The following is a 140,455-nucleotide window of genomic DNA, read 5'->3' as shown; positions in this document are numbered from 1 at the left end:
CTGGGTCCCTGCATATATATATATGGAGGCAAAAAAATGTTTGCTGATGTATGAAGTTTTCCCGTTCATCCTAATGCTACCCTTTGAGCTGTTCCTCCTGTTCCGGGTCCCTTTCCTGATAAACAATGTGGGAAACAAATTGCTGCGTATTTTGGACCCTAGCTGACAGAGCAATAATGTCACGGGTAGAAAAGGAGCCAACAAGTGAAACTCCTTTCGTTCACTCGAGGCAACACTTTCTGTGGACTTTGCAGTGCAACGACAACCCCCATGATAAGAACTTCACAAGGCTTCACATTTATTTTATTTCATTTTGGAGTTCATCTCTCAACACCAACTCTGAGCCTGCTAACCCCTACCCCTAAAAAGTCACCCTTTGCAGCGTTCACACATCACAAACACTATCTATAACAAACACGCCGCAAGGTGCAAATTCATTCCCTCTGTTTCTAATGCTCAGGCTGTGAGTGCAGAATGGGGCCATGGTTCGATGGCAGAGCATCTGCTTTGCATGCAGAAGGCACAAAGTTCAATCCGCAACATCTCCAGGTAGGGAGACCCCTGCCCTGAAGTCCTGGACAACCACTGCACGTCAGTGCAGACAATATGGGGCTACATGGACCAAGAGTCTGACTCGGTATAAGGAAGTTTCCCAAGTGGCGATGGTCATGTAGCCAAAACAGAACCATTCATGCGCAAGGAGGAGATATCAGCAGGCTTGGTGGGAACCCTAATTCTTATTTTTTTGCAGAAACACACACAAAATGGTCCTATCCTCAGCAGTGGCGGACTTGGGCAGTATCGCGCCCTGCGCAATGCCAAAATTTTGCCCCCCACCCCAAGCCCTCATGCTGCTTTCCCAAAGGTGGAAGGAGGTGCCCAGCTTTGGGAAGGATGCACAAGGGTTATGGCTGGGTCCTAGAGCCAAATCTGGAAAAATGCTAACCAGGTTTGGGGAAGGAGGCAGGACTTTCTCAGAGCCTCACACTTCCTTCCCAAAGCATGCACACCCACTCGCACAACCCTAAATCTCCCCCTGCTCTTAGCCACATGCCATTTTTGTGTTAACATTGTGCCCAATTGGGAAACCGCATCTAAACGTGCATGGAAATTGCTGATATGGTCTTTAGCCCATGCTGTGTCCGTTTTGGCCCTGAGAGATTCTATGTCGCTAGGCCACCTGGAAGATTTGTTCTCCAGTCCAGCATCCTTGGGGTTAGTTGCTGTGAACTTTGCCCGTGGCCAAATCTAGTGGCAACTTTACAGTTGAGGGCAATCTCTGCCCTGCCCTGCCCTGAGGACTGTTAGTAATCTTATTTTTAAAACGCGGCTGACTTCCCTCAGAATATTTACCTCAGGACAACTCCTGCGAATTTGCCTTGAAGTGGAATTTTGGTCTCCACTCTAGTTTCGATGGTTACCCATCCCAAACAGCGCTCTCACGCTCTCTTTATTTTTTTTAAAGAGAACAAAAAATAATAATATTCCTAACTCTCCAGGAGCTGAGCACCGCATACAACTTGACAAAGAGACAGGGGTGGGATTTAAAAGGAGTAATAAAATAAACTGAGGAGACACATATGCTGAGAGGAAGGAAGCCCGCCAGGTTCTTTGTGACTTCACTTGCTAGGAAAGTGTTTGGGAACCTTTTGTGCCACTCATCTGACCCTTGAGGTGTTGTCAGAGCAAGCGTACTAATTCCTGTTTTGTATCATAGTGGAGAGAGGATGATGAGAAAGAGCAGGCAAGTTTACTTTTACCGTGACTAGGTGTGCAAATGCTCATGAAAGCCCTCGCATGTTTGTTTTCACCGAGTCTAAGAAAGTTTGCCATCTGCCTTCCAGTGTGGTGTAGTGGTTAAGAGTGGTAGACTCATAATCTGGTTTCCTCCACATGAAGCTGCTGGGTGACCTTGGACTAGTCACACTTCTCTGAAGTCTCTCAGCCCCACTCATCTCACAGAGTGTTTGTTGTGGGAGAGGAAGAGAAAAGAGAATGTTAGCTGCTTTGAGACTCCTTCGGGGAGTGATAAAGCGGGGTATCAAATCCAAACTACTACTGCTACTCTTCTTCCTTCTTATTCTTCTTCTTCCATTGCATTTCTACTGTGTCTAGAATATTAAGTTCAGTAAGCCCACAACTTAAGCACATTTGACTTGTGTGCATTCAACTTTACATGCATGGCAAAAAAGAGAAAAACAATAGAAAGGGGTGGGGATTCTGGGAGCAATGACTTTGGCAACCCCACCTGCCCTTGAACGCAATGTGTTTTGATTATACACAATTTTGGCTTTAGATGCAATCCCCATAAGTTGCAGGCTTACTGTAACCTGCAACTTCTGTTTCATAGCACAGCACATATCATATATTTAAAGTGCATGACTTGCCCCCAAAGAATGCTGGGTGGGGGTGGGGATTGTTAAGGGTGCTGGGATTTGTAGCTTTGTGAGGAGCGTACTACAGTTCCCAGGTGTCTCCAGGGAAAGCAGTGTGTTTTAAATGTGTGCTGTGTATAAAGCAATCCAAGTTTAAAATGTGCATATGTTTTCATTGAAATTATGCTAGGACATCATTAAAAAAAATTACCAGTCATTTCTTTGCCTTAAGGGAACATTGGTAATTGTAAAAGAAAGAAAGTTGGGTAATGCTTTTATTAGGACCAACCAAAAAGTCGCAAAAATGTGGCGAGCTTTCAGGGTCTCCAGAACTCTTCTTCAGGCAAAGATGTTTCACAAAGCAGGAGGTAGCTGAATGAGGGAGGGGGGGGGGACAGCAAAAAAGTAGAAAAATTAGGGTGGTTGTTAAAGCCACTAGGTCTAAGATGGAAATTGCAGTTGAAAGCTCACATCCATACCAGATATTTAAAGCACTCTTATGTCACTTTAATAGATCTGATCTCCACCCCCTCCAACATTCTGGGAACCATAGTTTCTTAAGGGTGCTAAGAGACTCTTAACAAACAACAGTTCCCAGGATTCTTTGCACAAAATTATGACTGTGAAAGTGGCCTTACTTGAAATAGTATTTGCTGGTTTGGAGGAGGGGACCACTTGCACTCTCCAATGGAAGCAAGTTTATTTACGCCAGTGTTCCTCAACCTTATGCTCCCACGTATTGTGCGGATGTGATCCACATCTGTGCCAGCAGAGACCCAGTTTCTGAGATACCAGGTTAGTCTAGGCTGTCCACTGTCACATAACCTAAATAAGAAGGAAACCAGTGGCGATAAGAAGAAGGAGAGGGCAATTCATGATTAAAACGTTCCAATGAAAGCAAGAGAAATTCCTCTGTGGATGTGTCCACTTCACCTTGGGCCTATTCAACCAACCTTCGCCAACAGAAGTCTAGTCATGTGGCTACATCTCGGCTCTATATTTCCTTTGTTTTCCCCTCAGCTGTTCTCGGACATGGAAAGATGGCAATTACTGTTGTCACACAGCAGTTACAAATGTTCCCTTAATGCTGGCTTCACCGCTCCCGATAACACGCAACCTTGGAGTTTGTGACGTGGCTGTTTTGGCACCGTTCTCCATGCGAAAGCTCAAGTTGACTGTTTTGTTTACAGGATCCCCTAGCTACGGTTCTGAGGCAAGGAAGGGCATTATCTCCTTCAGGAAACTTGTACACAATGTCCAAGAAGGAGAATTTGTGGCAAAGCGTGGTCTCGTGTTTGCTCAAGCCTGCAACTGATTGCGAATTGCTGGGGGGATGGACGGACGACAAATGGGGACGGGTGGGGTGGGTGCTGGGTGGGGGTGGCGGCAGTGCTTGGAAAGGTGCCACCGAGCTAAAGGTTTTGGCTTAGCATTGGAGATAAGAGTTGATGTTTTGACTGGAAGGCCCCCTTCTGAATCTAGGGGTATAATATGAATTAGTGGATGAGAGCGGGGAAAGATTAGATAAAAGTAGAATTGGATTTGGATGCATTGAGCATCCCGGAGCTTATCAGATCCCAGTACTATTCCACTCTCTCAGAGATGCTCTGGAGTCGGGACTGACGCTGTCTCTTCTGACCTGCTCCCTGACCTAGAACATTGAGGGTGAAACTCTGTACAATACAAGGCACACCAAGCTCCAGGATGCCTTGGCCGATTCCCAGATTGCTCCCATTTATTGATTTGCAGCATTTGTGGACTGCCTCAAAGTGTAAGGTTCCCTTAGCAGCTTAAAATAAACAAAGTAAAGCAATTTATACCTGGTATGAATGTAAGAAGAGCGCTGCTGAATTCAGCCAAAGCGCCATCTGTTCCAGCATCCTGTTCTCACAGTGGGCAACCAGCAGATGCCCGTAGGCACAGGCAGCACGCTCATCTTTGTGCTTTATTTTAAATTTTGAAAGTTGTTTGGAGACTCCTGTGCTGTCAAGTGACTTAAAAAAAGAAAGAATAACAACAATAGCAATCTATATACAGGCAACACCCCCTTAACATGGGGTTTACATTCCCAGGCACCACACATTTAAGCGAAATTTTGTATATTGGGAACACCATTGAAAAATAATACTGTAATAATAATAATAATTTTTTTATTTGTACCCCGCCCATCTGGCTGAGTCTCCCCAGCCACTCTGGGCGGCTTCCAGTCGAATATCACAACAATACAGCAATAGCACAATTACAAAAGTCACAAACAATACATAAACCACATCAGAAAATACACAACCGAATAGAAAACAATTTCAACATAATCTAAAACTAAGAATACATCCTTAATACAGTTTAAATAACATAGGTAAAAAATAACAGGAATTTAAACAAAACAAAACAAAATGGAGCCCTCTCTGCCCAGCAGCAGCGGCGGCAACAGTCCTTTATAAAGCCCTTCAGGCCCCGCCCTGGGCCAGGTGGTGAGTGGCAGGACCGGGGCCTTCAGGCGCTGAGCAGGGAGGGAGCTTGCAAACACCCTCTAAACCTCTGGGAACCCTTGAAAAACCAGCAGCACTTACAAGATCCGCGCACAATCACTCTCTCCAAATCTCCTTGCTCAAAATCCAACTCTTCATTGGCCTCAAAGGTCAATGCAAGGGCTCCTGGGACTGCACTTGCAAAGGCTCATGGGATCGCTAGACACTGTTTTCGTGCCATTTTTTGTCATTTCCACACGCTTTAAAAGGTTTGGGTGAGGTGCGACGGGGAATGCAGTCAATAGCAACTGGTGGCCGCAGGTTTCCAAATGATATGAGCTTCATCCTTCGTGCAAAGCTCGTTGCTCGTTGAAAGTTTGGTCCTTATGGAAAAGGGCTCGCTGAACAGGAACAATCCGTAAAAATTACATACTTGGTTCTTTAGTAGTATTTAAGATGCCAGTTGTGACCTGTGATTACTGGCCTATATTACAGAGTCTTTAATACCTGAACAGAACAAGAAACACCACAGAGGGCTTGTTGCCAATAACATTTGAAGAGGAGCTCTCACATGGGTGGGGCAAACTGATGTAATCCCTTCTCGTGTCAGCGTCGCCCTGTCAGCATTACTAGACCCGTTTTTTAAAAAAATAAAAATAAAAATCTTTATCTATTTATTTAAAACACTCGTTACCTGCTGCTCATTGTTTCGAACAATCCGAGAGAGGGATACGCAACGACTGCAAAATATAGTTTCACCAACAGCAAATCACACCGCTGCCCCAGCACTAATATACAGGAGAGAGCCATAGTGCACAGGCCATCTGGGTAATAGATATATGGCTCCTATCAATGAAACTGTCTCAAAACACATCAGACCATTGGTCTGCCTAAGCTCTGTATTATCTCTCCATACCCTTTTTGCAGATATCTTTCCTACCTCCGCTATCAGAGATGCGAAGACCCTAGGGCAGCGGTGGGAAGCCTTTTTCAGTCTGAGAGCCACATTAGTTTCTGGGCAATCTTTTGAGGGCCGCGTGTAAGTGATAGACAAGGCCTAAGGCAAATTGCTCCCACAGCAACAAATGTAAAGATTCCCTTTCTACACATATTCAAATCCCATTATCAGAGTTGAATAGCACATGCCTAGTTAGGTAGGAATCAGGGCCAGTGAGGGGCATGGCCTGATAAAAGTTCCAAGGGCCACATAGAGAGGGCGTTCAGCTCACCACACCTGCACTAAGGATTGAACCCGAGATCTGCAGCATGCAAAAATACCTGTTGCTCTATCTCTCAGCTTTGGCTCTTTCCTGCAGCTATACTTTTTATGACAATGGCCATCTCTCTTTGCATATATGTGCATGCATGTTTGTGCACTGCACATGCATACACTGGCTCATGTTTATTTTTCTATGTGCAATTGCATGTTACAAGATCACATACACAAGAGAGGATATAAGAGCTGCTCACATATGCAAGGATAGGCTATTGTCTTTCCGATACATGTGGATGGTTCAAAATCCTGCATATCTACAAAATACGTAGCTTGGTTCTTTAACCAAGGTGTCCTGAGATCATAGATCTGATACAAAAATGCAGTGTGATATTATTATGATTATTATTGTTTTCATTTCTATACTGCTTTATATTTTGAAGGAGGGATCTCAAAGCAGTTTACAACCTACATTAAAACAGCAAATAAAGCAATTCCAGATAGAACAACCCTGAAGAAAGTCAAAGTATGCGTTCAAAGCAACATAATTAACAGGAAACCAACATATTGTCATAAAGATGTCAAAACAAAACATTGCCAAGGAGGACAACTGCAGGATGCACTTTTAACGCAGCAAAGTTCACATTTTTTTTTAAAAAAAACTTAAATCTTACAAAAGAAAACATTTCTAAGAAAGTCAACTGTAAAAATACACATTTAAAACAGCATAATTAGTAATAATTAGACAAACCTAGACAGCATCTTAAAAAGCAGAGACATCACCTTGCCTACAAAGGTCTGTATAGTTAAAGCTATGGTTTTCCCAGTAATGATGTATGGAGGTGAGAGCTGGACCATAAAGAAGGCTGATCTCCAAAGAATTGATGCTTTTGAATTATGGTGCTGGAGGAGACTCTTGAGAGTCCCATGGGCTGCAAGAAGATCAAACCTATCCATTCTGAAGGAAATCAGCCCTGAGTGCTCACTGGAAGGACAGATCGTGAAGCTGAGGCTCCAATACTTTGGCCACCTCATGAGAAGAGAAGAATCCTTGAAAAAAAAACCCTGATGTTGGGAAAGATTGAGGGCACTAGGAGAAGGGGACGACAGAGGACGAGATGGTTGGACAGTGTTCTCGAAGCTACGAACGTGAGTTTGACCAAACTGCGGGATGCAGTGCAAGACAGGAGTGCCTGGCGTGCTCTGGTCCATGGGGTCACGAAGAGTCGGACACGACTAAACGACTCAACAACAACAACAACAACAACAACAACAATTAGCAAGAGAATAAAATAAGAGATTCCCATTGGTTTCCCTGGAAAATTTGAGCTCTTCTCTTTGCTCCCTGACAAGGAGAGTTTGCTTAAGGATCACAAGATCACATACGCCTGTAAACAAACCTTAACATGTGGACGTATAAGCCTAAATCACAGTGCACAGGCTGGAGGTTGTTACTCACTGCAGTTTGCACCCTGGTCATATGCATGTTTATTTGAGAGAAAGTCAAAGTGAGCTGCACTATGCATTTTCATAAGCATGCACAGAGCTCCAACCCAATCCTAAGCATACCTGAGATTTATAGCTGTAACTTTATTTATTTATTTACTTATTAAATTTTTGTACTGCCCTTCATCTCAGGGCAGTTCACAGTGTAAAAATACAAGATTAAAAACACAAAAGACATGATAGAAACAATAACAAAACAATAACCTCCCCTCCTGCCTCAAAACACATTTATAGGATGTTAAAGGCACCAGGCGAATCTCCCTGGGGAGAGCATTCCACAAACAGGGAGCCACCACAGAAAAGGCCCTTTATCCTGTTGCCACCCTCTGGATCTCTCATGGAGGAGGCAGATGAAGAAGGGCCTCAGAGGATAATTGCAGGGTCTGGGGTAGGTTCCTATGGGGAAAGGCAGTCCTTGAGGGTATTGTGGTCCTGAACTGTTTAAAGCTTTATAGGTCAAAACCAGCACTTTGAATTGGGCCCAGAAACTAATTGGCTGCCAGTGCAGTTGGGCTAGGATCGGTGTAATATGCTCAAACCGTTTTGCCCCGGAAAGCTTCCTTAACTCTGCAGGGAACTGGGCTGCCAATCTCTTTCATTAAGGATAATGAGTTAGCAAAGCTTCTTTTCTGTTTTGCAGTCTCTGGTTTGTTTGGGGATTTTTTTTGTTTTGTTTACAAATAAATCCCTTGGAAAATGCAGGACATTGCCGAGTTGACGATCAAAGTGCAGTAACAAAAGCTCCTCCTCTTTCTCCCCACACCCCTTGAAAGTGAACTCGACGAAGCTATGCCAAAAAAGCTAAATTATAGATGCAGCTCAAAAGCATACATTCTGATTGTGGGATGCGACACGAGGCCGACCCTCTCAAATACCATCTCAGAGTAAACTTTTCTGCTAATTGAACCTTTGGGCTTCAGTGGGCACCACACTACTGCTGTCCAGTTCAAGCCACATTCATCTAAGGCAGCAATTGCCAAATGATGGGTTGCAAGTATCAGTTGAGTCACAGGAGGCTGGCAGTGTTGGCGAGTTGGCTGGGGATACTTGGCTGTCCTCCAGGAGGGATTTCAGAGGTTGACTGCGCATACATGGAAAAGCAAATCTCTTGCATTTCAGTAAGCACCTCCACCTCCCAGTGTCCGAGGGGACAGAACATTAGATGGGGCCTTGCTTGGGAAACCAAGGATATAAATAATCGATCAATGTTGGCAGGGCCCACCTCAGGGGTCAGCACTTCTGGGCCCCAACCAAGGTTGTCACAGCAATCAGCGGTTGACTACCAGCCCAGATAGGGAACCTTCTGTGATGCTACAGGACATACTGTCAAGGAGCTGTCAAGGAGCCAGGTCAACCACAGGACAGGCACACACACAGGGGGCATGGAATGCAATTAGCTCTTTATTAACAGAAAATAACAACACAACAGAGTCTGTCGGTTTGTCTTGATATAGCTGAGATGTTGCTGAAACAGACCCTTTCATTCTGGATCCCTCCCAAGCGGATGAAGACTGTGTCGCGGGAGTGAGCTCCTCCTCTGGGTCTGTCTGGCCTCTTCCTCAGCAATGTGCAGGACTCTCCTAAAGTGGGGTGTCAGAGGGGAGGGGAGTCAGCAGGACTGAGACTGTCTGCACTTGCACCGTGGCTAATGGCCTGTAACTTTGTTATGGAAGGCCCTGACACCCCTTAATCGCTCAAACCCCCTGCTTCTAGCAGTTCCCAGCTCATCCCTTATTCAGAATGGTCTTCAGTTTCCCACCACCAGAAGATGTATGTGTCCACTCACCAATCAGGACCGGGTTACAGAGGCATCACCCTCCAAACAAGCCAAGGCCAAGCACAGAGAATCCATCTATGTCCCAACGTGATCCCAAGGCAGTCAGGCAACCGTCCAAGGTCAATATCGCAGGGAGTTCAGGCAAGGTACAACACAGCAAGGCAGGGAGAGAAGTGTCAGGAACTAGGAGCCAGGGACCTGCATTCGTTTCCAACATCTAGGAGACACAAGTGGGAGACCTAAACCACAACCTAACCATAGCTGCTGACACTGAGGAAGTAGAAAGGATTGGTTACTCCTGAGTAGGGATAGGGAAGAACTTGAATTCAGGTTGCATTTTTAAAAGCGGATCTACCAAATTTGCACTTTCTGAAGCAATATGCTAACCGAAACTCAGCCATCCTTCAAAATTTGCCCTTCTCTGAATTTTGTACTGCAGTGCTCATATTAGGGCACACTGTGCAATTACACACACACACACACACACACACACACACACACACACACACACAAAGTATTATATTATAAGGCTGTTTGTCAGTATGCTTTTTATTATGTTTTTATCATTGATGTTCTGTATTGTGTTTTTAATGTTGTCCACTGCCCTGGGATCTTTGGATAAAGGGCAGAACAGTTTCCTACTAGGAGGGATGATCCAAAATCTCTATAAGATGAGGTTGTCTGTTTATACTGTATAGTGTCATCAGTTCGCATGGCATTTTAACAAAGTAAGTGGGGCAAACGGAGATAGATTCCCCAATACGTTTACAGTATAAATTCCAGTAGTAAGGAAAACCATGAAAGTAGGGAAAGAATGGAAGCACAGAGAGAGATTGGATATGTGCAACTGCAGTTAAAAGTATTTACAATTTCATTCCTGGGATGGGACAAAGTCAAAAAGTGTTAAACCAAAGGCTTTGCGGGAAAGATCAGTTTCAAGGAAGGATTTGTTTACTGTAAAATGAGCGGCTGTGCAATTTTGGCACACTGAGGGCATGTTTATGGGTGGATTTAACAACATAATGTGAATATATTCGAACGATGATTCACACTGGAAGATTGAATATGGAATTGTTCCATAACACTGGAAGAATACGCATTGACTGTAAGGCGCAGGCTTGGTTTACTCCACTACTTTGGGAATTAAGGCCCCGCTCTGATATTTTGCTGCCTGAGGCAAAGGAGAAGATACATACAGAATACAACCGCCACCTCCTACAGAATCTGACTAGACTGGCAATTGAATTTTATTTCGACACTGGTGATGGGGCAACAATCTCCACCTCACCTGAGACAGTAGGCTAGCTTAGGCGATGCAGAGCAGATTAACAGGGGTATTATGGCAGGTGACCTGTCACCTCCCACCATCTGCCGCCTGAGGCAGATGCTTCACTCTGTCAAATGGTAGGACCAGCTCTGTTAATTCATTTTTTGAATTAAATATTCAAGAGGTGGAAGGCATATCCAAGGCCTGTGTTATCAAAACATGAGCATAAACATTTTGGGGGGGCAAAAGCAACGGGGTGATAATTTTATGTGAAAATTGGCCAGTGCAGTATGGCCAATTAACAAGACGAATGGCAACTTTAAAGCACCAGCTTGAGGCTTGACTCTTTGTTTGCTCTTCACGGTTTTGCAGACCACAACTACTATATTCCCAAGTCTGTATAATGCTTCCTAATAAACAGTTGGATTCGAGTTACAATATTGCTGCAGGTCCCTTCCAGATCTAAAAATTATTAATAATAATAATAATAATAATAATAATTTTATTAGTGTGTTGCCCATCTGACGGGGTTTTCCCAGCCACTCTGGGTGGCTCCCAACAGAATATCAAAAACACGATAAAACTTTGAATTATTAAAAACTTCCCTAAATAGGGCTGACTTCAGATGTCTTCTAAAGGATTCTATAGCCCCATTCAGGCATCCTAGGTGCCTCAAAGGGAGAGGATGAGCACTCTAGCTCCACCCAGTGTTGCCAGCCCTGTTGAAGTTGAAGGGATAACTTGGGCCCCATCTGCACTATAGAATTAAAGCAGGATCATGCCACTTTATGGCTCCCCCCAAAGCATCTCCCATATGCTAAGAGTGCTGGGAGATGTTAGGAGACCCCTATTCCCCTAACAGAGCTGCAATTCCCAGAGTTCCCCAGGAAGAGGGATTGGCTGTTAAACAATTTCTGCAGAAAGACATCCATGCCACTCATATTTCACATGTAAGCAGTTTTCAGAAAGAAACTCTGATCTTGTGATGCCTTCTCCAAATATGCAGCTCTGAGTATATTTTGTTCTGCTTCTCAAAATATCACAATGAGTTGGTGACTCATAAATAAAAACAAGATAAGGCAGGTGTGAGGGACAGGGGATATCGCGAAGTCCCTCCCCTCCTGAGTTCAAGCCCGTCCCCGAGCAAAGGGGAAAGCAGGGAGAGTTCCGATTCCAGTGGGGAAGCAGGAAGTCGTGTCCGAGGCTCAGGCAAGGTAGAGGAGCCAGGGTCCCAGGTGGGACAGGAAGGGGCAAGTAAGGGGGGAAGACCCATCCCCCCAACTCCAGAATTACGCAGGAAGAGGAGGGGCAAGAGGATGGGTCTGCCAAAGCTTTTGTGTTGGAGAAAGACGCGCCAAAAGCCATTAGGAGGTTCTGAAACCGACTGACAACATCGCTCCGTGTAAATAGCAATGACTTGAGCACTGTAAATACGCAGCACCAATAAAAGAATAAAATGCAGAGCTGCGTAGCGTCGTTACTCTGAAGTAGTCCACTCCGGCCACTGTGACAGCAACCTCCTAATCATTTTTGGGCTACTTTGGAGTTGCCGGGATGAGCGTGTCAGAGGCGGAGAAGTGGCGGCAGATCGCTGAGCAAGCCCAGCTAGAACTGCAACAGCTGTCGCTGCAGGCGCAGGGAGAATTGAAGGCAGCTAAAGAGGAGACTAAGAAGGTCCAGGACGACCGGCTACAACTTGCGGAACAGGTGAGAGAGCTCCAGGAAAAAGAGCAGCATTTAAGGGCGGTGGCGGTAGACCTCCAAAACAAGCTGGATGCAGAGAAAAACAAGGCGGGAGGGGCACCCCAAGTCCAAGTGCTGCCAGGAAGGAGAGCCGGGACCCTAGTAAGCAAGTTCAATGGAGACCCGAAGGAGTTTCAGGGCTTTGAGACTGAGATTGTGTATGCTCTTGAGCTGCACCACGATGAGTTCCCTGATGATGAGCACAGAGTAGCGTTTATTGTGGAGCACCTTACAGGGGCGGCCAGGGAGTGGCTAAGACCGTTAATTGCAACAAGGAATCCTTGCATGAAGAATGTCAAACTATTTCTAGAAGGTTTGAAAACGATGTATTCGTCCGATAGTCATATGGACCAGACTAAGGAGGAACTTCATAATTTACGCCAAGGAAATATGACAGTTCGCGCGTATTGGGCGAAATTCACCATGCTGGTGCACAGATTGGGGTGGGATCTGGAGTCTGCCCCAATGCAAGCGGCGTTTTACTTGGGGTTGCATGAGGAGGTGAAGGATGAGCTCTCGAGAGGTCCAAAGCCCAGTAATATGGATCAACTGAGCAAAGCGGCTCTGGCGGTGGGGGTGAGGCAGGAATCCAGATGGAGCGACAAGCAAGCAACGCGCGCAAAGCGGGCTTGGTTCCCACGGTCGCAGGAGAAGCCACTCCCTCAACAACCCTTTCAAGCCACGCCTGGGGCCAGTCAGGACCAGGAACCCATGCAGATTGATAGCGCGCGCGCGCGGGCTTTTCAAACCCCAGCGGCGCCAAGACGCAAGGAGGGAAGGGGTGGGAATTGCTTTCTCTGCAACTCCCCCCAGCATCTCGTCAGAGACTGCCCACATCGCAGGGAGTGGCAAGGAAAGGCGGGAACGGTTGTGCCCTCCCCCACTGACGCAGCACCACAGCAGGGAAACGGGAAAGCCTGGCTGCAGGAGACAAGGGGCGGCAGCCAGGCACAGTCAGCAGACAACAGCCCCAGCCCACCCACCCGCACAGAGAGGAGCAGAGCCAGCCCACCCCTCCCAGAGCAGGAGTGGTTCTAGAAGTGACGCTCACGCTCCCAAATGGCTATCCATTGACGGTCCTCGCCCTAATTGACAGTGGTGCCTCAGCCAACTTCTTCTCGAGAAACTTTGCAGAAGAGCACCAGATCCAGCTTCTGCAGCTGGATTTTCCTCTGCACGTGGCAACCATTGACGGCAGAGAGCTGCTGGGAGGGGCCATCACTCATCAAACCCCCCCCATGAGAATGACGGTTGGAAGGCACTCAGAGACACTGGCATTCAACGTCACCACCATCTCAGACCCCCCAATCGTTTTGGGCATGAGCTGGCTGGCGCGCCACGACCCCTCCATAAGTTGGCATCAGAGATGCATCACTTTTGGATCGGACTTTTGCCTGGAACATTGCATGCAGCACCAACCAGGGGAGGGGCCTCCGATAGCCACGGTGGCCACCATGCACGTCAAAGGGGGTGAGGCGATACCCAAACCATACTGGGACCTGCAGGAGGTCTTCAGTGAAGCGGAGTCCGACCACCTGCCCCCACACAGGCCTTTTGACTGCCAGATCAACCTGGTGCCTGGGGCAACTATACCCCCAGCCAAGCTGTACGCCATGTCAGACCAGGAACTGGAGGATCTGCGCGCTTTTATCGACAAGAACCTCAAGCGGGGGTTCATCAGAGAAAGCAAGGCAGCAGGGGGCAGCCCGGTCTTCTGGGTGGACAAGAAAGACACGCAACAGCGCCGTCTTGTGGTGGATTTTAGACGGCTGAATTCGGTGACAGAGCCAGTGGCTTTCCCCATGCCCAGAGTGGATGATCTCCTGACAGCGGCACGCAGAGGCAAGATTTTCACCAAGCTAGACCTGAGGGGGGCGTACAACTTGATCAGGATCCGGGAAGGCGATGAGTGGAAAACCACGATGTTCACGCCTCTGGGCTCTTTTGAATATCTGGTGATGCCCTTCGGGTTGCAAGGGGGCTCAGCATGCTTCCAGGCCTTCATGCACCACGTCCTGGGGTCCCTACTCTTCAGGAAATGCTTGGTCTTTCTGGATGACATCCTTATTTACTCCAACGACCCAGTGCAGCACGTGAAGGACGTCAGGGAGGTGTTACAGCGCCTGAAGGAGAACCACCTGTATGTGAAGCTGGAGAAGTGCAAGTTTCACACCAAGGAGGTGAACTTCCTGGGCTACAAGCTGTCAGACAAGGGGCTGGCAATGGACAAGGACAAGGTGCAGACCATCCTGGACTGGCACAGCCCCAGGACGCGCAAAGATGCCCAACGCCTACTAGGCTTTGCCAACTTCTACAGGAAGTTCATCAAGAACTTCTCTCGAGTTACGGCTCCCATCACTGACTGCCTGAGAGGCAAGCAGAAGTTCAGGTGGACACCAGAGGCGCAAGCAGCGTTCGAAAGCCTCAAGAGGGTGTTCGCCTCAGACCAGAACCTGTTCCACGTGGTTCAGGACGCGCCCCTACGCATTGAAACAGATGCTTCTGATAAGGCTGTGGGCGCCATTTTGTTGCAACTGGACGCCAACAGAGAGTGGAGACCCTGTGCCTTCTTCTCCAGGAAGTTGACCCAGCCCGAGCGAAACTACACAGTTTTTGATCGGGAACTTCTTGCGATCCACGCGGCGTTCCAGCACTGGAGACACTTCCTGGTGGGCGCCAAGCACCCCATCCAGGTGTGCACAGACCACAAGAACCTGGAGTTCTGGAGAACTGCCAGGGTGCTCAACCAGCGGCAGATACGGTGGGCGGAGTTCTTCTCGAACTTCAACTTCTCCATACACTACATCCCAGGAGAGCAGAATGTCAGGGCGGATGCCCTCTCCCGCAAGCCAGAGTACATGGAGGAGGAGGCGCCACCAGCCCCAAGGCACATTTTCCCCCCGTCGGCATGGTCCTGCGGAGCAGCAGTGGTGAGCGAGGCAGAACTCACAGCACTGACGGCAGCGGATGAATTTGCCAACCGCATCTTCAGAGAACTGAGAGGGGGGAGGGAGCAGGCAAAAGACTTTGCAGAACGCAGAGGGCTGCTTTTCTACAAGGGTGCGCTGTACCTACCCACCACCCAGCTTCGACGTACGGTCCTCAAGCAGATGCACGACAACCCTACAGCGGGGCATTTTGGAAGGGACAAGACCACTCACCTAGTCATGAGACACTTCTGGTGGCCAGGGGTGAGGGAAGATGTTCGAGACTATGTAAGGGGCTGTACCACCTGCCAGCGGGCGAAGGTGGTCAGAGCAGCGCCACCAGGGTTGCTGGAGCCCTTAGCCACACCACACAGGCCGTGGGAAGTGGTGTCCATGGACTTCATCACAGATCTGCCTTCGTCCAGGGGTAAGACTGCAGTGTTGGTGGTGGTGGACCTCATGTCCAAAATGTGTCACTTTATACCGTGTGCCAGGGCAGTCTCGGCAGAAGAGACAGCCAAACTGTTTGTTGATCACATTTTCAGACTGCATGGATTGCCTTTAAGGGTTATTTCGGATCGTGGCCGCCAATTTGTTTCCAGGTTCTGGCGGCGGCTCATGAACCTCCTGCAGGTGGAGGTCAGCTTGTCGACGGCTAGACACCCGCAGACCAACGGACAAGCGGAGAGGGTCAACGCCATTCTGCAGCAGTACCTGAGATGCTACGTCAGCCAGCGGCAAACGGACTGGGTGGATCGCTTGCCACTAGCAGAATTTGCCTACAACAATGCAGTGCACGTCTCCACAGGGGTGTCGCCCTTTAAGGCCAATTACGGGCGCGACCTCAGATCTTTCCCAGAGAGGGAGAGGGAGGAGGAGGAGGAGGGCCCACAGGCTGAGGATTGGGCAGAGGAACTGGAGACGGTGCACCAGCAGCTCAGAGAACACTTGGAGAGGGCCAAGGAAGCGTACAAAAAGGGGGCAGATCGCCACAGGCGACAAGGGGAGGTCATCAGGGTGGGGGACAAGGTGTGGTTGTCCTCGGAGGGCCTTCCCACCAGAGGGAGGTGCAAAAAGCTGGCACCCAAATGGCTGGGCCCCTTCACGGTCACGCAACAGGTCAACCCGGTGGCATACAGGCTGGCACTGCCAGAGGACATGAGGGTGCATCCAGTGTTTCATAGATCGCTGCTGTCGCCGTACAGGGAAAGCAGCAGGCTCAGAGACAGCGAACAAACCCCCGAGGGAGGGGGGGAGAGGGAAAGCAGGGAGCAACTCAATGAGGCCACGGCCATCCTGGATTCAAGGTGGGGGGTGGGGGGCCTGGAGTACCTCATGGCATGGGAGGATGCTCCACCGTCCCAGAATGAATGGGTTCCCGCCACGCAGATACAGGAGGAATTCTTGGTGGAAGAATTTCACGCCCTCTTTCCCCACAGACCCAAGCCCTGGCACATGGAAAGGGAGGGGGAGGAGGAGGAGGCACGGGAGAACAGCTCACCATGGCGCTGGGAAGCGGAGTTTGAGGAACCAGAGGATGAGGTATGGGTGTCGCCAAGATCCACCCAGTCAGAGGAAGGAGCAGATTGGCAAAACATTTTTACCCCCACCAGCTCTGACGCCACGGACTTTTTGGGATTCCCGTCCTCCCAGGCGGAAGGGGGGGGCTCGCAGGACTGGGGGGAGGTGTTCACACCAACGGGCTCGGAGAGCACCGAGTTTTTAGGCTTCCAGTCGTCACCGACACATGGGGGGGGCCTGGGGAGGGGTGAAGGAGAGCTTGGGAGGGGGGTGGATGTGAGGGACAGGGGATATCGCGAAGTCCCTCCCCTCCTGAGTTCAAGCCCGTCCCCGAGCAAAGGGGAAAGCAGGGAGAGTTCCGATTCCAGTGGGGAAGCAGGAAGTCGTGTCCGAGGCTCAGGCAAGGTAGAGGAGCCAGGGTCCCAGGTGGGACAGGAAGGGGCAAGTAAGGGGGGAAGACCCATCCCCCCAACTCCAGAATTACGCAGGAAGAGGAGGGGCAAGAGGATGGGTCTGCCAAAGCTTTTGTGTTGGAGAAAGACGCGCCAAAAGCCATTAGGAGGTTCTGAAACCGACTGACAACATCGCTCCGTGTAAATAGCAATGACTTGAGCACTGTAAATACGCAGCACCAATAAAAGAATAAAATGCAGAGCTGCGTAGCGTCGTTACTCTGAAGTAGTCCACTCCGGCCACTGTGACAGCAGGGATTGGAATTTAGTTCCATGTTTAACTCACAAGTCCCTGGAAATCCAGCTGCCACCATGTACTGAAACTGGGTACAAACGTGATATTAATTCAGCTTTCATGCTTTTCCTTTTAAAGGTAGCAAGTTTCTAGCTCTCGTGTTTGCAAAGCTAGTAGTGCGTGTTGAAACCTCAGAAGCCAGAGAGGCATGGATGAACGAGGTTTCCAGGGATTGGGAATGGCATTGGGCTTTGATGCCATATATCAGGCATCCCCAAACTGTAGCCCTCCAGATGTTTTGGCCTAAAACTCCCATGATCCCTAGCTAACAGGACCAGTGGTCAGGGATGATGGGAATTGTAGTCCAAAACATCTGGAGGGCCGAAGTTTGGGGATGCCTGCCATACATGGCTGCTTGCCTCTATCCATGACTGGCAAACAAACCCCTTCCATTTGCCTAATTTATGCAGGTTGCAGAATTCCAGCTTCTCTGCAGAACCGGGATTGTGAAGAATTGGTTTCTTTTGGGAAGGAAGGGTGGGATATAAATTTAATTAATCCATCAATCTTATCGGTTATGCAGCTAGAAGAAAGTGATGCCACTGAAGCATCACAAAAGCACAACAAAACTTTTACTGAGCCTAGTCTGCCCCTAAAGTTAACGTCACCCACACTTTTAGTTTCTGTCTGGTACATGCTAACGCATTAAGAGGGAAAATCATGGAGCATCTCCTCTCATCCTCCCCACTTTTCTATACAGGTCCAGCTCCTGTGCTTTTAAGAACAGCTTGGCAGGCAGAAAGCCAGGTGGTTAAGGGGGTAGGGAAAAAATTCGTCTCTGCACCAGCAAAAAGCATCACCTGCTTATTTTCTGCAGGTGCTACTAAGACACAGGGGCAGGTGGCTGTTATAAAATGCCTGCAATCCTAGGGGCATTATCATATCAGCTTCATCACATTTCTGTGTGCATAGGATTGTAGCCTTAAGCCTTACCTGGTAATAAATACCACTGAACAGAGCGCAACTTAAAGAGTGCACACCCTACGTTTAAACCAGGCCGCCTGCTGTGAAAATGGTGGGAACTGTAGTTTACCCCTCACTGTGCTACAGTTCCCCAGTGTTTTATGGTTGTTGTTTTTTGCAGGGAGGGGATGCTCTAAATGTATGGCGTGTGCGTAGCCTGAGTCAACATGCATAGGATCGTGCTGTTCAGGTACTTTTGGTTCCCAACAGGGAGGGTCTGCTGTAAAGCAGTCTTTGCATTTTTCAGTCTGGGCTGTTGATAAGTTGAGGACATTTTTACAAAAAAAAAAAAAAAAGGCTTTGAGCAATTCTACCAAAGGTCATCCCGTGAAACTATTCCAGTGGAATCCGGCTAGCTATGCATTGTTACCTCTGGATAGGAGACCCTCCCTTGAATGGGCTGTTGCTGCTGGTGGTGGTCAAACTCATTCAACTTGCCTAGCCAGCTTATGCTTTTAAAAGTCGGTCTCTGTGGTGGGTGGGTGGGAAGTGATGAGACTTTTTTCCACGGAGTCATTTCAGGGAAAGGTTGTGTGTGGTGTGGGTCTGGGGAGAGCGAGTGAATCAACCCTGCAAGCAGCTCCTTTGTTTGAAAGACATCTTCCCATTGAACCATTGTCCTTCGGGGACAGCTGGCACCCTGAGTTCATCTCGAACGCAAACGATACACTGGGCAAAACAACGCGAGCCAGAGGCAGGGTGGCTGCATCTTGCACAAGGAGAGGGAAAGCTTTCGGAGACCACCAGAAAGAGAAAATAGAGCTGACCAGCCTTTTGTTCAACCCATGGATAAGCAAAGCAAACTGGTAAGACACACATATATGTCTTTTGCCTTTCACACCCACTGTTCTGTTTTTCGTTTAATTGCTGCACAATGAATATGCAATGCTAAAAAGGGGGGGGGGTCTTGCCTGTTTTACTGCTTTGAAGCTGCACTCTTATTACATCCCTACTTTGGGATTTACTTTTGAGGAAATGTTAGGTGGCTTGCAAGCAGACCTCGGATACCGCATAGGCAGAAATGGCTTTAGGCTAAGAGGCAGGGCAGGAAACATTTACAATTGTGGGGATTGCTTATTGCATCACTGTGAATATGTGGAGAATTTAAGGCAAGCCACATCTAATTGTAGCATAGTATTAAGAACAGTAGTCAGAAAAGCATTCCACGTTGGATACAGTGAGTGTCGCAAGCCTAAGTAGGCTTACTAGGGACGGAGTCCAAACTATTGGAGAGAAATTCATCTTTGCCAAGTTGATTGTGACTTTTAGATTTATGTCACTGGCTTCGAAACAACTTTCTTGCAGAGCACAAAGAATTTGGAGGCATTGTTCTGGAGTAAAATTGCTTTAAAGGTGGTCGGCCTAGATCTGCTATGTATGATGTTTGAGGGTTTTAATTTGCACAAGTGCTGGGTCTGTGATCCCTTGTAGTTAAGCTTATTTTATCAGAGAAATGTGTGCGGACTTCCTTCCCAAAGTGGTAATGCCTTCAAACAGCAGTTAAGCCTCTTTCCAGCTGCTTACAAAATAGGAACTGCTGTTTAGACCTTACAGATCATTTTATGCATTTCCTAATGAGATATTTTATGGAGATGATATATTGGGCTGGCTTACTTTGTAAAAACGAGACCCAATCAATCCTACCCTAATATTGTGCTTCTCAGATTCTCCCTACGTGGGTACCTATGTGGAAAAAACTTTAGAATAATGATTCCTGCATTTCCTAGCATTCAAACTGTCAACATTTGCTTCTGTCCTTGCTAACACATTGCTTAAGTAATTAGCATTGATGGTGTGTGTCCCCTCCTATCATTTCAAGAGAAGACCAAAGATAGCTTCAGAAACTATTTATCAAAAAAAACCCTGAGAAGCTGATAAAGCCAGTGGTGGAAAATAGAAAAAGAAAGAAATTTTTTTAAAAGAGTAGAAAAGAGGTTAAAAGCTAAAGATAGCAAAATAAGATTCAAAAAACAAAGAACTTCTGATTCTTCATCTGTCCACTATATATATATATATATATATATATATATATATATATACGTATAAATTCACTTCGTCCAATCCAATACAACACCCAACAAAGGCTCTTTCTATAAACAAGTATTATATCCAATCCTCGAATTCAGATATCATTATTTCCATTTTTTTCACACACAAAAATGGAATTTTTTCCAATCTTTAACAAATGTTTACTGTGACTTTTCTCTGATTTAAACATATCGATTTTGCCATCTCAGCTAAGTCCCTGCAGAGTTCTTAACCGCCCATTTTCATGGCCCATCACTGGGCCATGTAGCGCCGGCCCACCCATGAGGCGAGTTGAGGCAGTTGCCTCAGGGGGCAGATCTGGGCCTGAGGAGAACACTGCTCACTGCCTCTTCCTCCTCCTCCTCCTTCGCTGTGGGCGGTGGCGGCGGTGGCATGGCTTTGGCAGGGCAAGTTTGTGGCGATGGAGGAGGGGGCAGCGGTGGCAGGAGGCAGCAGAAAGGCATTTTGCCTCAAGCAGCACAACATCTAGGAGCTGCCCCTGTCTGGGTGGGTACCTCACTGGTAAGATGTGCTGACATAAGTGTCTATTACTCCCTTGGTATTTTCCATCATTGGAAAATTCCTTACGAAGGGGAACTCCAAATTGCTTCTTGCTAAGGGACTGGTTTGCTGTGTTACCCAGTTCTTAAATAATGCCTTTTCCGTTGTTCTCTTGGAGCCCTTGTCCCGAAAGATGCAATGCAGCACTTCGGTTAAAAGCTATGAATCATATCCAGGAAACTCCTAGCTACCCTCAAAAGTAGGCTGTGTTTCACAATAAACATGAGTTTGATCCGCAAAGAGTAATTTTTTTTATAAAAAAAACTCCCAACTCTAGGGGTGTTGTATGTTTTTTACTGGATGTATTTTTTTGGGGGGGGGGTAGACTTTGCCTGATTATTTCTTTCCGCAGCAGCTAAATAATAAGTGACCTGATTTGTAATGACTTTCTGGTACCAGATATAACCACATGGCATGGGAGAGAAGGAAATCCTGAGCCCAAACCAACAATTATACTCAGAGTAGACCCATTAAAATTAACAGGCACGTCTACATTAGGTAGATTAGTTTCAGGAAGTCTAACTTAGTTCTTAGTGGAACTGGGTCTTTAAAATAGTTGTTAACTCTTTGAAAGGAATCGTACAGTATGAGTGATTCTTTGCATGTTTATTTTTTTAGGAATTCAGTGGGACTTGTTGCGTGTGTAGACCCTTTAACCACCCCCTAAATAAATTCAGATAAGACTCTAATTTTTGGTTTTGGTTTTGGCAGAATTTAGGCCACAACTTTATTGATTACAATCAAGTGAGTGGTTGCATAGGCTCTGGTTTGACTAGCTCCCTGCACTGTTGCAGGTAACGCTGACCCAGGGGACACCATAGGTCAGCCTTGGGTGAACACCCGTCACAGTGGAAAGTGGGGTCAAGTCAGTCCACCAGCCAGATGTCCCCCTGAACTCAGGCTCAGGGCACAACCCCTCTCAGGGTTGACCAACCAAAGAGTCCCTGGATTCCTTTAACGGAATACCCATCACATAGGGTTGGCTAGAGTGCTCTGCCACCCCTATCACCTGAACCAGAGCCTATCCGCAACCTTACAAGTTGTGACAATTTGCTACATGGCAGGTGAAACCCAAATGGCACCAGCCAATCAGCCAACTGGGGAAAGTTCCCCTGTCGTGCCCCTGTCCCAACGACAGACGACAGCATAGCAAGGTCCAGCATGCAAGCCCTAAATATAGGGAGAGGTGGGTGGGTGTTCCGATGCACTGACCAAAAGAGGAAGCTCAGGGACATGCGCACCACTGTGGTTCAAATACATCCACTGGCATGGAAGGAAGGGAGAGAGGGGTGGGAGCCACATGGGCAAGGAGGAAAGCGCATTACAAGCACATGCGCATAGGAGAAAATATGGACCCAGTTTAGTAACTCAGAGGGAAGTAGCAGTGCATGAAGAAAAAGGCGGGTCAAGTGGTTGTGTGGGTGCTTCTGGCCTGGTTAGGCTCCCCACTTTCTCCAGTTCAAGTGTGCTTCTAATGCCAAATTAGCCCAGCCTCCCAGCACATCCCTAAAAATGTCTGAACAACATAACAATGTAGAATTCAAACAAAGGTTAGTTCTGTTTCAGCGTATAGGTGCCACCATGCAACCAAGTAAAACGACAGGTAGGATAGTTCTTTACAATACAAAACACAGGAACGTGCAGAAAACTTTAATAAAAGCAATGAGCAATATTCCAAAAAAGGGGGGAACTGGGAGGTGACAAGGCTATAGGAACAATCTGAAGTTGACAATTGTTATAAAGTGAAAATGCAAAAAAGAAGCAGCAACTATTTACTTCAAAAGAAGATCTATTCTTTTCTTGGCTTGGCCAAGTGGAATATAACTCATTGTTTATGGATTTACTCATTGCAAATGGATAGCTGTACTCATTTACCCAGGGAGTCCCTCACCTGGTGAGCAAATTACTTAGTCCTTTGACCATACTTGTTTTATAAGCAAAACCCACACATTTTTTGAATTTTAAAGATCAAACCACCCAAATGGCAAGGCTGAGCCACCCCACAGCTATGCATGAGATCATTGGTTAACTTATCCCCGAAAAGGGGAAAGGGGGTGATATTAACTGGGTGACATCATGGCACTTGAGCATATGACTGGTTCCACCAATGTGTATCTTGGAGAGTAGGGGAGAGGTTTCTTAGCCCACCTGTCTATTAAATCAACTGTGGGTAACCGGTAGGTGAGCTTGGAGGAGAGTGCACAGGTGAAGTGCACAGGTGTCGTTTTAACACTAGGGGGACTTACAAGCATCTTTACATACCGGTAGCACAACAATTCTGCCTCCAGACTGTCACTATTTTGCAGGAGTGCATAGTGGAAATTTGGGTTTGCGCAATTAAAAATCTGTCAACGTAATGCAACCATGTTTATTTGTTGACATATAGCAACAAATACAAATAAACACTACTGGAAAATTAAATTACATTAGGAGCGCAGGACGTCTAGTACCATAGGTATAAAGAATAACTCAAGAAAGGCATAACTCAAGAATAACTCAAGAATAACTCAAGAAAGGCATATTTCCTAAGATGGTACAGATAGTGAGTCTTGTACATCTGAAGGCAAAACAGGAAATAAAGTCCTGCTGGATAGCATATAAACATTCTGGGATTTCCATCCCTTTGCAGACCTGCAGCTTATGGTTTTGGTTTTTTTTCCTGCCATAAGCCAAAGCCCACAAGTTTCTGAACCATAAAGAAAGGTGCACATTTTGTAGTGTTTTCCATTGTTGAGCTATGGAAATCCTAGCTGCAGCTGGCAGAACCCTGCCAGAAGTTCTTTAGAATGAGAAACTTGCATTTGATCATCCCACATGTTCAGCAAAGGAGAGACTTGAGGATAGACTTGGTTTGATTATATTAGGTATTTCCTGATAGAAATCAGACCAAAATGATGAAACCAGGGGACATTCCCACCATAAGTGGAAAAAAGTCCCTCTCTTCTCACAACCCAGCCAACAATCCTGTGCTGTTGCACAGCGCAACAAATTTTATACTATTCCAGGACTGTCAGCTTATCCTAATAAATTGGGTACTATGCTATGTGTTGCTGTTCTTTGATGTGAGTGACTATGCAATGGATCAACACAGCTGCCTGCTTTTCTTGGAGGCGTTACTTTACCTGGAGTTTTCCAGCTAGTGCTTTATCGTGGGAAGCAATTCGCTCACTGAAGAAGCCAACTTTGACGAAACAAGGCACATAACCTGGGTAACCTTGTCTTTTGCTTTTGGATACTTTTTGCTTTTGGATACTCCCTTGCCACCTTCATATATACGTCTTGTCTTCACTGGGATGCTCCGCTGCCACCTATACTTGTCACCGCGCTTGGACAATCCATTCTGTGGAATAACCGTTAACTGACATCGTCAGACGCAGTATATTCCAAACTATATATTCCTGGTAGCGGTGCATTTGAACCAATTTATATGTCATATGGATTCCCAAAATATGAACTACAACATATGACTGAATACCTTGAACTGATGTTGGATTGAATCACGAGTGATATGACGTTTATGGTTGTGTTGGTTAAGTTGTTCTGCGTTATACGTTTATAAATTTGTTATTCTGCGTTATATGTTTATAAATTAGTGTTTGATTATAGCAGCCGGTTACGCTTGTTGTATAATTGATACTAGCTATGGGGGCTGTCACAAAAAAAAATTGCCTATACTGTACTGTACTTCAGAGCTGACCACAACACCAGTGGTCACATAGCTGGGTAGCCCTGAGGTAGCCTCCTCGATGTAAAGGCAAGCTTCAGAGAATCCTGTAACTAAGGGCCATCTGCACTAGACATTTAAAACAGTACCATGCCACTTTAAACAGTTGTGTTTCCACCCAGTTAATCTTTGGATTCATTGTTAAGATGAATTGTTAGGAGACCACTATTCTCTTCCCAGAGAACTCTGGGAATTGTAGCTCTGGGAGGGGAATCTGGGTCTCCTAATAAATCTCAGCACCCAGGAATCTTTAGGGAAGCCATGACTCTTTAAAGGGGGATGATGGAGCAGATGGGGCCTTGGTCTTCTAGACTAAAAAGGAGGCAAGATCCAAAAGCCTCCCAATGCTGTAACCATCCAGCGATAGTAGGCAGGAGAGAAGCAGTTGGCATTCATCTTTTTCATAGAACCATTGAATTCTAGAGTTGGAAGGGACCCTGACAATCATCTAGTCCATGCTGGCATTCCATATGGGGATCAGACTTGCAACCTTGGCTCCAACCAGCTGAGCTATCCTGTTTCAGTAGACAAAGGAGGAGTGAAGTCGAAGTGTTGGAAGGTTACGGCGCCTGCTGTGGCTGTCGAGACCGAAACGGAAGAGAGATGTTTTGTTGCAGCTGGGGCAAATGGAGGCATCTGGATGTGCTGCTGCAGATGCACTCTTGGCAGCTCCCAGGATTCTTTGATCCTGAGCTAGACTGATGGGCTGACTTTGTATAAGGTAGAATCCGATGGTTCTCAGCCTTAAAGCCCAGTAGTGAAGTAGCCCACTGTGGTTCATTAGGACAGCATCCAAGATGGCATAGGTATGGGTGGCTCCAGGCTCAACTTCCAGGGTTGGTCTCCAAGTAGAAGGTGCCTGCGAAGGTGCCTGTCGAGACAGTACAGCGCTGTAATTAATCGAATTTTTTTAAAAAAGGAAAAGTAGAGGAGGTTGTAAAAGATGCAAAGGAGCTGAAAGCTGCCGATGCCCCAAATTTGGACCTGGTTTTGAAATTCCCAAACTGGTGTTCCTGGGGAATGGTGTTCAGAAGAGTTCAAAGAAGGAGGAATTAATCCGAGTTATTTATATCTCTCCTTTCAGGATACCGATCCTTTTAAGGCAGGCTGAGTAACTTCAAAATGCATTCTTTAAAGCCACGGAAAAAATAGTTTCCACATATATAAAAAGGGATTTGGTATCCTCCCCACGGGACAGCTGGTGGTAGAGGACCCCATGTGTGCCAGGGGCCAGTCCGGCTGGACTTGGCGTCTTTGGCCTCCTTCCTCTGAATACCAGTTGCTGGAAGTCACAAGAAAGGAGAGTGCTGTTGTTGCACTCAGATCCTGCTTGCAGACTTCCCAAAAGCAGGGCGTAGCTAGGCGTGGGGTTAGGAGCCCATCCACCTGTGCACTCGGACAGATGGGCCAGAGGAGGAGGAAGGAAGGAAGGAAGGAAGGAAGGAAGGAAGGAAGGAAGGAAGGAAGGAAGGAAGGAAGGAAGGAAGGAAGGAAGGAAGGTGGAGCAGAGCTGATCTGACCCCGATGGCTGCAGTGGCAGAGCAGGAAAGGCATCAAGAAGCAGACTGGTCCATGGTCCCTCCCAGCTTTGAAGGGCCCAGTAAAGCCCTTGCTGAGGGTTCAAGGGAGCCTAGATATACCTCTACCCAGAGGCATCTGATTGATCACTGTGAGAACAGGATGCTGGGCTAGATGGTTCACTGGCCTGCCTTAGCAAGTCCTCTCTTGATGTTTCCCACTGGAGAATGGGTGTGGATGGGTATAAATGCACATCTGGAGTAGGCTCAGAGGTGTTCTTCACCTGCCTCCCCCTTTCTATTTATGTGAACATCTGAGCAATAAAGGAATAGAACAGGAGGAATCTCCTGATCTCTCTTATGGGCAAGATGCAGATGTTCTGCGCTGGTGTTATGTAGTCCCAAAAACAGCTGGAGGGCCAAGTTTGGCCATCACTGTTGTACAGTGGAACCTCGGTTTATGAACACCTCGGTTTATGAATTTTCGGTTTACGAACGCCGCGGACCCATCTGGAACGGATTAATTCACTTTCCATTACTTTCAATGGGAAAGTTCGCTTCAGTTTATGAATGCTTCAGTTTATGAACAGACTTCCGGAACCAATTACACCCATGCTTGGGGTTAAGTACGCTTCAGGTTGAGTACTCCGCAGACCCGTCTGGAATGGATTAATCCACTTTCCATTACTTCCAGTGGGAAAGTTCGCTTCAGTTTATGAACGCTTCAGTTTATGAACAGACTTCAGGAACCAATTGTGTTCATAAACCAAGGTACCACTGTATAGTGAACCCACTTCTCCTGTTGCTGCATCGTGAAGATATCTGCTATACCAGCCTCTAGATCAGGCATCCCCAAACTTTGGCCCTCCAGATGTTTTGGACTACAATTCCTATCTTCCCTGACCAATGGTACTGTTAGCTAGGGATCATGGGAGTTGTAGGCCAAAACATCTGGAGGGCTGCAGTTTGGGGATGCCTGCTCTAGATCAGTGTTTCCCAACCTTGTGCCTCCAGATGTTTTGGGACTACAACTCCCATCATCCCTAGCTAGCAAGACCAGTGGTCAGGAATGATGGGAATTGTAGTCCGAAAACAGCTGGAGGCACAAGGTTGGGAAACACTGCTCTAGATGTTGTCGAATTGAAGCTCCCATCAGCCTCGCCCAGTATGGCCAATGCTTAGGGATGATGGGGATTATAATTTGCAACATCTGGAGGGTGTCATGATTTGGGAAGGCTGTGCTAACCAGTGGAAAAAGGGAGGTGGCTTTTATTGAACAGGAAGTGAAGTGCAGAATGGGTTCTAACAGCATTGCGCAGGAATTGGGTCGCCAGCTTCCTCCCCGTTCTGTTCTGTTCTTGCACTAATTTTGTCGTTTGAATTGGGGAAATTCTGGGCGTATGGCAAACCTACTTCATCACTACTGAACTTCCATGCTAAGTCTTGCTGTTTCCGCTAATGTCCTCATCTGACTTGCACCTTTTTGAAACGCACAGGAGGAAACCGTGACAGCCCTGCTCTGGAACTGGTTCTGCCATAGGCCTTGCTTGTGGGTTGCATGATGCTGTCTTTGTGGGGCACCTTTGGCCTGTTAGTATTGGATGTCTGCCTAGTTGCTGGAGCAGGGCAGGAGAAACATGAGGATTGTGTGAAGCGCAATGGCTAACAGCTGCAAGTGCATGTGATCGCGAACCAGCTGAATGAGGAATTGAGAGAGGATGACATCACCCAGGTTCTTTTGCCATCCTGCGTGCCCCACGCCACCCCAACTCCTCCGATGTCTACGTTGGTGGAAGTAATGACATCATCAATATAATGCTTGTTTATCCAAGAGAAGCAGTAATATTCGAGCTGTTGCTGCCATATAGTTTTCTTTCTTTCTGCTTTGTCCACTGGCTTTGATCCTGGAAGGAAGAGTGAGTCGGGAGAGTTTGGTGCCAATAGGAGCGTTCAGAGCTTACCAACAAAGATGTCTGTGCTCTCCATTGCATGCCTGGTGGGAGCTGACCTCTGTTAGGGGGTTGTGGTTAGTGGGGGCACCGTTTAGAGCTGGGGGGGCAGGGAACTAGTAGCCCATAGGTTGTATGCAGCCCATGCTGCCTCCCCATCCAGCCTGCAGCATCTCTAGGTGCTGTCACCTCCCCCCTCCAGAATCACCCCCATGCTGCAAAAAGGCTTAAGCAAAGCCTCCTAATAGAAAACCTTTTTTGGACCCTAAGTGTTGTGTGGTATCTGTATATTATTTCCCTTACAGAAACCACTATTCCCAGAGCTCCCCAAGGAAGAGAATGAGGGGTCTCCTAAGAACTCTAAGCACTCTTAGCAAACTACAGTCCCCAAGGTTCTTTGGGGAAAGCCATCACTTTCATCATCACAGTGGTGCTTTAAATGCCTGGTGCGTTTAAAGCCTTGGAACGCTATCTGCTGATGTGGAGGAAAGCGACACGTGTTTGTTTATGCCACTGTTCCCCGACCTGTTCCATAATTCTGTTGGCTGGGGCTGATGGAAGTTGTAGTCTAAAACATCTGGAGGACACCAGCTTGGGGAAGGCTCAGTTGTGCCAAGAAACAGCAATCTGTTTGGGGGGCAGAATCGGGTGAGAGATTTCAGAATTTTTCCCAGGAAACAAGTTTTAAGATGCTTTGCGGTTTTTTATTTGTGAAATAAAAAAGGCTGAAGGAACTGCATATGTTTAGCTTGGAAAAGAGGAGACTGAGAGGAGATAGGAGAGCCATCTTCAAATATCTTAAGGACTGTTACATGGAAGGTGGAACAAGCTTGTTTTCTCCTGATCTGGAGGGTAGGATTCAAACCAAGGACTTCAGGTTGCAAGAAAGGAGGTTCTGACCCAACATCAGTGAAATATACTCGGAGTCAAGAGTGAATTTCATGCTCTTTATTCAGCTCATAGTCATCAAGGAGGAGAAGAGAAGACAAATGGCTCTTTTCCCCAAACCATCTGCTTATATACATTATTTACACAATGGGCCTTGCGTGATTGGCTACTTCAGGGCTACACCTGTGGGCCAATTATATTGTGGATTGACTTCTGCCTGCAGCCTGATTGGCTGCTCCTACAGGCCAATCAGGTAGCAGATTCACTTCTGCCAGCCGCCTGATTGGCTGCTCCAGCAGGCCAATCAGGTTGAGGATTCACTTCCACCTGGAGTTGGATTGGGTAGCTCCCGCTGATTCTGAATCCTATTGTTCTAGGATTCAGCTCAGTACATAACACCCCTCCCCTCTAAGTTCCAGTCCTGCCCGGGAAGTTGCATTCGTAGTCCCCAAGGTCTGCTGGCCGCCTCCGTGTGCGTTGTGGCCTGGGGTGTTCCTTGGTCAGGGGTTCTGGTTCTGGCTCGTGTTCCGAGGCTGCTGGCTGTGCCAGGGCTGTCTGGTCTGGCGCCACTGAACCACTAGGTTGTAGCTCTGGTTCCGGTGTCCTTCCAGCCTCGGGGCGCCCCTCTGTGCCTACTGCTTCTGCTTCCCCTGCCCACCCCTCTCGCTCTACAGGCCTCACTGCCCTGCTGTCCCCTTGGGACCCCTCTGTCCCGCTCTCCTCCCGGGTTCCTCCTGGGAATCGTCGCCGTATACATACACTGGGTCCTGGGCCACAAATGTCCGGGGGTTCCTGCCTTTCCCCACCACTACCTCATCCTGAGCTCTGTCAGGGTGAAGTCGGTCCAGTCTAGTTGCAAGGCGCCGGCCCATTAGTAATTCAGCTGGGCTCCGGCCCGTCGTTGTGCTTGGGGTGCTGTGCTGTGGTAGAAGAAATGCGGCAAGGCGGTATTCCCAGTCCCCTTGTGTCATGCGGCGGAGGCTGTCCTTGGTGGTCCGCACCATGCGCTCCGCTTGGCCATTGGTGGCAGGGTGGAATGGTGCTGAGCGGATGTGGCGGATGGCGTTCTGCGCTGTGAAGGTCTGGAACTCCTCTGACGTGAATGCGGTTCCATTGTCCGAGACGAGGGTGTCAGGGAGCCCGTGGGTCGCAAACAGCTTACGTAGTACCCGGATGGCTGCCGCCGTAGAAGTGGATGGTACCAGTGCGACCTCCAGCCATTTGGTGTAGGAATCCACCACTATGAAGAATGTTTTTCCCGGGAAGGGGCCAGCGAAGTCCACGTGCAAGCGTGACCATGGATGTCGGGTGGACTCCCAGGGCTGGACTGGGGCCCTTGGGGGATCCGGGCGGGATTCTTGGCAGGTCTGGCAGTGTTGGACCCAGGCCTCTATCTCTCTGTCAATCCCCGGCCACCACACATAACTCCTGGCAAGGGCCTTCATCCTCACTACCCCTGGGTGTGTCTCGTGTAGGGCTGTGAGGACCCTTTTGCGGAGGGGCTGGGGAACAACAACCCTGCTTCCCCATAACAGGCACCCCTTGTGGGCCGACAGTTCATGTTTGCGGTTTGTGTAGCCAGCGAATTCTGGCCCGGGGCTGCTGCTGGGCCATCCTCGCCACACCCAGTCCAGGACCCGGGAGATGACCCTATCTTTTGTGGAATGGTGCGCAACTTCTTGTGCCTGAATGGGTCGGTCGGGAAGCAGCTCCAGGGTCATAACCTCTTGCGCAGGCGCTGGGTCGGGGCCTGTTTCTGGTAGTGGTAGCCTGCTGAGGGCGTCTGCGTGGCCCATCGCCTTCCCAGGACGGTGGATTAGTGCATACTGGTAGCCGGCAAGGAAAATTGACCACCTGAGGACACGTGGAGACAACACTTGGGGGGTCTGCTTCTCTGGGGCAAACAGGCCAAGCAACGGCTTGTGGTCAGTCACTATGGTAAAGGGCCGCCCGTACAAGAAATCATGGAATTTTTTTACGCCCTTCACGATTGCCAGACCCTCCTTGTCAATCTGTGAGTAGTTTCGTTCGGCTGCAGCAAGCGTCTGGGAGAAGTATGCCACCGGCACCTCTCTTCCATCCGGGAGTTGGTGTCCCAGGACAGCGCCGATGCCATAGGGAGAGGCGTCGCATGCCAGCACCACTGGCAGCCTCTCGTCGAAGTGTGCTAAGACCGAGTTCGAGACGAGCAAGTCCTTGACTGCCTGGAATGCGGCCCTTTGTTGCTGGCCCCACACCCAAGGGGCCCTTTTATCTAGGAGTCTGTGTAGGGGCTCCGCTACCGCTGCCTTATGGGGAAGGAAGGCATGGTAAAAGTTCAATAGTCCCAAGAATGACTGAAGTTCGGGCTTGCTCTTGGGCGCTGGGGCCTCACAAATGGCCCGTACCTTGTCACCGGTTGGATGGACCCCTTCTGCGTCCACCTTAAATCCCAGAAAGTCCACCTGCGGCACTCCCAGTAAACACTTTTCCCGCTTCACCTTGAGGCCCGCCGTCTGGAAACGGTGCAGGACGGAGCGGAGGCGGTCCTCAAATTCCTCTGGTGTGGGCCCGGCGATCAGTACATCATCGAAGAAGGGGGTGACGCCAGGAATCCCTTTAAGGAGAGAGTCCATTAGATTCTGGAATATGCCTGGTGCCACGCTAACGCCAAATTGCAGCCGCTTAACTCTGAATGCCCCTCTGTGCGTCACAATCGTCTGAGCCTCTGCTGTGGCTTCGTCCACAGGCAACTGTTGATACGCTTGGGCCAAGTCCAGTTTGCCAAAGATTTTTGACCCAGCCAGGGTGGCGAGGACATGGCTGACCACTGGCACTGGGTATGCATGGGCCGTGAGAGCCTTGTTTATGGTGCATTTGTAGTCTGCACAGATGCGGACCGAACCGTTAGGCTTGACGGGTGTGACAATTGGAGTTTCCCAGGGGGCGTTGGGCACCGGCTCCAGCACTCCTTGCTCCACGAGCCGGTCCAATTCCTCGTCTATGCGGGGTTTCAGGGCGAACGGGACCCGGCGGGCCTTGTGCCTGATGGGTCGTACAGCGGGGTCTAGCTGTAGGGCAATGGGGGGTCCTGTATATCGTCCCAATGCCCCATCGAAAACCCCTGGAAACTCTTTGCATATGGCGTCCACGTCCACTTGTAAGCTAGTGCGGTTCACCCCGGTAACGGCTAGCCCCAGAGGTCCAAACCATGCCAGTCCCAGTAAGCTAACGTAGGGGCCCTTAACTACCAGCAAGTCCAATTGTTGCTTTCGCCCTCGATATTGCACCCTGAAGGTCCCCACCCCCATAGTAGGGACCTTACGTTTCTGGAAGTCCCGGAGGGTGAATGGGGCCGGCCTTAGTTTGGGACCCCCATTAGGGCACAGTTCCCTTAATGTTCGGGCCGAGATTATGGATAGAGTTGAACCCGTGTCCAGCTCCATGCGGCATGGGGCTCCCTCTATCTGTACCTCTATATAAATTTTCTCTGTGCTGGGATGGGGCAACTGGAATACCTGGTAGTCCGTGATCTCCGTCGAGTTGCCTTGGTGCATGGTGCCGTGTGACCTGGGGCTCCTGGGTCGGTCATCTGATGCTTGTCGACGGGTGAGTCGAGCCCGACACACCCGGGCGATGTGTCCCAATTTTCTGCACTGCCTGCACTCTGCGTTGCGGAAACGACAGGTCCTCCTCTCGTGGTTCTCCCCGCAGCTTGCACAGTTCCCTCCTTCTCGTCGAGGCTGCTGTGGTGTGTGTGCTGCTTGAGTGCGCCGCTGTACTCGGTGTACTTCCTCCCTGTCAGATTCGGATTCGTCGGTGAGGTCTTCGTGGTAGACCCTCGGTTGGGATGGCGGGGCCGGTCGTGCCTCTTGCGTTGACCTCTCGGCGGCTTCGGTTGCCAGGGCTTCCTCCAGAGCAATCTGGAACGTGAGGTCTTTTTTGGCGTAGAGGCGTCGTTGCAACATCTCGTCCCTCAGGCCACCGACGAGGCGGTCACGAAGCATGTTCTCCAATTCTGAGAAGTTGCATAACCGGGCGGCTTGGCGGAGGGAGGTCACAAACCCAGTTATGGTTTCCCCCGGGGCTTGCCGCTTTGCGTAGAAGGCATTTCGGCAAGCTACCACCGAGGGCTGTGGTGAGAAGTGCTCCTTCAGCCGTTCCATTATTGTTTTGTAAGAGACGGTAGCGACATCTCTAGGTGCAAGGAGAGCCCGGGCGATTTCAAACGTCTCCTCTCCACAGACGCTGAAGAATGTTGCCCTCTTCATGGCATCGTTGGTGACTTCTTTCGCTTGCAGGAGGAAGTTGAAACGGGCGGCGTACCCTTCCCAGTCTCCTGATGCTGGTTTGAATGGCGAGAAGCTGCTGTCGGTTGCCATTCTGGGTTCCTTGGGTCCTGGAGCTGAAGCCTGGATGCACGGTGCGATGCAGCGGTGCAGCAGGTGGCGGTGCTGCGGTGCAGTGCGTGGTGGCGGTCAGCTCAGCAGGATCCCATCCTCGTCGCCAGTGAAATATACTCGGAGTCAAGAGTGAATTTCATGCTCTTTATTCAGCTCATAGTCATCAAGGAGGAGAAGAGAAGACGAATGGCTCTTTTCCCCAAACCATCTGCTTATATACATTATTTACACAATGGGCCTTGCGTGATTGGCTACTTCAGGGCTACACCTGTGGGCCAATTATATTGTGGATTGACTTCTGCCTGCAGCCTGATTGGCTGCTCCTACAGGCCAATCAGGTAGCAGATTCACTTCTGCCAGCCGCCTGATTGGCTGCTCCAGCAGGCCAATCAGGTTGAGGATTCACTTCCACCTGGAGTTGGATTGGGTAGCTCCCGCTGATTCTGAATCCTATTGTTCTAGGATTCAGCTCAGTACATAACAATCAGGAAGAACTTTCTGACAGCAAGAGCTGCTCAACAGTAGAATTGTCTCTCTTTGGAGGTTGTGGATTCTCCTTCCTTGGAGGTTTCTAAGCAGAGGTTGGATGGCCATCTGGCATGGATGCTTTAGTTGAGACACCTGCATTGCAGGGGGTTGGACTAGATTACCCTTGGGGTCCCTTCCAACTCTACAATTCTATGATTCCATGAAACAGTACAGCCTCTTTCATTATTCTTGCACCCTATCGACATACTGTTCTAGATTTCTCTTTAAATTTCTCGGTTTCTCCTATGACAATAGACAGGTTTGATATGGCGCAACTGCTCTATTGTGTGTCTTTAAAAACAAACACATTTGGTTCCCCAAACCAGCCAATGGTAGAATCCCAGGGCAATTATGCATAGAAACAGTTCCATTTGTTTTTGTTTTTGTATTAATATATATGTCTGCTTAACTGGGCAGCAAATCTTGGGCTGTGGACATTTACAGCACCTCCCCAACCCCCCAACCCCTCAAAAAAAGAATACTGGGAACTGTAGTTTATTGAGAACTGTAGCTCTGTGATTAGTAAACTGCAGTCCCCATGATTATTTGGAGGTGAAAACGTTCTTTAAATGTATGGCTTGCACACAACATTAAAATCATACTGTTTCAGTGACCAGATGGCTCAGCTCTTAAACTAGGACTGAAAAGATGTAACTTTGTTTCTTCTTATTTAATAGAATAACATCTACAGACACCCTGCCATTCTTCATCTTCTTGGCAGTATGCAATTATAAGAAGCTCTGGTGTCCTTGGATGTAAATTCTGGGGACTTGCTGGGATACAATAAAAACCACACAGCTTGTCTCTTAGTTACTTCCATGTGTGCTCCATCTCTTCTTCAGGATATGAAATACAATTGAGTAGATTCTCTGTTACAAATTATTTTAAAAACCAAATAATAAAACATGATCTATTGTTTTTGCCAACACTGTTTCAGTTATTTTTCTTTCTCGGAGAAAACAAAAAGTATTGTTCTAACCAAGAAGAGGCATGCATACATCTCCCTCTTCTAAGCTTTGCGGTAATTGCAAAACAAAACAAAAAACAAAAATAACAAAAACCCACATATATAACACAAAGATAAACTTGAATCATGGTGATTTTTAATGTTTGTAAAGAGTGATCCTTCTGCTTTAGGGATGGGCCAGGGGAATTCAGTTTGTGTTGTGAAGGTGAACCTATCCAATTCTTAGTCATATGAACCGAAACATAGCCATCCTTTGAAATTTTGTTTAATAGTCGGCCCCTCTTTAATGGGAATTAAATTTTGGATGTGGAGGAGAGGTTAGGGATTTCTTAACAGAACTCTTAGCACCTTTACCAAGTTAGAGATTCTAGGATTCTTAGATACAGGTGAGGGGTGAACATAACAGGTGTTTTAGTTACAGGTAGGTAGCCGTGTTGGTCTGAATCGAAGCAAAATACAAAAAATTCCTTCAGTAGCACCTTAAAGACCAACTAAGTTTTTATTTTGGTATGAGCTTCGTGTGCATGCACACTTCTTCAGATACACCCAAGACCAAGGTGTATCTGAAGAAGTGTGCATGCACACGAAAGCTCATACCAAAATAAAAACTTAGTTGGTCTTTAAGGTGCTATAACAGGTGTTTGTTTGTATCCCACCATGGAACCTGATTTAGTATACCTGGTGCTTCAGTGGATCTTCCACATCCAAGCACTGAACAAGTCCAGATGTGTTTAGCTTCAGCAACATGGTAGCCTCACGTGCCTTCAGATCATGCCATAGTATAAAACCAATGCACAGTTGTCGATACAGGTAGGTAGCCGTGTTGGTCTGGATCGAAGTAAAATAAAAAAATTCCTTCAGTAGCACCTTAAAGACCAACTAAGTTTTTATTTTGGTATGAGCTTTCGTGTGCATGCACACTTCTTCAGATTGTCGATAAGCATCCGAGAGTCATTCAGGTTCTTCCAGAGAGTCCGCGTGCCCCAGAAAGAAAGGAAGCTTTGGATAGGGGATTGCTGTGTCTGTAGCAGGCCTAAGGAATGTGAAGCCCTTCAGATGCCTCGATGAGAACTCCCATCATTCTCTTTCACCGGCCACAGTGGGTGGGGCTGGAGTCCAACCAAGGTCTATGGCAGGGTTTCCAGCTGTTGTTGGACTACAACTCCCATGATCCCTAGCTAGTAGGGCCAGTGGTCAGGAATGATGGGAATAGTAGTCCAAAAACGGCTGGAGATCCAAGTTTAGGAAACCCTAGTCTGTGCTAAGGAAGGACCACCAGATTCCAGGGCCATTCCTTACGAAGAGACTTCTTTTAATAGACCAAATAAACCATCATTTAAAGAATGGCAAATTGAACTTTGTGAGTATATAGATTTGGCGAGATTAACGGCAGTGCTAAGAGGACAATTAGATCAAAAATTAATAAAAGAATGGGATTGTGTAAAAAAGTATATAAAAAACATTGTTCTGGGGTAAACATATTGATACGCAATGAGTGATGTTTGCAGGGTTAAGAGAAGGAAGAAATGGATACAAGAGACATAAAGGAAAATTAAGGCTGAGAACACAACAACCAAGATAAAAATGAAAGATTGAAGTCACACATAGGTGGAGAGGAGTCAAGATTGTATGTATTTCTTTTACATTGGATCTTTTAAGAACAAGGACTATGTGACTATGACAAGGTGCCCCATGATATTCTTGTAAAGAAGCTGGTAAAATGTGGGCTAGACAATGCTACCATTCAGTGGATTTGTAACTGGCTGACTGACCGAACCCAAAGGGTGCTCATCAATGGCTCCTCTTCATCCTGGAGAGAAGTGACTAGTGGGGTGCCACAGGGTTCTGTCTTGGGCCCAGTCTTATTCAACATCTTTATCAATGACTTGGATGATGGACTTGAGGGCATCCTGAGCAAGTTTGCAGATAACACCAAATTGGGAGGGGTGGCTAATATTCCAGAGGACAGGATCACACTTCAAAATGACCTTAACAGATTAAACAACTGGGCCAAAGCAAACAAGATGAATTTTAACAGAGAGAAATGTAAAGTACTACACTTGGGCAAAAAAAATGAAAGGCACAAATACAGGATGGGTGACACCTGGCTTGAGAGCAGTACATGTGAAAAGGATCTACAAGGTAGATCACAAGGTAGAAAAGGTAGACCACAAACTTGACATGAGTCAACAGTGTGATGCATCAGCTAAAAAAGCCAATGCAATTCTGGGCTGCATCAATAGGAGTACAGCATCTAGATCAAGGGAAGTAATAGTACCACTGTATTCCGCTCTGATCAGACCTCACCTGGAATACTGTGTCCAGTTCTGGGCACCACAGTTCAAGAAGGATACTGACAAGCTGGAACGTGTCCAGAGGAGGGCAACCAAAATGGTCAAAGGCCTGGAAACAATGCCTTATGAGGAACAGCTTAGGGAGCTGGGTATGTTTAACCTGGAGAAGAGAAGGTTAAGGGGTGATATGATAACCATGTTCAAATATATAAAAGGATGTCGTATAGAAGAGGGTGAAAGGTTGTTTTCTGCTGCTCCAGAGAAGCGGACACGGAGCAATGGATTCAAGCTACAAGAAAGAACTTTCCACCTAAACATTAGGAAGAACTTCCTGACAGTAAGAGCTGTTCGGCAGTGGAATTTGCTGCCAAGGAGTGTGGTGGAGTCTCTTTCTTTGGAGGTCTTTAAGCGGAGGCTTGACAACCATCTGTCAGGAATGCTTTGATGGTGTTTCCTGCTTGGCAGGGGGTTGGACTGGATGGCCCTTGTGGTCTCTTCCAACTCTATGATTCTTTGAAGATTTGAAAGAAATTTTAGGTTGTTACGGTTGCAGTGTGATTAATCTTTGTTTAAGGTATTTGCTTTGGTTTCTTTTTTGCAATAAAGGGGGGAAATCAGCTGCTGATTTCGCAGAAGTGTGGTGTGGTAAGCAATCTGCACCAACACTGTTTGTGAGATGTTTAGACATGGGGCGATTGATTGCATCCAAAACCCACGCTAGTTCTTAGCACACTTTTTAATGTAACTTCTCCTCTCCTCTTTCAAAACAAAGTTTCAGTTTTATTCCCTCCTTCAAGTTTCTTATTGTGGTAGAAGTGGCACAAAATTACAGATTTCCCCGTGACCTTGAGCGAGGTTTCTGGTGGTTGTGGGGCTCTTTAGGAATGAACTCCCTAGCAGTGGCCCACTTGTGAGGCTTTGCTTCTGAAGTAGAGCAGGCTACATGTGCAGCCTTTCATCAGATGTTGCAGAAATTATAGGGGAAACAGGAGTTTTGTGTTTAGTTATGCAACAGCTGCAGAAGGACCATATGGAGAGTCCAGGGTCAGCAAGTTCAATACAAGAAGAGTCCTGTCACTGTTAGGGGCTCAAAGGCACACAGCAAAAATCTTCATCTTCTGGAATGGTAGGGCTGGCACTGTTTTTGGGTGAGGGCACAGCCACGCTTTGATTTCTCCCTTGTTTTCTTCTTGTTGTTCTGAGATTTGCCGAAATCCCTATTGACATTGGTGCTAGCTATTTGTGAAGGGGAAGAAATGGAGGCAGTGGGAGATTTTACTTTCTTGGGCTCCTTGATCACTGCAGATGGTGACAGCAGTCACGAAATTAAAAGACGCCTGCTTCTCGGGAGAAAAGCAATGACAAACCTAGACAGCATCTTAAAAAGCAGGGACATCACCTTGCCGACAAAGGTCCGTATAGTTAAAGCTATGGTTTTTCCAGTAGTGATGTATGGAAGTGAGAGCTGGACCATAAAGAAGGCTGATCGCCGAAGAATTGGTGCTTTTGAATTATGGTGCTGGAGGAGACTCTTGAGAGTCCCATGGACTGCAAGAAGATCAAACCTATCCATTCTGAAGGAAATCAGCCCTGAGTGCTCACTGGAAGGACAGATCCTGAAGCTGAGGCTCCAATACTTTGGCCACCTCATGAGAAGAGAAGACTCCCTGGAAAAGACCCTGATGTTGGGAAAGATGGAGGGCACTAGGAGAAGGGGACGACAGAGGACAAGATGGTTGGACAGTGTTCTCGAAGCTACGAACATGAGTTTGACCAAACTGCGGGAGGCAGTGCAAGACAGGAGTGCCTGGGGTGCTATGGTCCATGGGGTCACGAAGAGTCGGACACGACTAAACGACTAAACAACAACATTTGTGATAAAATAGACGCCTTACACAGGACTTGAAGATATATCGTAACTTGTTGGTTTGGCAACACTTGATGACGGCGACAATACTAATAATATATTACTTATATGCTGCCCATCTGACTGGGTTGCCCCAGCCACTCTTGTTGGCAGCTTACAACCAAAGAAATAGCAAAAATACCATACAATACCATACACTAGAAACTTCCCTGAACAGGGCAGCCTTCAGATGTCTTTTAACCAGTGGCGAAGGAAGAGGAGTGCGGGGAGAGCGCACTGCCCCTGGCGGCGCGATCCCAGTGGGGTGCCATCGTGGCCAGTGGTGAAGGGTGCTGCTTGGCTGCCTAGGGCAGCACCCCCTGGGGGCAGGGCGTCGCTCCACAGCACGCATGCATCCTGAATGTCACGCCACGTGCGCCAGGACAAGCCCGGACTGCGCATGTCCGCACATGCGCAGTTCGTCTGGGTTGGTGCTGCTGCTCTGCTTGGCTGGCGCGCTCTGAAGCAGAGCATGCTACTTGCTACAGAGAGGGTTGCTGCCGGGCAGTGCTGGCAAACCGTGAGCAAGCCGCAGAGAGGCTTGCTCGCGGGTGGCCGCCGCCGCCCGGTGACAACCTGCTCCGTAGCATGCCCTGCTTCTCCCTGCTCAGGCAGAGGAGGAGAGGGGTGGGCCAGGGGCTGGGGGTGCTGCTCCCGCGTGCTGCTCCTGCGCTGCCCCCGCCAGAGTGGAGGTAGGGGCGGCCCGCCCCCTTCGCCCCTCCCTTGCTACACGCCTGATCGTGGCTAACCCCCCCCCAGCTTTGGGTGCCCTGATCCCACAGGTGGCGTGCCACGCTGCCAGGATGCGCGCCAGCCCCGCTCCCGCCTGCTCTCAGCCCCCCCCCCCAGTGCCAAAGCATGAAGCTCCAGCACAGCTTTTAACAACAAGTATTTGTGTGTGTGTGTGTGTGTGTGTTTGTGTGTGAATACAATGAGTTTCTCTCTTTTGAGCCCAAGAGAGGGTTTAATCCTTTTTGTTTTCAAAACTCCTTCATGGCAGTGCCTGAGTTATTAACCCATAGCTTGCCTGTCCTCACAAACTCCTCTGGACAGTGTCTGCTTGAAGTCACCACGCTTCTATGTTCTCAGTCAAAGAATAAAACTAACAGAATGACCTAACCAGCCAACTGCCAACTGCCATCCCCTTTCCCCAGTACCCTTTATTCTTTGTGAAATTCATTTACAAAGCAAATGCAAATGCAAATACTAACAATCTCATGATCTACCCACTAAGCTCCCCCACAGGCTCTCTTGGGTTGGATTTCATTTTGGAGGAGAGATTACTGGAGTTTTAAAGCCTTCCTGCAGTTCTTGGAGTTTTTATTGTTAAATAAACAAGTCAAGTGTTGGTGGAAGCAAACTGCATAGCACTTTGGCAGACCAGCAAATCCACAGCCGTGCTTCAGATCCTGCAGAAAGGCAACCCCAGAGCTCCCTGCCTCTTACTCAAATTGCACTTTTTCTTTTTTAGTTACTTATACAGTATACAAATATATTTTTTGACCAGCGTTCTCCAATCTAGTGCCGTCCAGATGTTTTAAAGTGAAACTCTCATCATCTGAGCCAGCATGGCTAATGACTGGGTATGATGGCCATTTTCCAAAATATCTGGAGGGCGCCAGTGGGGGGGGGGAGGTCAGTGCGGATGACGGGAAACATTTATTATAGAGCACAGATGATGTAGATAAATATAATAAAATATACATTCTTACTGATTGTTCAACGAAACAAGAGCTTCCATTTAAACAATATTGGCCAATTCATCATCTATGTGAAATGACAACAAATGAGAAAGTTTTGGATTGCTATGAATGATTTGGAAAGTGAAATCATTCCCTGCTTCCAGTAAAGGGCCAGTTCATTAGTAATGCAACCCCCTGCAGAAAAAGCCTGCTTATATAAGAATTAGCACCAGTCGGACTTGTGCTTAATGAATTCCTTCTGTATTGCTGAGGTGTCATCTGCTGTATCCTCACTGGGGCATTCTAAAGTACAAATCATGGTATTCTGTACCTTTGAGGAGAGCAAGGGTACTTTCGCACCAAGCATTTTGAACTGCCGCATTTGTGCACACCATACAATTAAAGCACGCGACTTGGCCTAAAGAATCCTGAGAACTGTAGGTCAGCGTTTCTCAACCGCTGTTCCGCGGCACACTAGTGTGCCGCGAGACGCTGGCTGGTGTGCCGCGACGTGCAGCGACGAGAAGGGCGATTTGCATTGTCACGTGCCTGGCGGCCGCCAATAAACATCACTGACCCGCCGGAAAGGAAGCCGTCCGGGTCACGACGCGGAGCGAGCGCAGCTCTCAACAGCCACCACCACGGGAGGGTGGTTTTAGACAAACTTAAAGAAGCTGGCTGGATGAGCTCAACCTGAAACTTGCTGAGCAAAGGATTGTGCTGGCAGAGAAATCAGCGGCTTGTGAAGCCTTATTACAGGAGATTGCAACCAACACAGCAATTGGCAAGTGTTTCTTACAGTCATAATTATATAGTCAATATAGGGCGGCACAGAGTTAAATTTTTTAACTTTTTTAATGGTGGTGTGCCTCGTGATTTTTTTCATGGAACAAGTGTGCCTGGGCCCAAAAAAGGTTGAGAAACACTGCTGTAGGTGACACCTAGCAGAGCGACCCAATAACACTTAACAAACTTCACTACTACAAAGTTCACTGCTTTGGGTGAAGCCATGTTCTTTAAATGTTTGCTGTGGATGTGACCCAAGACTAAGGAGAAGGCCGACAGTCTCATTGCCACCACCACAGTTACCAGGCAGGGCCGGCTCTAAGGCAAGGCTGGGTGGCGCAGGGCCTCCAGGGGGCGCCACGTGGCTGCGCCTGCTGCAGCGGCGTTGCGCGCTGTGCCCGCCAGACAGTCGCAGTGGGAAACAGGGCGGGGGGGGGCGCACCGGAGCGATCTTTGCACCACGGCGCCTGGGCGCCCGATATGCTTAAGACGGCCCTGTTACCAGGATTTTTGCATTGGAAGCCATGACTGTTAAAGTATAATAAATGCACTCTAAATGTATGGCCTGTTGTATTTGTCTATGGAGTCTTCTTGGCAGGGATACTGGAGTGAATCATAGAATCATAGAATCAGAGTTGGAAGAGACCACAAGGGCCATCCAGTCCAACCCCCTGCCAAGCAGGAAACACCATCAAAGCATTCTTGACATATGCCTGTCAAGCCTCTGCTTAAAGACCTCCAAAGAAGGAGACTCCACCACACTCCTTGGGAGCAAATTCCACTGCCGAACAGCTCTTACTGTCAGGAAGTTCTTTCTAATGTTTAGGTGGAATCTTCCTTCTTGTAGTTTGAATCCATTGCTCCATGTCCGCTTCTCTGGAGCAGCAGAGAACAACCAATTGGGTTGCCAATTCCTGCTCCAGGTGGATCACATTTAGTCCAAACTCTCCACTATGACCTGTCCATCTTGGGTGGCCCTGCATGGCATAGCTCATAGCTTCTCTGAGTTATTCAAGCCCCTTCGCCACGACAAGGCAGTGATCCATGAAGGAGAGAAGACTCCCTGGAAAAGACCCTGATGTTGGGAAAGATGGAGGGCACAAGGAGAAGGGGATGACAGAGGACGAGATGGTTGGACAGTGTTCTCGAAGCTACGAACATGAGTTTGACCAAACTGCGGGAGGCAGTGGAAGACAGGAGTGCCTGGCGTGCTCTGATCCATGGGTTCACGAAGAGTCGGACACAAGTAAACGACTAAACAACAAAATGTATGGCATGGATGTGACCTCAGTGAGGCCTTCCAGAGTGGTTTAATTCTGAATTCTGAAAATTGTGGGAGAATTCCAAACAACTCCCAATGCCCTTAACAAACCCCAGTTTCTAGGATTCTTCGGAGAGGAAGCCATGATTGTTTATAAATGTATGATACTGGATTAAATAGATAATGTGGTTGGCATCCTTAAGCAAGAGCAGTTGATCAATGGACTTAGTTGCTCGCTGGGGTCTTTTATGCTAGCAGAGGCTTTAACTCCAGGACTCTGGAAGCAGGCAGGGAATTGGATGAGATGGCCTACAATGCAACTTCTAGCACTATGATTCTAATCTGGTTTTCTGAATCCTGAAATAACCATACTGCAAGGTAAGAGGGCAGTTGATGCGAAGATGCACCATTTAGGGATAGTTCCCTTCCCCATTGTGGTTTCAGGCCATGTGTAGGCAAACTAGGGCCCAGGCCCCGGATCCGACCCAATTGCCTTCTAATTCCAGCCCGCGGACAGTCTGGGAATCAACGTGTTTTTACATGAGTAGAATGTGTCCTTTTATTTAAAATGCATCTCTGCGTTATTTGTGGGACATAGGAATTCATTCCCCCTCCCCCCCAAAATAGTCCGGCCCCCCACAAGTGCTGTGGGTTAAACCACAGAGTCTAGGGCTTGCTGATCAGAAGGTCGGCGACTCAAGCGGGAAGGTAAATGGCGTTTCCGTGCGCTGCTCTGGTTCGCCAGAAGCAGCTTTGTCATGCTGGCCACATGACCCGGAAGCTGTCTGCGGACAAACGCCGGCTCCCTCGGCCTATAGAGCGAGATGAGCGCCGCAACCCCAGAGTCGGACACGACTGGACCTGATGGTCAGGGGGCCCTTTACCTTTACCTAGAATGTGCCCTTTTATTTAAAATGCATCTCTGGGTTATTTGTGGGGCATAGGAATTCATTCCCCCTCCCCCCAAAAATAGTCCGGCCCCCCACAAGGTCTGAGGGACAGTGGACTGGCTCCCTGCTGAAAACGTTTGCTGACCCCTGTTTCAGACCACGTGATAGATCCTGAAATTGCTATCCAAGTCCAAGGAGGTAGAAATCACACAAATGCAATGAATGATGGCATCTTATCTTAAAGAAGCCCTCGGAAAACAAGCCTTGACCATTTCCTCCACCACCGTTGCAGCTGGATATAAGTGAGAGCATTTTTGTTTTACTTCAGGGAGGAAAGAACACCGTGCTTTCGGATGCCAATTTTCTCAGCTTAATTTATGCTGTCGAATTAGCAGAAATAAGAAGGCCACTTCAGTAGAAGATGCACAGCAAATTTTAGGCACTATAAAACCCTAAGAAGGCTAGGTGGGGGCTGGGCGTTGCTGAAGAGCACACACTTGCATTTAAAAGGTCCTAAATTCAGTCCCTGGCATCTGAAACCCTGGAGATGAGCTGCCAGCCAGAGCTGCCAGTAGAGTACTGAGATAAATGGGCCAACGGGCCAACTTGGTATATGCCAGCATCCTATATATTGCTAGGACTAGGAGCCCACCCTTTGAGCATTACACCCTGGCCTGGGTCAATGTTGCCTTTTTCTCAGGTGGGGGAAGCAAAATGAGAAGTTGTTTATTCGTCAATTTATGAATCACCTTTTACATGTCTGGCATATAATCTTGCTCATGGTGAATCTTGGCACTGTGTTTGTGTTGACACGGGCTGCCTACACACTGTGGATTTAAAGTACATGCCTCCCCACCCCACCCCTAAGAACCATGAGAACTGTAGTTTGTTAAGGATGATGGGAATTGTAGCGCTGTAGGGGGGGACTTGGAAAAGGCCCTGATGTTGGGAAAGATGGAGGGCACAAGGAGAAGGGGACGACAGAGGACGAGATGGTTGGACAGTGTTCTCGAAGCTACGAACATGAGTTTGACCAAACTGCGGGAGGCAGTGCAAGACAGGAGTGCCTGGCGTGCTCTGGTCCATGGGGTCACTAAGAGTCGGACACGACTAAACGACTAAACAACAACAACAACAACAGGGGGGGACTACAGTTTCCAGGATTCTTCGAGCTCTAGCTCTCCCTTTCCCTCCCCCCCTCTCCATGTGCTTTAAATGTATGGTGGGTGAACAGCAACTGGGGCAGTTACACCCACCCCAAAGGAAGTTCTTTCCTTCCTGCAATGGACACATTGACTGCCCTCAAGGGATTGTAGCTTTTGTGACTGGATAGACCTTAGCAGGCCACTCCACTTCTATTTAGGAGTCCGTCCTCGCCTATGAAACATCAAGAGCCACATTGTTTAACACGAGAGCTCCTGCAAACGGGTCATCTGAAAGTAAACAGCATTTTCTGCCAACATGCCGTTTAGGATCGACTTGCCAAAGAGAATTGGTCTCCCTGTTTTCAGTGCATTCACATATAAGAGCCCAGCAGAGAGAAAGTTAAGAGTATCAGCTGTCCCTGCTTCAAATTTCTTCTGGCCGACAAATGCACCTTATAGCAAATTCCCACTTTCTTCGCGCTAGTCATAGCGATCTACCTCGCAGGGTCCTTGTTGGGATGACTCAGAATATACGCAGAGCACTTTCAGTTTGTAAAATGCAACAAAAGCCAGGTGGTCTTTTCTAAAGGCAGCCCGACTGTATGATTGAGATGCTCTCATTTAGCCTGCAGATTTTGCAGTACCGTTTGAGCAGAGGTGAAGAACCCGAGGGCCACATTCATTTCTGGGAAATCTCCTAGGGGCCACATTCCACTGACGGGTGGGGTCAGAGGCAAAAGTGGGCGGAGCCATGAGTGTAAGCTTTATGCAGGTACAGTAGTAGGTGAATCTCTATACGCACTCACACATCTCCCCCCCCCAAAGCCAGAGGCATTGTCAACATTCATGGAGCCATTCCAGCCAGTGAGTGATGTGACTTGAGGAGTGTCCTAAGGGCCAGACAGAGAGGCTTGGGGACCATATTTGGTCCCTAGGCTTGAAGTTTGCTCAACCCTGCATGGAAAGGAGCAACAAATTGTCAATTTACCGTGGTAGCACCTGAGGAGGATTTCTGATATCACAGACCCTCCAAGTGCCCCTCCTTTGCTAGAGACGGCCCTGGATTTACAGAAGCCACCCTGGTTTCTGGTTTGATCCCAGAATGTCCCACTTTTACTTAGGACGACCCTATTTCCATCAGAGAAATGTGGGAGGGTATGGAGTTATGCAGTCCTGTACAGGGAAGGTTTGTTTACATGTGTTGTTGGGTTTTTATATCATAGAATCATTTGTTGTTTAGTCGTTTAGTCGTGTCCGACTCTTCGTGACCCCATGGACCAGAGCACGCCAGGCACTCCTGTCTTGCACTGCCTCCCGCAGTTTGGTCAAACTCATGTTGGTAGCTTCGAGAACACTGTCCAACCATCTCGTCCTCTGTCGTCCCCTTCTCCTAGTGCCCTCAATCTTTCCCAACATCAGGGTCTTTTCCAAGGATTCTTCTCTTCTCATGAGGTGGCCAAAGTATTGGAGCCTCAGCTTCATGATCTGTCCTTCATATAATCATAGAATTTTAGAATTAAGGGTCACTGAGGATCATCTAGTCCAACCCCCTGCAATGCAGGACTATGTAGCTGTCCCATACTGGGACCTGCAACCTTGGCACCACACTCTAAACAACTGAGCATATTGGAAGCTGTCCAGAGTGGCTGGGTCAACCCAATCAGATAGGTAGGGTATAAATAATAAGATTATTATTGTTGTTGTTATTATTATTATTATTAAACAGGGTGCTCCTATTTTCATCAGAGAAATGTTGGAGGGTGTCATATCAAATGGCCTGGACCACCTATAGCCGGTCTCTTTCCCTGGGAGGCCAATTGACTCCAGTTGTTCTGTGTGATTCGACGGCAAGGGTGAAGATTTTTCAAAATGGCTCCCTTCTGCTTTCTGTCCTAAAACATAGACAAACACAGTGTGAAAGAGATATAAAGCAGGCTTGGGGGGTTGGATTCCTAACTCCCTTCAGCCTCAGTGCCTTGAGGGCATAGGTTCCTCATCCTGGGTATAGAGGCTCTTCTACGATGTGAGAAAATGGTTTATGCCTTGCTGAGCCTCTGCTGAGCCTCGTGCTGCTTTAACAATATGTGTTTTTAGGCCATGCCATCCAGTATAAGCAAATACGAATGGTTTAGAATAAACTGGGCATCTCCTTGTAGAATGCAACGTATCATTTGAGCGAGAAATCTTGGCCTCTGCTGAATTGTAATTGCTTTGCCACGTAAACCACAGGGCAAAGGCACAGCTGCACAATGTGGATTTGTGTGTGTATAAAATATATATGTATACACAAAGAGCTGCCTGGGGAGGGGGGGGAATGACTTGTCAAGCAGGAGCAACTCCTGTTAATTGCCATTTGGAAGAACTCAGCAGATGGCTTCTGCCAGTGCCTGCTCTAAAAATCACAGGCGTCCTGAGTTTGGCAGGGTTGCACAAGTGTGTTCGGTTCAGGTTTGGAGGTAGTGGCGAGTCTTTGAAATATTGTGGGCTACCTACCAGGTATCCGGTTAATGAAGCTGCATGGTGTGATCTTGACCTTGGGCTCGTTGCATTCATGATCAAAGCTCCCTTTGACTTCGGTGGTCCAGGCTCGGTGCCTTGCCTATGCATTGCAGAAGCTGCAATTGACTTTAATTGAAAGCACACAAGCCGATTGTACCGGGTTCGCTAGCCCAAGCTCTACGCCTGATAATTATTAAATAATCTGGGAAAGTAGTCTTTCCTCCACCCCTCCCTGTAGGCTCGACAATCACAAGTCTGTCCCTCCTTAAGTGTGGTTGTTGGTAAACAGTTTAGTGAAAGATGTTTTCATCGGACCGGGAAGAAAAAGCTGCCACTACCTTGGTAAATTTGCCTGAGCAAATAAATTTCATAACTGACAGTTTGGGCAGCAACTGTGTCCGCAGTGATGACCAGCTTTGTGCATAGGATTGCTTATCAAAGGAAGTTATCTCTCTCTCTTTAAGGACAAATAGCAGGGTTTTGAAGGCATCGGATGCTCTCAAACAAAATCCATTTCTTTTAATACATGGTTGCGTGTGGCATTGCGTTTCCAATCCATGTTGGTAGGCATGCCACATAGCTATGGAATATCTGCTGGGGAGAGCTGTTCAGTTTGTCATTTGTCAAGGTTGAGATGTGCAACAAGACTCCATCCACAAAAAAATCTGGTGTGCTGTGTAGTTTGTCGGGGGTGCTGAGAGTTGTTAGTAGACTCCTAATGACTGTACACCAACCTGCTTACTGTAGCTCTCCTAACAACTCACTGCACCATTAACAAACTACACTTCCTAGGGAAGTTTTTAATGGATGATATCTTATTGTGTTATTAATATTTTGTTGGGAGCTGTCCGGAGGGGCTGGGGCAACCCAGTCAGATGGGTGACATTATTATTATTATTATTATTATTATTATTATTATTATTATTATTATTATTAGGGACCCAGGTGGCGCTGTGGTTAAACCACTGAGCCTAGGGCTTGCTGATCAGAAGGTCGGCGGTTCGAATCCCTGTGACGGGGTGAGCTCCCGTTGCTTGGTCCCAGCTCCTGCCAACCTAGCAGTTCGAAAGCACGTCAAAATGCAAGTAGATAAATAGGAATCGCTACAGCGGGAAGGTAAACAGCATTTCCATGTGCTGCTCTGGTTTGCCAGAAGCGGCTTAGTCATGCTGGCCACATGACCTGGAAGCTATACGCCGGCTCCCTCGGCCAATAATGCGAGATGAGCGTGCAACCCCAGAGTCGGTCACGACTGGACCTAATGGTCAGGGGTCCCTTTACCTTTACCTATTATTATTATTACTGTTAAAGTGGTGTAGTACTGCAAATATTTATTTGATTTGATTATTTCATCTATAAAATTTATATACCACTCTTCATTCGAGGATCACAGGGTGGTTCACAATATGAAAAATACATACTGCAAACTACAAACAAAACTAACAATAGCCCTGCCCCAGTTCAAAAGGCCATAGGTTGTTTAATCAGCCAAAAGCCTGAGAGAAGAGGAATGTTTCTGCCTGGCACCTAAATATATGCAGTGAACCAGGCAGAGAGCCTTCTTGGTAGTGGCGCCGGCCCTGTGGAATGCCCTCCCATCAGATGTCAAGGAAATAAACAACTACAGTATCTGACTTTTAGAAGATGTCTGAAGGCAGCCCTGCTTAGGGAAGTTTTTAATGTTTGAAGTTTTGTTCTGTTGGGAGCTGTCCAGATGGGTGGGGTATAAATAATAAATAATTATTATTAATGAAGGTGCCAGGCAAGCCTCCCTGGAGAGAGCAATCTACAAATGGGGAGCTACAGCAGAAAAGGCTAGTTCTCCTGTTGTCACTCTCTCATGAAGGGGGCACATGAAGAAGACACTCAGATGACGATCACAGGTTCTGGGTTGTTTCATATGAGGCAAGGCGGTCTTTGAGGTATTGTGGTCTTCAGCAATTTAGGATAGCTGCTAGAGACAGGCACACATGTTTCTTTGTTGATTGTTAGGTTGACCTCTAATGAAGGTCAAGGTGGCAAATATGGTTCTCCTCCTCACAACCCAGAGGTTGAGTTGAGAGAGCTTCGTGGCTGAGCAAGGTCTACCAGGTTCTAGTCCACCATTACCTCACCAAGCAGTGCACACCTTGCTCGTGTATTGCAGGTACCAAAGTATGTTTGATAACACGTTGTAGGAAATGTCTCATGTGGAGAACAGTATGTGTTTGTAGTGTGGCTTAGCAAAAAGAATAAACACCTCTTGGCTTTAAATCAAGTGCGGATAAGCTCTTGTAAGGACTCACTCTTGTAGAGTGCTCACTGGAAGGACAGATCGTGAAGCTGAGGCTCCAATACTTTGGCCACCTCATGAGAAGAGAAGAATCCTTGGAAAAGACCCTGATGTTGGGAAAGATGGAGGGCACTAGGAGAAGGGGACGACAGAGGACAAGATGGTTGGACAGTGTTCTCGAAGCTACCAGCATGAGTCTGACCAAACTGCGGGAGGCAGTGGAAGACAGGAGTGCCTGCCGTGTTATGGTCCATGGGGTCACGAGGAGTCGGACAAGACTAAACGACTAAACAACAACAACAACAAGCTCTTGTAAACACATGACAGTAGCCGACATTTAGTAAGGAGTCTTCAGCAATATGTAACAGGGGAGGCAAGGATGACCTTTTGATATGAGAATTAGGGAAATGCTTGTAACACTCCATTTTCATTTGCTGGAGAGTATGAGAAAGTTGCAGGCGTTACAAGAAAGGAGATTGTGACTAAACATACAGAAAAACTTTACAATCGGTATATTGTAGACTCTCCTTCCTTGGAGGTTTTTAAGCAGAGGTTGGGTGGCCATCTGTCATGGATGCTTCAGCTGAGATTCCTGACTTGCAGGGGGTTGGACTAGATGACCCCTGAGGTCCCTTCCAACTCTACAATTCTATGAATAAAAAGTGCATGAGATTGCAATCCAATGCACGATATCTTCAACGGGGCTTACTCCAAGACTTACCTCTGAGAAAACATGCTTTTGGGGTGCACTGTGAGCAAAACGTTTGCTGTATTGTAATTATTATCAAAGTTGTAGCGCAAGAGGTTTTTCTCCCTGCAGCTTGGCCAGGATAGACACACACACATTTGGACTCTCTCTCTCTCAACCCATACAGTATATTAGTGAGAAGAATAAAATGAATATGGGCTTATTGACTACAGTAACATAAGAAATCCGAGCGTTGCCAGAAGAGACCACATGAAAGAGGGGTGTGTGTGTGTGTGGAGCGAGGGGGGGGGGGAACGAGAAGGAGGATGCCTTCAGCTCCTTGCACTGGAGAGCTGCGATTTGTGCGTGGAACATGATGAAATCTCCCCCTGGACAAATCACATCGAGGCTGTCAGCCTCTCCAGGTGGGATTAGCTGCAGCTAATAGACTGAGCAAACAAGAGCCCTGCGCTCAGTTTTAAAGAAAAAGAGAGCCCACTGCGGAGACTTTTCAAGAATCCTCTTGAGCATGGCTAAGAAAAACGGTCTCCAGTTACAGCAGGTAGGAGCAGGTTTTCTTTAAGGAGGAGTAAAGCGATGTCTCTCTCGAGGCTGCTGGTGGGGGGACCTTGCCTTGCGCGAAAAGAATACGCACTCAGGGGAAGTCCGAGATGGTTAATATTCTGAAGTTTCAGACTCGGTCAGCTTGCTTTTCCAGCAGTAAGGATTGTGGGCAAAGGGGGAATATGTTGAAACTGCCGATTCATTCTATTTTAATTGTAAATGTCTTTAAAAAACAAACAAAAACAGATTGGCTCCTAGCTGGTTTATTAACTCCAGGTCTCTCTCTCGCCTTGTTCCCAGGTAATATCCTTCTTCACTTTTGCTGTTGGGGTGAACGTGTGCATTGGATTTACGGCCAATAGAGTCCGGAGATCTGGCGAAGGGGACGAGTTTCCATTTCCAGGTACTATGATGATTTAATTTGCCCGTTTTGCAACGCCTTGATGTGTCGGGGTGTGTGTGTGTGTGTGTGGAGGAGCAAATGGCTCCAAAATGTAGTTTTCCGTGTGTGTGTCCCCCCCTCCCGTTCTGGATTATAGCAAAGGTTATGTGAAAAAGCCTGAGTCTGTTGACATTCTTGCTTATAGGTAACCTATTTACTTCTCTCTCTGCGTGTGTGACATAGAGAAAGAGAGAGAGAGAATGAGACTGAGACCATATTTAATTATGGTCTGGGGTGATATAGGGTTTTGTGTGTGTGGTTACATGGAACAATGCATTCTGTTATCAAGAAAAATATATATACATACACTGACTGCAGCAGAAAATAAAAGTGAATAGGGGTGGGTTATTTAAAGACATGCACTGTCTACCCTTCTGGTGCTGCAATTCTTGTTTGATTGGGACCAGTTTGTGTTTACTGATGGAAAGAGATTTCCTATTATCAGCTAATCATGCTGACTTCTGAACTAGCAGAGGAAATTTTGGGAGGCCAGGGTGGGGGAGAGGAAGAGGGACTGAGAAAAACAGGTGCTGCACGAAACAGATGTTCTCTAATGGTTAGGTTTTCGTTTAAAGTTGCATGGTGTTAAATTTCAAGAGGGATAAAAAAAATGGAGGCGTGTTGGGACCTCAACCGTGTTAGGATGCACGCTATACTGTATATATTTCTGAGAGCCAGTGTGGTGTAGTGGTTAGGAGTGGCAGACTCGTAATCTGGGGAACCGGGTTCGCGTCTCTGCTCCTCCACATGCAGCTGCTGGGTGACCTTGGGCTAGTCACACTTCTCTGAAGTCTCTCAGAGGGTGTCTGTTGTGGGGGAGGAAGGGAAAGGAGATTGTTAGCCGCTTTGAGACTCCTTCGGGTAGTGATAAAGCGGGATATCAAATCCAAACTCTTCTTCTCTTCTTCTTCTTCTTTGCCTTATCTGTGCTGTGACTGCAGCCATGTGAATGTTTACTTGGAAGTACGTAGGACCTGGTGTGTACAATGAGGCATATTCCCAGGTAACTGTGCATAGGATTGCATTCTACATACCCTCCAGCAAATGAAAATGGGGTATTTGTAAGCACTTCCCTAAATCTCATAGAATTGCAGCGTTGGAAGGGACCCCGAGGATCATCTAGTTAGTCCAACCCCATGCAATGCAGGAATATGTAGCTTCCCTATACTGGGATCGAATCTGCACTATCTTGATCATTGCCCTCCCCTATTACATATTGCTACCGGCTCGTTGCTGGATGTTGAGTACTCTGTGCTTCCAGTAGCCTGTCCACACTGATTCAAAAGGGAGAATCAATGGGAGATGGCTTCTAGCATGGCAATCAAATGGAATATCAATGGTTAAAAGCAGCGTACTGCTGAATATCGTTTTTTACTAGGGGAAACATGAGGCAGGGAGGGCTGTTGCCTTAAGGACCGGTCAGACCAAGGACCTATCAAACTTGTTATCTTGTTTCTAATGATGCCATCCCCTTTTGTCTGACCCTAGCAGCTGGTATTTGGAGGTACATGGAAGCTTATGCTTATCAGCTTCCGAGAGGCTTTCCTCCTTGTTTCCTCCTTGTTCTGCAAAGTAGATTTCAGACCTTTATGCCCACATGGTTCAGAGCATGAGACTCTTTATCTCAGGGTTGTGGGTTTGAGTCTCACATTGGGCAAAAAAAACCCTGCATTGCAGGGGAGTTGAGCTAGATGACCCTTGCGGTCCCTTCCAATTCTACATTTCTAAGGTTCTAAGATTACATATATATTCTGCCCTTCCTTCAAGGAGCCCAAGGTGACATTCGTGGTTCTCCTCCCCATTTTATCCTTGCAGCAATCCTGTGAGATGTCCAATGGGCTGAGAGATAAGCTTCATAACTGAATGGGGATTTAAATTCTGGTCTCTTGGGGGGTGAGACCAGCTCTCAACACACAGTATCTCATTCTAGTCCCATGTTTCCATCCTTTCAGATCTGCAGTTCTCATGTTCTTAAGCAGTGTTTTTCAGAACAGTTGACTCCATACTGCTGTCACTTTTCTGCAACACTGCTTTAACTTTTGAGTATATGACCTGAAAGTGACTTTAAAGTTTCAGAGAATTCACTGTTATTTAGAGTGGCGAGTGTTAATAACTAGAGAAGTTGAAGTAAAATAAAAAAATTCCTTCAGTAGCACCTTAAAGACCAACTAAGTTTTTATTTTGGTATGAGCTTTCGTGTGCATGCACACTTCTTCAGATACAGTTGAGAAGTTACAGTAGATACAGATACAGTAGAGAAGTTGAAGATGGCTTGTTTCATCCATGAAAATCTTTGTGGCGGAACTTCTGGCTGTCAACTACCAATGTGATTCAAATGTCTATAGTGTCCTTAGATCTCAAATGTTTCCTTGTTCCTTGTGTCCTTAGATCTCAAATGTTTCCTTGTGGACCTTTCCAGTGGGCACAAACATGCCCTCGTTTCGGCTGCAGCATCCTCTTTTGTTTTTTAAACTTCCCCAAGCCTGCTTGCATTTGAGAAACGGAAACTGCAGCCAAGTTGCTGTTTATATTGCAGTGGTGTGTAAGTGTAGGTTTGTGCGCTGTCCTTGCCAGAGTTGTTTCTAACGTATCAAAGTAATGGAAGCAGGATGTAGAAAACCCGAGATCAGAAAGCCTTGTGTTCCAGCGTCATAAATGGGAGAACTGAACGATGGTCTGTGAAAAGGAGGGCGTGCTGTTCTGCTGGATGACTTGCGTCTAACTGGTAACAAATGCTCTGATCAAAGGAGCCTTCTTCAGGCTCTGATAAGCACATATGATTCCTATTATTAGTAATGGAAGTTGCAGATGGAGCAGAGCTTCTTATAAATGGCAAGCTGGACGTTTGTGGCAAGAGGCCTCTTGCACCTCTGCATAGTTGGCTTGTGCATTTAAGTGCTTAACATCCCTTTTGACCAAATTCTGCTGTCTGATCCATCTGTTTTCTAAGCTAACATGGAAAATGTTTTCTCCAGCTGTTGCAGAAGAGAGCCTGCACCGTCCTTGCAGGTGCTGGATACAGTGCTTGCAACCCCCCCCCCAAAAAAAACCCCCAACACCCAAGCATATGGCCAGAGTTATTAAAACAGCCCAGCTGACATAGGAAAGTTACTGCTTTCTGGATGCTAACCACCTTTCGTAAAGGGGCTTTTAAATAGTACCCCCGGCTGCATTTTGCTACTCCCTTTGCTAACGAAGTCTGAGCTGTGTGATATGTGTGCTGAAAGGTTGTAGAGCTCAACTAGGGCAGTTTTTGGCATGGCTTGCAATATACCTTGAGCAGTTTTGTTGACTTGCACATGTTGTGGGTGAGATTTTCAAGTTTCTGGTTTGTCTGTTACATTTGCTGGCAAAGGACAATGTGACAGAACAGAGTTTTTGACTCTCTCCCGTTAAAGTCACTGATTTGCGTGTTCAGACCCAGAGACCTCACCTTTGAATCATAGCTGTCAAGTTCTCCCCTTTTTAAAGGGAAATCCCCTTATGCTGAATAGGCTTCCTCGCGAGAAAAGGGAAAACTTGACAGCTATGTTAAATAAAAACACATTTGACTCAAATTTTTGTTTGGTTTTTGGCAGAATTTAGGCCACAACTTTATTGATTACAGCAAGTGAGTGGTTGCATAGGCTCTGGTTCGACTAGCTCCCTGCACCTTTGCAGGCAGCGCTGACCCAGAGCTCTATCGTAGGTCAGCCAAGGGTGAACACCTGAGGTAGGTAGAAAGCCTGGGTACAGGCTATGTCCACTCCCCAGATGCTCCCCTGGACTCAAGCACAGGCACAACCCCCTCTTGGGGGTTGACCAAACCAAGTTGAGTCCCCGGATTCCTTTAACAAAATACCCTTCACATAGGGATGGTGAGAACGTTCTCCCATCCCTATCACCTGAACCACAGCCTATCCACAACCTTACAAGTTGTGAAGATTTGCTACGCGGAAGGCGAAACCCAAATGGCACCAGCCAATCAGCCAAGTCATGCCCCTGTCCCAACGACAGACGACAGACGGCGGCATAGCAAGGTCAGTCGCAAAATGCCGTAAATATAGGGAGAGGTGGGTGGGTGTTCTGATGCACGTGCCAAAAGAGGAAGCTCTGGGTCACGTGCATAGGTATTTATAGGTCCCTTGATCTGTTGAGACAGCACCCCGTTGGCCAGATTAAACCCAGCAACGAGGGACCTACCAGTTGTGTGTTGTGGCTGTCCAATATACCCACCCACAACACAAGGGTCAGTCTCCAGGTCTGAGGGAGGACACACTTTAGATATAGGCATTGTATTGGCTTGTTAAACCTACATTTTCATGGCCACCAGATGAGTGGTTTTATTGTGGTTAGCACCTTGAAACATATTATTAAGTACTGGGAAGTTTTAAACACCAAAGTGAACCTGGATCTTTGTTTCTCTCCTGCGTGCTTTGGAGCAAAATAGTAATCTCTCCTACTTGAAAGTATGTGCCTTACGGGTGCTGCCTTATTATCAGTATGCAAATTATAGTGGTGTTTTTTTAATGCCATCCCTCATGACCTTACCTGTCTTTTTTACTGCATTTTTGCAGATAGGAAACTGCTGATCTATATGTTTGTGAAACCAGCCGTAGTTTTGCCCTTGACTTTCCCCTCTGTGGTGATACAGGAGACTGTAATGTTTAGCAGTATACGTACTGTGGATGTTTGTGCATAGCAGTTGATTTTTTTTGTGCCCTAGTCCTGTAAGGTAAACCGATATTACACAATTGTCCTAGGTGGGAGAATGAGACCAAGCAATGCTATTTAAAGCTTATGTAGCTACCGTATATAGTCAGCTCCTTGGGCCCATCTAGCCTCGTATTTTGTCTTTGCTGACTGCCTGCAGCTCTCCAAGGTCTTGGGAGCAGGCATTTCCCAGCCCTCCCCTTTAAACTGGAGATTGAACCAGGACCCCCTGCTCGCAGAGACTGTACTCTGCTACTTTGTCAGTAAAAAGCAAGTAAAGGTAAAGGGACCCCTGATCATTAGGTCCAGTCGTGACCGACTCTGGGGTTGTGTGCTCATCTCGCATTATTGGCCGAGGGAGCCAGCATACAGCTTCCAGGTCATGTGGCCAGCATGACAAAGCCTCTTCTGGCAAACCAGAGCAGCACATGGAAACGCCGTTTACCTTCCCGCTATAGCGGTTCCTATTTATCTACTTGCATTTTGATGTGCTTTCGAACTGCTAGGTTGGCAGGAGCTGGGACCAAGCAACGGGAGCTCACCCCGTCACAGGGATTCGAACCGCCGACCTTCTGATCAGCAAGCCCTAGGCTCAGTGGTTTAGCCCACAGCACCACCTGGGTAATAAAGCAAGTAGCTGGGTAATAAAGCAAGTAGCTGTTATTAAAATGAGTGATTCTTACTGTTTCGGCCCCTTCCCTACCATAAAACCAAGGAGGCGTTATTAAAAGGATTGATTTGTATCGTTAAACCACTTTGCATTGCCACAGATGAAACTTGCAGGAAGTGGGGCTTGGGTTTTCTCTGCCGGCAGAATATTGCCATTTAGCAGCACGGGCAGTCTAGATCTTGCAGAATCTTTTGGCTCACCCAAAGCCCGGAATCCTTGGTATAGACCAGGCATAGGCAACCTTGGCTCTCCAGACGTTTTGGAACTACAACTCCCATGATCCCTGGCCACTGGCCCTGTTAGCTAGGGATCATGGGAATTGTAGTTCCAAAACATCTGGAGAGCCAAGGAAGGTTGCCTATGCCTGGTATAGACCATTGCATGTACTAGAGAACTTGAGCTGTTAAGAACGTTTGTTATGAATTAATAGCACTTTTCTTTTACCAAGCCCATGTCTGTTGGGCTCAATTCATATGTTACCTTCATGGCTGCTGCTGCCACAAACCCTACTCCCTTATGGAAGTAGTAGGGTGGGGTTTTTTTTTGATGTTTTGATCATGGGGGCATAACCTGCATCACATGGGTGCTTTGCAGGCCAGTGGCTTCCCAACACTGGAATTGCTACATCCTTGGGAAGAACCCACAAAATCACAACATGCACACAGTATCAGTTGGCATGATAAGGCAGCTGTGGGAGAGCAGCTCTGTGGAAGGCATCCCATTGCAAAGGCAATTCCAGGATGAAATCCTAGGTCAGGCTGCCTAATGGGAGCCTGAACCCTCCGCCACCCCCATTTTTCTTCCCCCTGCCCCTGGAAATGCAACAAAAATGGGAACTTCCATTGGAAATCTGTTGCCGTACCATAATGCATAACTGGTGAACGACACTTGGGTTAAATTTAGTTCCTTTACATTTTTAAAAAAGTTCAAAAGGGGCATGAACAAAACTGAATACTTTTCCTCCCATGGTACTGCACTTTTCATGGTACCTCCACGTAGCAAACACTGGAAACCTACAGACCACAACTGCTTTTTGTCACTTGGCTTTTCAATCCTTTACCGAGTGGGTGCACAGCTGTCCGATGTGTCGGCCACACAATGTTTCTGACATGGAAAATGTTAGAAACCACTCTTTATACGTAGCTAGTTTGTGTGAGTGTCACAAGCAACAAGGCGGTCGCTTATGCGAAATGCAATAACGCTTGCTGAGTTTTGCTTCCTAAAATAAACAATTGCGCGTGGATTTCAACAGACCCCCCCCCCAAGCCAAGGGTGTTTGAGGTGTTCTAAGCTGTAAAATCAGGCTGGCTCGGTTCCAAGTGCAAAAACCTCTGCTGTTCAAGGTTTGCCAGTAAGCCAAATGAAACGGATAAATGAAACCATTGAACAAATCCTTGAAAGACAGCGAAATGGCACACCATGTCATCGTCTTGTGAAATGTCACACTGTAATTTGGCAGATGATGGAAGGGGGGGGGACTAAAAGTCAAAGGGTAACCGAAGGAATCCAGCGATGGAGCATCCCCTTCCATTTTGGTTCTGGTGCTGTTTTGTCTAATGTGTGTTAGCATCCAGATTGGGGAAGGTGATGCTAAGCTTAGCAATTCATTCCTGTGAAACTGGTAGGGTGCTTCCTAGGGAATATGTAACAAAAGCTGTTGGATTATACGCTACATAAACCTGCGGGATTCTCAAATCTTTTTAGAAAAACAAAATTTAGCCTAACGAACAACTGCAAAACTGTGCCTTTAGATCAGGCATCCCCAAACTGCGGCCCTCCAGATGTTTTGGCCTACAACTCCCATGATCCCTAGCTAAGAGGACCAGTGGTCAGGGATGGTGGGAATTGTAGTCCAAAACATCTGGAGGGCTGAAGTTTGGGGATGCCTGCTTTAGATCATGGTAGTGACACTGTTTTGGCTAGGGCTGATGAGTTGTTGTCCAAAATTTCGGGGAGGTGCATGTTATCCACCCCTGTGCAGGACAACCTGAAAGTAAAGAGCAAAGTTTCTTAGCCAGCACATGGTAGAAATAAGTTAGATCACTTTCCCTGTTCATTTTATTCATGGCAAGGCGAGAATGACTTCAGCTGAATGCTTCTGCTCTTGGTTTAACTCGACTGACTCTTTTGCTCCAGTACCCATTTTTCAATGCTTTATGCTATGACCCATTTAACATACTTCTTCCTTGTCTCCAACTCACCCATCATTGCCCATCATCTCCCTCCCTGTCCCTCACACCACCACTGAAACTTGCTACAAGCAGCCAGGGTTGGTTTTGCTGTGCTGTAAATTTGCATCCTTCCTTCCTCATGGATGGTCCATGTGACTGGCTGGCCAAGACTTCTAGAGGCCATGGGTTTGAGCCTTGATGCCTTCCAGGTCCTTGCCTGTTCTCCTGTCTACACCTACCATCTCCATGCTATGCTCGCCTTCCGTTCCTCCTGTCCTTGCAAAATAATTCTCAGGTCTTTGACAGTTTCTTTTATATCCAGTATCCGGAGTTTCCAATTACCATAAGTTGGGGGTTTCAATGCAAAACTTGGATTTTTGGTTTGGCACAAAATACATCCAGCTTTGATTCATTGCAAGTTAATCCAGGATATAAGAAAATGTGACTGGAGAACATACCAGCTCTTCGATTGTTTGACGAGACTTAAACAGTCTCTTTTCTCCTCTCTTTTATTGGGCAATGCAGTGGGCCTGTTAGCTCAGATTGGCAGTGTGTAGTTATCTTTAGCTAGCTACTGGTTGCTTGACTCATGGTGTCCTCTTTCTCTTTTTTGCCCCCAACACAGTCTTATCCGATTCCTCTTGGACCAGTCCTTCTGGATCCTGCAAAAACAGGTGCTTTGAACTTGACGAGGCAGAGCCTCCAGGTTGCCGCTGCGACAACTTGTGCAAGAGCTACTTCAGTTGTTGTGCAGACTTTGACGAACTATGTTTAAAGACAGGTAGGAGAGCTCTTGAGTGCCTGCTTTGTACAAATCGCTAATGCTGATGAGAGTTATCGTGATCTTTTCTACCTCTCCATGTGCACTGGCACGCTTTTAAGGCTTCTCAAATGCATGGTGGTGGATTCTTCTCCATAACAGTTTGGGAAATTTAACCTAAAGTTTCCTCAGAAATAGGACCCAGAGTGCTAACAGTGGGAGGTACATCTCCAGACCTTTTTATGTCTGGGAAAAGATTCCCAGCACGAAAACCAAAACACTTGACAACACACGTTTAGCATCCTGAAGGAAAGGGTTACCTACTCTCCATTACCTCCCGTCTCTAACCACAATCTTGCATCCCAGCCCATGTCTTCCGACCTGCCTTCAGTTAGGCTCCTATCCAAAGAGTCAAAAGAGCACCTGTCTGTAATCTGAGGTGGTGCAGTTCAGGTACAGTTCAGGTACAGTTTCAGCACCTCGGTGAGAGCTCAGCCATTGCTTCTGTCCACATCTCCCAGATCTGAGCATCTTTTAACACAGTGGGAAATGTAGCTTATTGAAGTCTTAGGACTCATTTTGGCTACTATTTCATAAGGGCACGATCGCTCTCCCTAGATTTCAGTGGGGGAAAGAATTAAGCATGTGTCGCCTTTAAGCCTCTCCTGTTGAAGGTCCTTGAAGTTGCTTGAATTGTGTCCTTGTTTGGCATTCAGTGCATACTGATCCACTTGACCTTGAACTCCGGTTGCAAGATTGTTTCATAATCATTTAATAACCAATCATTTAATAACCTACTTGTAGTAGGACAGTGGTGTGTGTGTGTGTGTTAAGAATTGTATGCAAGCAGAATATAAGCAATCTCTTCCATCTTTTTTTCCCTTTGTGTGTTTTCTTGGAGTTATGCCACAACATGGCTTGGATTGTACACGAACAGAGGGAAGTTCACAGAAGGAAAATTGCCCCATTTTCCTTCCCACCCGGTTCGGTTGACCGCCCCTTCAAAAAACAACAACACCACACACACCCTCTTTGGAGGAAAAGGCGGCTTCCTCCTGAACAATCAAGAATGAAGCATAGACAGGGGGGGAGAGGAGGTAAAACTGTTGAAACCTTGGAAAGGTTTGGGGCAATTCTTCTTCACTCCACCCCACATGTTGAGGAGGGAGCCTTGGCATGGACAAAATGCTAAACTACAATCCAGCATTGCAAGAACAAGTCAAAACAAGCACCATTCTTAAACAGTCACACCTCCTGTGGCATAATCACCAGGAGGAATTCAGAAGCATTCACTTCTGTTTTAGACCATCATGTAATCTTAACTATGGTTTGTGAAAACAAGCCAAATTCCAGCCTATAAAACTGGTTTGTTGTCACTAACCATAGCAGCAGGGCCAGCTTGGCCCTGCAACCGTGGGTGCCCAGGGCTGTGGGTGCCATGCAGTGTGCAAGGCCCTGGTGCAAAAATTTGTGGGTGCTCGGCCCCTTCATGGGGAATTTGGTGGGTGCTCAGGGCCCCAGGGAGCTGGCACATATAAACCATAGTTTAATCATAGATTAACCAGAGTTTAGAGTTTAGCTGAAGCTTCCCATCACTTTGTATGGATGTGAGCTAGAGAAGGGAGGGAAAGGTATGTGAGTCCATGGCTAGTCTGGCCTCATTTGTAACACTAAACTATGGTTTGATGTTTGTTGTAGCCAGATGTAGCCAGTGTACATAATACACTCAACTACTTGATAGAACTACTCAAACATGTCCTTGTGAAAGAAAAGAAGTGCAAGTATGTAATGCTTTACAGTCTTTACTCCATTTCTTCTTCTGACATAACATTTTATAGATTGGAGGAAGTGTCAATCTTCTCAATGAGCATGGCTGAGCTGGGATTGAAATAGCTCTCTCAAAGTTCTGAGTCTCTGGACACATTTATATGTACATATTTAAATTGGTTCAACCGTGAGCCCTTCTGTGGGGGTGGGTAGCATGTATCTAACAAACTGAACCCCCCAGGATTTGGGGGGATGAGGCCATGGCATTTAAGCTGGAATAAAGGCAACAGCAACGTAGTGTAGATAGCTCCTATGTCCTAGACCCTGCTACCTTTTGAGCGCAACTAAAGCATCAGTGGCTAAACTTGGACCCTCCAGACATTGTTGGACTACAGCCACTCCAGGTTTAAAATGAAAACATCCAATAAGGTGAAAATTGCGGTGAAATTGTTTTGCCCCAAAGGTGTGGGGCACATGTGCATAGTTGTCTTTAAGAAACCACTGTCTTCATGTTTTTTTTGTTTTTGTGATAATGTTAGCTGGAGGCTGGGAATGTACGAAAGAGCGTTGCGGAGAGACGAGGAATGAAGATAATGCCTGTCACTGTTCTGAAGATTGCTTATCCAGAGGGGACTGTTGTACTAACTACCAAGTTGTTTGTAAAGGTACTTGTTTTTGTTCGTCTATCTGCAAAAGAAACCCCAGCATTCCGGATCATACTCCTCCTAAGGATGTTTTGGAAGGGAGATGTGAGTCACCTAGTCCAAGCTGACTGGTGCTTCATTCGTTCTGCGATGCTTCCCCTAAGTTAGCGCACTGCTATCTGGAGAGGCTATAGTGCAGCAAAAGTGGGAGAAAACTTCTGGGGCATTCTTGTTGTTACTAGTTATGGGTTCTCAGCAGGAAGTTACAGAACATGCACCAATTGGAAATGAAGCAATAAGACCACCCCAAAACATTTGCGGGCACAAATAATATTGAGAGTAGTTTTTTAAAAAGCCCAAATAAAAACATCACTTTGTAGATGTGTGCCCATGTAGAAACTAGTTGACAAGTCCTTATTTCTTTTCATGAGACGGTTCAGATATTTTGTACTTGGTGACAGAATAACAACAACAACAGTGATAGTCATGCTGTTCTATAGGTGAAATAGGATCTCCCAAGTGGCCTCCCTGTGAACATCCAATAGCAAAAGGTTTATATGACTTGATGATCTGTTTGTTGAGCATCCACCCTGCTTTGTTTGCGGGGAAGTTTCCCCACCACTTCCCATCTTGCAAAAAAAACCCCACAAACCACTTTATTTTTATTGCTCCAAATACACTTTAATTGCACAACCTGAATTTGCTGGGGTGTGATTGAATCTCATCTGAAAATAGCAACAGAGGGGCACTGTTTATATATGTTTCCAGTCATACTAGTCAGGCAGAGTATATTGTTGTTAAAGATACTGATGAAATTTTAACTGTTAAAAAAAGGGTTTGTGAAACGGTGAAATAATTCTTTTCAGGAATTTGTCACCATGAGGTTAGGTCTCCAAATCTGCAGTGAGCACACAGTGGAAAGAAGCGTTGAGTTAAAACACACACACAGTTTGGCAAACCTGCACCCTACACATCTGTATACAATAAAAGATTCTAAGATTGGCTATGGTCATTCAAGGATTCAAGAAGACAAACATGGCAGTGCAGCTGCAATCCGATGTGCTCTTTACTCGAGAACAAGCCCTGGTGATTAGTAAGAGTGACTCCTTCAGAAACATATAGGATCCGGTGGCATGCCGTCACCTTTGTTGTAAATGGAGCTTGCAACTGTATAGGTCGTGTACAAAATGGTTTTTATTATCATCCCTCTTTAGGAGAGACTCACTGGGTTGCGGATGAGTGTGAGGATACACGGACACCAGAATGCCCAGCAAAGTAAGTGCTTTGTTTTATGTGCTTATTTTTATCATGTGTAGGAGATCTATTAAGTGTCAACTGCCACTGGTGGTCAGATCAACAAAGTGGTTCGTTTTTGTGTCCTATTGTGAAAACTCAGGTTCGCCAAGCGTGCCTTCCTCTTAGCACATTTCTCCCTTGTGTCCTGAGTTCGAGTGTCTTCAAAGCCCATGACACCTTTGCTAAAGGCTGTTCTCCCATTGGAGCGCTCGCAGGCCAGTGTTTTCCAGTTGTCGGTGTTCATACTACATTTTTAAAGATTTGCCTTGAGACAGTCTTTAAACCTCTTTTGTTGACCACCAGCATTACGCTTTCCATTTTAAAGTTCAGAATAGAGTATAGTAGTTGCTTTGGAAGATGATAATCAGGCATCCAAACAATATGACCAGTCCAGCGAAGAATCATTGCTTCGACACTGGTGATCTTGGCTTCTTCCAGTACACGGGCATTAGTTTACCTGTCTTCCCAAGTGATGTGTAAAAATGTCAAAATATCAGGTTGTATTCAACTAAGTCCTACTTGAAGTAGACCCTCTGAAATCACTGTTTTATACTGTAAAATTGCTCTGTGATCTTCAGGTGAAGGGCGGTATATAAATGTGATAAATAAAAATAATGAACCTAAGTCCTGTTTATTAACTTCAGTGGGTCGACTCTGAGTACGACCAGCAGGGAATACTACCCATAATATTATAAACTTATAACAACACCATTTCCTGATGGCAACGGGACTAAGTTTCCCTGTGGATTTTTAACGAAAGATTGTTTATCTGCATGGAAACACAAAGGTAACAAATAAATTAAAAAATACTTATTTATATAACACAAATGAGTGAAGGGCATGTGTGCCTGGGATTTTTGGCTCTGCTCAGGCATAAAGTCCTAGGTCATTTCGACACCAGGTGACGTTGTCCTGAAAACACAGAGAAGAGGCTTTCTTTCCCAATTTGTTTTGCCACATCAAGTTCATTAGTAATATGCTTTGCCTCCCACAGTTTCGTTCGCCCTCCATTGATAATCTTTTCGGTGGATGGCTTCCGTGCATCATACATGAAGAAAGGCGACAAAGTGATGCGCAACATTGAAAAACTAAGTAAGTGCATGTGCTTTATTGGGACAAAAGCCCCCTTTTTTGTCTTTGGCCCTTCCTAAACTGCAATTTTAAATGTACTTAGTAAGCCCCACGGAAAAGATATAAGCATGTACAGGATTGCACCGTTAGTGTGGCGGAATGCCATGTTTCATGATAGACTTTAATGGCATCTGCTGTATGTAAACATCACCGTACCGATCTATATTAAAACCACACCACAAACTTCATTTTCAGGGTCCTGTGGCACACATGCTCCATATATGAGGCCTGTCTACCCTACGAAAACCTTCCCTAACTTGTATACCCTGGCGACGGTAAGTTTTGCTGCTGGTTTTATGAGTATATAGGAAACTTCCTGTTTTTCTGTAGATACCAAATGAGAGGTAGTTGGTGATGAGGAAAGCCTCTGAGATATGTTGTTGTCCTGCTTTGATGCGGGGAAGGGAATGGTCACCGAGCCTAAGGGCAAATTTACATATACCTGTGGCATGTGAAAAAGACCATGGTAGGGGCTCAAATAACATGAACGATTATGCGTCCAGGAAGACTCAGGTGAGAAGCTGGTATTTAACCCCTTGAGCTTTGTGAGAGTATAATAATAATTATAATAATAATAATAATTTATTATTTATACCCCGCCCATCTGGCTGGGTTTCCCCAGCCACTCTGGGCGGCTTACAACAGAAAAATGAAATAAAATAATCTATTAAACATTAAAAGCCTCCCTAAATAGGGCTGCCTTCAGATGTCTTCTAAAAATCTGGTAGCTGTTTTTCTCTTTGACATCTGATGGGAGGGCGTTCCACAGGGCAGGCGCCACCACCGAGAAGGCCCTCTGCCTGGTTCCCTGCAACTTGGCTTCTCGCAACGAGGGAACCACCAGAAGGCCCTCGGTGCTGGACCTCAGTGTCCAGGCAGAACGATGGGGGTAGAGATGCTCCTTCAGGTATACTGGACCGAGGCCATTTAGGGCTTTAAAGGTCAGCACCAACACTTTGAACTGTGCTCGGAAACGTACTGTGCTCGGAAACGTATAAAAAACTTTTGAACTGAGGTATCCTTCCCTCTAGCAGGCATTTGACCATCTGTATTTGCTATCAGTTTAGAAGTGAATTTGGTTCATGCCCTTCTACATACTTGGACTCATTGGTACCCGCCGTAGGTGTTGCTAAATTTAAAAAGAGAAATCACACACACACACACACAGAGAGAGAGAGAGAGAGAGAGAGACAGACAGACAGACAGACAGACAGTGAAAAACCAATACCCCAGCTCTCTGTCAACTTCCAGGATCTATTCGATTTCAGTCCTTTGGATCACTGAGAGTAAAGAGATTAGAGTAATTAATCTTATTGTCTGGAGAAGGAACTTCAGGAATCACCTTGGACTCCAGACCAAAACTCCAGTCTTTGCTCCATTTTGGGGGATTGGGGCAAGGCCAGGCTACTTCTCAAGCACAGCTATGCTCAAATGTTGAATAGAGTTTGCTATGAGCAGCAGGCTGTTTTCCATACTGGGGGAAAGGGGGTGTAAATGGGTTCTACAGGAACTGGGGTCTGGAAAATTGTGAGTCTAGAAATGGATGTCTACGGATGAGGACAGTTGAGCCATGGAGTGTTAAAGGTGCCCATTTCTTTTAAAGGGGAGCAATGAAATTGGGGGAGCATAATACAGTCGCACCTTGTTTTGCGGCCAGGATCCGTTCTGGAGCCCTGGTCGCTAGCCGAAAAGGATGCAGAGCAAAGCACTGTGTCTGCGCACGTGCACAGAGCGGTTTGCACTTCTGTGCATGCGCAAAGCGCTATTGGCAAACCCGGAAGTAACCTGTTCCAGTACTTCTGGGTTTGCCACGGACGTTCGCCGTAATGGACGCTAGACAAGGCGCACATTCGCGAGGTATTACTGTAGTTCAGGCACCCCCAAACTGCGGCCCTCCAGATGTTTTGGTCTACAACTCCCATGATCCCTAGCTAACAGGACCAGTGGTCGGGGAAGATGGGAATTGTAGTCCAAAACACCTGGAGGGCCAAAGTTTGGGGATGCCTGCTGTAGTTAATAGTATTCTGGAGGTAAGATTATGGCTGTGGAGGAGGCATGCCATGAGGTTAAACTTGCCCCTAAAGCATTCTTGTTCAGGATTCGCAGCTCACCCCATCCCATGGGTGAAAAGGGTTGGAAGGGTCCACTGCCAGCTTCAAACAGCATTACATGACTTCCATTCTAGGCTGGTGGAAAGTCAGTTAGTGATTAGGGATACACCTGGCAATATTGCATATAACTAGATTTGGACTTCGTTAGGGCAGCAATCAAGAAACCGTTAACTGCATTATCTCTCCTGCTCTTTCTTAACTCTTGGGCCAAGATTCCTGTGTTGCTTACACTGGTGTATACCCATATAATCAGTGATGGGGAAAGCACTAGTGTTGGGAAAACCCAACAGAAAAGAGCTTTTAATTTCTCTGCCTTGCTTGAGAGGCAAGGCCCTCTTGGCGTGCCAGCTCTAGAAGGCTAGGAATGCTTGCACTGGGCTATTCGAGTTTACACATTTTTGCATAAATGGGTCACCCCCCAGAACGTAACTCCCATGTAAGATGTGATTGTACTTTATTGCACAAGATTAGTCAGCAGATTAGCATAGCGAGATGGAGGCCTTAACTTGGAAGACAAGTTTTTAGCACTCCAACAAAGAAAGTCCTCCCTCACACTATGATTTCCACTGAAACTGCTATTCCCCCCCCCCCCCCAGTTATAAGGTCATATTGAATAGTTAATAATCTGTTTTGTTTTTCAACATTTCCAACATAAAGGGCCTCTATCCTGAATCCCATGGAATCATTGGCAATTCAATGTACGATCCTGTATTTGATGCTGCATTCAGCCTCAGAGGCCGAGAAAAATTCAATCACAGGTGGTGGGGAGGTCAGCCGGTAAGTTTACGTTTTGTTGGCCTTAGTGAAAGTGAATCAATAAAAATAATGAACATGTGTGTGTGTGTGTGTGTGTGTGTGTGTGTGTGTGTGTGTGGTATTAAATCTTTTGGCTTTTGTTATGTATTGGTTTAATTTGTGTACATGAGTTCCTCTGCTAGCCCTGTAACTACCTTTCCCGCTCCTGGGCGATTCAAATGGGTGCGGTGACAGTTGCTATTGGTTAACTTCTTAGCACAATTTGGATCCTCACTCTGATAGGTTCCCGCCAAAATCTAAATGTATCCTTTCCCCAACCCCTGCTCCTGAGAGTATAAAAGGAGCTCACCCTTTCCCTCCAGTCAGTCAAGATTCCTACTGCAATAAAGAAGACTGTTCTTGTTATACTTGACTCCTAGCAGTTCCTTGCTAGTATGCTGAATCACTATTCTGAGCTGACTTCACGAAGAGCTGAAATCACACTCACGACATAACAGCTTTTATGCTGGCATGATTGGGGACAGCTATCTCAAGAGTTAGTCATGGGTCAGCTCCACTGGGATTCGGGGATAATGTCACTTTTTTCCCATTGGTTTGCCGGATCAGGGTTGCTGGATTGGTTATGCAGAAAAGCCTATTAAGGGAAGTCCTTGCTGAAAATGCATTCTGATACTGCTAAAGATAGCTTTAGCAAAAGACTGGGATGCCCATCATAATGCTACTCTGGAGCAGGGGTTCCCAACAAAATTTTCTCGAGGACCCCTCATCGAGCCGCTATTGTGACAAGGACCCCCATTAATTCCTAATCCTAAAATTAAAAAGTGAGAGCCAAATTAAGAGTCTTAATTTGGGAATGGAGAAGACAGGGTACCTGCGCAGTAGCGCACAAATGAAGCCGACGCGCGCAAAGCATCTTGGGGAGGTGAGCGTTAGTAGAATGCGCGCGCTGCCTCTTTGCAAAACAGTAGTGTTTGTAAAGTGCCACCTAACGGCATACAGCAGAACTACTGCCTCTATCTAATTCTAGTTTTGCGCTAGACTCTGCTCATGCAGGAAGCGGCCAAAACAAAAAATCTGTTATCATACGAAATATATTTAATATATTTTTTATTCTAATAGCATCTTGCGGACCCCTCTGGCATAGCTTGCGGACCCCTGGGGATCCCCGGACCACCTGTTGGGAACCACTGCTCTGGAGTATTGTTTTAAAATTTGGTTTAAATTCTCTTTAATTATTTTTAGAAATATCCCTGTGGCAGTGTGTTACTATAGCTACAAAATGCAATCCGTCCACACACACACACCCCTGCCTTCGTTTTAACATTTAACAATAGAACTTGGACAGAAGCAGCTGGTTGCAACCCTTCTATTGCCAATTCCACTTGGCAACGCCAAGAGTGTTATGGGTCAAAAGCTTTTTGAATAATGTAAGACACCACCGTGGCAGGATCCTGCTCATGTAAAGGTAGCCTTATTAGGAACATCGAAAAGGTGTTTTACACTTCCAAAAAGTGCAAGCAAATGCAAGGGACCCGTTCACCAGGGGGGATTGATCTATGGTTCTTGTCAGTACAGTGCCCAAAAGGAACATGGTGCTCCTGCAGGCAAGAAGGCAAAGGAAGCATTTTTCTTGTGCAGTGTTCCCAGAGATGACATTGAGCTCCTATTGAGCCTCTGGTTGCTCCCATAGCCCAGCCCTACTGTTAGGCAAAAGTCAGGCAACAGATAAGATTCAACCGCCATTCCAATTGGCTTCCGTAAATGGGATGGGAAGTCATTGTATCCTTGGCCTTCGGCAGCAAAATACTGGCTGTGGCTGGAGGTGCTGTGTTTTTTGCCAGACTCCCAAGAGGGGTCCCTAAAATGCTTTGAAGCTGAACCTTCTAACTTAGAATTGCAAGCTGGGGTTTAACCAGGCAGCAACTGCTAATGTGTAGATGATGGTTGTGTAGATAAACGGTTGACGATAGTCTCAACCATTGTGCGCAGCCCAGTGCCACAGCTCTGTCCAGGTTTCCCTATAATTTCGTTCCACTGCAAGAGATATTTTTTCCTCTATGTTTTTTGTCCCTGCGAAGGTGGCATGCGGGTATTAAGGGTTGTACACAGATAGACCAAGGCTGCAAATCTCTCGCAGAGTCTGGTCACATGATAATTCAGAACATGAGATGGTGTAGAGCCTTCATGTGGTGGTCCCCAGCCTGTGTGGCGATCTTGCGCCCAGCGATGGAAATGACATTTCACAACCTGTGTTAAAAGCTGGATTCTTTGCATGACAGTGAATACTTACATATGCAAACAGCTCGTTGCTGTGAGGCTGGGAGCTGACATTGTACACCCGGTGTTCAGGGTGTGTGTGACTCATACCCGCAACTTCAGAGATTGAAATTTACAGCACCCGGGAAAAGGCACCAGCTTGCACAATCAGGATTTTAGCCCTGTTCGCTTTTTATTTTTTTCAGTTATTAAATAACCATGACACTGATTCTCTAACCTGTTAATCAAGGAAACTATTCAGATTTCTGCAGCTAACCCGGTTGGATGCAAATGCTCAAAATTCTAATTTGTAGAACTGGAAGCCAATGTTTGGGGCTGAGGGTTGGGGAAGGTTTTATGACATTTTGTTTTAATAAATGTACTGTCATGTAGCCAATGGTCTGCAGCTCTTGGTAATCGCCTTATATTTTCCTAATTAGATATGGATTACTGCTGCCAAGCAAGGGGTGAGAGCTGGTACATTCTTTTGGTCTACGTAAGTACACCCGCACAAGACAGAATTGGTAACATAACCGCAATAAACAAGAACTGGGAAGCAAATGCCACAGAAATCGATAGGTCTTGATTTCCAAGGAAGGATAGAATCGGGTTGAAAAACTTCCCTGGTTTCATCTCTTGAGAGCTTTCAATTCAGGCAACATCTGTTTTCCAATTTGCCCACCCCTGATACATGTGATGAAGTGTTTTGGAAAAACATTGTATAAGTAGCTGTTAACTAAGAACTAATGTAGAGGATACACTATAAAGATAAAGTAAAAAAATGAAGTGAGGAGGGGAAAGCAATCCGCATGGCCTTCCAGATGTTGCACTGCAGTGGTCAGGCATTATGGACATTGCAGCCCGCCCTACCTGGAAAACCTGTTGCCTATTGCCTGCTTTACACCATTGACACTCCAGAAGTTGCTGGTAAACTGGATTAGATGGTGGAGGCTCTATCTGTGGGACTAAACCCACCCACGATAACCCCAAAAGTTGTCGTGCTTTTCCTTAGCAACTTGGTGTACAGAATAACCTTAAAGTGGGGTGAAAGGAACCTGTTGAAATTGCCCCTGGGTCAGAACAGATAGAAAAGCCACATTTACTATTTTAACATTAACAGCAAAAGTCTGTTTCTAGCTAAATCCTTCCTAGGTGGTTTTAACATAGGAGCTTGGGGTCCTCCAGGCATTACTGAGCTACAGCTGCCTTCAGCACTGACCATTGGTCATGCTGGCTAAGGCTGATGGGAATTGGAAGTCCCAGCAACATTTGGAGAGCTGCAGGTTCCCCATCTGCATGGCCCAGGCTCATGGTGGGGATGTGCTGGCTGGTGGGGATGTGGCGGTGTAAATAAGACACAGGAGACCATTGGATGGGTTAAATTAGGCTGCAACATTATTGATGACGGATGTAAGCCAGTTTGGCAGAGGGCACTGGGTAAGCATCTGCCCTCAACCAGCCTGCCTGCTGGTTGCACCCAGGTTGAGTTGGACCTGGCATGACTGCCACCCCTTGGCATGGGTCAAGTGGGGGATTCCTGACAATGTTGTCTGGTGCAATGTCCCATTGGCCTTGGTGTGGGCACCCAGACAGTTCTACCCCTTCCAGGACTCCTTTAACTGTTTAAAGGCTGCCATAATTGCCCAAGTCTTGACGTTTGCTCTGAGGCAGGCGAAAAGCCCATTTGTCTGCAGGAAATATTCCCCCCTGGCAGCGCTGTCTTTAGCATATGCGCCACCGGGGTGCAAAGATCCACCCAGCGCCCCCGTTGTGACTGACAAGCGCCGCCGCTGGTGCGACGCGCCTTTGGTAAACAAGTGCACAAAGTCGAAAGTCCTTTAGTGAAACAGTAGGTATACATTTCGATAATACCTACATATGTATGTATTTTGTTTCCCTAGCTTGATCAGAATTATTTGTTATTTCATAATAGGTAGATAGTTAAGAGCTTAGGTGCATAGCTGTCAAGTTTTCCCTTTTCTCGCGAGGAAGCCTATTCAGCATGAGGGAATTTCCCTTTAAAAAAGGGAGAACTTGACAGCTATGCTTAGGCAGCTTCAGTGGTGGGCGCCTGGTGCCCCCCCCCAGAATCCGGTGCCCGGGTGCCTCACACCCCTGGCACCCCTGGGTAAAGACGGCCCTGCTCCCTGGCTCTCAGTAGGGTGACCGAGTAATCCATAGCAAGGTCCATACCACCTCACATCACATCACATCACATGATAACATGGGTGGGAGGGCAGGTGATTCACCGACAATCAGGTACAGCAAATGGGAGCCACCCCCTAAGCAACGGTAAGCCTATTCTATCATTTAACAGGCTTTGTTACGGGAGAACCATAGCCATGATTATGAGCAGCAGTGTCTATGTGAGCTCTCAATGTGAACCACAGTATAGAACTAAAACATAGCACACCCATACTTACTCGGTTTGCCCTCTTCTGTTCTAGTATGATCCCTCATGAGCGCAGAATCTTAACAATCCTGCAATGGCTAACCCTGCCAGACAATGAAAGGTAAGTCATATTTTCTTTTCTAAGTGTGGCTGAATGCCAGCGTTGCCAATATTCTCTGTAGATCGCAAGCTTTGATCCACTGTGCTGCCCCTTGTTGACCAGCTCATGACGTAAATGCCCTGTTATTGTGGACGTGGACACTCTTGTTATTAATGACATGGGCTAGGGTTGGTTGGCACAGTGTGTGTTTGAAATGCTGTTTCATCTAATGTGGCTTAATGAGTGTTGCACGCTGCGATTTGGGCCGATGTCAAGATTTTTAATTGTCTTGCTGTGTACACACGGCTCTAGATCCTGCCAGCGGGCACCGTCTCTGGCTGTTGTTGTTGTCGTCCCCCCTTTCTCCCGACCTCCGTTACACAACTATGGAATGTTTCTTCCTGAGTCTTTGCTCAGTGCCTCTCAGCATCCCTTCTAATATTTTTTAATGAAGTTGCGGTACAACAAATGGCTTAATCGAACTGTGGAAAACTTGCGACAGAGTTGCAGTCTTCTTGTTTCTCTCCTTCTGAAGGAAAGCTTTGTTTGAAAGGGTTGGTGTGAGCTAACCTGCTAAGGGAAAGCTGTTCAGACAACAATTTTCTTTCCTTTTCCTTTTCTTTTAATAACGTTTTATTGATTTTCCAAAAATAACAAAAATAAAAACAACAACAATACAAAAACAAATCAAATCAAATTGACTTCCCTCTAATCTCTTCCTTGGTTCTATTATTTATCAACATACTGCATGTCTATTGTTAAATAGACATTACAAGTAATCTTATTACAAATTACAAGTAATCTTAAAACCCTGCTAATGTATTAACCTGTGTACATTGCTTCTGTAAATATGCAATAAACGTCTTCGATTCTTCCTTAAATTCATTTTCGTCTCTTCCTCTTAGTTTCATAGTCAATTTTGCCATTTCAGCATATTCCATTAATTTAACTTGCCAATCTTCTTTTGATGGGATACCTTCTTCTTCCCCCCAATGTTGTGCTAATAAAGTCTGTGCGTCCGCTGTTGCATACATAAACAAGTTATTTTGTGATTTTGATAGGTCCACTCCTATAATAGCTAATAAGAAGGCTTCTGGTTTTTTAAAACATTTTTCTTTTCTTTTCAGGCCTTACGCTTATGCGTTCTACTCCGAGCAGCCAGATATCGCTGGCCACAGATATGGCCCCTTTAGCTCTGAGGTTAGTATAGTTCCTTTTCTGTAAATAGCATGGCTCTGAGCCCAGTGCTTTGCCAATACTCCAGAGCTGGGGGAGCCTGTCGCTCTCCAGATGTTGCTACACTCCATCCTCCTTGGCCATTGGATAGTTGGAGGCCATGAACATCTGGAGGGCCACAACGTCCTTACAATTTGCATTACAGCAAAAGCCATAGAAAGGCTAACCTTTGGCTGAATTGTGTGTGTTTTAAGCTGATGGTTTAATCTGCACATCTGTAAGCATCCAATGAGAGGAGAGTCTGTAGAAAATAGAAAAGCTATATAAGTAAAAGGGCAGGAAAACGATACTGAGAACTTCCAGCTCTAAGAAGTCCCTCCTGGAGTGTTATAAAATCATAGACGTGTGGCTTTAGGCAGGAACAAAATTTATCATTGACAGGCCACCTCTTGGATATATTCAAAGTTAAACAGTTTTAAAGAGCAGTGTGTGGAAAATAGCTTTTCTTGTTGTTAGGTTATGTTTTCTGCTATATAATAACTATAGCAGTTAACCACTCGGCTAGCTCCAGCGATGGATTTTTGTGTGTTTCGAATGACTGCCTTCCTTTGCATGTCAAACCACTTGTGAAATTTGGAGAGGTTTCACAAGTGCTTCCATATAACAGGGTCTCTTTAAATGATAATGACACCACCAGTTTCCTACAGTGCTTTGAATCACTTTTCTCACTGCTAGTCACAGTGAAAGCTTTGCTCCAGGTGGCAGAATGATAAGGGTTGCAAATTTGTACACTGCCACCACAATTTACCGCTCTGGAAGTGCCAAATAAAGATAGGATCACCTAGCCGGGGGGGGGGACCTTCTCTGCCTAAGACAATAGAGCAGACACCCCCAAGCTAGGCCCTCCAGATGTTTTGGGACTACAGCTCCCATCATCCTTGACCACTGGTCCTGTTAGCCAGGGATGGTGGGAGTTGTAGTCCCCAAACATCTGGAGGGCCGAGTTTGGGGGTGCCTGCAATAGAGGGATCCTGGAATACACAGCAGACAGTGTTAGGTTAGATCAGTGTTTCCCAACCGTGTGCCTCCAGATGTTTTGTGACTACAATTCCCATCATTCCTGACCACTGGTCTTGCTAGCTAGGGATGATGAGAGTTGTAGTCCAAGAACAGCTGGAGGCACAAGGTTGGGAAACACTGGGTTAGATAGACAAGTGGCATAAAATAGCTTCCTGTTTTCCTGTGGGTGTGAGTCTCAGGGGATGAGAGCTTTGTTCTGAAGTATAGAATACCTTTAAAAAATGTTATGCCATGCTCTCAGGAGATGGGTGGTGTCCTTGACTGGGTGACACCAACTCCAACCAAAATGTGTGGCACTCTGCATATATCATTCCCCCTACAGGCAGTTAAAGTAGCAGAGGGTCAAACCTAGAAGTGACACTGGAGATCAGTCAGGGAATCGCCCCCCCCTTCATCCTTCTTTTCTAGGCAGCCCCCCATTTCCATGGGGGTTACGTTCCAAGGCACCACACATTTAAGTGAAATTGTGTATATTTGAAATACCATTGAAAACCTTTTGCACCCTGTTCTGCCCCTGCACCACCCCTTTGGGCGATGTTTTTGGGTCACTTCCGGGTGCGCCGTGATGTGTCTGTGCACCGTTGTGCACATATTGAACACGCTTAAATGAGGAGTTGCCTGTATTTACAAACAAAGATTGTGCAGGCTTCATATTGAGAGAGGGGTTTATCCTTTCACATGCTTCCGCCACCCCCATTTAATCACCCCCCCCCCCCAAAAAAAACATGCTGCTACTTTCCTTGGTGTGTGTGTGTGTGTGTGTGTGTGTGTGTGTGTGAGAGAGAGAGAGAGAGAGAGAGAGAGAGAGAGAGAGAGAGAGAGAGAGAGAGAGAGAGAGAGAGAGAGAGGGAGGAGACAGGTACCCAGATCTCCCATGTCGTTCTAAGTTTGGCCTGAATTTTCTAACTGAATATTTCAAGAAGTCAGTACAGCTGAGCATGCTGCACAGATGTCAAGATTTACTAAGGGCAGGATGTTTTTTTTTTCCTTTTACAAAAGGGATCGGAAGCATTTAATGTTTCTCCATTTTCAGGTTTGGTTTTTTGTGAATGTCTTATAAATCAGCTGGCAGGAAGACCTCATTGGGGACCCCTCAGGGTTGCTTGCTTAGCAATCATAGTAGTTTGGCTATTGCATGCAAACCACTTTTTCCCTACCCCCCCCACCCCCAACGCTTCCTTTGTACAGAGCTGGCTGCTCTTTAAACATTTGGAACAGATCTGGGCCTTTTCTGTCCATATGGCATTTGAGCAGCACATTAGATCTTGGAGGCAAACGTTAGAGGGATGGAAATCATGTGTCCAGCTTTTAACCCCCCCCTACGGATTCGGGGTAATCGTAAAAGAGAGACTAAAACAATTATGTAAAACTTTCCCTCCTAATCCAACATTTCCCAACCTATTGTGCTCCGGGTCCTATTTGACTCCGATTCGCTTTATCCCTGCGCTGGCCAGAGTCCAAAACAGCTGGAAAGGCCCCAACTTGGAAGAAGCCAACCTAACCAAGTGTCACCTCATGTATTCTCTGCTTAATAAAGGATCCAGCTGTTCTGTGACGTTTCAGCCTCTGACTCATTGTGTGCGAGAGGTATGGGGGGGTGTACATTAGACCCCACTTTAAGTGATTGCAGGTGGAAACTGTTGCATCCAGTATATTGGTTGTAAAGGATCTCTCGTGCATAGTAAAAACAGTTAACACAATAGCTGCATTGTGTTCAGGCTGCCGTTATATAAGAAGCGGGTGATATTTCAGTATGTATTCGACCCCAGTGTTGCTCCTGTATATTTACACAATGTATAGAACGTGTGGTTAAGATATTGGGGCTGTGTGTGACTGTGCAGAACAGATAATAAAGTAGATCATTGGAGTTGGAAGGAACAGGAGGATCATCTTCTAAGTCCAACCCCCTGCAATGCAGGAATATTTTGCTCAATGTGGGGCTTGAACCCACAGCCCTGAAATTACCTAAGTCTTATGCTCTCCCAATTGAGCTATCCCTCACTATGCCACTAGGGAGTTTTGAGTATGGGAAACACATAAAAGCAGGGGTGGGGCAATTAATCTATTTCTGATCCATTTCATTCTTGCATGTGTTCATTTCATGATTATGTTTTGACCATTTTGGCATTAATCACTGGTTTTTGTTTTGTTTTGTTTTGTTTAGAAATGCATGTTGAGACTTATTTCTGCATGCACATTTTTGGGGGACTTTCTTCAGCAGAGAACTGTATTGGAGAAGTGTGAAGTCTGTAGCATCAATACATTCTGATCTGTGTGTTACAGTCTGGAAGGTGTGAATTAGGTCTTTATGCCTCACTATTCAGACGGAAAGAAGTTATCCTTCATCGATGCATGCAACATACTTGGGTCCAAGAGATCCATTTTGCTCGGCTCAAGGAGATAGCTCAGTGGGTAAAGCACGAGACTCTTAATATCAGGGTCATGGGTTTGAGCCCCACTTTGGGCAGAATACTCCTCCATTGCAGGGGGTTGGACCATATGACCCTTGTGGTCCCTCCCAACTCTACAGTTCTAGTAATCAGCGCAATAGCTGCTTTAGACTGATGCCTTAATTAAGGTACTGGCTTTCCAGTACAGATTTTCCTCATAGGAAGATCCAAACTGCTTGGCTTTAAAACTGTGGCGGGATCATATCTCACTAGTGCTAAACCAGAGTGATCGACACTCTGTGAATTTCTGAGCTCAAGTTCAAAGTGCTTGAAGGGGCAGATTTAGGGGTGTGGAAATGGTGCACTCTAGGCACTGGCTTGAGGGGGTGCAGTCTCGATTCCTGGAAAGCAAGGCGCTGGGCTTTGGGAAGGAGGCGTGAGGACTCTGGAATAGCAGCATGCAGAGAGTAAATTCCTCCCTTGTGGTCGAGTTCACTGGTAATCCAAGAGGTAAGGCTTGGGGATGCAGGGAAGTGGTATCTTTGTCCTAGAACTCCAGGCTTGGTACTGCATTGCCCCTAGTGATCCTGCTGGACCCCAGCCATCAGTACTGGACTGCCAGTTGCCACATGGCTTGTAGATGACAAGGCCCAATGAATTAGTGTGCCAGAAACAGAAGTGATGCAGAGGATGCACGGCCGGTTCTTCCGGAGTATTTTTTTTAAGCAGTTGATCCGAACTGAGACCCCAGTGAGGGGAAATGTTGAGAGATCTGGTCACGGATCTCTTTTGTCTACTTAGCTGTACCCTTGAAAAACCCCTCCGTCATCTGAGAAGCACCCCCAAATCACATGCTTGCCTTTTCCACCACAACCGTCATATTTGCATGTAACCCTAAACAGTGGTTTAGAGTTACACGCACAGTTGGGAAGGAGCTGCCGTGGACCTTGAGCTAGCACACTTCTGACCCTGTTCTCCTTGCATGTATATCCAAGCGGAGTGGCTTAAAACTAATTCTGACCAGCTTTCAAACAATTCATCGGCAAACCATGGTTTATGAAGCGGGTTCGTTTAACTAACCAGAGCTTGTTGTAAACCAGAGCCAAGATTCATGGAACATGAAACTAAGCTGCCAGAAGTTGATGTTCTGGCTATCTAGCAGGCGGAGGCGGGACGGGAACATAGCCATAATGTTGTCTACTGTTGTGGGAAGTTATCCTTTGAGGTAGACCCTTGGCTGACCAGATCCTATAACTCTTAATTACAAAGCTAGAGATCTTATGCACCCATATTTCACCCCTTTTACTGATAGTCCTTGTTCTTCCTCTTTTGAAGTGATGCCCTGGCTGGTTAATAGAGACTTGGCTTTCTTCCTAGCTCTAACTTCTTTGGAAAGAGAAGCTATCACTTTGCGAATGTATGTACAAAATGTGTGGTCTACTAGGTGAGCTGCGAACCGGACAACAAACTCGTGTGCTTAAGGACTGTTCTGCTGCCCCTCTAACATGCTACCCTGGGATGGCAATTCTGATTTATTTAGAACCACTCGGTGGCCCAGTTTAAAGCTCTGGCTGTGCTTCTCTTAGAAAGAGCGAGTAAACTATGAGAATCCTTCCTTTCCTCCCTCCTCTGCTCCTCTCCTCATCAAGACTGCACGAAGCTTGAACTCTTCCTCCTCTTCTATATATATATATATATATTTAAAAGAAACTCTGAAGCTGCTTTTTGGAGAGAGACAAATGGAATTGGATTAGCATCTCCCTTCCAGCTGCTTGCCTGGGAAGCAATGAAACAGCATGGCAGATGGTAACACTGTTTTTCCTTCCAAGAATGCGGGTCTGCGACTGAAACAACAAAGACGGCGAATGGCTAAGCGGATAGGAACAAACGGCGTTGTAAATCACTGCCGAGTCTGAACCTCCTTCGCTGCGTTTCCTTTCTTCATCTTTTTTTTTAAAAAAAATGAGCTGCACTGCACTATCTCCCTGTATGTGCCATCTTGCACTCTTCTGAGAAGCTGATCCTAAAAGATGCCAGAAACTCTCATTGGAGTAGTCAATTGGAGTTGCATGCCATGTGGCTTCTTTTAAAGATCAATTTAAAGTCGTCTCGGACAACTGCGCATTGCTTGCCTCTGAGGCTCTTCTTATTTCCAAATGGTTTTCTCCCTCTTCTTAACGCAATGGACGATTCGCTGTCACCTCCTCTCTCTCTCTGGCGTCTATCTTTAGGCCCTTTCCCAACAGGTGGCGCGGTGATTTTGCCCAGCAACAAAAATAAGTCCAATGTTGATGAAAACGACCTGGCTAAAAACAAAATGGTACCCTACAGGTGGCAGCTGTGGGATTATGTCTCATTCAGAAATATGTGTGGTTTTTTTTTTTTTTTTACAGAAAAGATCAATAGTGTAGTGCTACTTCCTGCCAAGAATATTGTGCCCTTCTGGTGGGGTTTTAATAATAATAATAATAATTGGGCATGCCTCTTGGCACATGGAACAGATAGATACAGACTAGCAAGCTGACCACATGGAAATAAAATGTGGATCATTTTTGTGGCCTCTTATACATTTGGCTCACATTTTGTGGATTATCAATATTTCAAGGCATAAACGCATCAAAAATCTGATGAAATCAAATTTTAGAGCATAAAATGAGGCCCTTTAGGAACACAGAAAGCTGTTTACTGAGACTATAGCTCAGTATTGTCTACACTGACTGAAAGTGGCTCTCCAGAGTTTCAGACAGGACAGGAGTCTTTTCATGGCCTGCCAGGCGATGCCAGGGATTGAACCTGGAACCTTCTGCATTCAAAGCAGATCCTCTACCACTGAGCCACGGCCCTTTTCCCACTAGAAAATAAACCTCTGCTTCGGGGAATTGTTGTTTCTGATGGGCTCTAGTTCCCTTCTTATAAGTAACTGACTGAAGTAACTTCACCCTGACTTGACCTCTGAACTACCTCTGGTGGCCTTAACCAAGACTTGGTGTGCTGATTCCTAAATCTGCTGCTGGCACAGGTAGTTTTAACTATCTGGTGTTAGCCGAGATGAGCTTTTTCTGAGTCCAGGCATCTCTCTCCGCCAGTACAGGAGAGTAGTTTTGGCTCACCTCTTACTCCATCTAAAAGACCTAAGAGAAAGATCACTCCTAAGAGGAGACAGAAAAGACGTGTTGATTCTTCAAAGAAAAGAAGAAAAGCGCCTAGAGCGGAACAATACTCTGCGGAATCCCGTCGGAATAAAGTAAGTTTACAAAACTGACACGCACCAAATTCTGAAGCTCTTGTACCGTTTGATTCTTTCTCTTTTTTCAACTTTGGGATTCTCTTCTTCATTGTGGAACTTCCATTGCGACCATCTTGAAAATATGTCAACAGACTGCTCCTGTTTAATCAGCAACGGTAGTCTGTCTCGTCTCCCTCTTTTTTGGACTTGTGTTCTCCTTGCACTAGCCCGTCATCTTAACTGTTTCAAAATATGTATATAAATGGTACAGACAGGGCACACCAGCAAATAAATCCTGCTGGGGGAAAAGTTCATCCAAAGTTCTCTCTCCACAAATGGAAATGTCTAGACAAGCCCTTAGAGTCGAGCTTTTTACCAGACTTCATATCATCCTTTTCGGCTAAAAATCCTTTCTTGAAACTGGGTGTGTGCCCATCTGGAATAGTCTTACCAGTAGTGCCTGAGGGTTACTGAAAAAAATATTACCAGTTTACTTCCTTTCTTAGCATGGCACAAGGCTGCTATTCATCCCCTTACAATGGGGCATCAAAGGAAAAGTTGGGCCACATGAATTTGTCTGTAAAATCTTTTCAATTTCATGGCCATCAGCTTAATATTTGATGTCAGCCATTTGTTTTGGAGGACTAACATGCCTCCTTGGAACTTCAGGAGTGTTTTGAGGCGGTGAAAATTGACATGTGATATTGGGGCATCTGTTTGTTTGAGCAATCACAGCCCAGGATTAGCAATCTGCACTTGGGATGTCTTCACTCAAGCTTTAGGGTCTTCATAGGTCATAGAAATGACTTGGTTTGACATTGTGGAGTCTTGCCAAACGTTCCCTAACTTTTAGACCTGCAAAAGTAGACTGAAGTTGATGTCTGTGTGCGCTTTATTTTACAGTATTAAAAATGCCTAGTTTTGGATTATTTCGGTCAATCTAGACGTAGGACATAAATGTATGTGACTAGTTGTCTTTTTCATCTTGCCAATACCACTGCTTCAGGTTTCCTCAGAGGCAAATATTCCCGCAAAAGCAAACAAGCAAAACCTACACCAAGCCACACATTTGAAATGCATGAGTACTCCAAGTCCGAACTCCCAAGCTTGTGCTTGGGCATTAGAAAAGGTGGTGGTGGGGGAGCTTTTTCTGTGGTTCACTAATAAATAGGCAAAATGGAGTGTTGTGTAGGAAAAGAAGCATTTGCCCAGTAGCTTTCATTCTTAAATAGACAGCCGCTCAACTTTTCTCTAAAACTAATTTGTTAGATGGTCAAACATGAAGGCTATGCAGTCCTCTGCTTCCATTGTCCCGTGAGGAATCTGAGAGAAGTATATTTTATTAAATACAGGCATTGTATTTGTTTGGAGAAATGTATTGGCAAAAAACCTCCATGCTACGTCTTGGTAGTGCATTGTGTGGTGCTCGAATATTTTGATTGTATATGTCTATTGTTTAAAAGTATGGATTTCAGGCATCTTTAATATGTTTAACCAAGGCCTTTTTAAAAAGCTTAAGCAAGTGGACGATGGGCTCACTTAATATTTGAAGTCTTCTGTTATGTTACTTAAGAATACAAGTCTACAAAAGACCTGCGTTCTAGCACACTTTGCAGCTAGTTGGTATTTCCATATGATCATCTCAGTTTCTTAGATCAGTGATTTCCATACAGGGGCACAAGCTTCACCACCATTTGAGGGATTTCGCAGAAAATCTTACTCTCACTTCGAATGTCAAATATGATAACGCTCATGTGAAAAACATGGAAGGATAACATCACGGGGAGTGCAAATTAGTGGAGATGAAGGTTATAGTCCTATACACACTTATCTGGAAGTATGTCCCATTGAACTCAATGGGGCTTACTTTTTAGTAGATATGTGTAGGATTGCACCGTAAGCCTTATCAGTGACTACTAAACATATGGAAAGTGGGATGCTGGGCTTGCTAGTCCCTTGGTCTGCTCCAACACCGGATTAGACTATGTTCTTTATCGTTCTGGATTTTATTTTTCTGACACTATACATTTGAAGGCATGATGATAATAACCCCAAGTCCAAAGCTGGGGTTTGGCTGTGTAAAATTGAACTGGAAAATGAACCAAAGTGTGAGAGTTGGGTGGGAAAGAGCTGGTTTTCACCCTTTGTGTAAATACATAAGGTGTTGTTTTCATTTAGCCAGTCTGTTAATTTGATAAGCAGATGACGGGCATGGAGTTTGGAGGGGATGTTCAGCAGGCTAATGGGGTGGTAATTTTGAGGGAGGGTTTTATCCCCTTTCTTATAAATTGGCACGATGAAGTTCCATTTCCAGCCAGCTGGCATTTGAGCTGTGTTATTTATATGGGTATAGAGCTTGGCCAGGACGGGTTGCCACCATTCCATATCATATGTAAATATATGCATATTTAGATGTTGCATCCGCTACGAGAGATTGACAAGATCCTGGGACAACTAATGGATGGGCTGAAGCAGTTGAACCTCCACCGATGTGTCAACATTATCTTCGTTGGTGATCATGGTAATTGTTTTTAAAAAACAAAAAACTTTATGAATAAGTCTCAGCTAATGTTTTTGAATACAGTGGTAACTCGACTTACGAATGTTTCTACTTACGAATGGAGCTCCGTCCGCCATCTTGGATGCGGTTTAGATAGGATTTTTTCTGCTTACGAATTTTTAGATAGGGTTGCTTGTACTTACGAATTTGTTCTCCCAATGCATTCCTATGGGATTCGACTTACAACTTTTTTTGACTTACGAATGTGCGTTCAGAACGCATTAAATTCGTAAGTAGAGGTACCACTGTACTTAAAGGTCTCCAGTTAGCAAAAGGTGTCAAGGGAGTGTTGGTAAATGAGAGAGCTGCTTTTTCAGGAGTTGTGCGACTTCCAGCATGTATCCTCATGTTTTTAAGATGTAGACATATCGTCATGTCTTCAGTGGAGAATAGGGAGAAACATATGAAATGAGTGCAAACACAAATATCTAAAGCAGTGATGGGCAACCTTTTGAGCTTGGTGTGTCAAAATTCACCAAAAAACCAAGCATAACTCGGGTGGTGTGTGACTTCGAGAAAAAACCCATAATTTCACGATATTTATAGTTTAAGTAACAAAAATGTATAATTGTAATATATAACTGTATTTAATAAACCAAAAACTAATTATTTAACCAAACCAAACAAAAAAAAACCCCTTATTTATCACAAAGTGCCCAGAGGGGGGGGTGCAAAAGTTGCTTTGCTTTTTTGGGGGGGTGCCCCAAAGCTGCTGCACTTTTTTGGGGGAAAGAGAACAGAAATAAATGACGAATAATACCTTCACTGGAACTAACACGCAGCACTGACATAGTCTGCCAAAGCGCCAAAAAACCCAGCACAGAACAGGTTAAAAAACCAATCTCTGGCTACCAGCAGCAGCAACAACAACAACAAAGGACCCGGGTTTTAACAGTGGAGACAAGCTCTAGCCCTAGTGGAGACAAGCTGTAGGAGGAGCAGGAGAACAAATGGGGGAACAACAACAACAACAACAGCATGAATGGGCCGATGGGGCGCGTGCCAGCAGTGAGGGCTCTGTGTGTCACATCTGACACGCGTGTCATAGGTTCACCATCACTGATCTAAAGGAAGGAAGAGGATGAGGTGTTGTCTTGCAGTGGTTTGTTGCCACTTCAGGTCTTCTGAAGTCTAGTCTAGTTCGGCAATTTGTATTTGACTTTATCACATTTATCACTAATGTGTCAAACAGTTTGCTGAGAGATGAACTACTGAAAGGTTAAAAAACAAAACAAAACAAAACAAAACAATCCAACCGAAGAAGGATAGTTCAGATGTCACCCGCCTGAAGAGTTCACTGCTTGTCTCACAAACCTATTAATCTAGTCATAAGAACTGAGATTCTGCTTGTGCTGCTGGAACAACTGTTGGAACAAGCCCACACAATATGAGTTCAGTCTAGGACAGAGATAGATGGTCCAGGATGATGGTTATCTAATTCCTTATTTGAGCATAGGTTGTTGATGGGTCAGGGCTGCATCCCCCAGAAGAGAATGTCAAAACCAGTTTGAGCTTATTCTAGGCAGATAGAATGACCTCATTCAACTTTTTGATTCTTTAAGTTTTTGGTGTGAATTCTTTTTTACTGAAGTCTGGCCAGGGTGATGTCCAATTAATCATTTCTAAGAGTATGACAACAATAAATACAGACAAGAATGATGCCAAGAATGATGATGTTTTTTTTGTAAATGTGTGATTCTGTTTGTCTTTTTGTTTTTGTTCTTTTTAAAAGTTTGGTTATTGATTGTTATGATTTGGACAATTTTTTTTGGTGTGATTGTGAATGTATTTTTAATGTGTAAATCAATAAAGTTTAATTTTATATATATATAAAAGAATGATGCCAAGAAGCTATAACTACAGAAACCTTGTAGTTTCACCCACTTCCACCACCCTTCTGAGTGATGCCCCCTCCCCTCCCCACCCCTCCCCACCCCTTCTCTACATAAGTGCCTGGGGACTCCTATTTCACTGTATCTGAAGAAGTGTGCATGCACACGAAAGCTCATACCAAAATAAAAACTTAGTTGGTCTTTAAGGTGCTACTGAAGGATTTTTTTTTATTTTACAGAAACCTTGACAAAGTTGATAATTTAGTTATGAACCTCAGGTATATTAAGCCACCTCTTATTGCTAACAGATGTTTTATAGGGCTATTTTTACTTTTAAAAGCCAGTGCATTAGTATTTTCAGTGCTCAGACTGCAGTCTTAAGTATACGTTCTAGAGAAAAGAATCATGCAAGTCAGTGGAACCTAAGCGCTGAGTAAACATGCTGAAGATTGGGCTGCAAGTCTCTGTCCATAAATTTCCTTGACTTCCTTAGCAGAGGTTTACTGTGCTTGTCATAGTTCTTGTGATATTCTCACTGGAGTTTATTTCTAAGCCCAGTTTTATGCCTTTATCTTCACTGCAATCACCATGTTAGCAAAATCTTAGAGACTTCTGATTGGTCTTATTTATGACTAGGGGTGTTCTCAGGGACACATGCTGTGAAGTTAAAGAAGTAAACTGTTAAGGGCTCCCCGAGTCTTAACCTCTCCATCAGTTGGCTCTCAAGTAACAAATATTGATGCTGGAGTCTCCCTACCGGCTTCTAAATCACGTTTCTTGATACAGGGATGGAGGATGCCGCTTGTGAAAGAACTGAATATTTAAACAACTATCTGTCTAATGTGGATGACATAATTCTGATACCAGGAACATTGGGGCGCATTCGTGCCAAAGCTAACAGCAACGTCAGATGTAAGTTGATCTTAGCAGTATTCGCCTTTCACCTTTGCATATTTCCTGATATATATACTTTTTCCTGCTGCCAGAAATGATGGTAGTATGAAGATAACACTCTTGTTGAGAGAGATCTTGTTTTAAGAAACACTTCCTAATTCAGGGATTTTGAGATACTGGTGATGTTTATTTTCTTGCATTTATTTTCCACTTTACTTTCTCCACGGAACACAAGGGGGCACACATTTAATTCTCGGATGATTCCCCATCCCACTATTGACCAGACTCAGACTTGCTTAGCTGTAGCAACTTGAGTGCCTTCAAACCATAACCTGGTGCCCGTTGAATAAGAATAATAATAGCTTATTATTTATACCCTGCCCATCTGGCTGGGTTTCCCCAGCCACTCTGGGCAGCTCCCAATAGAATATTAAAATCATGAGAAAACATCGAACATTAAAAAACTTCCCTATACAGGGCTGCCTTCAGATGTTTTGTAAACATTGCTGGGTTTTTTGCCTGCAAAAATGGTTTTACGCTATTTCATATTTTCTTACAAAGGAATGTAGATTCTGAGCCTCTGATAACAAGTAGATGACTATGGACAGATACGGTACTTAAATCTACAGGATGGATTGTGTTTTGGCTTGTGTTATTTTATTTATATTTATTGTTTGTTTATTTATTTAATAAAATATATTATTAAAAACCTGCAAAGTGGTTTACCAAAAAAACAAACACACCACAGCAGTAAAATCATGAAAAATTAACAATCCTACTTTAAAACATACAAAAGCAAAAATATTAAGATTAAAATTGCTTCAACTTCCTAAGAATCTAGGTATGCTTACCTAAAGAAGAATGCTTTTAACAGGTGCCCGAAAAGAGTCTAGCAAAGGCACGTGCTTTGTTGAAATTTCAGCCTTCATGACATAGGGAAACAGTCAAGTAAACAGCTATTTTTGTGGAGGAGGGTCAAGATATTGACTGACATGCATGAAATTTCATATGGAGCTATATAATCCCTAGTGTAGTAAAAATAAGACATTTGGAGCAGGCATTTTTTTTTAAAAAAGTTTTTTTTTATGAACTGCCCTAGTAGGGCAGTAATTGTTCCTTGATAATTTGTCACACACACCCCTCCATGATGGCATCTGGGGCCGACCGCCCCCCCTTACCTATGCCCCTGGCTCTAGCACAAAGCATAAATGTTTCTTCCACAATCAGGAGACCCTTTCCACACATCTAAATGCATGGTTTGGATCCATCCCAGAATGCAAAATAAAAGCATTTTTAATATGAAAGCTAATTCTTGTAACTCAAAACTTTTTCTCTAGCTCAAGGTTCAGTTGATTTCACTCTTCCCCCCCCCCCTTTCTCCAACAGATGATCCAAAAGCCATTGTTGCTAATCTCACAGTAAGTATTCGCTTAGCACACACTCTTCCGGCTTCTAATTATGGGCTGAGCATTTACAGTGCTACTAACACGGAAATTGTTCAAGAGGATGATGATCAGACTATCATAAAGCCTCTTAAATAGGAGCGTTCATGGGTGTGGAAGAAAGCTCGTCATGATTTCCACTGTTTTGTTGCTGCTAACAGATTTTTATAACTTTTCTGGATGACATGCACCAACTTGATGCCTTAATTCTCTGAACACAGTCCCTTTATCCCATCCCTTTGGAAATGGGGGAAAAAAAACACGTATTTTCCAAGTAAATATTTTGCTAGCACTCCATTGAAAGAATTGACATCTCTGTTTTTAAAAAGTGGGGTGGGGGAAATGAGTTTAGACTCGGAATTTGGATCTTTGGAAAACGGAAGTCATCTTAGCATTGTGTTAACACAATCTCTTTCCACCCTCAGCACCCCAATCTTAAAAATTTTGGTGGAAGAAATTAAGCAAACAGCCTGTAACTCACTGCAATCAATTGCAGATGACAAACTCTCAGAGCCCAAACTGTGGTGGTTGTATCCAACCAAGTTATACTCGTAGGAGACCCATTTAAATTAATGGATCTAAAGCCCACTATTTTCAATGACTCTAACATTGGATTTGGGATGTATGAAGGCTTCAATTCCCCTTCTGCTCTTTCTTCATCACAATTGGCGCTGTTTCTGTTTTGCCACCGTTCAGTTTCCACCCAGCACTAAACTTTTCACGTTGCTGCCTGCTCTTTAGTGTCACTTTTGCAACTTACAAATTAAGCATAATCAATTATGTTATTATTTGCACACTGTTCATTTCAATGTGAAGGAAGCATCAAAACCAAGTGTGAAAATGTCATTCGTTGTGTGTCGGCCGCGGGCTTTAAAACAACAACATGGTTTTCAGCAAATACAAATTGTAATAGCTGGATTGATACCGATCATATTTGCTGGATTCATTTCCTTTCTAGACCTGGGATGGTCAATTTGTACTTCACAGTTTCCTACTGGAATTCTCTGACATCCCTACATTAGATGTTACTGTAGGTGTTTGGGTCCTGAAGCCTCAGCTCACTGCTTATGTGCCTGCAGCCTCAAGTTAAGTTCTCATCTGGGTGCTTGGCAAGGCTGCTTGAAACCCTGTGGAGCTGCTGCCAAGCAGAGTAGACAATACTAGTGGAGGTAGGCAAATGATCTGACTTGATATAAGCTTTATAAGAGATAAACTAGAGGGTGCACTGCTATTAAGTAAGGCTAGGTTTAGAAAGGGTTCCTGGTTCTGACAGCAGATGACTAGCTCAGTTGGTAGAGCATCAGACTCTTAATCTCAGGGTGGTGAGTTTGAGACCCGGACTGGGCAAAAAGGTTCATGCCCTGCAGTGGGTTGAGCTTGATGGCCCTCGTGGTCCCCTCTCCAACTCTACAATTCTGTGTTTCAGTGCAGGAAGCCTGACCAGCACTTCAAGCCGTATTTGAAACAGCATCTCCCTAAGCGTTTGCATTATGCGAATAACCGAAGGATTGAGGATATTCATTTGCTGGTGGAAAGAAGATGGCATGTGGCCAAGTAAGCAGACGTCTTCCTTCGCTTACGACTTTTTGCCTTTTGAGATTTCCAGTGAACTAGATCTAATGCCTGTAAAAAAGCAAAGCAATGAATTGAGCTTGGTTTCTTATCCATTGCTAAAGAAACCAGCCATGTCTGTATCAGTGACTGTTGACATACAGAATTGCTGCATGGTTACTCATTAGTCTTAAAGAGTCCTATAGAGAATTATAAAAACGTACATATTGCAAGCTGGACTCAAGAAAATTGAAGAGTTTCCTATCGCAATAATTTTTCTTTGATTTCCTTAGCGGCACAGCTATAACAGTGTGAATGATCCTCAGAATTATAAAAGAATATTGCTTAGGCTAAGGCTGCAATCTTAGCCCTGCTTATTTGTGGTTTACTTGTGAGTAGCTGTTGTTAGGATTGCAGCCTTAGTTTTTCAAGAGTTGAGAAGAGGTTTCTTGCTAAAAAAAATTCTAATGGTGTGTTTGATTTTCATTAACATTTAACTAGGGTGGGTGATTGTCTGTCTGGGGCCAGGTTAATTCAGTTCACAATTAAAGTTGAATCTTTCAAATTTGCAGTTCCCGGAACAATATGAAAACAGAAACGCAGCCTATCTGAATTTTTAGCTGCCCAATCAAAATAATGTTTACAAACATGCATATATTAGCGGGGAAATGTGGATGAAAGCAAAAATATTGGTGAAAATAACATGCAAAAATGTGTGGTATTAGGATAAATTGCTTGCATATACCGGTATATACATGTCAAAGCGTGCGTGTTGGGTTTAAATTCGGACAAAAATGTTGAAGAATTTTCATGAGGTTTGGGTTTTTTAAAAATTCCAAATTGCTGCAGAAATGTGAAGAATTGAATCTGAATTGGAAGTGAGAAGCAGAGAGAGTCAAAATTAACAGATCCTTTTATCCCTACCTTTGCGTGAATAGCTGCCTTTCTGCAATCGGGTCATTTCCAGATGACATGCTAATTGAGCATTCAAGCATATTTATTTGCACAAAGTGAGAGCCAGTGTGGTGTAATGGTTAAGAGCGGTAGACTCCTAATCTGGGGAACCAGGTTCGCGTCTCCGCTCCTCCACATGCAGCTGCTGGGTGACCTTGGGCTAGTCACACTTCTTTGAAGTCTCTCAGCCCCACTCACCTCACAGAGTGTTTGTTGTGGGGGAGGAAGGGAAAGGAGATTGTTAGCCGCTTTGAGACTCCTTCGGGTAGTGATAAAGCGGGATATCAAATCCAAACTCTTCTTCTTCTTCTTCTTCTTCTTCTTCTTCTTCTTCTTCTTCTTCTTCTTCTTCTTCTTCTTCTTCCAATGGTTCCGCAACCTTGCATCAAGCCATTGTTATCCCACATTTAGTGCATTGTTGCATCATTTCCCTTGCCGCTAAAAGTTAGGTTTGTAGTTCTTTTTTTGGCGGGGTTAGGGAGCAGGCTTGCCGCACAACCATGCCAAATCCGCTTCAGTTCTGCAACCTGAATTTGCTGGTCTGTGATTGAATCCCACCGGTAAAAAAAAGTGGCAGTCCATGGGGCATTTGAACTCCTTTGTGGTAGTAAAAAAATAACAACATATTCTTAAAACTTCTAGGAGACCTGGAGACGTGTTTAAGAAAATATCAGGAAAATGCTATTTCCACGGAGACCACGGCTATGATAACAAGATCAATAGCATGCAGGTAGGCGGTAGCAGAATACTGTACTTGAAGGTGGGATGGCAGGCATTGTTAACACAAAAGTAACATTCTTGAATTAGCTTAAAGGGTAGGCAGAATGCTTTATCTCCCAGCTGGTTAGTAAAATTGCTCTCCCTGCTCATTAGAGATTCAGAGGGATTGTGTATTTCCGCTCTTGGTGCTAAGCAGCACGGGGCTGAGATTGGAAATGAAGCCTCTGGCTACTGTTTGAGACGAGAAGCCAACATTACCTTCCCAATCCCTATTCCAGCACAGGAGTGGAAGTAGGTGGAAAGTCTCAAAGCAGAAGGCAACATTTCCAGCCATTTCACTCAAGCACTGGAGTGGACAAGGATGGATAGGGGTGTGTGTGTTTGTGTGTAGGAGCATCTGACTGCTTGTGTTTGTGACAGAGGGGAGACTACAGGTCTGGTGAGCGTGTTTGAACATTGTGTGTTTACGTACAGACATAGGCCACAAGCAGCTGGCACGTGGCCCTCGGAAGGCTGGCTTGAACATCAGTGTGGCCCTCTAGACAGCTGCTCCCAGATTACAAAATGCATTCGGCCACAATGACACTACTGTTTCTTCTTTTCTGTCTTTCTCTCTTAGACGGTCTTTGTAGGCTACGGACCTTCATTTAAATTCAGGGCAAAAGTGCCTCCTTTTGAGAATATAGAACTTTACAATGTGATGTGTGGTAAGTGGAAACACTCGTTTTCTCTTTCTTTCTTTCTTTCTTTCTTTCTTTCTTTCTTTCTTTCTTTCTTTCTTTCTTTCTCTCGTTCTCTCGTTCTTTCTTTCTTTCTTTCTTTCTTTCTTTCTTTCTTTCTTTCTTTCTTTCTTTCTTTCTTTCTTTCTTTCCTTCTTCTGTTCTAGGACCGCATTTTTCTTTTGAGCAGTTCTGTTGCAGGCTGAAGAGCAGAATCCTATATTGTTGCCTCTTGCAGGGCGATCTGCCATGCTTCCTTAACTCCCATTGCCCTGTCCCAGCTCCTGCCAAACTAGCAGTTCGAAAGCACACCAGTGCAAGTAGATAAATAGGTACCACTGCAGCGGGAAGGTAAACAGCATTTCCGTAAGCTCTGGTTTCCGTCACGGTGTCCCGTTGAGCCAGAAGTGGTTTAGTCCTGCTGGCCACATGACCCAGAAAGCTGTCTGTGAACAAACACCAGCTCCTTTGGCCTGAAAGCGAGATGAGCGCCGCAATCCCATAGTCGCCTTTGACTGAACGTAACCATCTAGGGGTCCTTTCCCTTTCCCTTAACCTTAACCTGCCCTTCAGCAAAAGTGCTTTCAGTGTGGCTGACAAATAATAATAATAATAATAATAATAATAATACCCCAGCAATCATTAAAATTCAGATAATGTTACAACGTCCAGGAGTAAAACATGGTGGCCAGGTGAAATTGGGTTAAGCAGAGATTGAAAACATGTTCACCTGATGGGGAAGACTGTTTCTGTCTCTCTGCCGGTCTCTCCATCATCTATCACTTTCCACACATGCCTCGAGGCATTGTGTGACATGCAATAATAACAGTTAAAAACAGCACAGGCAATAACACCAGATGAATTTAAAAACAAGAAGAAGTAACAGCCATGGCAGAACCCTCTCCTAAAGAACAATTTCCTGTATATAAGTTGCTGCCTTGGCAGACAAGGGGCAAATGTCTCCTTGCCTTTCAGTTTGTAGTCTTGAAAGTGCCACAGTGAGCTGGCGTGCAGAACTTGGTTTCATTCTATGCACCCTCCAGATCTTCTTGGATTAAAGCCTGCTCCTAACAATGGAACCCACGGAAGCTTAAATCACCTCCTCCGGAGCAACACATATAAGCCAATCATGCCAGAAGAAGTTACTCGGCCGCTCTATCCTGTGGCTACAACACCTTCGTCTGACTATGACCTGGGATGCACCTGTGAGGACAAGGTAAGGCCGTGGGAAGCTCTGGCTACCCGGAAGGTCCACCAGGCAATTGCCTCTTTGAATGTCTGCTAGCAATGTCTGAAATGCTTCATGACTCGTAATCTGGGGAACCGGGTTCGCTTCCCTGCTCTTCCACATGCAGCTGCTGGGTGACCTTGGGCTAGTCACACTTCTCTGAAGTCTCTCAGCCCCACTCACCTCACAAGTGTTTGTTGTGGGGGGAGGAAGGGAAAGGAGAATGTTAGCCGCTTTGAGACTCCATAGGGTAGTGATAAAGTGGGATATCAAATCCAAACTACTACCTGTACTACTCTTCTTCTTCAACGTGACCTGGCAAGTGATACCAATCATTCTCTCCTGGACTGCCATTGAATGTGTCTCAGGTTGCCTATAGTAGGCTGATTTTTCCCCTTGCAATGAGCAATACTGGTCTCCTCCCTGCTGCTGTTGATGATGAGGAGGAGGAGAAGGAGGAGGAGGCAAAGAGCAAGTTCCACTCCCTAGAGTGGTTGTAAGGAGATAAGTGCTGGCTGAGGTCGATCTTGGTAGATCCAATGGCACCCTGGTACCCAAGAAACCTCCAAGCTGCACCCCTTCCCCAGGAACCTCACGGGGGTGTTAGTTTTTCTCCCTTAAAAAATTACATGGAGCTGAAAGGAGGAAGTTGGAAGAGTGGTTCTCTGTTCCACTTCCTGTTTCAGCTCTATGTGCCTTTCAAGGATCAGGTTAATTCTACTGGATCTGACTTTTACCCAGGTCCATTGGGGAAGTGTTGCTTGTGCATATGTTTGTTTTGGGGGGGAGCCTGGGAGGCAAACAAGGGGAAGGGGAGAGTAGTCACCAAAGTGCCTACTACAGCACTTGCCGAACAATCCAAATGTCACAGTAAGCCCCCAAAGGTTGGTAACCCCTATGACTTTGGTTTTTAAAAATCTAAGCCTTTGTATGTTTTTTTTTTTTTGCTGCAAAGGGAGCCAGTTTTCAAATGCTAAGATGATGTGGCATGCAGACTCCTGGAGAGTTGGGGCCTGGAGTCTTGCCTAATGAGAGATTCATGCCCGTGTCCTGCTATAAGGAGGCTTGCAGGGCAAAGCAGTTGACTTGACTGCTGCTTGAACCTTGCACAAATCTATCAGTCTTCTCAGTTTAGCTGCATGGATTGGCCTGGGCATCCTACCAAGTAGAGGACTGTTCAGACACTCATCAAGAGAAGACCTTAGACAAAGAACTGAGCGGATTTTTACAATCCCTTTTGATCTGGCATGCATGCAGAACTTTAGCATATTCTTTCTCGTCAGTAGTTGCTTGCAAAGGGTATAGCAGAGACGTGTCCTTACAAATTTGGAAATCTTACCCAGAGCCCTTTTGACAGGACTAGTCTTGCTTTGCAAGGTAAATATTGAGAACGGGAATAAGAGAATGTTCTCTTAGTCCAGCCGCCGATCTTTTAGTTCAGCTGCCAATCTCCTATGTGCCCTGTGTGTATGCTTTCTTTCTTTCTTTTTTACTAGAATAAGTTGGACGAACTCAATCGGCGTCTTTATGTCAAAGGAACGGAAGGTGAGGACACGGGGGCCAACTCAGTAAAATGAACCATTTTATTTCTCATGCTTAGCTTACTAAACTGCCAGTTTAACATGATAAGAAACCAGCCAGCATCTTGTGCATTTCTAACCAGGCAAATTTTGCTAGAAGTTGTTTAGGGAGTGTATGCACCCCTCACTCAAATCCCTTGCTGTCTATCTGCTCCCTTCCCTTCTGCCACACGTAATAGTTGCCGTGGCTGCCGTGCTTTGGTGGCAGCAGGCATGAGCTAAAGGGCAGAGCACTTTGATTCCCGTGGCCAAAGATTCCCCTGGGAAATGTAGTTTTATAAAACTAGGTGCTGGGGAGATGCCTTGCCTGGAAGCTTGTCACTGGTGGAGCGGTTCGTGCGCTCATGCGCACATGTGGAGAATCAGTTGGGGGGGGGGGGAGTTGAGTGAGCAGAGTCTGAACCAGATAAGAATGATTGGGTGTTGTAATACTTGTTTCTTATTTGAGCCCGGGAACGCAAGTTGCAGCAACACTGGCTATCTTTAGAGCACTTCTGAATGTTCAGAGGGAAACCCCACGCTGTCGCATGATTGCTTTCAACCCTGGAAAGCAGACTGATTTTACTTCCAGTGTGCTTAAAGACAGCTGTGTGTATCTTGTATTTTTTTAAAGGTGTACACAAGTTCAGTGTGCTTGCAAGCAGGGTCTTGCAGGCGTTCAGGGCCGGCCCTAAGGCAAGGCTGGGTGGCGCAATGCACCAGGGCACTGGGCCACCAGGGGGGCCCGCCCGCCGTGCTGAGAAACGGGGCGGGGGGGGCGCCAGAGGGATCGTCACGCCAGGGCGCCTGATATGCTTAAGACGGCCCTGCAGGCGTTGATTAGACCATGAGGTTCATTGTAGCTCTCTGATGAGTATACACTCGGTGGCTGGCTAACCTAGGTTTGCCATGACATAATGTTTGTGCAAATATTTAAATGTATATGCACCAACAACTTTCACATATACAAGGAGATTCAAAAATGTGTACAAAATCTCATGCTCGAAGTCTTAAAAGTCCAGTATAAAGTGCAATAATCAATGTCTGGGCACCGGAAATTGGGCAGCGCCGGCACCGGAAGTCGCTTCTACGCATGTCATGCTGGCCCCGGATTTTTCAATCCGGGAGTTGGCAGATATGCCCTAGTCAGCTTGCAGCAGAGTTGACATTTGAAGAGAGGACTACCCAAGCATACTTTATGCTGCTTTGCAATACTGCTCCCCAAATTACTGTGGAAAAGCTTCCTAGTATCAGATAGTGGTGCAGAGATCACAGGTGTGCCTGATTATTGTGGTTTGGAGGGGTTTGATTTATATATACATATATTTCTTCGCTAAGTGGCTTTTATACATGTATAAAATGTGTCCCACCCACAATCTTCTGTTACTTGCAGATAACAAGCACCTCCTCTATGGTCGCCCAGCTGTTCTTTACCGTACAAAATACAGCATTTTGCACCACCACGACTTCGAAAGTGGCTACAGCGAAACATTCCTGATGCCTCTCTGGACGTCCTACACTATTTCAAAGCAGGTGACTGTTTTCCTGAATCTCTTAGTGCTCTCCCCAGGGAGGCTCACCGGGCACCTTCATTACATACTTTTAGGCTCCAAGCGAAAACATTCCTCTTCTCCCAGGCCTTTGGCTAATTAAAGAATCTATGGCCTTTTAAACTGTGTGTGTGTGTGTGTGTGTGGTGGGGGTATTGTTTTTGTTTGTTGCTATGTTACTTTTTTTGTTTTCGTATTGTAAACCACCCTGTGATCCTTGGATGAAGAGCAGTACAGGGATTTGATAAATGAATAAATCTGTGGGTGACAGGATTCTGGGTTTTCAGTCTAATCCAACAGGACTCTCCTCCTGTACTCCAGGGTGTGAGATGGGGAATTGGGTTTGCATTGCTTATCTAAGTATGAAACATGCAGGAGAATAGGCTCTTTTAAGAAATGGTGTACTTGGGTTGGTCTTTTTCGGAACAGCAATGGAAGAGTAGGCATTAGATTTCTGTGCAGTAGTACCTCGGGTTAATAACTTGATTCGTTCTGGAGGTCCGTTCTTAACCTGAAACCGTTCTTAACCTGAGGTACCACTTTAGCTAATGGGGCTGCCGCCGCATGGCTGCTACGCGATTTCTGTTCTCATCCTGAAGCAAAGTTCTTAACCCAAGGTACTATTTCTGGGTTAGCAGAGTCTGTAAACTGAAGCGTCTGTAACCCGAGGTACCACTGTACTTACTAGAGGATCCATATTTTCCTGCTGATAAATTCTGAATATTAAGCAGCATCTAAGTAAATGAAATAAACAGCAGTATTTCTCCTCCTCCTTCTCCTTCTCCTTCTCCTTCTCTTTCTCTTTCTCCTCCTCCTCCTTCTTTCAATGCAGGCAGAGGTGCCTGGAGCCACAGAGCAGCTGGCCAACTGTGTGAGACCTGACCTGCGCATCTCTCCAAGCAATAGTCAGAGCTGTACGGCCTACAGAGTGGACAGACACATGTCTTACGGATTCCTTTTCCCTCCCCGTAAGCTTAAATTTTGATTTGGGGCACGGTAGCTACAGATTCTGTTGCTCGCTGGCCATCTGTGCCAGTCCAGATGATGGTGATGGAACCTGAACAGGGCTCCAAACAAGGGGACAGTGAATGCATATGGGAGAGAACTTGCTGCTTTTTGTTGCTGCGGTTCCCACAGCTGAAGAGGCAAGCCGCTGCATAAGCTTGAGCGGCAGCAGGTCTCTTTCAGTTTAGTATCCTCCCAAGTGATCTCGGGGCAATGCTGAGCACACATATACTCTTCCCAGTGCAGAGAACCCTGCATCCTCCAACACTAACTTGAGATGTTGTTAATTTACCCAAAGTAAATCTGATTTATTTTATATCGCCTCTCAGGCTTCTGTTCCTTGATACCAAGGTATATTTAGCACTACCCCTTTAGGGATATAATATTATTTCAACATTATACTATTATTTTGCTGGTGGTGTGCAAAAATCTATTCTGCAGTCAGACCCAGGTACATGCCGCAGAAAGGAAGAAGTAGGTAGGTGCAGATTTCATGCAGCAGCAGAAAAATCTGAACCCAGAAAAACGCACCCAGGGGGTCCATGGCATCAGGGCAACCCAGTCAGATGTGCAGGGTACTTATTATTATTATTATTATTATTATTATTATTTATCATTATCATCACCTTATTTATCATTATCATCACATTTCTTTTTTTTTTTTTGCCCATAGGAACGCGTTAATTAAATTTCAGTGCATTCCTATGGGAAACCGCGATTCGCAAGATGAATTTTTCGCAAAACGAATTCGTCTTGTGAGTCACCATCAGACCGCAAGATGCCCTCGTCTTGCGAAAAATTTGTCTTGCAGGGCACTCGTCTTGCGAGGTACCACTGTACAGGGGATGTCTGTCCTTGCAGCATCTCAGTAGATACCATAACCACCAATATAAAGTAATTCTGACAGGATGTATCTTTTTCTCTTTCAGAACTCAGTTCCTCAGCAGATGCAAAATACGATGCTTTTCTAATAACAAATGTCATTCCGATGTATCCTGCCTTCAAAAGTACGTACCTGGTTCTGATCTGCATTGGTAAAACTCTGCTTCTGGCTCTTCTGCACATGTGTCTGCTTTCAATGCCAGGGCAGAATCCTTGGGGGGAAATGAGTCTACCTGGTAATTTCACCTTCCTGGTAATTTCAACGTGCACCAGGAAGCAGGGAAAGATCAGATTGTGCGTGCATGTTGTAAATCAGTACTTTTAATGTTATGTTTTAACAGTACCGTTCACAAACCTTCTCATAACTGTAAAGTTCATGAAAGCATCAATCATATAAATAACTCCCCAGCTATGATTTTATGAGGGGCATTTTCATGCTACCCCATAATGTAATTTGATTTATTAGCAGCTTGCAATAAATAAATAAAATTAACCATAAAATCAAACCACAGAAACAAACATCACAAACTGTCTTCCACTGCCCAAAATTAAAAACATAGATTTAAAACTTGGCTGCCCCCATCTGACTACATATGTTTGTTTACAAGGCTTGGTCTTTATGTGCCACTGAAAAGACCACAGAAATGGCACCAGGCAAGGCTCCCTAGGAAAGCTATTCTATAACCAAGGTGCCATTACTGAAAAGGCCCTCTCCCTGCCTCACTTTACTTGGGAGCTCCACCCAGAGCGCAACCGAGGAAGAGGGCCAGCACTTTAAACTGGGCCCAGAAACAGACTATGAATACAAAAACCAACATCATGCAAACCCAAAATTAATAATAATAATAATAATAATAATAATAATAATAATAATAATAATAATAATTTGTTATTCATATGCCTCCCATCTTACGGGGTTGCCCCAGCCATTCTGGGCAGCTTCCAATAAATTAAAACATCATACACAGTAGAACATCAAACATTTAAAAATTCCCCATACAGGGCTCCCTTCAGATGTCTGCTGAGAAGGAGACACACTGAGCTGAATAAAATAAAAAAATTCCTTCAGTAGCACCTTAAAGACCAACTAAGTTTATATTTTGGTATGAGCTTTCGTGTGCATGCACACTTCTTCAGATACACTAGAAACAGAAGTGTCAGACCCTATATATATACAGAGGGTGGTGGGGTGGGTGGGAATGGGAGATGGGCTGATGGGAGTGGTAAACCTGTAGATGGGTGTTAATGGCTGCTGATGGGTGTTAATGGCTGCAGCCATTAACACCCATCTACAGGTTTACCACTCCCATCAGCCCATCTCCCATTCCCACCCACCCCCACCACCCTCTGTATATATATAGGGTCTGACACTTCTGTTTCTAGTGTATCTGAAGAAGTGTGCATGCACACGAAAGCTCATACCAAAATATAAACTTAGTTGGTCTTTAAGGTGCTACTGAAGGAATTTTTTTATTTTGCTTCGACTCAGACCAACACGGCTACCTACCTGTAACTTGAGCTGAATAAGACAGCAGAGGATCTCCTCCGGAAGAATTGTTTATTTGAACATTCGTCCTAATTTGCTTGCACAGAAGCTATATGCCTTCCTGTCAATCAATTGCCGCCCCATACTTTTTAATGTGCTTCCCCATCACTTTCCTAACTGCAAGAAGCCTAGATTTTTTTTACAAGTGGATTTGATGTGACTGAGCACTTTTAAACCACTTGAATTGCAAAACCGTGAGTTTCCAGTGTGCAATTTAATCCCTCCCTAGGAACGCTGACAGACTGGCAGCGACTCATGAGCGAGTCTGTAAAAGCCTTGGTGCCTAAATGGGGCCATTGTAGGCACTGCTTGCCTGCGGAAGGCATCCTAAAAAAACCAAAAACAGCACAGGGCAAATAGCATGATCCACCTAAAAGCACAATGTTGGGGAACTACAGTTGGCATCTATGTGTGCTTGCATGCGTAAGGTCATGTGTAAGGACAGCAAAAGAAACCCATCCTGTTTTTGTAGGCAAGAACAATGTGATATCTGTGTGGTGCCCATGGCAATGCCAGCCTCGGAGTGGCACTGTGTATTTCCTTTGTTTTGGACCGGCCAGAGGGAGGGAAATGAGAGAACAAAACATGGGAGCAGGAAAATAAAAATAAAAACAGAAAAAATAAAATGAATTTGTATGATCTGCTGGTCTTGGATATTTGACCCAAAAGCATGGGAAGTGAATCTTTGAATACTGTGCCATGTTTTTAAATATGAATGCATAAACACAGAATTTGTGGATTATGTACTATGTTTTTAAAAAGAATTGTCCTTGAGAATTATGGTTTTAGAATTGTTAGTTAATGTAATCCTAGTAGCATGATAATGCAGGCAATTAAATTTAATGATTTAAAATTGCACAAAGTTTAGAAATATGTGCTTTATGCTTGTTTGATTTGTTTACTCTTTGATGTTTCTTTTCCCCCCCAATAAAGATATTTTAAATTTATAGATAGATAGATAGATAGATAGATAGATAGATAGATAGATAGATAGATAGATAGATAATGCAGGCATACATATCATTTCTATCAATAAAAACATCCATTAACCCCCCTGGTTATAGCAATGCAGATTAGTATAAATTTCCTGACAGCCCCACTTTGTCAATTCCAGAAAATGACCAACAAGGTCCATGTCGTGTGGTCTACTCAAACAAATTCCGATTCTTACCTTTTTTGTTAAAATGAATTACTAGCAAAATGCCCATAATAGTGGTGGACTTGGGCGTGTGTGGAGACTTTGCTGGTGTGTTACAAACCACCCTTAGGGGTGTACTGTGTGTGCACTCTTTGTGCTGCAGGTATGCATTGTGCCAGTGTGGAATTCCTGATTGCGAGGGATGTCCAGTGTCAATGCTCACAGCAGTGCTTTGCAATGTTCCATATAGGAATGAGCTGCAATCACTCAATATAGGCAAGAGAGTAAAAGGTGTAGCTGAATGAACTGTAAGGGGCTAACTATGCTCCCTGCCTCTGGTGAACATGGTCAGTGAGAACTTTGCCTCTTCCATATATATATCCAAATATAAAATTATAGCAGTCCAAGTACATAACCATAAACTGAGATCACTACGGTGATGACTTTTTTCATTTCCCTCTATCATAATTTGATGAGCTTTCATTAAAGATTTAGATAAAATCTTACTTTCAAAGAGATTTGATAAAAAAAACCTCACGCACAAAATGATTTTAAAAATTTTATTTATCAGTTTTTTGACCATTTTTGAAGTCACTGTAAGCAGATATAAAACTGAACCCAAGCTTTAGAGTCACATATATACAACATTATATAGGGTCATCAAACACACAAGGAAGCTTTTTGTAGCTGCAGTAACAGTATAGAGGGCGATGTTTTGCTACCTCTCCTGTAGGGTCTGCTGGCTGAGTTTTGAGGTCCCAAAAAGGGGCTTTTACCTTGCGCAGGTGTGACATTTGTATACCCTATGTTGCTAAGAACACTCCCCATTGTGGAATGTGGTGTTGTGTCCAAATTTGATACGAAATATATATAGAATTGTTAATACAATTTTATGAAATGGTAAAACGGCATACAAAAAAAATAAAAACGGTTTGTGCGTGCCCTTTTTTTAATATTTCAATGGAATATACCTCATTTTAGTCATTAATAGGCAAAGGTTCATCCATTTGTGCTACAGGAAATAATTTTTGAGAAAAAAATTGAAAAAGTCATCACACTAGAGATCACTCTGAATTTCACGACATCCCCCCACTTCCTCCATGGGGTCCTATTTTTAACATTTACAGCTGCATATTCTTCCATACTCTAAATTTTGTAACAGTCCATATTATCAGTAGTATTTTTTTTGCATTACAAGTGGAATTAAAATCCTGCTAATGTTTCCATCTGCTGCAGTGGTCTCCTAGATAAAAGAACTTCGCCTCTTCCTACATGTGTAGCTCAATCCTGGTCAGTGGCAGAGCAAGCCGAACGGGCACCTTGCCCATGGGGCAAGGCGAGCTGGAGCAGGACGCTCCACAGGGCCTCCGAGGAGTCTGCCTGCCTCCTGCCACCCAGCCGCCTTACAGCTGGCGGGGAGGCAGCGGGCAGATCATTTGGGGCAGTGTAGAGCCTGTGGGCGCCCGGGAGAGACACATGGCTCGGGCGCACTGCAGGCCCTGCAGTGGGTGCCACCTGGCATTTTGTCACCCCCCCTCAGTGGTGACAATTGGGGTGGCCCGCCCCCACCACGCCCCCTTCCTCCCCCCCGATCCTGGTTTCTCTTTCTTACATCCATTTTTATTAAAAGTTTTCAACGTAAAATACAATAAAAGCCAAACTAATCTAGAGAAAGGAAATAAGAAAAAAGCAAGAATAAGAAAAGGGAGAAAATAAAGGAAGAGGAAGAGAAAGTAAATACAAGGCCCTCTATCACAATGATAACTTAACCCTTATTCCACACACAGAAGAGGGATCCCTTCCGACTATCCCCTGGGAGCTTCCCCCTCTTCTCCCAGCCTGGGAGGTCCTCCCCGCTCTGCCTTTCATTCAGGCCTCTTCATCTTCTGCCATCCCCTTCCTGTGTGCATCTTCATTCATCCAAGATAGAAGACTTCAAAAAATCAAAGCATAAATAAATGCATATAGAATCAACAGAAGTTTCTCTTTCTTAATCCACATGAGAAGTGACTTTTATTTCCTCTTATTGCCTTTAAGGATAATTTGTACTCTCTCTCTCTGTCTCTCTTTTAAATTCAGAGGTGTGGAATTACTTCCAACGGGTTTTGGTGAAGAGATATGCCATTGAGCGGAATGGAGTCAATGTTATAAGCGGCCCGATCTTTGATTACGACTTTGATGGTTTGCATGACACGCCGGACAAGATAAAGCTGTAAGGATCTTCTCCTCTAGGCCGGAGTCTCTTTTGAATGCCAACCTAGGAGTTGAACTGAACACTGGGACTTAGCTATGGGTGCATGGGATTGTGCTATGACAGGCACGTCCAACTTAAAGTAGGCTGTGATCTACGATCCAATATAAAAACTGGCAGTGATCTACCACCCAGGGATAGGTACAGGGTGGGCGGCTGCTGGTTGTTTCCCCTGAGGGGGCAGGAATGGGTGCAGGGTGGGTGGGCACTGGCTGCTTCCCCCGACATGGCAGGGGTGGATGCGCACGTGCAGTGTCAAAACAGCCCATTCCAATGTCTCCAACGGAGGGTGGGTGGCAATCGACCAGAATTCATTACAGGATCTACTTGTCGGTCACGATCGACACGTTGGACAAGGTGGTGCTATTATGTACCCTAGGGAAACCTCCTTGCTCCCTTGGGTCTGAGCCCTGGCCCAGCCCATGTCCGAGCCTGCATCCCTATTTGCTAATCCCGCATGCAGGCTAGGGTCTGGCTCCTGATAAGCGCCGCAGGCTTACATCCACGCCACCTTATCCAGCCAGGGCACCGATGCTGCGATTTCCCTGTCGGGTCCTTAGAGGAGCCTCTGTCGTCCTGTAATGCTGCCCCACCGAAAGGGGAGACCGGACTTCTTGGAAGTTTGCTGCTTTGGGTAGATTCCTACTGACTTGTTTGGGGCTCTGGATTCCCCCAGGATCAGATTGGTTCAGAAAATAATGCAAGTGGGGTGCAAAGTTTTTAAAAACCCATACCATACAATAACACCTAGAGCAGTGCACAGTGTGGCATTTCAGCATTAAAGACAAAGTACTTGAACACAGCGTAAAACCAATACCAAGTCTACAGCTCCAAAATACATTTTTAAGCACTTTCTATGCTTTTCTAATAAGGTGTTTCCCTTATCAGATTTAAAAGGATTAAATTTCAAATCATGGTAATAAATGCAGTTGTATTGGTGGTAGGGCTTTTTGCTTTGGATATTTTAACACACCTGTTTCCATGTGTGTGTGAAAAGGATCTTGCCATTGTTTTGGAAGAAACCTTTGAGGTGTTGTTGAATTCCCAAATCATCAGCGTTCCTCCCTACTGACGCCATGATAGCTGCAACCGAAGAGACTTGAAGTCCAGCAACATATTCTGGACAACCTAGTATCCCCACTTTTGTTGCAAAAAGTTGATATACTATAGATCCTTTTTAATAGGTAGCTGAGTTAGGGCAGTTATTTACCCAAAATCTGTTTCAACGTGTCCTTTATGTATGTTTGTAATTTTAAAAAATAACCCAAACCCCTCTCCTTTCTTCTAGGTATGTGGAAGGAAGTTCAATCCCAGTTCCAACCCATTACTATAGTATTATAACAAGTTGTTTAGATTTCACTCAGCCAGCTGACAAGTGTGATGGACCACTGTCTGTTCTGTCATATATATTCCCACACCGTCCAGACAATGATGAGAGCTGCTTTGTAAGTTCAAACAGATACCTTTGCTTTTTTTTTCTTATGAAACCAGAAAACAGGAAGAAAAGAGGGAGTAACTTTCAGTCTTGTTCGGCTGCAGTGATGTTCTGTCTGTTTGTTCTACCAAATGCAGGTCAGGAATTCTGTAACTGAGCTAAAAATCCAAAAAGTGAAACTTTCAGCCCATGCTTTAGAGGTGGGGTGAATTTCAGAGGAAGAGGAGCAAAATTTGCTGACACATCATCTGCTTTTCAGATGTTGGTGACCAGTGTGTATTCATTTAATCCTGAAAGAGAAAAGAAATAGGAAAGAGTTATATTCATATTTCATTCTGATTTCATAAATAGGAATTAAAACTTTATCCCGGATAAAATTTATTCCCACTTTAAAAAAATTATTTGTTTGGAGTTCCCATTGACATTTTTTGTTTTGTTTGGGAAATTATTGAGGACAATGAAACAAATGTGACTGCGGTGAACATGGTTTGAAATGATTTTAATGACCGAATACCGAAACAGAAGCAGGGTTTAATAATGGGAAGAAATGATGCAACAAGAACAGCAGCAATCTTCTATGCCCAAAGTTCTAATAACCTGAGAATTATCCAGCACTAATTTGAACTCTAATTCAGGGTGATAAATTGTGAATGTTCACGAGCATGGCCAACCAGGTCGAAAACAACAAGAAAATGACTTATAAAAACATGCTAGAATTCTCTCTCTCTCTCTCTCTCTCTCTCTCTCTCTCTCTCTCTCTCTCTCTCTCTCTCTCTCTCTCTCTCTCTCTCTCTCTGTAAAGCATGTTAAATCACTGAACTATGCAAAAGTATGCAGTTCATTAATTTCTATATACAGGCAACTAACTTTGAATTTATGTTCTGGGGATGGCACATAAACCCAAGATTGCCTATAGTTAAAACACATTGGGTGCTGTGGCGAGTGGGATGACCAACATTTTTTTATAGCATTTCCAGATGTTGTTAGACTGCAGCCTCTATCATCCAGCATGGCCAATGGTCAAGAATGATGAAAGTTGCAGTCCAACAACATCTGGAGAGCCAAGACTGGGAAAGGCTGCTTTTGAGATATAAGACTCCCAAGGACCACAGGTAAGCAATCACAGACTACTTAACATTGTAATTACTCTGGGCTTGCTTACCTGTGTTCCTCACAAGTTATGCTTATTAAGTATATTTACACAGCAAAAGAGTTCCATTGTGAAAACAGGCATAGGCAGCTGTATTTGCCATCTGCTTCCGTTGATTTAAACATGTAGAGATTTGCACTCAGCTTCTTTCCGATGGGGAACAGTTTGGTGTGTGCGTCTCTCCTCTAAGCACTCTTAAGGGCTTGGATGAACCATTTAACACATCCATACTTGGTTAGAGAGGTGCTACTTCTTCACAATTAATCGTTGCAAGTAGTAGCAATCATCTCTAGAGTGCTATCGGTAAATGAAGAGGAGAAGAAGTAAAGTCATTTCTCAAGGGGAGAGGAGAGAGGAGGTAAAAGGGAATGAAGGCAAATGCAGTTTATAGATTATCTAATAACAAATGGTAAGTTGTGTGTGTGTACACACTTGTACTAGTATAATGTATGAAAGGTATATTTTGAGCAGAGGACCAGAAAAGAGCAGGTATTTAACTATTCTATTTGCTGGTGGTTTATTGTTCAAAACAACCCGCTTCCACAAACGCAGAACTGTGTGTGTCCCCAAATATGTTTGCCTGTGTATGCTTTTAAGGAGGCGAGCAGAAAACAGCAAGCAGGGAAAGAGGGCAAAGCAACCCTTTTCTTCCTGCCAGACCTCTGTTTTAAAATCTCGGTAGTTGGAGCAGGTAATGGAGGATTTTTCTGGGGAATTTTTTTATTTTGAGTTGCCATCAGGGTTAACATTCTGGTGTCCTGGAATGGCGGGTGGAGAAAAATATTTGACTCACAAAACAATGTCTCAAATATGTAACTGCTCTGGATGTTCAAGATGGTTTCAAATGACACAGCACCACCTGGTGGCTGCGTACAACCTTCCAATATGGCCGTTGCATCCATGTGGGGATCCAATCGCCTTCTGTAGGGCCTAGAGGTAAACCCAACCTTTGCTAGCCTCTTGGTAACAGCAGTGTGGTTGGAATCACTTCACAGCCATGTAGAACCAGGCTGTGTGATGCTACGTGTTGTGTGAAACACGACTTTTTGGTTTAGAAAGCAGCCTTAAACATTGGACCCTTGCGTTTTTAGTAGTTAACGTCTTAAATCAAATATTGCCATGGAATACCGAAAATCTGGAACGAATGTAGGATAGCGAATGCAAACCGAAGTACTGTATTCAAAACTAACATGGTGCTGCGATTGCATGAGTCAGTCTCAGGGTTGTTGATCTGTGTCCCACATTGGGCAACATATTCTTGGACTAGATCACTTCCCTTCCAACTCTATAGCCAGTGCAAGATTTATGTATAAGCTAAACAAGCTATAGCTTAGGGCCCCACTCTCTTGGCCAACCATATACTTCTTCTTAATTGTATTTCACCATTAATACACTTCTTCTTAATTGTATTTCAGTTCAACAATTACTTTGATAAAATACATGTTTTGTTATGTGCAAATGGCTTTAGATACCTACCGGTATTAGGTCCATAAATTACAATATAGCATATATTCAAGGACAGCTGGACATATAAAGGACCCAGGTAGCGCTGTGGTTAAATCACTGAGCCTAGCGCTTGCTGATCAGAAGGTCGGCGGATCGAATCCCTGTGACGGGGTGAGCTCCTGTTGCTTGGTCCCAGCTCCTGCCAACCTAGCAGTTTGAAAGCACGTCAAAATGCAAGTAGATAAATAGGAACCGCTACAGCGGGAAGGTAAACGGCGTTTCCATGTGCTGCTCTGGTTTGCCAGAAGTGGCTTTGTCATGCTGGCCACATGACTGGGAAGCTATACGCCGGCTCCCTCGGCCAATAATGCGAGATGAGCGCACAACCCCAGAGTCGGTCACGACTGGACCTAATGGTCAGGGGTCCCTTTACCTTTACTTTACCTTCAGTAGCTTAGGACCCCGTTATACCTAAATCCAGCCCTGTCTACAGCTCTACTGTACATTCTACGAGACACCAACTTTCCCTGCGGGCTCTTCTCAACAAATTGCAAACCCTCTGTTTATAAAGACCGTAGTTCAAGTAAAATGAATTGATGGAGCATCGGATGCTCTCTTTAATAAGGGAGAGTTCATGTTTAGTCATGGTGCCTTTCTCAATTCCAGAACTCCTCCGAGGATGAATCCCGATGGGTTGAAGAGCTCTTGAAAATGCACACCGCCAGAGTACGCGACATCGAGCAGCTCACCAACTTGGATTTCTTCCGGAAGACCAGCCGAAGCTACTCCGAAATCCTCTCCTTAAAGACATATCTGCATACGTTTGAAAGCGATATTTAACCTTCCTCTTTAAACTCAGCCCATCCATCCTCTCATGAAGTGGTGTATATTTTTATATTATATTTATTAATTTGAAACAGGACATTAAAATTATTAGTGGTATTTTTGTTTGTTTGTTTGTTTGTTTGTTTGTTAATCTTGCATCAAATCTTAAAATATATTAAAGTCTTGTGTCAGTTGTTTTTGATTTGTATGTTTTGGTCTCTCCCTGTCCTTTTGGAGTGTTTGCTGACACTCAAGTCTCTTGGTCAAAGCTTTTCCGAATGGTGCTGCAGAGTTGATTAATTACTTGGAGGAAACCTTTTAATTTTTCCAGCACTCCCTTACCTTCTGGTTTTTTGTTTTTTCTTTAGTCCTGTACTGTGTATCAAACATGTAAAATGACAATTACTGTTAACTATGTGATAGACATATTTAAGCTCCATAGAGAATAGAAACTTAAATATAATAAAACCACACATTCAGTTTTTTTTACTTTGTGTTCCTTTCTCGCACAGTCTTTTGAACTTCTGGGTGTCAGATTCTATCCCCTTAGGTTGGGTTTCCAGCCTGCTACTCTGTGGCTCAAACGGGACGTAAACTTACTGCATGGACTTAAATACGATCCTCCAGTTTTAAGTGCAGCAGACTGAATATCCATGGAAAAATTAAATTAATGCAGGTAACAGGGTGAGGTCAGGGGGTGGAGCTATAATGCCCTAAACCCTTTGGAATGCTTCTGTCACTCTCAAGAAGCCCTGCCCAGGGACAGGAGGATAAATTTGATTCAATTCACATTCAGAGGCAAATCTCTACCTAATTCGCACTTCCCAAAACATTACATGAACCAAAATGCAGCCATCTTTGAATTTCGCACTTCTCTGAATTCTGAGGTGCAGTTCTCCAGCCCAAGGAATATCTACAAAATTACATATATTAGAGTAAAGTGAGCATAAAAGTTCATATGTTACTAAAAAGAACCTACAAAAGTGCATTGTATTAGGCAAACTTTACTTTGCCAACTGTGCATGTTGAGAGAAATTAGTACTAAAATGCTGGTGAATTTTCACAGGGATTCGGGTTTTTAAAATAAATAAATAAGTTTGTGAACCGATGTGGAGAACTGGATTTCAGAGTGGAGAAACCAAGACAGACAAATTCACTCGTCCCTTATATAGAAGGGCACCTTAATTCCTTCATGCAGAGTGAATCCTGAGTTTGCTGGAACTTGATGTGACTCAATATATTGCCATATATCCCTAGTTCAGCCTGCCTACATTTTCTCTGGCCCTGCCTGTCCACAGGTACATGGCATTCAGAAGGTGGGGAATGTGGACCTCAAGCTGAAAAAGGTTCCTTGCCACTGTCCTACCAGGAATGATCCAGTTCAGCCCTCCAGCCATCTGGGGAAGGAACTTAATAGTGATGTTTAGGGCTCCTGGATAAGAGGATGCAGGACTTGAGGAAATTGTTGTTGTTTAGTCATTTAGTCGTGTCCGACTCTTCGTGACCCCATGGACCAGAGCATGCCAGGCACTCCTGTCTTACACTGCCTCCCACAGTTTGGTCAAACTCATGTTCGTAGCTTCGAGAACACTGTCCAACCATCTCGTCCTCTGTCATTCCCATCTCCTTGTGCCCTCAATCTTTCCCAACATCAGGGTCTTTTCCATGAGGTGGCCAAAGTATTGGAGCCTCAGCTTCAGGATCTGTCCTTCCAGTGAGCACTCAGGGCTGATTTCCTTCAGACTGGATAGGTTTGATCTTCTTGCAGTCCATGCGACTCTCAAGAGTCTCCTCCAGCACCATAATTCAAAAGCATCAATTATTTGGCGATCAGCCTTCTCTATGGTCCAGCTCTCACTTCCATACATCACTACTGGGAAAACTATAGCTTTAACTATACAGACCTTTGTCGGCAAGGTGATGTCTCTGCTTTTTAAGATGCTGTCTAGGTTTGTCGTTGCTTTTCTCCCAAGAAGCAGGTGTCTTTTAATTTTGTGACTGCTGTCACCATCTGCAGTGATCATGGAACCCAAGAAAGTAAAATCTCTCACTGCCTCCATTTCTTCCCCTTCTATTTGCCAGGAGGTGATGGGACCAGTGGCCATGATCTTAGTTTTTTTTTATGTTGATCTTCAGACCATATTTTGCGCTCTCCTCTTTCACCCTCATTAAAAGGTTCTTTAATTCCTCCTCACTTTCTGCCATCAAGGTTGTGTCATCCGCATATCTGAGGTTGTTGATATTTCTTCCAGCAATCTTAATTCCGGCTTGGGATTCATTGAGAAAATAGCACCCATGTTTCTTCAAGGCTGTGCTTCAAGGCTCAAAATGGCAGCTAGCCATGGGAGTTTTCTAGAGAATGGGAAATAGGATCTCTGTCCCCCTTGCTCTTTGCAACCATGCTCATTATTGTGCTATATATAACCTCCATGTTGCAGAGTCACTTAAACCTAATTCCTTCAGGATACTGTCGCCGTTTCAGGAATTCAATCCCTCTCTTCCTTTTAAACTTGTTTCCATTTTTTCTTCTGTATTTGATACCCTCAACATTTTGTCAGCCCTGGAAGCAACTGCATACAGGCCCTTAAAATAATAATAATAATAATAATAATAATAATAATAATAATAATAATAATAATAATGTATACACCAACATTTTCAGAGTATGTGAAAACCATGGTTTTCATGTGCCCTTTTCCCAAATTGATAAGCACCTCACTATATAAACTATATAAACTTGATATTTAGAGGGAATGCTGAATTCTGACTGTTTACAAGAGAATAGGTGTCAGACATTTTTGGGGCGTCCCTCCCTCATTTATGAGTGGGTGGCGTTTTTAATAGAGTAGTAAAGAACTCTACATCATTTCCAAATACAGGAGAACATTATATAATCTATGGCTGTGTATTCACCATACATTTAGAGCGCATGACTTCCCATGAAGAATCCTGGAAACTAGTTTGTTAAGGGTGCTGGGAATTGTAGTTTTGTGAGGGGTTAACTACAGTCTGCAGGCATATTTGCAGGAAGTCATGTGCTTTGAATTACGGTATAAATGCAGCCTAATTCTCCACACCAAGGCAGGGTTTTCTGTTCTCTGTTCCCTAGCATACTGGCCAGTTCCATCTCGAATTAAAGCATGCTGTGTTAGTTTTAACAAGGGATAACAGAGATTTTAATTGGCACCTATGCTGACCGGGTCTCCTACCGTAGTGCTACTCAATGAATGAATAATAATGTTTTCATGTCCCAAAGTAATAAGGTTGCCCACGGAAACTCTAGCCAGCTCAGTTTTCTTTGGAAGAGAAAGCACTAGAGGCAAAATTACGGCATTAATAAAAAGAAAGAAAAAGTAAAACCCAGGTAATTACACACTTCCAATATTTCACAGATAAAAGTGGAGACACTCTTTGGTGTACTTGCAACACACTTATTTACAGCTAGACTGCATGTGATGCTATGTAATTTGCATTATTTCCCAGAACATTTTTAAAGAAAATAGTCCTGAGGGAGGCATTGAATGAGAGCACAAAGAGAACTGGTGGAAGGTTGTGCTTGACCCTTTTCCATCCCCATCATTTGATCATTCAAAAGCCCTTCCCAAGCTGGTTTTCCATATGAGGAAAAGATACATGACCCCTGTTTCTGAAAAACAGCTCAGGGAACTGCAGAAAGAAAAAGGAGTAAGCCACACCTCTCTGGTCCTCTGTGCTTTTCTTTGCAGCCACCAAGACTGCTTTGCTTCTTAAAAAAGCAAAAGCTAAACATTGCAATACCTTGGTTCTCGAATGCCTTGGAACTTGTACATTTGGGCTCCTGGACGCCCAAAACACGGAAGTAAGCGTTCTGGTTTTCAAACATTTTTTGGAAGCCGAACTTCCAACGTGGCTTCCGCTTGAGTGCAGGAATCTCCCACAGCCAATCTGAAGCCGCATCTTGAAGAATTGATGCTTTTCAATTATGGTGCTGGAGGAGACTCTTGGCTGCAAGAAGATCAAACCTATCCATTCTGAAGGAAATCAGCCCTGAGTGCTCACTGGCAGGACAGATCCTGAAGCTGAGGCTACAATACTTTGGCCACCTCATGAGAAGAGAAGACTCCCTGATGTTGGGAAAGACTGAGGGCACAAGGAGAAGGGGACGACAGAGGATGAGATGGTTGGACAGTATTCTCGAAGCTACGAACATGAGTTTGACCAAACTGCGGGAGGCAGTGCAAGACAGGAGTGCCTGGCGTGCTCTGGTCCATGGGGTCACGAAGAGTCGGACACGACTAAACGACTAAACAACTACTACTACTACTACTACTACTACTACTACGTATGTAGAGGCAATGGCTAGCTTCACGGTTTCCCCTACATTGTGATTTTTGCATTAGCACACAACCATCAAGATTTGCAATTAACATTTGCAGGTCAAAAATTATGAAACCAATATCACAATATGGGCTTGAAATTGGTTTTGGACAATAAATCACCCAGCCCAATCATAACCATATAAATATGGTGAAAAACAAATTCATCAAACCCTTAATACATCTCAGTGCAAACTCATCGTGATTCAGGAGATCAGAAACGGCCGCTAAGCACCAGCCCTATCCCAGTTGACATGACACTCTCCACGAAGGGACTTCTTCACTCAGTGCAGCAAAAGGACACTCCCAGGCCACACAATCTCCCATAGTTTTCAGCCTCAACTTTTTAAACCCTCAAATAAAGAGTTTATATAACTCTTTTATTAAGACTTATTAAAAATAACATTTTTATGTTGTCTTCAGAGAAGTGAGGCAACATGTTCTATAGAAGATATAGAGCATCTACCATGCTTTTTCTCCTTGTGGGGTGGTTAAGATAACACCTTTCCACAGCCCCTTTTGGAAGATTGATTGATTGATTCTATTTCTATGCCATTTTTCATTCAAATAAATTCCCCAAAATAAGCTAAACATAACAGTTACACCAAAAATCATATTATAGGATTCGCAAAGGACGACAGCATTCATATCTATAAAACAATATGAAAACATTAACAAAATAGCAACAGAATAAACATGCGCTGTGGGTTAAACCACAGAGCCTAGGGCTTGCTGATCAGAAGGTCGGCGGTTCGAATCCCTGCAATGGGGTGAGCTGCCGTTGCTCGGTCCCAGCTCCTGCCCACCTAGCAGTTCGAAAGCACATCAAAGTGCAAGTAGATAAATAGGGACTGCTCCGGCGGGAAGGTAAACGGCATTTCCGTGCGCTGCTCTGGTTTGCCAGAAGCAGCTTTGTCATGCTGGCCACATGACCCAGAAGCTGTCTGCGGACAAATGCCGGCTCCCTCGGCCTATAGAGCGAGATGAGCGCTGCAACCCCAGAGTTGGACACGACTGGACCTGATGGTCAGGGGCCCCTTTACCTTTAAACAAACAAAGGCCTGTTGAATTTGTTGAAGAGTATTCTGGGCTCTCTCCTTGCAGGGGCCTAAGCCCCAGACAGCAAGAGATGTGTCCATCTGATAGCCCAACTATATTATTAGACGGCCCTTTTCACTCTGTTTTATAGGGGGAAGTGCAAATATTCTCAGTTTCTGAGGACATTTGGTGGTCTGACTAATCCTTATTAAAGGAGACATCCCAGCGGGCCTGTGATTATAGACCTCCTATTAAAGTGAGCATTGATTCTCGCAGACGTGGATTAAAAGCACAGAGCTCCCCTCAGAAAAGTGCCAGCAGTTGACTGCGATACACTTCGCCTTTGGACGGGAACCGCAGTTTCCAGTTTTGAAAGTCTGTCTGTCTCACCATGTTCTTGGCAAAGGGCTCGGCCGTTTGCTCACAGCTCCTAACCCGGTACTAAAAATAATGCCGATTGATTTTCCAGAAGCAGAAAATACACCGCTGAAAACAACCTTTGATCTTCAGAAATAGGTCTGAGGCCCGAGCGCACATAAATTACTTGCCTTTTGTGCATCTGCCTTCTGGAAAAGTAATTGTACGTTTCGGCAGCTCGCCTGTGAGTGGGCTTCTTTGTTTGTGTCTTAACCATTCACAGGTGGCTAGTTCCTACACACACACACACACACTCACGCAACCCTTTCTGTTCTCCATCCAAACCACCGAGAGGCATTATTAAGAGTTCAAGGGGATGTTCTAGCATGACTGGGGCTTGCTGAGTTCTCATGGTCAGTTAGAGAGGCTCAAGGATGCTCCACTGTTGAGCCAAGGTCCTTCTCAAGCACAGAAAGCTGCCTTACAATGAGCCAGATCATTGGCCCATCTTGCTCATTAGTGTCAACACTGACTGGTAGTGTCTCTCCAGGGTTTCAGACAGCAGACATTCCCAACCTGACCTGGAGACACCAGGGATTGGAACTGGAAGGCCCTTGGAAAATGTGGCGCAACAATCCAATTGTTCGGGTGGACAGCTCCCTTCAATGCATCAATAAAAGGGATACACAGATTCTCAGAGTGTTCTTATTTTCCAGGGACAGTCCCAGATTTACAGAAGCCGTCCCGGTTTCTGATTTGATCCCAGAAGGTCCTGCTTTTCCTTAGGATGTCCCTATTTCCATCAGAGAAATGTTGGAGGGAATGGAGTTATTCCGAGTTCTGAGCCGAGGAGATAAATAACTTTACAACCTTTAGAAGACATCTGAAGGCAGCCCTGTATAAGGAAGTTTTAACATGTTTTATTAAGTTTTTACATATGTTGGGAGCCACCCAGTCAGATGGGTGGGGTATAAATAAATAAAAATATTGTTATTATTATGGATATATACCGGTACTAGCTTCAACCTTTTTCACTGCATTTTAGGCGCAGTTCAATGACCACCTGATTTGCTTCCAGCATTTGGCTGAATCCTAGATCATTGAGTTTGTTGCTCTAGCTCAGAAGTGGGGGTACAACCTGTGGCCCTTGGGTTTAACATTATATGTTGTTATTATTATTGTATTTATATGCCGCTGGCATACCAAAATGTCTTCTAAGCAGTTTACGGTTATAAAATCAAGACATAATGAAAATGCACAACAACTTTGCCTTGATGATGATGAATAATTTAATTTTAATACCGCCCTGTACCCTCAGATCTCATGGTGGTTCACAGAATAAAATTACAATATAAAAACACAAAATACATAATCAAAACAAAAACAACCCCTCCCCAACACATTTTAAAAGGGCACTGGATGACAGTCAGCCAAAGGCTTGGTTAAAGAGGAATGTTTGCATCTGGCACCTAAAGGTGTATATTGAAGGCGGCAAGGGTGGACAAATGGGAACGGGGGGGGGGGGCAGAAAGAAGAAGGGTGCTCTACCCACTTTTGACTCTAGGCCTGACTCACTACTGCTGGAATGTGGCCCCTGACACATTTCGCTTGAAGGAATGCGGCCCCTGAGGGAGAATAAGAGGTTCCCAGCCCCTGCTCTAGCTTCACATTTGGTGTTTGTTTTTATTGCTGCTTGCTATCTTGAATAGTGCTATGGAGGCTGCTGTTTTAGGATATTGTGATTAGTATTGATTGACATATTGCAAGCTGCTTCGATCGTGCTTTTTTTTGGAAGGAGTAGTGGAATGAAAAATGTTTAAGTGGGATGTTGCAATGTTTTGTTTTGCACTTGTATTTACTGAACGCATAAACATATTAAGGTGAGGAAGAGAAAGGGCTATTGTCCAAAATTGCTCAGAAACTGCAATGGTCCTCAGATCTAACTGCTTAAATAAGATGTTTGTCGTCACTTGAATGCCTGACTGGTCAATTGTTTTGGCTGCTCCCATGGCAGAAAATGTAGCCATACTGCAATTGTATACACAAAAAGAAGCGGCCCTCAGTTGACTTTCTTGTGCTGGGATTTGGTATGTGTGTACATATGTGTGTTATATCACCCAACAAATTGCTGGATAACTGGAATCATTGGAAGCAGAAGTATATTTAAGACTATTAACAGCACAATCCTATATAATCTTCTTGATATACTTTAGCCCCATATACTGTATTTACTCGAATCTAATGCTCACTTTCTTTGGCCAAATTATGTTGCGAAAATTGAGGTGGGCATTAGATTAGATGGCATATTTACATTTGCCAGCAAATACTTTTTTTGGTTTCAAGGTTCTGAAAATTGAGGTGCACATTAGATTCGATGTCAAATTAGACCTGAGTAAATACAGTATTTATTTGGTCATTTAAAAAAACAAACAAACCCTGCCTTGCCATATTTCCCAAAGAAACTCAAGGCAGATGGCAATAATGCTACAATATAACACAAATAACATTCCAAACCCAATAACACAAATTGAAGTTCCTGGGAGTAAGTTCCATTGAAATCAATAGGGCTAAAACTGCACTGTAGTGGCCAGTATTTCTGCAAATATGTGAATTAAAATGTCTTGTTTACAAGGTTTTTGTATAAAACCATTACCAGTGAGTTCTTTTTTTTTCATTTTGCACCATCTAGTGGCAGCACAAAGGAAAACATTAGTGAAAGCAGCTACCGTATTAACTGTAAATTGTTAACGCTATACAGTGGTACCTCGGGTTACGAATTTACCGTTTATAGTAGAGTATAAGTCGACTTTTTCATAAGTATTCGGCTTATACTCTAGTGAGGCAGGCGGTGGCGGCGGAGGGACGAGGAGGGACTGAGTTTGCCTATGCCTTTTTTTAGACCAGTCACCAGACTTTAAATAAGACACCTTTGCATCACCAGAAAAGGGAACACAGATTTCCATCAAGTTTTCTTAACGTATATATAGCTGCAAATTTGGAAATGAGTGATGTCTAGTGATTTGCAAGTGAAAGCAAGTTTGTGCCAGGAATCGTTCCCTCTCCTCCTCACCTGTGAAGGCCAAAGTAACCCCCCCTAAAAGCTTCTCTTGAGGGTTGGGGAAACTTTTGTGGGATGAGTTGTACATTGGTGCAAGGGAAGAGGGAGAACTGCTCTCAATTAAGCAGAACCACCATGTTTCAACAGAGTGCATGAGCTGTGTTTTGCATCAGGTTTTTCGAAGCCAGCTTCACTCGATGACTCAAAAACAGCTTACATTTTGAGTACCCAGGGTGCATACCCCACAACGGTCCCAATTAAACGGTCCCAATTAAATTGGGATATCTTGGTTTGTTTGTTTTTTGAGTGCTGCAGCCCCAAAAGACATTCAGGGTACAATCTTTCACGGGTCACACAACTCATGTGGGAGTGCATCCCAGAAGATGTGTGTCCTGGTTTTCCACTGTGACATGTTGGAGGGTATGAGTGTAAAGGTAAAAAGGTAAAGGAGCCCTGGACGGTTAAGGGCAGTCGAAGGTGACTATGGAATTGCAGCGCTCATCTCACTTTGAGGCCAAGGGAGCCGGCGTTTGCCCACAGACAGCTTTCTGGGTGATGTGGCCAGCATGGCTAAACCACTTCTGGTGCAACAGAACACCGTGACAGAAATCAGAGCGCATGGAAACGCCAATTTATCTACTTGCACTGGTGTGCTTTCAAATTGGTAGGTTGGCAGGAGCTGGGACAGAGCAACAGGAGATCACCCTTTTTGTGCAGATTCGAACCACCGACCTTCCAATCAGCAAGCCCAAGAGACTCAGTGGTTTAGACCACAGCACCACCCGCGTATAATTGAAACACACACCAGGGATGGTCCTAAATCTGACGTCATCAGGGTATGTGTGTAATCCCACTTCCTACCTGTAATTTGGGATCATCGTGCAGCCTCTGTTTCACAGACTTGCAGATAAACAAAATACAGCACTCTTTGGCAGCTAGCTTTGGGGGGAAAGATGGCCCAGGAGAGGAGAAATGAATGGGGGCGGGGAATCAAAAGTTAAGGTGATTTGGTATCCTTTTATTCAACCTGTTAACAAAAGTGACTCAACTGAAAAGCCCCACACCCTGCTTCTCTCTCTTTTTGGTGTGAGGTTCTACCACCCCCTGACATCCCAGTCACAATGGAGGCCCCCTTTTTCTTTCCTTTCTTCCGCTGTTGTAAAGAATGACACTGCCACTATAAATTTATTGTACTATTTATTGAAAATGACATTACAGTGGTACCTCGGTTTATGAACACAATTGGTTCCGGAAGTCTGTTCATAAACTGAAGCGTTCATAAACTGAAGCGAACTTTCCCATTGAAAGTAATGGAAAGTGGATTAATCCGTTCCAGACGGTCCGCGGAGTAAGCGTTCATAAACTGAAGCAAACTTTCCCATTGAAAGTAATGGAAAGTGGATTAATCCGTTCCAGACGGGTCCACGGAGTACTTAAACTGAAGCGTTCATAAACTGAAGCATGAGTTTAATTGGTTCCGGAAGTCTGTTCATAAACTGAAGCGTTCATAAACTGAAGCAAACTTTCCCATTGAAAGTAATGGAAAATGAATTAATCCGTTCCAGATGGGTCCGTGGCGTTCATAAACCGAAAATTCATAAACCGAGGTTCCACTGTAATATATACAGTGGTACCTCATGTTGCGAACGGGATCCATTCCAGCAGCCCGTTCGCAACATGAAAAGGCCACAACATGAAGCACCGCAATGTGGCGCTTCTGTGCATGCGTAAAGCATGATTTAGCACTTCTGCGCATGTGCACAGGTTACAGACACGCCGAACCTGGAAGTAACCCATTCCGGGACTTCCAGGTTCAGCGCGTACGTAACCTGAAAAGACGCAACATGAAGCCTACGTATCATGAGGTATGACTGTATATATATATATATATATATTTTAAAACACACTCCTCCCAACCCCATTGCAAAACAGCTCACCAGCGACTTCAGTTCCATCAACTGTTTTAAAACATTTCCCGCCTCTTTAAAAATTGCCCCTCCTCACTTTAGCCCAAGCAAGTAATGGGTCTTGTGATGGTGTGTCATGGAGATCAAAGCCAGCCCAGCTTCTACACCCTGCAATTGAACGACTAAGCATCTTTCGAGCTGAGTAACAGCTGGCAGACTTATGAATGCTTCACAGCACTCTCCTAATCATAAGTTTAAGTGATTTTAAACTTTTTTTTTTATAGCTTCAGTATCGTTTGAACATTTACAGAAGACTTAGATTGTACGGCATACACTTCTGTTTGCATTGCTGTTTCTGTAAAACGTGGAACTACTATTTTTTTTTTTACAAGGAGATTTACAAGGTTTGCTTTCTCACCTAGCAAGTGGGTCAGGCCACATCCTTCAGAGCAGGACGCAAACAGTCCAGTCTAAACTTAAAGTGGAGAAATGTACAAAAAAAGGGGGTATTTGCCATCCAGAGGCCCATTGAAATATTCTGTACTGGGGCTCCACAATGTATGTGCTTCATAAGCAGACCAACCTTTGAATGCTCATGGGAATTAGCTCCTAACATAAAATCATAGAATCATAGAGCTGGAAGAGACCACAAGGGCCATCCAGTCCAACCCCCTGCCAAACAGGAAACACCATCAAAGCATTCTTGACATATGGCTGTCAAGCCTCTGCTTAAAGACCTCCAAAGAAGGAGACTCCACCACACTCCTTGGTAGCAAATTCCACTGCCGAACAGCTCTTACTGTCAGGAAGTTCTTCCTAATGTTTAGATGGAATCTTCTTTCTTGTAGCTTGAATCCATTGCTCTGTGTCCGCTTCTCTGGAGCAGCAGAAAACCACCTTTCTCCCTCCTCTATATGACATCCTTTTATATATTTGAACATGGCTATCATATCACCCCTTAACCTTCTCTTCTCCAGGCTAAACACACCCAGCTCCCTAAGCCATTCCTCATAAGGCATCGTTTCCAGGCCTTTGACCATTTTGGTTGCCCTCCTCTGGACACGTTCCAGCTCGTCAGTATCCTTCTTGAACTGTGGTGCCCAGAACTGGACACAGTACTCCAGCTGAGCTCTGAGCAGAGCAGAATACAGTGGCACTATTACTTCCCTTGATCTAGATGCTATACTCCTATTGATGCAGCCCAGAATTGCATTGGCTTTTTTAGCTGCTGCATCACACTGTTGACTCATGTCAAGTTTGTGGTCTACCAAGATCCTAGATCCTTTTCACGTGTACTGCTCTCAAGCCAGGTGTCTCCCATCCCGTATTTGTGCCTTTCACTTTTTTTTTGCCCAAGTGTAGTAACATCACCTTCACCTCCACACAAGTCGATTTGAGCAAGCTAACTAGCACAGCACACATTCCAGTTACAACTTCTGTCCTGTTGCAACCTACTTTTTAAGTATTAGAATCGGAACGCTCTGAAACACCCGCAGGAATCAGTTCATATGCCGAGACCGACAGAAGAAAGAAAAAGAGACATACTAATTTTCCTTTGAATACAAGTTTTCTTTGAATAGGGCTACCCTAACTGTGAAGTGGCATAACAGGAGTCAGGGCCTGCCCATGACATTTTGGCACCTGAGGCAACCCCCAAAATGGCACTCTGCTCCTCACTAGGGAAGAAGGGGTGAGTGAAGATCCACATCAGGAATGAGGAGGGGGATTTCCTCTGTGGACCCTGCTGCCTGAAGTGGTCACCTCACCAGACCTCATGTGTGGACCGGCCCTGACATCCGTGGTACAGAATCTCCCACTACTGACTCCCACTCCTGGCCATATTAGCAGCTGCTCCAGGGCAGGGCGCCCCCTTGGCAAAGTCATGCACCAGCAGAAGGCGGCGAGGTGGTAGCAGACCGGAAGGAGGGAGGGAGAAAGTTTGTGTGTGCATCATCTGCAGCTGGAGCAGGAAAAGGGTGAGCTGGTTCAAGGGGCAAGTGTTTTGCAAGGAAGAGAAAATAGTAATAGGAAAACATGTTTTCGCCTGCTGCATCTGTGATTGGCAACAAAAAATACGTTCCTCCTTAAAAACTGGCTGCAGAAGGAATCACGTGACTAACTTGGGTTTTGAATCAGCATTAAGATCCTTGGCCCATCACTCTGCAGAAACAGGCTGTGCTCAACTCCTGGCTGCAGTTACCCGGGGCGACGATAAGGCCAGCGCTCACCCAAGCATCTTGGCCCATGAATTTTGCAAACAGTTTGTTCGGCAAGAAGAACCTGGAAACATGACCACAGGCAAGCAAATACATGAAGCTGAGGAACAAGAAGTTCTAGTGCTTGCAGAGGTTCTAAGAAACCTTTATACTAATAAAAGAAATCCATGTCGAGCTGTTACATTTCTCCCCCCAGGGACTAATATTACGATGGGGTGGCAATGCTTGAAGAAAGATTTCAAGGAACTCCACAGGAACTGAACTGGGTCATTTACAGAACCAGATGGAAATCAAACTGCATCTTTGTATTCCCCCCCCCCCAAGTAAAAAAGAGACACCCAGCAGGGTAATATTGTTCGCTGCCTGTTTCCATGCTTCGCTCTTAAGGAACTTGTTACATATTAAATATTCACCCCCTTTTTGAAATTGTCATCAGTTTTGTGTTTTCAATCAGCCCGCTTGGCGGAGCTTTCTATAGAAAGTGTTGTGATCCTGAGGACAGTTGCCATGGCACACACAGTTTGTGATGGACATCACGGGATGCCTGATGATGTTGCCTTCAGGACAGCGGAAATCCACGTGGATGGTTTTCGTGGCCCGGGGGGTGCAACAGCGTCCGTCACTGCAGGTGCCACAATAACGGGGTTTGTACAGGTGGATGCTGGTGCAGTTGTCGTACTTCAAGTGGACAGGTGTCGGAGACTTCTTGGTGCGGATGCACCTCTTCCCCTTCTAATAGGGAGAAGACATGACACAACAGACATCCAAAAATTACTAGTGACCTAGCACCGCCATGTCTGAAGGAAGCTTTGAGGGGGTGAAGCAGCGTATCCACCCCCATCATTCAGCCCGGACACTGAAGTCCAGCTCTGAGGGCCTTCTGGCAGTTCCCTCCCTGTGAGAAGTGAAGCTACAGGGAACCAGGCAGAGGGCCTTCTCGGTAGTGGCACCCACCCTGTGGAACGCCCTCCCATCAGATGTCAAGGAAATAAACAACTATCTGACTTTTAGAAGACATCTGAAGGCAGCCCTGTTTAGGGAAGTTTTTAACGTTCGATGTTTTATCGTGTTTTTAAAATTCTGTTGGGAGCCACCCAGAGTGGCTGGGGAAACCCAGCCAGATGAGCGGGGTATAAATAATAAATCTACTATACTACTACTACTACTACCAGACTACCAACAGCAATGAAGTAAAATCAAGTGTCATCTTGACTAGGCATTCAATGAGCAGTAGAAGCAAAAAGGAACTTATTTCACTAAATGCCCCTTGATCGGCTGTGAGGGGAGAAGAGGCAGGCAAAATTGACTTTGAACAGATCTGCCGCTACCAATACCTTGGGAGGAGAGGCCTCGTTTTTGAGAAAGGCAGCAGACGGCTCCTTTTGAGCTGGGAGTGTTGTGCTCCTGCTTTCTAGACTGAAATTAGTAAGGCTACAACAGTGAAGCTTGAAGCAGAAATGAAGCTTGAAGCTTGGGCGAAAGGTGGTATATAAATTTAATAAATAAATAAATAATATCACTAAGGTTGCTCAAGAAAGGATGCCCACCATTCTCCCCTCCAAAGCCAGTGTTTCACAATGCTTGCCTTCTGGGAGAAGTAGCTAGTGCAAATAGACCATGCAGCGGACTGGCTCATCGGCGAGAGTCTGAGCCGTACCTTATCTTGCAGGCGAGCACTTTCACAAGGCCGCACCTCACAGAGCCTGGTCTGTTTCACCATCTCGCACACTGCGTTCTTGTTGGTGACCCGAGTGGAGAAGCCCATTCCGCAGCTTGTGGAGCAGGCACTCCACTCTGTCGTCTGCTCAATGCAGTTGGAACTCGAATCGGATGCGTCGATCCCAAGGGTGGCTTCTTGTCTGTACGCTAAAGGGCAGGTGGTGGTTAACAAACAAAAAAGCAAACCTGGGTTACTGTCAGGCTTCGGGGAATCGGCTTCCTCCTCCATGGCAGTAAATAAGCAGATCAAATGAAAGGAAAATCTTACCAGTTAGTTTCTTTAATAAACACAGCGAGAAACAAAAGAAAGTGTCTCGCTAGAATGGCGGTGCTCCCAATTAAGGCCTACCACCCCCTCCGTCCCTATTAATCTATGTCACTCCTATGTCTTGTAATCTGAGCTTGTACCGTCTCTGTGCTTTCTGTTCTGCCACTTTCTGAGCTCTCTGTGACTTTGGAGAAGGGGGGTGAATGCTGTCCAGAGACTGTGAATCTGTTAACCCTCTCTCTTCCAGTGTTTCTTCTCGTAGCATGTTCCCCATCCAGTACTTCCCAGCTTCTGCCTTCTGAACTATGTCCCTCTGCAAACCACTGTTCTAAATCTATATTGTCCTCCTGCTCCTGGGAAGATTCAGGGTCAGGGGGAGGAGGCAGCTCCCACCATTCCTCCTCATTGCAGTCCTCCTCACCACAGTCCCTGGCAGTTACTTGACGCTGAAAAATCCCTAATATATCTTTGGCTCAAACATTCATTGTAGCAAGTATTGCCATATTTTAGTCTAGCAGAGAGTACAAGTAGTTTACCAATAGATTGGGGAGGATGTACAGACCTACTTTATTGACCCATCTAGCTTAGCAAAATTGCCAGCACCTCTTTTATCTGCTATTAAGTCAGTAAGCCTGCAACTTACAAGGAGGTTACATTGCGGGGATCACACCTAAAGCCCAAATCCCGCACAGACAAAATTGGGTTCAATGGCGGGTGAGATTGCCAAAGTAACCCTGCCCCATTCTTAATTTATTTTTGTTTTTCGCCATGTGCGAAAAGCTGAATGCGCACAGGCTGAGGGCTTACTGAACTGAATTTTGAATTATTGTGACCCACCTTGGGATCTGCTGGGGAAGGGCAGGAAATAAATAGAATGTTATTAATTAATTATTAACATGAATAGTGGTGGTGATGAAATAGCCTCCCGTTGCTGCTCTTCCATGACTGATATTCAGAGGCATGCAACTCTAATCCTGGAGGCAGCAGGGAGCCACCCTGGCTAGTATCAATAGCAGTTCGGTAGCCACATTTCCGTTTACAGATTTTGACACCAACATCTCCTTAAAGATGCAGTGAGCAAGGCTGAGCATATTCGGCATAAAGAAGTTAGCTTCTTATCACCAGAGGAAATTCCCAACTAAATAAGTTATTTAGATTACAGTGGCACCTTGGGATACAAAACGCTTTAGGTTACAAACGCTTCAGGTTACAAACTCTGCTAACCCAGAAATAGTACCTCAGGTTAAGAACTTTGCTTCAGGATGAGAACAGAAATTGTGCTCCGGCGGTGCGGCGGCTGCGGGAGGCCCCATTAGCTGAAGTGGTACCTCAGGTTAAGAACAGTTTCAGGTTAAGAATGGACCTCCGGAACGAATTAAGTTCTTAACCAGAGGTACCACTGTATTTAGATTAAACATACCGTATATCAGCCCATTTTGTCTCTTCTTGACTAATAATAATTCTATTGTCTTGCTTCAGAGATTCATTATGCATGTTTTTCAAGCCTGTCCTCAATGCTTTAATGGGCAGGCATTTGCTTTAAGTAAATTCTCAAGAAGTCGAGTCTCTTTACCAGTTTCAATGCTTACGTAGCTCAATCTTGGACAGGGGGGGGGGAATCTACTACGAAACTCAAGAAGCTTGCGCTTCTAAGTCCCTAATTTGGAGGAGCCCCGAGATGCAACTCTGGTCCATGTCGCTTTAAAAAAATGGGTCTAGTAGACCCAATTTGAGTCACGTGACTTAAATTGATTAACTTTTTGTTGTGTATATTTCAACAATCCCGGAGTTTGAGTCAGTAGCACAGATTGTATAAAGTGTTGCAGCAAGTTGACTAATGTCATTTCCCCACCTTCCAAGCAGAGATCAAGAAGAATAGCAAGGAGTTTAGGGAAGTACTTGCGTGGATACCAAAAACATAAACTCCCGGAAGAATTGTGACGGGCGATCTGCCGTGAAACAACCCCCATTGAAGATGATAACAGTAGTTAACCCAAACCTCATTGCTGCTTGTGAAGGGGGCCCCCGCATAACAGCTCAAGCATCAAGGCCACCCAAATGTAGGTCCACCATGGAGGAGTGGAGGTTTGGAAATGGGTTGTTCCACCTTCAGATCCCACTTGACAATAAAGCTCATCACCTCTCAGCTTAACCCACATCACAGGGTTGGTGCAAGGGGAGAATGTGTGTCGAAGGTGGAGAGAAAAGGCCCGTGCATTTCAGCTCCTTGGAGGAAAAGGTAGGAATAAAATGAACAATTATCTCCACCTTCTGCAGCTGTTTTTGTCAGGGCAACTACGCATGACGCTCACCTTTCAGCTTAGCCAGCCATATCTGCTACGTAAATTTCCATCATAGGATTTCAGCTATGCTTGTTTATGGTTTGTCGAAACATAACAGAACTTGATTTCTTTATGTCTAGGGACATAAAGTAATTTCACTAAATAAAATTATTACTTGGCCATTTTTAAAACCCACACATGCTTATATAGGCAAACTCTTGCCCAATGATGAGAAAGGACACTCAGCAAGACTTCCAGAGGGTTTATTACACTGTCCCATTGACATCATGGCATGCTCTTTAAGCTGTAAAAAAATGTAAACATTACTAAGGTTTTATGGGCAGGAGAATCAAGTGATAGGAAGCCAACTGGATGCAACAACCGTGAGAAGTGACCTTGAGAAGGCTATGATGCCATAAGTCTTTTTTAAAGGCACATTTGGACTTATGGCCATCTCAAGGAGTCTGAGAAAGTTTTGTGTAAAGCTTTTTTTGCTCCACTGAAACCAATATAAAAGTATGTTTCCTCATTCTCCTGTACGTAGCAAAAACACCATAGCCTCCCAGACCGACTTCTGAAAGCACAGGAGGAGGCTTACTAAGTTATAAGGTACCTTACTCCATGGGGAAAGAGAACAGAGGCTGTTATCTGCATAAGCAGCAGAGTGAAGTGGTAGAATCAACAGTGCCACTTCCAATTACAGATGGGGAAAACCGAATGTTCACCTAAATTGTCTCCTCCATGTAACATCATATAACACCGGTCCTAAAGGATTTTCACTGGCTCCCAGTGCGTTTCTGAGCACAATTCATCAAAGTGTTGGTGCTGACCTTTAAAGCCCTAAATGGCCTTGACCCTGTATCTACCTGAAGGAGCCTCTCCACCCCCATTGTTCAGCCTGGACACTGAGGTCCTCCTCCGAGGGTCTTCTGCTGGTTCCCTCACTGTAAGAAGCGAAGTTACAGGGAACCAGGCAGAGAGCCTTCTTGGTAGTGGCTGTGGTAGTGGTAGTGGTAGTGATGTGGGATGCCTTGCCAAGCACCAGGCCCCAACACTGTACTGTTTTAGGCAGATGGTAAAGATTCAGCTTTCTGAATATTTCTGTGGGTTAAACCACAGAGCCTAGGGTTTGCTGATCAGAAGGTCGGCGGTTTGAATCCCTGCGACGGGGTGAGCTCCCGTTGCTGGGTCCCAGCTCCTGCCAACCTAGCAGTTCGAAAGCATGTCAAAGTGCAAGTAGATAAATAGGTACCGCTCCAAGCGGGAAGGTAAACGGCGTTTCCGTGTGCTGCTCTGGTTCGCCAGAAGCGGCTTAGTCATGCTGGCCACATGACCTGGAAGCTATACCCCGGCTCCCTTGGCCAATAACGCGAGATGAGCGCCGCAACCCCAGAGTCGTTCACAACTGGACCTAATGGTCAGGGGTCCCTTTACCTTTACCTAAAGATTCAGCTGTTTCAAAACTGCCTCCAGCAGATTATTTTTCTGGTTTGTTCTGATACTCCTGATGGTGGCTGGAGCAACCCAGTCAGATGGGGGGGGGGGGTTACAAGAAATTTATTACCGTATTACCATCATCATCATTATGGCAGTACTGTTGATTTTCTACTTCATAGTTGGGTTTGGAATGGGGGAATTATTAAATTTAAGATTGATGTGATTAAGATTGATGTGATTAAGACTGATGCTCATTGGCTACCATTTGAGTTGATTTTGGAAAACTAGGAAAGAGACATTTCAAAGCAAACACCTTCTGTTAAGTTAGGCCATTGCGAAAGAACCCAGGAGAACTGTAGCTTTCGAACTCCCAGACGGCTCACCAGCCATTGCGAAGCCTCCAACATCCACATCTGCTTGGGGGTCGCACGACCACTGCTCACAGCACTCCTTGGGGACCTCGATTTTCCTTGGGAAGGGGCAGTCGGGCCCAGGAAGCAGCAAGTCAAGGCTGCAGAGGGGTATGCAGCCGATCTGCCCATCTTGGCAAGTACAGTGGTATTTGCAGCTTGGCTGGAACGTCTCGCCACTCTGGTAAATAATCCCATCGAACACGCAGTTGTCTCCTTCAAGGTCTGAAGCAAAGAAGGCAAACATTTGAGCTGTGTGAAGACCTAGCACACACACAGCAGAGCACTTTAAGCTCCCATTTCTGCCCACTTGTCACGAAGACAGCATGCATATAGCTATGAAAGGAAACCCTGTGACAAAGAGTTTGTTTGGAAGGCCCGCAGGTCAACTACTGCAGACCTGGGTCTTCTCCAGCTGCGGGTGCACTGTGGTGTTGTGGTTAGAATGCCGGACTAGGACCTGGGAGACCAGGGTTCAAATCCCCACTCAGATGTGAAGCAGTTTGGGTGACCTTGGGCAAGTTGCTGTCTTATTTTTACAGCAAACCTGTGAGGTAGGGTTAGACTAAAATGGGGACTAGGAAAACCATGGATGCCACCTTGAGTTCCTTGGAAGAAAGGTGGGATATAGCTCAAATGAATAAATCCTTATTTGCATTCTTCGGAGTTTCAAAGCATTTTCATACAGGAGACTTAAAGTTTGCTCTTTTAGATCTTAATAGGGGCTGCAGTGTGTGTGTGTGTGTGTGTGTGTGTGTGTGTGTGTGTGTGTAAAATTTTAAAGATTTATACGCCACTTTTTATCTTCGGAATCTCCCAAACGGGGTCTCCAGCTGTTTTTGGACTACAATTCCCATTATCCCTGACCACTGGCCCTGCTAGCTAGAGATGATGGGAGTTGTAGTCCAAAAACAGCTGGAGACCCAAGTTTCGGAAACCCCGCGAGCAGCACAGAATAGAATAAGCTAGGGGGTTCCCCAAATTGTGGTCCATTGAGCTTCATTTACGTGCTTTGTGGCTGAAGACAGGAGACATGGCATGCATCTGTTGTATTAAATATTCATATTGATTTTAATTGTGTTTTCCATTATGTTAATGCAAGAAAATATAGCACATAATAAAAAAGCAATTAAAACGAAATTAAAAAATAATATCACATCTAACACTGAGCACTGCAATTGCTACAACAGGCAGAAAAATCTTTAAGTGGTCTGCCAAGACCTCCAGCAATTTCCTAGAGATCTGAGAGAGAGAAAAGTCTGAGGACCCCTAGAATTTGATACAAAGCCTCTCTCTTGGAGGGGTTCTGGGACAAGTGTGGTGTCAAAGCCACTCTCTGGAGCTCCAGCTACCAGGCTTATGGGTACTATTTATTTACATATAAAATACTTCCACCCCTCTTTTTAGCAACAATGGCTTGCAGATGATTTTTTTTTTAAAGCAGCCCCTGCCCTCAGGGACCTGTGATCAAAAGGAAAAGCAAATGAGGAGGGAGAAGGAAAAAAGCCAGCTCAGACACCCAACCTTAAAATTACAAAAATATTCTCATGACAAAGTTGGGTTGGAAACTGTTCAGGGAAAGAAGCTCAGTAGTGGCCCTGCTTCCTTTCTCTTCCACTTCTGGACCCGAACGAAACGGCTACTGCGAGGCGATCACTGAACAAAAACTCTAAAGTCGGCTGGTCCCCCAGCGGAGCTGATGGAATAGCATTCTTCCCTTCTCTCCTCTGTGCAACCTCAGGGCAAATATTCCTATCCAGGAAGTGTTCTGCCAGGCAGTGCCTGTTCCTCAGGGTAGGGCAATGCATACAAGCTGGAAGGAATGCAATTCCCGTCTCATGTTTAGATAGGGAGACAGCTAAGAGATTGATTTCTTTTCTAAATTCTGCATCATCCCTTGCAAACACGAAAACATAAGAGCAAACTATTGCCTATATGAGCATGTTCTCTGTCTTTGGTAACAAACACAACCAAAGTGTTCCCAAAATTAGACTGGTCATGTAACCAAATGGTTCCAGAGATGGTTTCAAGCCAGTTCATTTTCTTATGTTGTTCCTTCCATGAAATGTCTTGCACTAAGTTGTATAACACTTTCTTTACCAAAGCATTTGAGATAAGATAACCAATGCCAACTCAGAAGCAGCTCTGTAAAATCAAGAAATCTGCATTTCCTTCCTAATTTGAGTCCAGTACAGATTTTAAGTATGCAATCAGTTTGTTTGTTTTTTTAAAAAATGAAATAAAATCCCTAAAATATGGCCTGGTTCACACAACTCTAAAACAGGGTTCATTATATTATGAGTTAGCATTATTTGTGAACGTTTGTCAGGATATGGCTTGCTTACTGCAAGTAAACCATGTCCTGAAGCCATGGTTTGTTGTTGACTTAGAAACCTTGGTTTGTTTGGCCTCCCCATTCCAGATGCTCATCAAGCTACAAAGGCATGAACACTAGAAAAGCAAACCCAACTTTTTTTGGGTGGGGGGGTCCATGATTTGTCTGATCATCTGTGGGACAACTCATAGTTTACTTGTGGTTTGTTAAACAAGCCACAGTTTAGTGTTATCTGTGAACCAGGCCAATGCCTTCAAATATCTGTACTATTTCATCCCCTCCCAATTGCTCCTTTTTATTCCTTTCAGCTCCTTGTTTTTCCCAGGATCTCCTCTATCCTTTACATCCTCTGTTGTGCCATTGCCTCTGCCTCCATCCCCAGCAAATGCCAGGCTTTGTACAATTTGTCTTCTTTTCCAACCAGCATGAAGTTAAGGATGCTAACTAGACTCATGTGTGCCTCCCGATTTTGTAAGGTTCCAGTTGCAGATTGAAGCGTTTTTGCATTAAATTCTTGATTTCCAGATTGGGAACTGGGTCAAGATTCCTCAAAACATGCAGCAAATATATGTTACGAACACAAGATTACATTCCAGAGTTGTGAAGTCATCAAGTATTTGGAGCCGGGAAGGAATCTAGTTTATGCTCTGGAATGTCCACATCTGACTAGATCCTGCTCAGTTAAGGCATATCATACAAAATTCAGCTGTGGGTGCATTTGGGTGGTATTAACAAAACCCAACAAGCCATCCCTGTGTGGCAGAATGGGGAAAGGACGCCTTAGCAGGAAATTGTTCTGCTTTAGGAAGAAGAAAGATATTGGTTCTTGCACCAGCCTCCCAAGTAGTTGTACACAAACCATGCTCAGTTCCAGCCCCCTATCTGACCTTAAGGACGGCTGCTGCAAGATTACAAAAAATAATAATATTTTTTTTAAGTATTCTACATCTCATCCAAGCAGCTCCGAGTGGCACCAATGACCACACCAGGGCCCATTATAACTGGTAGTAGTGCAATGTCTCATTTTTTAATCTTTAATAAAAATAATTATAACTGGTAATGCGGCAGGTAGGGAGGCCCACAGTAGGTGGCGCCAGAGCAAATGATAGACAGAACCAGCTGCCTCCTCTTTGCTGAGTTCTACAGGGGCAACACTGAGTCTGAGATTAAAGAGGAAGCGGGCAGCCAGGTTGTTGTTAGGGAGGCAGGAAAGTGGGCGTTGCCTGCCGTTGGTGGGGCAGAGTCCCACCCCACTTTCAGACCAGCCTCCACTGCTCCCCATCCGTTTTATCCTCCTGAGTACTCTACAAGGCAGGTAAGGCCAAGAGAAAGCAAACAGCCCAAGTTCACCAGGTGAACTTCTAAAGGGGGTCAAGGATTTGAACCTGGGTCTCCCTAACCCAACCAAGGCACTCTGCAAATGGCAAGTGTTGCAGTTAACGTTGCAAATTGTTCACCTGTCTGCTTTTGTACCTGGTTACACCATTTGTTACACAAATACACTTTCCCTCATTACTCATTACTGAGAGGAGATATGAGAGCCATCTTCAAAGATCTCAAGGGCTGTCACATAGAAGATGGAGCAAGCTTCTTTTCTCCTGCTCCGGAGGGTAGGATTTGAATCAAGGACTTCAAATTACAAGAAAGGAAATCCCAACTACCAAAAACATCAGGAAGAACTTTCTGAAGGTAAGAGTTGTTAGACAGGGGAACAGTCCCACAGGAGGTTGTGGACTCTCCTTCCTTGGAGGTTTAAAAGCAGATGTTGGATGACCATCTGCCATGGATGCTTTAGCTGAGATTCCTGCATTGCAGGGGGTTGGGCTAGATGACCCTTGGGGTCCCTTCCAATTCTACAATTCTATGATCTTCTACTATAAGAGGAAGACAAAGTCCACGTTACATTCCCTGGCATCTCCAGGCAGGATTTAGGAGAGAACCCTGTCTGAGAGCCACTGCCAGTCAGGGAAGACCATACAGCACCAATGGTCCTAGAATCAGAACTGTAGAACTGGAAGGGACCCCCATGGTCATCTAGTCCAACCCCAGGCGGCTACACCATCATTTTAGAAATTAAGCCCTCTAGTGGGGGAAGAACAGAGAGAGATCGAGGGCGGGAGGAGGACCTGTCCCCCACCCCCAAACCAGCCACTTACCCACGCAGACCCCCAAGTCAGCCTCGCTCCCTGCGTCCCGGTGACAGTGGAGGGCGCTGCTCTCATCGCAGGCCATCAGCCGCGAGCAGCTCTCCCCGCGCTGCCGAGCGCACGTCTGGCAACAAGCGCAGCCGTCCAGCACCGTCGGCACACCGGGGGCGCAAGCGGGCGGCTCGGCGGGGCAATCGCACGGCAGCCGGCACTCGGACTCCTCGTGGCCGCGCACCTGGAAGGGAGGGGCGGGGAAGGAGAGAGAGACAAGCACCGTCAGCAAAGGCCGTTCGTCGTCCCGCGGATCGCACATCGAGCGAGCGGAGGGCCTGCGCCGCTTCTGCGCGCAAGCAAGCAAGCCGCATTCACCTTGCACAGGAGGAGGAGGAGGAGGAAGAGGAAGGGGAGGAAGGCGTGGCGCAGGGTGATCCTGCCTCTCCACGACGGCGCCGCGCACTCCGGCTCCGCGCTGCGCTCCGCATCCCCCATCGCGATGGATGCGCATCGCCACACGCGCGCATCCGTCGGGGCAGGTTATATACAGCGCCTAGGCGCTCCTCGCCTTCCCATTGGACGGTGCCGGGGCGACCTGGGTCCAATCCCAGGCCTTGGTGTCAAGTTCGGGGGAGGGGAGGGGCGGGAGATGATCCGTAAATAATCAGCGGAGGTTCTGCTCTGCCGTGTAACGGTGGAAACGAGCGTGGTACCTGGGATTAGGGAATGGACGCCCCTAATTTTTCCAAAGGGGAGCTCGTCCTTTCTTAGGGGAGGGGGGAGGCGGGGGAGTAGTTCCTGAGAACTAAAGTGAAAGTACACTGTGGCTAAGACGTTGGGTTTGAAGATCTGGGAAACCCAGAGGATGGAGGGGAGGGGTGAATGAAATGGCTAAGCTGCTTTACACACTGTCAGCCCAAGAGGGGAAAGGAAAAACACACAACCAGAAAATAATAATAAGTTATTATTTATATATTGCCCATCTGGCTGGGCTTCCCCAGCCACTCTGGGCGGATCCCGGTAGAATATTAAAACACAATAAAGCACCAAACATTAAAAACTTCCCTAAACAGAGCTGCCTTCAGATGTCTTCTAAAAGTCAGATAGTTGTTTATTTCCTTGACATCCAAAGGGAGGACGTTCCACAGGGCGGGCGCCACCACTGAGAAGGCTTCTGCCTGGTTCCCTGTAACCTCACTTCTCGCTGTGAGGGAACCGCCAGAAGGCCCTCAGAGCTGGACCTCAGTGCCTGGGCAGAACCATGGGGGTGGAGACGCTCCTTCAGGTATACAGAACCGAGGCCGTTTAGGGCTTTAAAGGTTCGCACTAACACTTTGAATTGTGCTCAGAAACGTATTGGGAGCCAATGTAGGTCTTCCAGGACTGGCGTTATTGTGGTCTCAGCGGCTGTTCCAGAAACCCCCCAGATGGCACAAAAACTCCACCACTGCCAACCAGTCAGAGATCAAGCCCTCAAGATGGCAGGAGATGCTCCCAACAAGGAACGGGTAAATCTGTCAAGTTAAAGGCTTCTCTTGCTTTCTCATTTTTTCCAACCTAAATTTCAGTTCTCCACAATTCCACATCAGTTTGGGGATTTTTTTTTCCTTTCAAAGGTCCTCGTGAAAATCCTTCAGCATTTTTGCAAGACTTTCTCTCCAAATACATAACTTTGTACTGTATGCAGTTTTGCCTAATGAACACATTTTTTGCAAAGCAATCTCCCCTAATATAATGCATGTTTGTGTGTTATTTCCACCAGTATATGCATCACCCCACACACAACAAAGAGCAGATCTTTCGCAGTCTGTGGCTGTATTGGAACTGTTTTTAAGATTTTTTTGTTTGTTTTATAACTTGGTTGTTTGCTGCCCTGAGATCCTTTGGGAGGGAAGAGTAGGATATAAATCTAATAAATAAATGTTAACATGCAAAATGATGCCCCAATCCACCACCCCAGGGCACAGCTAGCAATGACCAAATTCCTCTATGCTCCTCACGCTCCTAGATATATATCACATTTAATGCACCATGCAATTTCACCCAGGCTTCGAAGTTGCAATTTAAATCCTGCTGGCTGTTTTGTGTGTGTTTTCATAGCTTATTTGGTTTCATGTTTTGCTTTGTAATTGTTTAAGCCTTTTGGTAAACCACTCTGATTGAAAGGAAGCATAAAAGTCTTCTAACAAATGAAACACTTGTTCAATATTGAGCTTAAGTGGATTCACATGTAATAATTAAGAAGAAACATTTGTGGACAGTACGACTGAACTAGAATTATCCATTCATTTCACACACACACACACACACACACACACACACACACCATCTTTCCCACAATAGTAAAAAATATATTGTGGGCTTTCATAATGGTTCAAAAACCACAAAACGAAACCGTAGGTCACCCTGAAATTTCTCAGAACATAATTTTCTGTCTTTTGTTGTTGTTGAAAATCTCCTTTCTGGGAGGTGCTCTTGAAGTGCTAGAGACTTCTAGTCTTTCCCTGGATAAAATTTGATGAATAGGTCCTGTTTTAATGTTGTTTCAGATTATTTTAATATTGTCTTTGGAAGCAATGGGGGTGGCCCCTAATCCTTCCTGTTCTCCCCTCTTACACAAGATTTCCTTCATCTACCAGTAGGAATTAAAAATAGAGTTTTGTTCAGCATTAAGTGAGCCAAGATTTCAAAGAGAATTTTCTGAAAGAAACAGTTGGGAGAATTTCACCTCTCCCCACCAAGAATATTCAACAAAATGCCTCCCTGCTCCCTATGCACATACAATTGGGACACCCACCGATAGCATGTTCTATTACCTTTTTCACTAGTACAAGAATTAAGTGCTTCTGCAGTGGTATTCACCCACTCTCCTCACCCTTTGCATGCCCCACACCGTTCCCAAAATCTGCTCCAGTGGTTTGGGGGAAACCCCAGAACAGATTTAGGGGGTGGAGAGGGGAATAACAGCTTGCAAGAGGGCAATTCTCTTGCTGACACAACCCTAGCCCTAGCACTATGGTGAATAAAACCCAAGAAGAGTTTTGCAAGGCCATTTCTCTCAGCACGGAAACAAAAATCCCAACAGCTCTTCCACACCCATTTTCTGTTCAGCAGCCTCAGAACTAGTGAATGGCGCCAAGACTGCTAATCACAAGAAGTATTCTTTCCCCCTTTAAAAACTGCATTTTCTCAAAAGATTCCTCTTTGAGAAGAGGTGGAAATCACACATCAGTCATTTGTGAGATTCCTGGCAATGGGAATCCAGATTCCAAGCCACAGAATTGCCTTACCCAACCTAAACCCAATCTAGATCCAGAACTGAATATTTGCTTCCTTGACCTGCCTCCATCCATAACACATCTGAGCTAGTGCTGATAGTTCTGAATCAAGCCATGCCAAAGGATTAGAGAGCAAAATCTCTCTAGCCTGTCTTAGGAAATAAATGTCTCACACGCTGTAATTTATTGCTGGCCTGAATATGTGTTTCAGTAATTCTCAGGCTTTCTCATCCTCATATCCTAAGAGGACGAGGTGAAGGTGGACCCATATTCCAAAATGCCACAATATCAGGAATAAATCAGCATTTTAAAAGAGCTCTCTTGGTTCAGACAATAAATCAATTTATCTCGGGGATGGGGAACCTGCAGCTCTCCAGATGTTGCTGAACTACAGCTCTCCCCAATCCTGACCATTGGCCATGCTGGCGGCAGCAGTTGAGACCTGGAGTCCATTAACATCTGGAGGGCCATAGGTTCTCCATCCCTGATTTAGTCTAGGACTGTGTTTCCAGTAGAGATCAGCCAGACACTTTTGGAAAACTTATAAACAAAGCAAGAAGGCAAACAGCCCTCCTTTGTTGCTTGTCCCAGTATCAGGTATTTAGATATATACTGCCTCTTAACACGGAGGTTTCATTGAGCTATATCATCACATAGCAAATGTAGTTCTTCGGCTGCTCAAATGGCACCACCCATGTGCAAGTGGGGCGTATCAGAAGTAGGCCTACGTATCAGGAACACCAAGTTTTGCAGAAGGAAAAGCAATATTTAAAGGGGTGTGTGTGCTGAATTGGAGGTGATGACTGAGCATGCTCAGTGGGCACAAAATGCTGGCTGGTTATTGTAGAGGAGGATGGGAAACTGGGGGTGGGAAAGGGCATAGCTGGCTGGCTAGAACCCTAACTAGAGAATTCAATGCGGCAGCATTTTGTTGTAGGTCCCACTTGAGATGGTTAGTAGTGTGGGGAATATGCAGTCAAATCTAATGCACATTAATGCTAGTTAGTATGTGAAGGGGTTAAGGCCCACAGAGTTCTAAATTACTAGAGTGGACTCTGTGATGTCACATCCCCTCTTCTTCAAGGAGGGAGAAAATATTATTTCTCCCAACCCCCCTCTCCTTCAAACTATATAAGCTGAGCAGACTGCATGAGGCAGAAGCTCCTGTGCCCAGACTCCATGTCTGAAGATATCTTTTGCATTTTGTAACCAAGAATACCTTGCCTGTGTTGTTTCTGCTGTAGCATTGATGAGTGCATGAGTGAGACCTGTGATTGCTGTGAGTAAAGCATTTTAACTTACTAAACATTGTAGTCTATTCACTCCAAGAGGGGTAGAGATGAGGGAGCACATTTTAAGCACTTAATACTGGGGCATTTAAAGGCCTAACAACCAATATTTTCTGCACTTTGCACACACTGCATAGATAAGTGTTTTAAACTCTTCTGGGGGCTGTCTTGGCTGAAGACATACCCTCCAACTCCCGGTAAGAAAAAATCCGGGATCAGCAGCGGCGCGGCACCGGATGTCGCTTCTAGGCATGTCCAGACATGCGCAGAAGGAGCCTCCCTGGTAGGTAGGAAATCCGGGGGATTTACGGAATTTTTCTCTAATCGGGATAACAGCAGGAAATGGGTTTAAATACGGGGGTTTCCCGCGAAAAACGGGAGACTTGGCAGCTATGGCTGAAGAGTGAGTCAAGGTCCACACTTTAAAAATAAAAATAAAATCAGGCAGCCAACCATTTTTTTTCTTTGCCTTTCCCCACACATGTAGGAGTTCAGGATTAATTGGCACCCCCCAGTTATTTCCCAACATAATGTAGAATTGGCTCCCCTAGGAGGCTGTGCCTGCCACCAATTTAGATGGCTTTAAAAGAGGACTGCGCAGATTTATGGAGGAGAGGGCTATTCATGGCTACTAGGCCTGCTCCCACAGTCAGAGGGGGCTGGTTGCTCAATACCAGTTGCTCAAAGCCACTGGAGGGGGCAGCCCTCTTCTGCTTGGCTCTTGTTTGGTGGTTTTCCACCAGCATCTAGTGGACCACTAGATGGGCCATTGGTCTGGTCCAACTAGTTCTTCTTATCTTTCTTCCCCTCCCTCATTCTTATTCTTTCTTTCCCTCTACTTCGTTCCTTCTTTCTCCCTTTCTATCTTCTCCTTCTTTCCTTCAATCCTTCCCAGAGAAGCCCCACCCGCCTCTCTCTCTCTCTCTCTCTCTCTCTCTCTCTCTCTCTCTCTCACACACACACACACACAAACTGCCCGCCCGCAACCACAGCAAACCACCCAGGGGGAGCCTGGGGCCCTCAACGCACATCCCCGCCAGTGGAGGCGGCAACGGAGGCGACGCCTGCGTGGTCCCAGGGCTTCCCCTCCGTTCCCACCCAGCTAGCGCCCGTTTACTTAACGGGCTGAATGACACTAGTGTTCTTATAATTCAACTCAAATCATTGCACAGAAAACTAGCAAGGGGGTGGATTCCAGCCAAGCTAGCCCCCCAATGTTCTAAATGGAAGGAACTGGTACACTTCCAGGTACTGTGGTACAGTCAGCTCGGTAGAATCACAGTGAGAGCGATATTCTGGAAATACCTTTGCAAGTTGTTAGTATTTGCTAGGAGTGGAAAGGGAAGTTGAGTTGTGCTCAGAGAAAAAAATGCAGGGGGGAGGAGATGCTTCTAATTCAGAAAGAATGTTGTTTCATATTGGTAGTTTACAGGTCCAGTTGCATTTGGAACTGGACCATTCCCACCCCCAGTCCCCAAACTCTAATAATAATAATAATAATAATAATAATAATAATAATAATAATAATAATAGTTGTGATTTACAAGGGGGGGAGTCTCCTTGGCTGCCTCTTCTGTAAAAGTTTTTTTTTAATACCCCTGTTGACCATAAACCAGAACTATGTGGCCAACCAAATGATGGTTTTGGCCCAAACATATTTTTTTTCAGGACAAAAAAAAGAGAGAAAAGAAATAGCGTGGAATTGTCTTGGCTTTAGAAAAAGAAGAAGAGAAAATGAGTTTCGCTGGAATGTTATTGCCATGCCAAGATCAATAGGTCTCTTTATAGCTCTGCGCAAATGTATGCCTTTGATGCACATTTCAGTTGAATTTAGAATACTTAATGTGGAATTTACCTACAGATGGCTGCATGTTATGTTTAATGCCATGAGTTACATATAGACTAGGCTGTCTTGTTGTGCTTTCAAACATATTTCACACAAATACTCCTCCTTTCCACAGGGAGAATTATGACTGCAAAACCCAGCTCCATTGGCTCACAGCTAGGTTCAGCAGCTTCTTGACTTCTCCTAGCCCTTCCCATCCAGGCTACATAAGAAGTGGGAGGTGAGCTAGCAAACCCCGCACCCTCACCAGTTGAGAGCAACTGCAATTTGACCTGATCTTCTCTTAGAGCAGCCTCCATCAATGGCTGCATCTGTGGGACAGGTGAGACATCAAAGCATCCTCCATCAGCCTGGCCTATGGTCCATCTCTCCCTTGGCTCCTCTCCTCCCAGAGCTGGCTGTCATCTCAGTAACCAAACCAACCATTCGTTATAACGACAGCTTCATGGAACATAAGAATTGATATCTGAATTTGCTGGTTTCCTATATTAGATTGTAAGGCAGGGATATATATTATTCTTCCTTTGTACAGAACATCTTTTAAATCAGAACCAGTGAAGGCAGTGAAGGTCCTGTATGAGTGCCTGGAGGCAGTTGGAGGATGGATGACGGCTAACGGATTGAGGTGGAATCCTGACAAGACAGAAGTACTGTTCTTGGGGGACAGTGGGTGGGCTGGTGTGGAGGACTCCCTGGTCCTGACTCTGCTCCTGAAGGACCAGGTACGCAGCCTGGGAGTCATTTTGGACTCACAGCTGTCCATGGAGGCACAGATCAATTCTGTGTCCAGGGCAGCTGTCTATGAGCTCCATCTGGTATGCAGGCTGAGGCCCTACCTGCCTGCAGACTGTCTCGCCAGAGTGGTGCATGCTCTGGTTATCTCCTGCTTGGACTACTGCAATGAACTCTACGTGGGGCTACCTTTGAAGGTGACCCGGAAACTGCAATTAATCCGGAATGCGGCAGCCAGACTGGTGACTGGGAGTGGCTGCCGGGACCACATAACACCAGTCCTGAGAGATCTACATTGGCTCCCAGTACGTTTCCGAGCACAATTCAAAGTGTTGGTGTTGACCTTTAAAACGGCCTCGGTCCTGTATATCTGAAGGAGCGTCTCCACCCCCATCATTCAGCCCGGACACTGAGATCCAGCACTGAGGGCCTTCTGGCGGTTCCCTCATTGCGAGAAGTGAGGTTACAGGGAACCAGTCAGAGGGCCTTCTCGGTAGTGGCACCCGCCATGTGGAACGCCCTTCCAACAAATGTCAAGGAAATAAGCAGCTATCCTATTTTTAAAAGACATCTGAAGGCATCCCTGTTTAGGGAAGTTTTTAATATTTAATGCTGTATTGTTTTAATATTCGATTGGGAGCAGCCCAGTGGCTGGGGAGACTCAGCCAGATGGGCGGGGTACAAATAATAAATTGTTGTTGTTGTTGTTGTTATCTCAAGTGTCCTTCCAGATAGAAAGATATAGATAGATGATAGATAGATAGATAGATAGATAGATAGATAGATAGATAGATAGATAGATACACACACACACACACTGCACATTCATGATTATTTGTTCTCATGAAGGCATTGGTGAGGTTAGATGTGATCCCACTTTCAATACTGGTTTGCTTGCAAAACTTTCAGGGTGGCCATACCGCTTCATTTCCAATTGGTGCATTTCCCATAATATCCTGCTGAAACCTTGTAACTCTGTTTGCCACAAATGTTCTGGGGTGAGCTGTTGTGTTTTGTCCCAGTGTTTTGTTGCACTGTGGTGCAAGAGTCTCTTTCCAGATGGCAATAATACCGGGAAGGCATCACACAACAACTAAGAACGCAGAGGGATACATTGATGGTGCAGTACCTGTACCTGAGAACAAAAGCACTCTCCCCTCCTGTGGCTTCCAGCAACTGGTATTCAGAAGCATTATTTCAGGCTTCCTCAACCTCGGCCTTCCAGATGTTTTTGGCCTACAACTCCCATGATCCCTAGCTAGCAGGACCAGTGGTCAGGGATGATGGGAATTGTAGTCTCAAAACATCGGGAGGGCCGAGGTTGAGGAAGCCTGCATTATTGCCTTCACCTGTGTCCATTCCGACTGGTAATGGCAATGCCCCACTCACTCTAATGGACCAGCCTCCACTATCTCAGGCCCTGCAAGCAATGACCAGATTCCATGTGATAGATCTGAGCTTCTGATGTCTTCAGATGAGTTGCCATTGTCACTACCTTTCTGTCCATGCAATCCTTTTATGATGAGATGCTGCTTTATTGCCGACCCTCAGTTTTCAATAATCTGTCCCAGTTATAAGGTTTTATTATTATTGCTGCGATTTTTATTGGCGTTTTATTATTTCCTTGAAAGCTTGCCCACTTCTGAAGAACAAAGAGACCATTGTTGAAAAGTGACCTATAAATTACCCAGTAAACAACCAGGAACGGTGGTTTTGGGTTGTTGCAGAGAAAAAAGCATGTCACATGTTTACCGCCTGCAAGGAATAGGAATGTATTGATCCAGGGAACTCCCTACTTCCTGGCAAGTGCAACCCATATGTTATTGGAGGGGTGGACAACCTACAGCCCAACAGTCACATGCGACCCTCTTTGCCCTCTTCGTTTCTTTCTTCAAGTTGAGATCACGCATATAACCTTAGACCATGTACAGCAAGTGACCTGGAGTACCGTAGGCTTCCTTTTACCCAAGCATTGAAAATACAGAACATGCATTGGGTGAATACAGAGCACATTCCTACGATGATCCTCCCAGTCTTCTCCTCCTCCTTCCTCCTTGTCACCCCACCACCAATCTCCTGGCTGTGAGCCTTCTTCCCTTGGGGTTCTCCAGCTGGTTCCTCCCACCATTCCTCTGTGTTCAACCAGCCCCTGACAGCAAACCCCAAATGGACATCTCCTGTTGTTGCGCTTGTACTGTGGAACACCTTTCCCTGTATGAAGCAGCAACTACCACCTACTTCAAGGGTCCTGTGGAGGTTTATTGTTTTGCTCAGCTACAGCAGAACAAGGAGAGAGGGTTTTTTTCCCCCCACCCAAGGGCTGCCATTGCTTCTGAATGCCACTTGCCAAAAGTGGGCAGGACCAGAGACAAAAGCAGATTGTTGCCTTCACCTGTGTCCATTCCGACTGGTAATAGCAATGCCCCACTCACTCTAATGGACCAGCTTCCACTATCTCAGGCCCTGCAAGCCTGTAACCAGCGATTTTTTTTTTCTGGGTGGACGCAGGGGTATGCATACCCCTAAACATTTTGTGAATCTAACAGGAGAAGAAACTTTTTTAAAAAAATAGTTTCTTCTCTAGCAAGGTGAATTGTCAGTTCTGTTGCTATGCCCTTATGGCAGCCTCATTTCCTGTCCCGGTGTTTCCTGAGTCTCAGACGGAAGCGAGCATTTAATGTGTGAAGTAGGAGTTGGAATCTAGCACAGTGATCGGTCAGTTTCGTTGTTACCACCTCCGATGGTGGCTTCATGTCCTTTCCTGGTGTTTCTGGGAGGAATCGGGAATATGTTAGTGCACACAACCTCACGCCAATGTGGAAGTTACTGTCAGCTGTCAGCTGTGAAATGTGAGGTAGAATCATAGAATCATAGAATTGGAAGAGACCACAAGGTCCATCCAGTCCAACCCCCTGCCAAGCAGGAAACGCCATCAAAGCATTCCTGACAGATGGCTGTCAAGCCTCCGCTTAAAGACCTCCAAAGAAGGAGACTCCACCACA

The 140,455-nt window shown here is 45.4% G+C and overlaps 2 protein-coding genes and 1 non-coding gene across 10 annotated transcripts; 1 reads left to right on the top strand and 2 right to left on the bottom strand.

The window, feature by feature from the left end:
• The first annotated feature begins 19,006 nt into the window (after positions 1–19,006).
• Positions 19,007–107,269, top strand: ENPP2 (ectonucleotide pyrophosphatase/phosphodiesterase 2). Of its 8 annotated transcripts, none has more exons than XM_035124965.3 (26): positions 19,007–19,313; positions 51,339–51,441; positions 59,639–59,794; positions 62,080–62,205; positions 63,399–63,459; positions 64,475–64,572; positions 64,807–64,886; positions 67,380–67,499; positions 70,175–70,230; positions 72,182–72,247; positions 73,354–73,426; positions 79,964–80,116; positions 82,511–82,619; positions 85,277–85,402; positions 86,771–86,802; positions 88,253–88,380; positions 89,974–90,061; positions 90,671–90,758; positions 91,814–91,986; positions 93,495–93,543; positions 94,951–95,090; positions 95,940–96,075; positions 97,042–97,119; positions 101,758–101,890; positions 103,218–103,374; positions 106,627–107,269. In XM_035124965.3, exons 1-26 carry the CDS (start codon positions 19,293–19,295, stop codon positions 106,798–106,800), a joined length of 2,724 nt encoding a protein of 907 aa, XP_034980856.1. In that variant the 5' UTR covers positions 19,007–19,292; the 3' UTR covers positions 106,801–107,269. The 8 variants fall into 8 exon arrangements, with proteins under 8 accessions (XP_034980856.1, XP_088531993.1, XP_088531995.1 ...); XM_035124964.3 differs by lacking the exon at positions 19,007–19,313 and adding an exon at positions 50,623–51,036; XM_088675867.1 differs by lacking the exon at positions 79,964–80,116.
• Positions 79,645–79,714, bottom strand: TRNAS-UGA (transfer RNA serine (anticodon UGA)). Its single transcript has one exon. It is a non-coding gene; the product is annotated as a tRNA-Ser (tRNA).
• A 10,480-nt stretch (positions 107,270–117,749) lies between the features above and the next one.
• Positions 117,750–130,825, bottom strand: CCN3 (cellular communication network factor 3). The gene is made up of 5 exons (XM_035126033.3): positions 130,684–130,825; positions 130,324–130,549; positions 125,806–126,057; positions 121,374–121,582; positions 117,750–120,448 (listed from the first exon to the last, which is right to left on the bottom strand). The coding sequence occupies exons 1-5, from the start codon at positions 130,801–130,803 to the stop codon at positions 120,167–120,169; spliced, it is 1,089 nt and encodes a 362-aa protein (XP_034981924.3). The 5' UTR covers positions 130,804–130,825; the 3' UTR covers positions 117,750–120,166.
• Between the last annotated feature and the right edge of the window lie 9,630 nt (positions 130,826–140,455).

Source organism: Zootoca vivipara, chromosome 8, assembly GCF_965207765.1.
Source record: "Zootoca vivipara chromosome 8, rZooViv2.hap1.1, whole genome shotgun sequence".
NCBI classification, from domain to species: Eukaryota; Metazoa; Chordata; class Lepidosauria; order Squamata; family Lacertidae; genus Zootoca; species Zootoca vivipara.
Note: the sequence above shows the minus strand (reverse complement) of the source record. Positions and strands in the feature narration are given on the sequence as shown.

What these genes read in the sequence shown, in the direction of transcription:
- ENPP2 (XM_035124964.3), top strand. Translation starts at nt 51,004, where the DNA reads ATGGCTAAGAAAAACGGTCTCCAGTTACAGCAG. An exon ending in ACACCAGAATGCCCAGCAAA is followed by an intron (nt 63,460 to 64,474) that starts GTAAGTGCTTTG and finishes TGCCTCCCACAG; the next exon opens with TTTCGTTCGCCCTCCATTGA. An exon ending in GGTGGTGGGGAGGTCAGCCG is followed by an intron (nt 67,500 to 70,174) that starts GTAAGTTTACGT and finishes TTTCCTAATTAG; the next exon opens with ATATGGATTACTGCTGCCAA.
- CCN3 (XM_035126033.3), bottom strand. Translation starts at nt 130,803, where the DNA reads ATGGGGGATGCGGAGCGCAGCGCGGAGCCGGAGTGCGCGGCGCCGTCG. An exon ending in TGACTTGGGGGTCTGCGTGG is followed by an intron (nt 126,058 to 130,323) that starts GTAAGTGGCTGG and finishes TCTTTGCTTCAG; the next exon opens with ACCTTGAAGGAGACAACTGC. An exon ending in GTGCTCGCCTGCAAGATAAG is followed by an intron (nt 120,449 to 121,373) that starts GTACGGCTCAGA and finishes TCTCCCTATTAG; the next exon opens with AAGGGGAAGAGGTGCATCCG.